The sequence below is a fragment of the Chamaea fasciata genome, unplaced genomic scaffold, assembly GCF_029207755.1.
Source record: "Chamaea fasciata isolate MVZ Bird 193981 ecotype frontalis unplaced genomic scaffold, bChaFas1.0.hap1 SCAF_10, whole genome shotgun sequence".
NCBI classification, from domain to species: Eukaryota; Metazoa; Chordata; class Aves; order Passeriformes; family Sylviidae; genus Chamaea; species Chamaea fasciata.
In genome coordinates this window covers 20439848-20575757 of record NW_027094095.1, presented here as the reverse complement: position 1 = coordinate 20575757, position 135910 = coordinate 20439848, and the positions used below count along the sequence as shown (strand labels likewise).

At 38.9% G+C, this 135910-nt stretch overlaps 1 protein-coding gene across 2 annotated transcripts; it reads right to left on the bottom strand.

Moving 5' to 3' along the window:
• Nucleotides 1–31998: 31998 nt before the first annotated feature.
• ADGRL4 (adhesion G protein-coupled receptor L4) lies at nucleotides 31999–105715 on the bottom strand. Of its 2 annotated transcripts, XM_066192574.1 has the most exons (16): nucleotides 105254–105715; nucleotides 103628–103777; nucleotides 67890–68042; nucleotides 61722–61877; nucleotides 61133–61203; nucleotides 59258–59431; nucleotides 58987–59170; nucleotides 56610–56726; nucleotides 55336–55529; nucleotides 53912–54079; nucleotides 52194–52397; nucleotides 50965–51185; nucleotides 50804–50870; nucleotides 35840–35931; nucleotides 34123–34291; nucleotides 31999–33686 (listed from the first exon to the last, which is right to left on the bottom strand). In XM_066192574.1, the coding sequence occupies exons 1-16, from the start codon at nucleotides 105372–105374 to the stop codon at nucleotides 33624–33626; spliced, it is 2304 nt and encodes a 767-aa protein (XP_066048671.1). In that variant the 5' UTR covers nucleotides 105375–105715; the 3' UTR covers nucleotides 31999–33623. The 2 variants fall into 2 exon arrangements, with proteins under 2 accessions (XP_066048671.1, XP_066048672.1); XM_066192575.1 differs by lacking the exon at nucleotides 61722–61877.
• Nucleotides 105716–135910: the final 30195 nt, after the last annotated feature.

The window sequence follows — 135910 nt, the reverse complement described above, 5'->3', positions numbered from 1 at the left end:
AAACTGTGTCAGGAGTGAGTTTGCTCCCTAACTTCAGTTAGACGTACTTTTGTGCAAGTGTTTAACATTTACTTTGAATTTAAGCTTGTCTTTTGTTCAAATGATAGATTAAATACCATGTAAAAACCCACCTGAGCACAAAGGTTATTGAGGAAGCAGGAAGGAGAGCTCAGGAATGCAGACCTGGTATTTCCATGAGGATGTGGAAGGTGCAACACAGCAAATACTGCACTAAGTCAGGCAGCCAGACTTTATCCTCCAGGAGGGGAACAAGGATGTCTCTGCTGGTGCTATTCAGCAGGCAGGAGAAGGGTGAAACCTAAATCCAGGTCCTGAGGTCTTTACCTTCTGGCCTGAAGATACATTTACTGCAGGCCACATCAAACAGTCATTCACATTATTGCTCTGTTTACTCGGAGTGATACCACCTGACTGACAAATAATGGAGTTCATTATTGTGGTGTCAGGGCACCTGAGCTGGAGTCAGGGATGCAGTTGCATGGTCCCTCTACTCATCATCATCATCATTGCTCCACCAGGAGTCAAATGAGGGCTCCCTTGCTTGGGTTCCTTCACCACTGAGACCTCCTGAAATTTTGAGGATTTTAATATAAAAGAGAATAATAGTTGTTGTTTTGGTTCAGTGTCAGCTTAGCTGGTGAAAAATTAGAGTGCACACAGATTTTCCACCATGTTTGTGAGCCCTGTGAAATTTATCAGCACACCTTGGTGCTGTTAGATGTAGTCAGAAATTCCTTACAAACAGTTACATTTTTTTGCAGCCAGAACGGAAGTAAATGCACAGCAGCAAAATAATACTGTAAGTGATAACAGGCAAAACTCCTGCTTTGATCACCATGCTTTAACGACACTGCTCATCAATGCCACAGCTTGACCTCGGCAGTTGTGTGCTATCACATTGAGCTCAACTAGGTCCATTCCACAGGGCACAATGCCCTGATAAAGTTTTTATTATATACAGAACTGTATGAGAAAGGATATTTATTTAAGCATTAACAGCTCATTGAAATACTGTGTGAGGGACACATACATATTAAAACAGAACTATAGCATTTTTCAAGTTTAATAAAGGTTTTATAATTAAGGTGTCACATGAATAAATTTGTTCTAAATGGGTACTGAAAATAATACATTTATTTTTTCTAATGAAGAACACTGAATCTAAGCTTACAATCAGCATGTGGATACCTGATTGCTAAAATAACAACCATAATAATTAAGATGGTGTAGACTGCCATTTTCTCTTCATTTGCAGCATGGACTCTCTCTTTTTAACAACTCCTCTCTACCCAGGCTTGTTTTCTTGGGGGAGAAAAGAAAGTGATCTCAGAATTGTTGTACCCATTATTACTTTAAAGGAACTACCGAGTAAATGTAGTAAGTAGAGAGGAGACACAGCTAGAGTTTGAGGGTCACAGCACTGAGCTGTAATCCTTTCTTCAAAGTAGACACATCATTCCAGCTAGTTGTGAGAGAATAAACAGGAGACCTGCCACTTTAAGGGTATGGATAAAAGAACGGACGGTAAGAGCCAAACTTTTTAAAGGCAATACAATTTTTCTTAAGCATTCAACAGGTCATGTTAGTGAGCAAGAAACACATGAAAAATAAATAATCCACAATCAAACAGGCCCTCAACAATTTCCAAGTGCTTAATTTGGTTGCAGAGGAAGGAAATTTAATGTGGGCAGAGGCTTTATACACAACTTGTATCTCTTCCTTTTTTTTCTTCTTTTAGGTACACACAATGAAGAAAAGGAGTTGTTAAAAAGCAGTGGGAAATATCTTGGGATTTTTTCTTTTAAAGAAGAAAATATATGGTGTTGAGTGTTACAGAGAATGTGATGGCTGTATAAGGAGTGCAGTAAGAGGAGGTAGACTGCTTTGAATTTACAGGGCACTTGCTCCATAAATGAAACATGAATACAGCCTAATTAACCTGATTAGAGCTATTGCTTCTACACAGCAATTGTCTTTACATAACACATTCTGCTTGAGTAACAGAGTCTTATTATCTGCTGTTGTACTGCCACCGATAGCTCTGCACTCTCCTTGCTCTGTATTCACATTGCTGAATTACGATGCAGAGATGCCATTTCCATCCTGCTAATGTAGAGCCTAATGACAAAGCAGGGATTAGCCAAACAGCTCCCAAGCAACCAGAGCAGGTTAAAATAGATATAATCAGGTGGCTAGGCGGAGAGCTTTTTAGCCTTCACTTTTCCTCATTTCAGAAGATGTTTAAAAGGAAGCTTCACACCTATTTCATATTTAGCATTCACTCCTTGAATTTTTTGCTCCAAACATCCAGCATTTGTAAGTGTGCCATAGCCTCCAAGATAATGTTTGATATTCTCTCCAGAGACATCATCTAATGAATAAGAATGTGTTCTAGGCTGGGCTAAATTGCCATATGCTGATTTTAGTACATTCACAAAGGGATTTTTTTTCCATTAGATTGCTTTAAAAGAGGTTTTTGGATTTTTTTGATGGTTATCCCAGTCTGATGCTGGCACACCACCAATGGAGTGATAACAATGGGAATTGGATGAAAAGTTTGAAAACTAAACCAGGAAGAAATGCTATTTATATATTGTCTAGCTTTTGATGAATGCATGGTTTGAAAGATACTGTTGGTCTAGATTTATGGAATAGCTGTAGAATTTTATTTTGATGAATTTGCTTTTTGCTAGCATATGCTGCTGAGATAAAGCCACATTATGGTGCATTTTGTGAAGTAGTTGGTGGGACTGTTCCTAAGGCCAAGCATGCATCGCCTGTCATTTCCAGATAAAAGAATAAAATTAAAAAGAGGAGTGTGGAATCAAACTCTGACATTCTCAATCTGAAAACAGATTGTTTTGATACAACTTAGTTTTACTAAGAAGCTCAAAGGTTCTTATTAGTATTCAAATATGGAAAACACATTCTGAAGCCTGACAGTCCACCACTGTGGGCTCATCAGCCAGCATACTGATCCAGTGGCTTCAGGGTTTCCCCTCCCCTTTTACGATATATTATTTCCCAAGTCATTCAGTAGGGTTAAATGTTAGACAACTTGCATCTGAGGTTTGAGTCACGTCATATTTGAGGACTGGTGTTTGCTATGTAATTCCATTGCACTAGAAGATAACTATAAAGTTTATCTTAACCCTTAGACTTCACGGCCACAGAGTGATTAGCTCCTGTGGGGCTGGTGCTGGCAGGAAATCAGGCAGCCCTGAAATGTAGCAGTGTCAGGAGTCCAGCTCAGTCACTTTGGGGATGAAATGGTGACGGCACAGACAGGACACAGAGAGCTCTGTGCCCTGCACTGCCAGGTCTTGCTCAGGAGCCTGAGGTGCTGCTTGTGACTGCATGCTTGGCTACAATGGTAACTTATCTGAAGGGAAGATAATAGAACATAAACTTGTATAATTTTTTTTGTGATGAACTGTGACGGTATAAAGTGTGGGCACTGCTGCAGGGAGGTGAGAACCCAGACCACTCCGTGTGCCTCAGGATGGAGAGCAGGGAGAGGGAGAACACCGTGCTTAGCCAACTCAGCATCACAACCCTTTTTCAGGAGGCACTGGGAACACAAAGAGCAGCTGCCACTTCAGAAAACAGCCCATGACCCTCTGCATGAGGATGCCTTTCTATCCCTGGAAAAACAATGCCCAACTCAGTGGTGGAAGAATTTTTAAAAGAAAAAAATTCTCAACGCTTTCCCTTTTTTTTTTTTTTTTTTTTTTTTTTTTGCATCAGTCTAAGCTTTTACACTGCAACCCTTCAGATTCTCCCAAGAAAGGAATTTGTCTTATCGTTTTTTATTTTCGAAGTGTAGTCTTGTAAAAATATATAATGATTTGGCAAAATTGTTACTAATATTGTGGTCCCACCCAAAATGCACAGAATTTTTTAAGAATGAAGGGGAAAACACTGACTTTTTCTTAGAAGTCAATATTCTCAGGTATAATGATTTTTTTGTTTGCTTGTTTCATGGACCTTCAGCTTAGTAACATATTCCTTTATATCACAGAACCACTGCAAGAATAGGATGGGTCTTGATCATCCCTTTCTAGTGCCAGACTAACAGACAGGTTTATAGTGACAGGAGAGAGCTCACAATGAATTTACCCTCAGTACAGAATATATGAGGTGAGTGATACCTCGGTTTTACAGCACTGGGTCACTGTGACATTAGGTCACGGGTCAGATAAGATAACCTGTGTATTATTCCTAAGGAAGGAGCAGATAATACCCAGCCAGTTCAAACAACAGGCATTGACTTTACCCTCACAAAATAAGTAAAAAAGACAAAATCACCTACCAGTATTTAATGAATGTCTATGACTTCCAAAGTATAAAAGGCCTAATCATATACAAATAAGAACACATTTCATTTTTAAGTTAGTGTGAAAGTTAGTTCAGTAATAAATTGAGCAACATAAGTTTAAAAGAAAGTTGCTACATGGTTATTCCCCCAACAACATGTATTAATCATCATAATATTATCTGCATAAGACAGAAAATATTAAATGGAGCACTGATACTCATACCTGCTTATCAAGGACTGAAGCATTGTGGTTCAACATTGCCCATAAAAATCAGAGGGCAAACTAACTCTTGAACACACCTTTGGCTTAGGCCATTAAGATTTAATTTAGTCCCCACAGTATAATGAAATAAGGCTGAACAAATTTGTATATCCAGGAGAAGTCAGATCTGGATGCAGACCCAGGCCTGCTTTCTTACACACATAGCTGCATTTTCTCCCATCCTGCAGAAAATCTCTTATCCATTTGACTGGGAACAATTCTAACACTTATGATAAAGACTGTCTTTTCCTGCAAGAAGAACATATATCACTAAAATTCTGTTCTCTGGTGTGGTATGTGCTGCCTTGATGCCTAACTACTCCAATTCTATTTTCAAGACTTTTAAATATAAATGTAGGAAAAAGTTAAAGGCAGGCCCCTTCTCTCTACTCTCTGTACCCTGCACTGAAGTTAATGGTATCTGTTCAAGGAGTGTAACTGGAGCTATATCTAGGATATAGTGTATGCTGACACCAATTTTCTCTTTGAGAATTCCCTGTAACTTCAGTGCAAACACTCAAGGAATAAAACTGTTCTCAGTATGAACAGGGCTTGAAAATCTGCTCTAGCACGGGTAGCTCTCAGAACATTAAAATGCTAAATGAGAACTTTATTTCAGAAACTATCCAATTTTTAACTATTCAAGTATTTTTAATAATAACACTTAAATTATTTCCCTTTTGCTCACCTTTGAAGACACACTAGGAAGATTGTTATTTTCTTCGTATTCAAAGGCAAACAACTGGGAAAGAAATGTTTAAATTTAATTTTCAAGGAATGCTTTCACTGATCAACAAATGATGTCAATCTCAAAACTTAAAATGGACATAATTATCCATTTTTTAATTCTTCAGAGAAGACAATGGAATGAAGCCAGAGAGATTCCATGGATATTTTCAGCAGTTTTGTCCTGCTGGCTTTCCTTTCCCCTCTGAAAATTTATTTGTAGTTCATTCATTGGCTAAATTTCTTCTGAAATAAACTGATGTAGCTCAAATTAAATGCAATTGGATCAGTTTACTCCAGCTGCGTATTTAGTATTCTACAGTTTTTAACACAGGAAAATTTTGGTTGATGCTAACATTTTGTTTTTCTAGAGACTTTCTAACAGTCAACTAAGTTCCCTTGAACTGATTATTAGTGCATAAACCCTTTGAGGACTTATACTCAAAGAACACAAAGAACCACAAGTATAATCTAGTAAATGATTCAAGCACTCCTATTCATCCCAGAATTTCTGGACTCTGTAACACAAGTGAATGGAAATTTGTCTTCCTCTTGATTTAAAGATTAAGATCTTTCCCACAGCAAATAAAACTATTTGCATTCACATATCTGTGAGTTTTCTTAAGTGAATGTTAACTTTACCATTCCATTCTACACTTGTGCACTTCTAAATATATGCAGCATATACCACAATCAGGTGTAATAAATATGTGCATTTAAGCATATTTATTTTTTTACTCTTAATTAATTATACAAACATTTTATGTCACTTGTGTTCTTGGTCCAGCTATCACAGGCATCTACACTTCAGTGCAGGTGCCAGTGGCTGCCACCTCACACAGAGTCACAGCAGAAGGGCCTATTAACACCGCCAAGACTCTTAACACAAGGTTTTCATGTCTTTAAAACTCAACTATCTTTCTTAGTTCAACCATTATTTATAAGCATTAAAGATTTTTTCAGATCTGCTCATGTTTAGCCTCTCCAGACAGCTCCTGGGCTTTCTGTAGCAGCAGTGTGCTTGAGCAGATGACAGCAGTGCCACTGTTGAACTTGGAGTTAAACGATGTTATCCTTTTAGGTAGAAGTGGTGATGCTAAATAATTCAGTGTCTTTCTGGAAGGTAGCAGCCCTATAACCTTTCAGCTCTCCTCACCAACCAATCTACAAAGAAATGTTACTAGGAGAAACTATGGAGGAGTGTGGGAACAGCTCATCTTCCAGGCATAAAAGTAACTGCTGGGATCAGCAAAGGAAAATTAAAATATGAGATATACAGCTGTAAAAGAAAATATGTTCTACATGAAAGCACATCAGCAGCTCCATCTCTAAATTTCTACTCACTCAACATGTTGAGAAATGTATAGAAAAAGATAAAAGTACATGTGCAAAGACTTAGGAAATGTCTGAAGAGAGGGTAACAAATGTTCTGTCTTAATGAAGCATGGAAAAGAAACCAATCTCACAGTACAGTTTGAAAAGCCAGGCCAGTCACCTGGGAAACAAGAAGAAAAGGCAAACGAAGAAAATAGGCTATCAGCCTCACAAAGCATTCACAAAATATAAGTAACACAGACTTGTAAGTTAGTGGTTAATAGGCTCTAAAATTATAGAACTGTCTATTGCACACATAGAACCACAGGTATGTGAGCCAACCTTATCACTGAAGATCACTGGAGCAGCAGGCTCAAAGCACATTGAAAGGAAGACCATTATAGGAGTTTCTAGATACCTTTCTCTATCTTCAAGGAGCAGTTTAGCAATGGGTTTGAAACAGTCTGCCTTTCCATCCTGAAGTTACAGCAAATAAAATTTCATTGCTTTTTAATGGGTAAAATTCCTCATGCAAGAACAGTTAGACCTGTGGACAGTTCTATAAGATGGACCTAGACTGAGATGATGAGCCTCTAGCTATAAGAAATAAGGTCCAAGGACTATAGGCAAAAGGAGGCAGTGTGATTCTTCAGAAACAGTGGGAAGAATACCCCTGGAACAGGCTTGAGCTGCCTGCCATGAAAGGTGGCACAAGCTGTGAGAAGATTTGTGACAACTGTATGGAAGTGCAGGTTCAGAGAAGCAGCCAGGTTTTCCAAGAGGGTATTCCCTGACCCCAAGAGACAAGGGGGGTCTATTTTGCTAAAAGGCACGAGACACACAAGATGCTGACAACAGCTTCAGATTGATCTGGGGAGTGGGAAGGGACGATGGACTTCTCAGGAAAGGAGTTGTTCGATTTCTCATCAGAGCACTTTGCCCTCACTGTCACTCATTTTGCTCTAGAGCTTTATAAGATCTTTAACCCAAAACAGGTGGCTTTGTCCTACTAATGAGACTTAATTGGAAACCTATTGTTTTTATAGAGAGACTCTTCGGTCTCCTCAATAGGCAGATCGAAATAACATGAGGGAAAAAGGGATTTAAACTGAAAGACACGAGTGACATTTTGTCCATGTTATTACCTCAGTATTAAGTAGTTTATTTTTGTCTCTCTGTCTTGGGGAAAAATGGTTTGGATTTGCCCTTGAATATGAAAGACGATAGAGGGTTTTTAAACAGTTTAGATAAATGCACAGTAAAAATTACTCTGGAAACAAATGAGAATTATTTGAAGCTACACAATAAAAAAGATAGAGATATACAGAAAATTCTACTTTTCCATTTTGAAGTCCATTAAATATACTTCAGATTAGAAGCCTGGAAAAAGGTGTCTACTTCAGTCTCTTATCTGAAGCCAGGAGCAAGTGTACAATGCAGAAAAAAAGGAACCAAGGAAAACTTTTTATTTTTCTCTTTGATGCCTTCACAGATCCTTCAGAACAAAATAAGAGAGCTTCAGATATTTTCTTTTTCTTAGTCTTACACTTCTGGAAGACCCCTGCATTTTATATATTCTGTTTTTTTTTCAGTTAGCTTTTCTTTTTTATATAGAAACTTTATTTTAACATCTCCCACCATTTTTACCTTGTCTCTTGCTTTGTCACATTATAGACACAGTGACTGTATCAAAGTTGAAGGAGGGCAACAATATTCCTCAGATGGCTTCTTACTCTCTGGAAAAGCCCATCCTGCAGTTCTCTAAACTTCTCACTAATATACATTACTTCATGGGGGCTTCGGGGATGTCTGAGTAAAACCAGAGAGAGATGAGTACTCCTGCTGGATGTCCAGAGAATGAGAGCTCCATTTAAGTCATCCTTTAGGTTCTGCTTCCTCCTCCTGTTGGGGCTCTCACTATTCCACTGTGACAGAGGTTTGGACACTGACCTTGCCACTTCCCCTCCCTCCTCTGGGACCTCACAAAAGATGTGGGAGGCTCTGTCTTCCCAGACTGCTCACAAAATAGGTCTTTCTGTATACTTTTTCTTTAGAGTGTTCACTATAGGCATTGCTAACTAATGAATAAGCAAAAAACCCAAACCAAACCTAAACAAAACAAACAAAAAAGACCCAAAACCCCAACCAGAGAATCCCAGAAAGACCAAAGCAGAGTTACCTTCTGTGTATGTGTGATATTAGGGGTGTTAATAGCTGCCACAGAGATGCCAAAAGGCAAAAAAACCCCCACCTCACCTCAGCATTATAGCACAAGGGATGAACCAAGTGGGTAATAACAAATATATAAGAAGAGAGTCCAAAGACCTGATTCATTTGCTGGTGTTAATTCACGTGCTGTGGTGGGAGGAAGGTGCTCTAAGCAGGGGTGTAAGGAGAGGGAGTAGAATGCTGACTTATGACCTCCACTCCTACAAATACATTAGTTTGCCTGCAAAGTACCACCTCACTACTTGAGGTGTATCTGTTGAAGGAGGTTATCAGGAATGCCATCTCTCCTCACATTTCTGCTTCTCATTCTATTTCATTAGGTAAGATCTCTCCAGCAACAATTTATCATAACATCATTAGCAATCTCTGACAAGTGCTTTCTCTCCAGCTTTGTTTTCTCTCAATTCTTATGATCAAGAAAGACACAGTTCACCGTTTTCTCTTCCCTGATTTTTTTTTTTTTTTTTTAATGAAAGCCTGCAGTATATAATGAACGATTGCTGCCAGGAGCACATTGCAAAGTGTCTATGTGATGATTATGTGAGTGGCTCACAGCCTTTCACGTTCCATAGTATAGAAGTGAGCCTTTGGGGCAACTCAAAAAGTTTTAAAACACTTGATTTCATTCAGGGAAGAATCAAAGGGTTTCACTAGAAGAAATTGTCTTTGCACATATAAAAAATGAAGGTTTCTAAAGGGATCTTTTGGTTAGATGACAGAAAACCTGCATTTTGTAATACCGCAGGGGTTCTTTTAATAAGTCACTGAAAAGTTCCATTTGACAAGTCAAACCTTGAATTTTTTTTTCATACTTATTATAGCCAAGGAGGTGCTAACCTAATACAATGGGCAAAGGAGTGTCATCACAATACAATAGACCAGACAGAGTTAGTACAATGCTGGGCAATAAGGGATCTCACTATAATGAGTGAGAGAAGCAGTGTCTGCAGCATAAGAAACATGCTTCAGAAAAGAGAAAAGAAATGTGTTTGGTTTGTTACTGGTCATTTTATAGCTGCATTTGTAACCCAGTGCAATGACCTCCAGATGCTTAAGAGTCTTCAAAAAGCAGAATGATCATTTCAAAGGTTCACGGGCCAAAAGAAACCATTATGGTACCTAAATGGGGGCCTCAGTAACACAGGCTTATAGATTTCTGCACAATGTTGCCTCTTATCTAACTTGATAATTCAGAATTACATCAGTGGTATTAGGCTGAGGCTCAGTTTGGCTCTCTATATTGCTCACACTGATGCACTGTGAGACCTACAGAAGTATTAGAGGATGAGATGAGAGTGTTTTCTCTTGACTTCCGTTTAATTGTATTTGACAAAAATTTGCATAAATTAAGTCAGAAATCTTTTATTTTCCTGTACTTTTTTGGGATCCGTTTCCAAAATCGTTATTTTATTTTTTGCCCTCGAATCACTTTATTCCATTTATACTCACTTCCCAGCTCACGTTCAAATTTCAAACTCTACTAGCTCTGGCATCAGGACAATCCTACAGACAGAACTGACGTATGACTAGAAGAACATTTCCACTCACCACATCATTCTAAAGCACAACATGGGCAAAGGATGCGCAGAACAAATCCATACAGTATGCTATATGTAAATCTCAACAGGTTTTCAGCAAACTACACTCTGCAAATTTATGTGACCTACTTTTTCAGATTGCTTAGTGCATAATAGCATCCTTGCTGTCAATCACATGGCAACTGCAAGTATAATATATGCCCTTGATGTGGAAGGAACAGAACGAGGCATAACTGGAATAAAACTTGGGCAAGGTGTGGAAGAAAATGACGCAGGTATGAGTTCACATTTACAGTGCAACAATATGAATGCTTGGTTGGGGAAGAAGTGCTGCTCATTCACTGGAGACCAGAATGCAATACATGGGGTAGAATGGAGAAAGTGTAGTATACAGAGATACAGTTTGGATCACTTAGACATGCATATGACAGGCACCTGAAAGTCCAAACAGCATCTCTCCTGGTTACCCAGAAGCTCTAATGCAAAGCTTCATGCAAAAGAGTGACATTACAGAATCACACAATAAGCTGAGTTGGAAGGCACCCTCAAGGGTCATTGAGTCCAACTCCTGGCGCTGCAGAGGACATCCCCAAGAGTCACACCATGTGCCTGAGTGCATTGTCCAAATGCTTCTTGAACTCTGTCAGGCTGATGCTGGTTCCACTCCCCTGGAGGACCCTGTTCTAGTGCCCAACCACCCTCTGGGTGAAGAACCTTTTCCTAATATCCAGCCTAAACTTTTCTGATGCAGATTTGAAGAGAGAAGGCAAGCACAATACGTTAGAGTTACTTGGTACAGTTTAAAGAGGAGTGCATTTCTGGACTTAATTTTTTAAACATTTTTAATAGTTTAGTACTAATGAAAAATGGCACTCTTATTTAGCACAGAAAAGCTGTAGTGGTGCATAAGCTTTAATTCAAACATGGCAAAACACAGCCAAGCTGTAAACATCACTAGAATGAAACAACACTTTTGACTTCAGTAAGACTCAATTTACAGCTACTAAGAAAAAGAAACGATGAAATATTTCTGAGTTCCAATTGCTAAATGGCCTTCAGGAGTCAGAAAACTTGGTTTTGTGGTTCAGGCAGTAGATAAAGCCTGAGAAGAACTGGTTTCAATTTATGGATCCGTGTTGGTCTTGGAGCAAATCACACTTAATACAAAATGTGGATAGTATGTCATGCCTGTTGGACTATAAACGTTTTAAGGCAGGGAAAATCTCTCACTAGGTGAAGACTCGGCATCTACCTCAAAGAAATATCTATCTTGACTGAGAGGTGAGGTATTCCTATATTAGAAATACTGATCAATAACAAAAACAAATATTGCTGTCTTTTCCCAGCCTCCCCTGGTTGCTGGAGCTTACCTCAGATGTGAGATTGGGTACACAGATTTTCTTCTGCACTTAGCTTTGTTGGGGGCAGACAGTTCCTGCTTGCTGATAAAGATCAAGAAGGCTGGCAAAGAAAAAAATGAACCAGAGTTGTGAGGGAAACCAGAAAGAAGGAGGAGCTGGTGGAGGAAAATATACTGGTGGAGATATTCTGGTCTGCAGATGGTGAAGGGCTTATCCCAAGTTCTTTCCACTTCACCATCTGGCACTAGCTAGAACTAAAAGTTCTCAGGGAATTACGAAAGGTTGCTTTCACCTCAAAATAAACCCAAATATAGGGCTGATGATTAAGGGGAAAAAAATGGTTATGTAGCCAATATCCAGAGTTCAGAAAGCAGGGAGAAAGCATAAGCAAGATTTCATAAGAGAGCTCTAAACCTATTTTTCCATTTTTTTTTCCTAGCCAACATTCAGGGCAAAAACTAACCCTTGCTCTGAATTCTCTTCATGTTGTTCCTGTGTTTGATGCTTCATGCAGTCCGCACCATCCTACTTCTCTCATCCTTTACTTTTAAAAATCCCTGGATCTGCAATATCACTGTGACTTGCTTTTAGGACATAACCTGGCACATGGGATGAGGGCTAATGGTTTCAGTAGATATATATGCTTTTTGTTCTCAAGGGAGATGGCATAGGTTAGAAAATGAACTGCCCCCTCTCTATCAGTGTTATATTCTTTCTTCTCTGAGGGACATTTGGGGTATAATGTGGTGGGAGGACATGTTACAAATGGATAAAACATGGTGAGAAGTTGGTTTTATCTGCCTCAAATTAGACATGGAGACAGAAAGGACAGCCGTTTCTGGACATTAGGAGGAAAGTTTGTTTGGCAGGGTTTTTGAAACTCGGTCACATATTTTTGTTTAACAGCTTACAAGATAGTGTATAATAAGATTGAGTGAGTGCTTATGATCTGTGTTGGAAAAGGACTATGGGATGAAAGTTGTTGGTGAATGGTTTCAGCTTATGTCTGAAAGGCTGGCAAGGGTGAAGGAGGCACCGTTTAGGGCCCCGAACCCTGGAGGAATGGATGCTTGACCACCCTGCATCTGCTCCATGGCTCCTCCTGGGGAGGAACAGTAGTTGCTACCATTCCGTGGGAGGATTTCAGCACACAGTGATTACTTCACCCTGGTGTTTTTGGAGGATAGCAACTTCCTTCCATTTATACCTGCTTTTGTATTTATTGCTAAGGGAATCTAGCTTTCCATTAAGTGCCTCTGCACTCAAATAACTCCAATTTTTCTGCCTTCTTTTTTGTGAAAGCATGTAAGGAAAAACCTATACCACCAAAGACAACTCTGCTTCTTATTCTTTAAAGGTTTCGCAAAATGTTCTTATTTAATAACAGTTATCTTTATGTAGTAGCTGGATCTTTTCATAAGCTAATAGTTGTAAAGCACTGTCTGCTTTGCTTAATGATACTATTTTCCCAATATAAAACAGGTCTAATGGGTGTCAAATGTGAAAGCAATATTCCTGCAATTTATCACTTAAGCCTTCTTTCACTCTTTTGGGGTGAATTGTTGTATTTTTAAAAGGAAATTGATTGCCTTGAGTGAATTCTTTTGTTCTTCTACATTAACAATTCATGAATGAAGCCAATAGCTGCAACACAATCTTCAGTTCCTTGTCCCACCAATAACCTCAGCTGTATCCTGGAGGGTAAACTCACACTGCATCAATCAGCTGTCTCCGTGGTCTGTAGCACAGCCATGTGAACTGTGGCTTACACTATGTTCTCGTTTGCTCCCTTGACTTTTGGCAGTAGGGAACTCCACAAAAATGAATTAACTGCTACAAAGTTTTCTGGCGTGCAGTACTTTACATGATTGGAAAGTTACGCTACTAGAAAGAATATAGACATTTACTCTGAAGTTCAGAACCAAATGCCAATGGTCAAATGATCCTGTGCACCTTTTTTCTCTGCTCTCCTCCTTTCTCTATCACTGTTAAGCATTGGGCCAGTCCAGTTAAAAAGGTGGGAGATTAAAGAGGTTTCTGTTAGGGAACATTTTGGACTACTTATTTTTTTAAAATAACCCAGCAACAGAAAACTAACCCCAAACCAGCCCTATAAAAATGAACTGGGAAGGGCAAAGAGGGCAGCAGTTTAAGAATGCATTAAGATTGCACCTGCAAATGAGTTCATTCACTTCTTTCCATGAGCAAACCCTGTGCTTCTCTTCCCAAATGTGAAATAAACACCCAGGGCTGGTCAGGCAGACATCTAAATGCCCATACTCAGTGTAGCTGTGTGCCCACAAAACCCATACAGACAAAATGGAAGCTGTGAATGTGGACTTCAGCCTAACTTTCAAAGCCAGGGCTCTTGTGCAGCAAAACTCGTCAAAGTCTGCTGTCCTGGCTGGCCTTCAGTCGCTGATAAAACTCCTCTCTGGCATGTCCTTCTCCTCACTGCTGCTCACTCTTCTCTTGAGAGTCACCTGTACTTAAGCACATTTTCCTCTTTTACCAGCTTTTATTTTGGCTCAGAGTCTCCACATAAGCATGGGTGTGCATGTGCCTTTTGCTGTTTTAGTTCCTCTCCAGCCAAATTTGTTGCCTCTATGCAGCAACCTGTACCCACACACAGGTTGGACAAGGGCAGGTTTTACCCAGGAGTAACACCTTGGGCTCCCTGGAAACACTTATTTCTATCTCAGTTTCATCATGGTACTTAGTGTGGCTGGTTACAACATTCTGTACAACAGTAGCAACAACAAAAACACTGCTGGTTTACAAAAAACCAACCAACCAACCAACCTAAATGTCTTCCATTGAAAAAAGTCCTTTTTTTTGTGACCAAAACCCAATAAAACTTATCAAACAGTTACTTTATTTCCTCAGGAAAACATTAAATTAAAATGCAAATAAGTAGATCCCCCTTTGTCATTGAAACTATATTTAAGAGAAGCTCCTTTGGCCTAGTTGCTTTAGCATTTTACCTCAGTGAGTTAGAGGAGATGCAAAAGATTATTTGTTTGCAGATTGAAAGATAGCAAGCAGTACATCTGAAAATGCAAAGCTGAGATGACTCTTCTACAAAAGATCCTGGGAGAAGATGAACAAGTATAAGAAAGTATAAAAAAAAAAAAAAAAAAGAAGAAAGAAGCAGAGAAATGAACGACAGAATTGCAGGTTGTATGAAGAAAGACCTAAGAAAAGACCAGTGAAAATAATTCATTCTTCTGACTCAGTTCTGAAATTTCTTAAAAGTCTCAAGTAATCTGATGTCCACCTGAACCTATTTTTTTTTTTTGCTAGAATTATCCACATTTGGAACAAATATTTCCTGGGATTAAATAAAAATGCACATTTTAGCTGATTATTTTAAACTTTAGTGCCCTTTTTTTTCTTTAATGCCATTTATTCAGACAAACGTTGAATAAGAGTTTATTTACATGTTCATTATTCAACATGATACAAAATTATATCCATAGACCCAAGCTGCAACCGGGGTCCCATGCACACCTGGAGGAATTATGAGATGACTTTACATGGTAGAGAGAGAAGATCTCTGTTCTTAAGCTGTGGAAAGACACAGAAAGGTTAAGTTTTCTTGTTTGTCCAAAACAATCCCTGGAAAATGGGATCAGAAATTCCAAGTCCTGGCACCGTGGCTTTTCTGAAAAATATTCCGCAAGACACACTATAAGGACTCTCTCTAATGTCCCTCTGCCCCTTTGCTCCCTGACTGGTTGTGCTGAGACTCCAGGAAAGCTCTGACCAGATAACCTTGATCGACAAAACATTTTACAAAGACAAGGGCAAGGTAAACTTCCCTGGGCTAGTCTGCAGTGTCATAAATGTTTGCAGAATTGACTGTTCCCTCCAGAGGCAGCCCCATGCTTCGCTGTCCCTGCTGCATACAAATGAAGTCACTGCACAGCACAACCAAGTGCGTATGCTGTGGTGTGACCTCCTGTTTGGTGACATCCATCAGTGAATTGCTCTGTGGTGGTGGCTGTCTGAAAATCAGCTGGTACATGAATTTCTACTCTGATTTCACTAAAACCCAATCAATAAGGGCACATAGCTTTAGTGTTCTCACATACCTTCTCTGTGAATAGAGTAAATGAAATATTTGCACAGACTTTTGTGATTCTTTTTAAAGGGCCTGACCAGAAATTGGAACATGTCAGGAGCTCTAAGGAGGGGACTACAGACAAGCAGCATTGTATGCACAGGAACAGTGAAGTCCTCTCTTCTAGGTGGAGGAAAAGGAAAATCAACCCAAATATCAATGAACACTTATAAAAAATCCTGAAAGATTAATTTAGTATGAGTTAGTAGTGCCGACTCTCTGATGCTGGACCCTTGTGAACAGGTAATTCTAATACAGCTAAGGAAGCATTTTATAGGTAACAGTTAAAATATAAGCACATATCCCACTATATCTGTACTTGCATAGAAATTTGTGAAATAAAGTTCTCTTGGCATGATAATTGCAAGGATATTATGGGAGAATTTTGTTTTTCTGGTAAAAGAGCAAAACCATTAACCAACATGATTATTTTGTAATTATGGAAAGATTAGGTAGAAAGTAGGAACAACGGCTTACTTTGTCTTCTAATAAGAAAACCTATGCAAAACATTCAAAAGTGCAAATAGCAGTTTGAGAATGAAAGGAGATTCCTCTGTACTGACTGTGTCACTAAGCGCAACATGCCCCAGCTATTGAAAAATATCCATGACTAATTGGAAATCTTCTGAAACAAATTGCTACTAAGGCTCACACAGAGCTATCCCACTAGGACCAAAAAAGACCCAATGCCTCTGGTGGCAACACTGAGAAAATATAAATACTTGTTATTTTCTGAAGTTCATTCTAAGAGATTGTCTTTTAGTTACAGACAGTACGTGTGGCTTTGTGAATAAGAACAGCAGTGCCAGTATAAGACTGGGGGGGGGGGGAGTATTATTCCTAAATGTTATGTTATTGTTTTTAAAACATTCTTCCGCTAAGAAACAGTGCAGCAAGATAAAAACAACGGTATTTTTCTCAGGAGAAAAAACAATGGCTTTAGACAAAACCAGCTCTGGGAAATAGAGAGGAGGCTTTGCAAAAGAGCTCTTGTTTTGGTTTGCTAGGGTTTACCTGGGACTGAACACACATAATGGCTAAGAGCAGAGACCAGAGCATTTAAATGAGGTTTTCAGAAGTTTACTTAATAGATATGTTTTACATCAGGGACAGATGATAGCAACTTTCCTTGCTCTGGGCTTTAGATTCCGATAAAGGTGAGGGTAAAAGTTAAATGTATCTGCTTTTGTTTATTACTGTTCTAGTGAGAGAATGATATTTGATTAAAACTGTCATTTACTTTTCAGCTAAAGAAGTTATATGCTAGTCTTTGGTGTTCAATAAGTGTTTCGTTATGTCACCTCAAGCATTAAAACTGGTTGGTGCCCTGTCTTAAATTCCTTCACCTTCTTCCCAGTCCTCTTAATTTTTATTCGTATCTTATTCCCTAACTTCTTTTCCAGCTGTCCACAATTATAAAAGTAAATGAGATCAATATGATGCAAAAGAGTAAACAAACCCTTACCCTGCAATTGTTCTAGGCACTGTGAAAGAACAAATAATCATTTTGACAGGTAGACAGGAGACAGGTCAAAGTGATCTGCTGAAAGTCTGCCTTCAAGAAAGGGCAGCAATGCAAAGCTTCTTTCCCTTTCTTTTCTTCTACCTTTGTTTTCTTTCCTTCCCCTCACCCTCCTTAATTTCAGGGTGACCCAAAAGCATTCATAAACACTGAGCTAAAATAGTGACTTCGCTCACAGCAAACCATTTCTGAGGCAGATACTGCAGAAATATGTGATCTTTTCTGCATTTAAAAGTAGTATTATGAGATCCCTTTGCTTTTGCATAATGATATAGAGCCATTTTCTCAATCTATTACAAAATACAATGAAATATGCTCTGAACTTTCTTTCAAAAGGAAAACTTTGGACATGGGAATGGGAAGGGACAGCTCAGCGACTTTTTCTTTCTACTTCTCACTACTGGTAGAAGACATCCCATCCTGTTAAAACAAGGCGTGTTTGAAATAATAATTTGGAACCCTAAATTATGGACCTTAAAAAAATCATGCAAATTCTGCAAAATATTTATAGAGACATCTATATATATTACACATATATCTTCATATGAATAATACATTTTAAAATTCTTTTTAAGGACCTCCTGTGTCTTTTTCTGAAAATTTATTCATGTTCTAAAGCTTTGGCCATCCCTCAGGCTATGGAGATTAGATTTTTCTCCCCCTAATGGCAGCCAGCACCAATCATCACTTTCCAGCAGCTACTCTGGTAGTGTGTGGACAGCCTTATCCTGCCCTGGGGACAAAGGGCAGTTGGGACAGCAGTTCTGGCACTCATGGCCTTGTGTGATTCACGAGGGACTGCAGTGGGAGCTGGGGCAGGGAGGAGGCAGGTCCTGGCCACAGTGTCCTGCAGCAGGGTGGTGGCTGCAGGTCCTGATGCCTCTGTGACCAGGGGGCCACGTGGGTATGGAGGTGTCAGGGTGGTGGCCCAGGGGTGGCGACAAGCTGTTTCTGCCTGTGCAGGGAGATGGGCTCCAGGAGTCACCACCAACCCACATTAGAGGCCTTTGTATTCTGGTAGCTCTCAACTACACATTTGCTTGGGTTATTACTTCTCATGCTGGCAGGCTTAAACTACCAAGGGTAATCCTGGGACAAGCTACAATTGCAACTTCTTTCTGTTGTGGAGACATGACCTTTGACTGTTTGATTGCAGCTGGCTTTGGATCAGGGCCTGTAGCCAAAGCCGTGTCGCTAGCGTAACATGCAACACTCTCGGCAGAGCCTCTAAGTATAAGCCATCACTTCTCTGATCTAAAATACACATAATTGCAATGAGCTGTGAGATCCTCCGGCATTTCACAGCATATAGAAGAGATTTATTAACAAAGATTTTCTGTTTCCAGATAGAGAATTATACAGAAAGCCGAATTTTTAGCTTTCATGAAGAAATGAAGCCCAGTGTGTGAAGAAGGGGTGAATTCTGGGGCGTGTGTGTGTGTCTGCACGTGGGGACACACCTTTTCCATGGACAACTTGGTAGTTCTACGAGAACAGATCTTCAAAGGGGCCAGTAAAACCTGACACAATTGCTGTAACTTCACGGTCCAGCTTAGGTTAAAACACAATTACTAAAAAGGTGATATGGGCCTTCCACATTCTCTTGCTAGATAAATTTGGGTCATGCCTTTTACATACAGAGTGATGGTAAATTATTACTAGTAATCCATACACACAACAGAATTATACTTCTGAGTTCATGAAAGAATTGTGGTTTAGACTAGTTTGGCAGTCATACTGCTGCAAAGGTTATGCTAACATTTCAGCTTTAGGCATAACACAGGGCTGGTCTGGATCAGTGAGAAGTTGCCTTCAGCTCTTCTGTGCTTTGCAAGCTGGGACCAGCCTGCTCTGACTCTGACAGCAAAGGGGCCTGTGAGAGGAGCACTGCAGCTACCAATGAACTGAATATCACTGAAGCTTCCAGCATCAAAAAACAACCCCAACAAACTATCTCAGAAGCAACTGCGCTGTCAATCTCTACATAATCCAGTTTATCTGTCACACATGCTTATAAAAGCATCAGCCTATTAAATTCAACAGACTCGACTTCAAACTCGCTAAAAAGGGAACAGGACACAATGAATACATTTTGGTCAGGCACAGTACAATATTTATGGCCTTTCTTCTAGAGAAGCAGGCCTTTGCAAAACATTACAAATGCAACAAAGTATAATGAGTACACTTCCAGAAAGGATCTTCTGCTATGCTCCAGGCCTTGATTGGGCAGCTTGTTTAAACATCAGGTTAAACCCTTTTAAAACGAAGTGCCTTATAGGGGTTGTGCAGCAGTCCACTTATTGACTTAAAAAAAGTCAGGAAACAGAATAAGGTCAGGTCTCATTTTCTTTCAGCCGATTCTTCCAACAAATATACCTCCATTTTTTTTTTTCCACACACCTGAATTCCGCGTGGGATTAGCGGTAACATGTCTGTCCTTTTTCCTCTCCGGGTAAGCATCCTCCCGATGCTACCCCACCTCCTTTGCCCGTTGTTCCCGGGCTGTGTTTTCCGCCGTGCCCAGCGGCGCCAGCTGTTTCCAGCTGCGGCCCCCGGCAGGTGGCACTCGGGCTCCGCGCCTCGGGGCGCGGGGGTCGGCCCTGCGGACGGGCTCAGCAGCGCAGGACGGGGCGGAGAGGAGCTTTCTGGGCTTAAATCGCCGCCAGCAGCGTCTGCCGGGGGCGAGCCGCGGGGTGAGCGCGGCCGTGCCGCGGGGAGGTGACAGCGCTGCCGGGGACAGCCCGCCGCCCCTGCGCCCTCCCTGCCGGAGACGAGGACCACGGCTGGGCACACGGAGCAGCGCCGCAAACCTTCACGGAAGGAGAATTTAAAGCACGCTTATTATTCCCCAGGGGGAAATGCCTGCATCGAGAAGGGAATATATGCATGCATAGTGTAACTCCTACTAGTGTCAATGGGAATTATGTGTGTAAATCCCCAAATTCCAGCGTACAAAGATGAGAGTGTCCCTGTAAGGGTCTGAATTATGCATTTGAATTAAACCCGACTGTTGGGAAACTCATAATGCTGTGGCTCTTATTATAAATTTATACATAGTAGGACTAAGTTTCACCTAAAACAACAGAGCCTGAAGTGTTATTTGTTCCAGCACATTATTTTGTCAGATGTGATAATCAACTCACAGCAGGACTGTGTGAGGCTACTCGGCTTGTTGACAATTCGGGATCCCATCCAGCTTCAAGGAGCTTCTGAAGCAGCTCCAAAGGCTACAGAGGGGGATCCCAAACCCGGCTCTTCAGTAAAACATGGCCTGGGTATTGCTGACTGTTCACAGTCCCTTCTCAGGACATCCCTTTCCCGGGCACAGAGTTACCTGTTCTGTTCTGTTTCTTGTGCACACTCAGCCCAAAGCCAAGACTCCAGGTGAGATTCAGCAGAGGTGCTGCTATTTCCAGCCCCCTGTATTTTGCCGGGTGGATGAGATGTCTTTCTTATGAGCTAAGTGCCTAAAAAAGCAGTCTGAGGTGGAAGGGGTGCTTCAAATCAGTTCTCCTTGACTTACTGGGCTACTTTGCAGATTATTTCTGGAATTACGTGACCTAAGGGTATGACTTCCATTAGCATTACCTTTGAATTAGGAAGGTGACTTTCACAGGAGCTTTTGTCCCACATTTATCATCTCAGCCTCAGATCTGTTTTAATCTCAAGGTATCCCTTCTCTCAAGGCTGCACGTTTTCCATCTGGTCTGAAAGGAAGGAAATCCTGTCCTGATCCTCATGTGTCAGCAGCTGGATTTGGTGAGTAGCCATGGTGCTGCAGGAGGGATGCCATGGAGTTGGGAGAGTTCCTAACAGGGAAACATGTCTAAAGAAGCCATGTCCATGGCTTCAGCCTGCCCTATCTTACCTTCATCACTTATATGGCCCAGCACCTACAGGGGGAAAACAGAGAAACACAGCGGACAGCTGAGCGGGGCCTGAGGCAGCAGTGCAGGCGTGGCAGGGAGGGGTTCCCTTTCCAGGGGTGTGCAGCTCACATGCCCCGGGGATGCAATGGGTGCCAGCGTGATCTCTAGGGTCACTGCATACAGGGATGGCCACAACCATGGTGCAAAACAACTGCCAAACAGCCCCTAACCCTCTCCCAGGTGGTCATATTTTCTCCTCCTTCCTGTCTCTTTTTTTTCAGTGCTCAGACACTTCATTCCTCTCAGCTACCCCGTGCGAGAGCAGCCATGCGTGCACTCTAATCCTGTGCAGTCCCAAGGTTAGGCTGAAGCAGACCAGCACTTAATGCCACCGTAGATTTAAATACCAATCATAGAGACAGGGAATTGCTTTATTGTGAGTGAATCCTTAATTTATCTAGTTATTTGGAACAGCACGGTTAATTATTTTTAAACCTCGCTCTCCTACCTTAAGCCTGGGTGTGTCTCCAACAAATTCACTTTCAAATCTTGTAATGGAATAGAAATATTGGCAGTCCTCATTAAAAACACCACAAAAGCCACCGCAGCAGTGCTGTGTTCCTTGCAATGATTTGTTTTACTGATAGATCAAACAGCCTGTTGACAATGTTTGACTGCAACTGACAGCCTTTTCTAATAAAATAAAGAAGTTGTACATTTTATTGATTATAAAACAAATTGGGTTTTTGTCCCTTTAAATTTTTTATTGGCTAAAATTGGGGAACTTAGGCCTTTGAAACTGCAGCCTGCCACAACATTACAATGAATTATAATCCTAACCTATTCATGCTTCCTCAAAGGCCTGACCCATTTGCCTGCCTTGCAAGCATGTTGTAAAATGCTCTGCATTTACATACATATTTTCAGGAGCTTTTTATTCAAGAACTGTGGCAGACTGGAGAAAGAGAAAGGGGCTGAATGGGCAAGAGTCCTCGAGATCCCGGAATTTTAAGAGTTTTGCAATATTTTGTCACAAGCTGAGAGCTCGAGGTAGACATTTTCAGATAAGGTTCTTAGTTTTTCATTACACAGAAGTTGAAATTTTTAATCCTTTCTGGCTCTGAAGATCTATGTTCCTGAACATCCTGGTGATGGAGCCCATATTGCTGAAATAAATCTAACACTTTCTAGATCAATTTTTAGGGTCAGATCTTACAGGAGCTTAAGGCAAATCAAGATTTTTAAAGACCAACTGCCAATATCAGGATTTTAAAGACCAACTCCCAATCTGCTCTCAGCATCTTTCTTGCAACCCCAGATGTCTCCCTGCCTGAATCCAAGCTGTGCCTGTGCTTTTTGCGCAGGGTGGAGCAGGTAGATGGGGATGTTTGACTGAGTGGCACTCAAGTCCCCGTCCGGGCATGGTTTGAAGGGGGAAGCCAGCGAACACCTATGACCATCAGCACAGAGGGCCTCCAAAACATCATAGCATCAACTTTACTCTTCTACAGAAAGAGAAATGGAAGGAGAAGAATTGCTTGTCCCTTCCCTTCCCTGACATATCTTTGTAGGTAAGAAAGCTGGAGCACCTGTCGGTAAAGCTGCACAGTTGAGTCAGCAGCAAGAAGGAGCCCTGACTGCTGGTCTCCAGTCTCAGGGCTATTTTTGTTCTGTCAGTCTTCCTGCTCTTTTCCTGCTCACCCAGAGCAGTGATAAATGAGGAGGTGGGGGTGGGGTGGGGGAAGTTTTGGAAGGAGCTGTCAGAGCACAGGCTTCCACCTACTGTCTCAGGCACTTCCAAAGGGTGAGACATTCAGACCCCTCTTGGGCCCATGATTTCTTGCTTCAGCAGCTGACATTTGTCAGGAAAACTTACCACTACTGTGCTGAGTGGTGGGTTTCTGGCAAACACTCCCAAAAAGTCAGAGATTTAGATCTGAACCCTTACAGGAGCTGGAGCACATGCTACCTGGACCCACTCCCTGGTTAGGAGGCACTTCAGGATAAGTGGATCAGTGTCACCATTGCAGTTTGCTATGATACAAGAGTGTAAAAAACAAGCCTTGCTCTGTTATTATGCAACTGGATGTAGGTTAACTCTCCCAGAAATGCTGAATCTAGCACACAGTGATAGCAATTGCCTTCCTAATCACATCTCTGTTAAAAGGACAGACTATTCCTGTATTCCTCTTTTTCTAAACTAGTTCATATATATTAGAAGAAAATTACAATGTATCAGATACCACACCATCCTGAAAAACACTGCTCTGGACTGAGAATTTTGTCCTTATGACCCTTTCCATGTTCTCAGCCTCAACCTCTTTCAGTAAGGAGAAGACACACACACACACACACACACACACACAGAGCCCACAACAAGTAACAAGGGAAAAGTGAAACTCAGTTTCCAGTTGCTTTAGGGTGGGCAGTCTGTGAGCTGCTGCCCACAAAGTAACGAGGCACCTCTAACCACTGCTAGTGGTCTTCAACCACCGTGGCACTTTGACCTCTGATGGACCTCTGTCCCCGTGTAAAGACCAGCCTCTAGATCTGCATGTCTGGTCTGTCAGCCTGGAAACTGTATCTGAAACCCAGTACTTCCACAAATGATGATCTACTGATTACACCCACGGTTTGGTGCTTATGTATCTTGTTTTTTAAAAAAATTATTATCTGAAATGGTTTAGTAACTCAATCACAGATTTCAGTGAGGTGCTTGAGCTTAGGAGACAAGTTTGAAAATTTTGACCGTAGTATTTGGGTTATAACCAGGTAACATCCATTCACTCACAAAGAGGATCAGTTAAAAGCAGCTTGCAGTGCAACAGTTCATGCTATCTCTGTCCTACAGGGTTGAAAAGTACTTTGGTTTCCTGTTTGTTGATCGGGTGCTTTCTCCAGTGCTCAAGTCAGTCAAAGGAAGAAAAAAAATTAACAGAGCTTTATAGAAATATTACATTCTTTCCCCGGAGTGGAGGCAAAACAAACAGAAGTTTAAAGTAAACAATCTCTACCAGCAGATCTTTTCCCCTTTTATTGCATGAATTACAATGCCCTTCAGCCAGCAGAAGGCAGAGAAAGTTCTGCCAGGAAAAAGAGTTATTTGAAAAAGTTTCCTTTAAACTTTTGTTTGCTTTGCTGCACGCACACACACACATAAATAAAAAAAGGAAAAAAGAAAAGAGAACCTTTCTTCTTCCACTTTAGTACTAGGTAGAAAGAAAATGGATTTCTCTTTATCGACTGGTATGTGATTGGCAGAAGTAAAGGCAAGTTTCCTCACGGTCATGTCCCTGTGCCCAACCATGACCTGGAAGAACATTGTGAGATATAAAGCAGGTCTGTCCTGTTCACCAAGGACAAGCAGAGCAGTGGAAAAAACAAAATGTGAGTATCTCTGATCATTGCACTGATATAAACAAGCACAGAATAACCAAAGCCAAACAACACAATTTTATTATAATGTAACTGCTCAATGAATCTTTTTCTTGTAAATCTCCGTCCCTTTTGTAATGAGGACAAAAATTGCAGTCTGTTTTCATTCTCACTCTTGTGAATCTGGAGTATCTGGGAAAGAGATAAAAAAGCTGTCTGTTGGCTAGGACAAAAATTCTGACTAAAAAGTAAAGTGTTCTCAAAACAAAAACCATCACCTTTTGTGAAAAATGTTCCCATTTCTGATCGGTTCTAATGTTTTCATTTGAAACAGACTTCTTGATCAGAAGTTAATAAAAGTGTGTTGTGAAATAGTCAGAGCATTTTATAAAATGTATAACAAAAATAAGTGCTTTCGTGAAGACTTCATAATAGAATAAGAAAAAGAGACAAAGGAAGATAAAAAGACATTTCTAGCAATGTATGAGCAGAGGGGGATAAAGTTGAATAGCAGTTGGATTAGTGCAGCATGAGTTTGTTTTTAAAGTACATCCCTTTTCTGTACTTCCATCCTCTCCTGTTTGCCCCACAGCCCTGACCTTGTTCCTCCCCATTTCAAAAGAGCCGTCCCTTCTTGTTTCCCTTCTGACCTGCATTCCTCACTGCTGGCTGTAATGTGGTGATAAAGGCACCAGTAAACCCAGACAGCTTGCCTAAGATCAGAAGATATGGAGGGTGATGTTAGCAAATTAACTGATTGGTATAAAACAAAGGGGGAAAAAAAGTTGTCAGGAAGCTGAGAACTTTTGAACCCATTTAAACAAATACGTGGCAGAGAGGCAGGCCTGTCTGTTACAGGAATCGCGTCTGCAAGAACCAAGCCAGACCTTGGAAACTACAATCAGATGCAGCCTCAGAGAGCAGCCCCTGGTAGGGGAACAAAGCTGTTTAAGAAAGGGGAGTTCCTGCCTTGCAAAAGGCGGGACACAATAGGATGCTCCTCGCTGCCGTTTGTGCCCTTGCAGACCTGTGTTTCAGACCCTCCACTCTGCAGCCTCTGCAAAGAGACAGTGAAGCCTCTTTGTGCACTCAGCTTGTGACCGTGTGTTCAAGGGCTGGTAAAGAAAGCATGCTGTACTGAAAATAATTGCAGTTAAGGCTTTGAGACACACAGAGACTCATTTATTCAGTACTATTAACTGGCTTTCCTGCTTCTACACCAGCACTAAGAGGGTTAATACCTTCCTCCTGGGCTGGCCTCCAGAGATTCTGCTCTCTGTGGCTCCATCTGGCTTTCAGAAATCTCCAAAGTTTTGCTGCCCTCATTAGGGACAGATGTGGGAGCTACAATCTGAAATGTAGGGTCCCTAAAGTAAAAAGCAGTGAAATCCCAGGACCCCGTGGAAGCCCGGTGCCTCGCTGTGGTGGCGCGCTGGGAATGGCCTGAGCTGCAGCCCACAGGCTTCCCTCTGTCCTGACAGCACAGGCACAGCCGCCTGCCCCAGGCAGAGCTGGGCTCTGATCCTCTCCTGGAATCAGCTCTGCTATTCCAGTACATTTATTACAACTGGCACCTAAAATAACCTGAACCAGAACGCATCACAGCAACTGCTTTCGTCATGAAAGTGGACAGAATTTTTCATCATCTCTGTTCAACATACTTGAGAACCATCTCTGGAGCATGCCTTTGTTACAAATTCCCTTCCTCTCTTCCTGATATAGAAAAGAGGAGGCCTGAAACGTGGCTGCACTCCTGGAGAGGGCATTTGCTTTGTCAGCCAGCCCATATCAGTTATGTGCGGAACCAGACAGCGAAGCCTCTGAGGTCAGCCGGCACTGGCACTGCACAGGGCCTGGAGAAGAGGTTCATTGTCACCACACACAGCCCTTCACCAGCAGCTCCTGGGCAGAAAGGAGACTTGGTACAGCTGTCCATTGTACTGTCCTCTGTTGGTATTGCTTTGACTTTGGTCTGGAGAGGTGGCCTAAAATAGCCAAAAAACATGGGATCGCTTCTGAATGGGCTTGAAGTAGACAGTACATAGTAGAGAGAATCTAACCTTTTGGTCATTCAGGTAGTTAAGATAACACTGGCTACTTGAAAGAGTAGCTTACTTTAAAACATGATTTTATGTAACTTGTACACTATACATGACCAGAGAGCACATTTCTGTTCATCCTTCTCTGCACAGACATACATGTGCAGAGAAAATATCTCTGAAATGGATGCAACCTAAGGTTGCCAGATTCAGAAGTAATACTTGTTTGTAGATCACAGCACATGTATTCCATTCATACAATGTCTTTCTGAAAAAAACAATTGTTTTAAAGGAGAAAAAACAACTAAACATGACTGTTCAAGCCATGCAACAGTATAAGCAGATCTCACAGGCTCACGTGGTTTCATGAAAGCTGTGCAGACCCGCAGGGTCTTTCCCTTTTTCTCGCTTACTGTAAACTTTTCCCTGATTTTCCTGCAAGATTATGCTGTCTGATTCACTAATGCGTAATATTTTTAGTCTAGAATTTTTGAACACAAATAATTCATTAAAAAGATAACATATGGGATGTAATTGGTAGTTGCTTCAAGGATCAGTTGATTTTTTTTTCACTTTTGTTTAGCTTCAGGGAAGACACCCTTACAAAATTACCATTTGATGCTTCTCTCATTTTCGCAATAATCTATAATCTGTTTGTGTTGCCCCCACACTGTGAGCCTCCTTTGAGTGCTGGTACCTCCTTTTCCCCAGCACGACTCCCCTTTCCTTTTGGCAAATATAGTTATTCAGGTAGGGAACCACGAGGTTCTCTAGATGATAGCTCTCAGCTATCTATTTTGTACCAGAATTTATTCTTTTGTCCTTCCCCCCACCTTTGAAAACTTTACATATTAGGGTTAGGATGCATTCATGCCTTTGTTTTGCTGCTCACCAAGTACCACTGTTTTTACCTTTGTTTTCCTATTGCAGCACTGGTATCCCTTACTCACTCCAAAGCCAAATGTTGCACTCCAGCTTTCTCAGCTGTGCTGGGGGCTTAGATTGGGGGCTGGAAGACAAGTGCAGGTCAGCTGTGGGAGCTGGGTGCACCACAGAGGGGGCGTCCCTGGGTAGCTGTGTCCTCATCAGTACCTGCCAGAGAAGGATGGACACCTGGTCCTGCCCCATCCATTTAGAGAGGGAGTAAATGCAGTACTGCTTCTCAGAACGAGGAATCAAACCCCAAAATCTCTAGGAGTTGTATTATAGGTATTAAGAGTCAATTATAATGAAGACAAAGCAGGGCTGAGCATCAGAAGGGAGATTATCCTTCAGTAGGACATGCACTGTAATTTCAGTGAGGATATACTTTACTTTTTTCTGCTTCAATGTGACCCACCTGGCAGAGAAGAGTACAAGCTGACTCTCCCTGAGCTGGATTCTATACTGAAGGGGTTACAGCTGCTACTCACTTCATTTAGGGCCTAACCCCTTGACGACAGAAGCCATGACTTGTGCACAGGATTTTGATGAGTCCTAGCTGGGTATTTGCAATTGGTATTTCTACAGCTCTCTTACACAGCAAGGAACATATTTTCAGCTTAAGAAGTGTGACCTGATCTTTCATCTTGAGCATAAATGAGCTCATACTAACATGGCTAAGGTGGGCATTTGTAAGTGGAGGTAAAAAAATCCCACATATGTTAAGTGACAGGGACAAAATAAAAAATGGCTGAGGAGTGATAATCAAAACAACTTGAAGTTCACAAAAAAAAAAAAAAGGCTCATAAACATCATGGAATGAAAAACAGCTAAATTAATTCCACTAGTGATAATGAGCAGGAAGCCCAGTGCTTGGGATCATGAGTTTATGCAAATCTGTTATTACTGCAAATTGGCATCCTAAGACCCTGATCATACAACACTTGCACATATGCTTAACTTTATGCACATGAGCAGCCTCATTAACGCCAAAGACTTAGTCGTGCATAAAACTGAGCAAATACATGAGTGTTTGTAAGATTGGGATTTAAACACAAGGGAGAGAAAACAAATTTACTGTATCATCAACAATTATTTCTGAAACCCAGCAGAAGCCAAGGTGATGCCACAAGTCTGCATAGTGCAGAAACATTCAAAGAGAGAGAGGAATGGGATTTTGAAGATTGCTGCCTTTAACTCAATCCATTAGACCAAATAATGGTGGGGCAGACACAGGAGGAAAACATCCCTGCCCAGATTAAAATATAACTGATTTTAACAAAGTAAACTGGATTGTCTCTTAAAAACATAGTTTTCAAACTTAGTTATTATAAAGAAGAACAGTTTATAATCAACTTGGTTTTGACTAAATTATTCAGCAGTATCTCACAAAAGTCTTGCAAAATTAATTTAAAAGGTGTTAGGTTTATGTGGATACAGAGCTGACTGCAGCATTTATATGGATAGTTACAACAAACACAAAAGCTTATATTGGAGGGAGGTGCCTACTGCCCTGCAGTGAAAACTGATGGTCAGTCTTGGAGCTAGTTATAGAATATTCAGCAATGCTTTAGGACACAGAGGAGCTTCCCCTGTGTTTGATGAAAAGACACTTTTCCTTGGGAATCCAGAAGAATAAATACAATAAAATCTGAGTACTTACCAGCAAGGCAAGAACAAAACCAAGGAGCTGTAAAACCACATCTGTAGAAGTAAAGCTTCTGCCAAATTTAAAGGAATAATTCTGGAAAAGGAATTTTGGGAAAAATGCAACCCTGCATTGGGAACATGTAAAATAAGGCCTCTACAAAACATAATTGTTATCATAAATAGAACCAGTAATAATTTATGTTTCATGGTCATTTCAGTGTGCTTTTTAAGCATTTTTTTGTTCCACTTGGAAAAAAAATTACTACATTCTCAAAACTCAGTTTTACTGTTACTTTTTGGTGTGTAAGGATTTTTTTTTCATACTTTCTTTTTTTCTGGCCCAGTAGGACTTTCTGCTGTCAATATTGCTATGTAGCAGTAAAGCTGACGGAATAATTGTATTTCATATTAGTCACATCTTGCAGCATGTTTTGAAGGAGCAGTTCCAGAGCCTCGAGGTTCCACGTGTGGCCATGGACCTGACTCCTGGCAAAGTCTGGATATGTCAGGGGCTCTTGGTTCTCCATAAGGTTTGTTCAGGAGGGTTGTCATGGAGATACAGAGTCTGGAAACAGCAGTCCCCTCCTTCTGTGAGTGCATCTCCACGGACAGGCTGCCCACAGCGATGGCCATGAGGGCTGAGCTGGCAGAGAGCCAGGCAACTTGAGAAAATGCTTTAGCACATTTGCACTTGGCAATTTGGTTGTGTTTACATGGACGATCAGAGCATTGATGATCAGCTGTTTTCAAATCTGCATCCATCTTAAGGGCTTAATTTTCTATAAAAATTGCATGGGGATGACTTTGGTGAGTGGCACCATTGTTTCTGTAATCTGACAGCACAGCTCAGAATGTATGGGAACCCAGGGAAAAGAGTGTCACAGGCTGGAGGAAGTTGTTGGCCAGTGGCCCTCCTCCTACCACCTATTTTCCCAGAGGAAAGAAAGTTTTAACTTTCTTCATGGGTTTTGACTTTTTAATCTGATCTATAGCAATTCCAAAGAAGGAGGTAGGGCTTCTCCTGGTATTAACTGGCAGGCACATGGAAAGAGTATGATTATGAACTGGCCTTTAAGGAACTATTATGATAAAGATATAAAAAGTAGCATTGTTGATGAGAAAATTGATGCTGGAGGTGTAGCAGTTGGAGGAATCAGTCCTGAAAATATTTGTTCTGCTTCACGTAAATCATGTGCACCATTGCTTTTCACGTGTGGTCAACAAGGAGCTCAAGTGTGCAAAGTCCTGACTTCCAAGCATCACTATTTCCAGAGCTGGAGGTCTGTGACAACTGGAGACTGGAGAGAAGTCTGAAATAAATTTGCACTGTATTCATCTTGTTTTAAATGACTACCTTGAAATGCTTCATCCTAAAAGGTAAAGAGCACAGAAGATCTGTTTATTAACACAGCTCCAGCAGACTGAACCTCCCAATGGCCACGGGGATAATATTGCAGTTTCTTTGAAATACAATTCTATTTCTTTCAGGGAATATTTATTTTAGAATAGATGAGTCTTTAACTTATTTGTTGTGTTCGGAAATGCACCTTGAAATGGAACACTGAACACAAATTTCTGTTTGGTTTAATGAAAAGAAAATTCTTCATCAAGCATTTATTTGCAGAGTGAAACCTTAACATTTTACTTTTTATCTCTCTGGTCAATCACTGATTTGTTTTCACTTTTTTATTTTTCCTATTGGCCCCACTGGACATGTCACATGCCTCTAAAAAATGTGAATCTTAAAAAGTGTTAAACAAAATTCTTAGTTTTCAAACCACTCAGCTAGTTGATCTGAGAAACAGATTACATGGATTTACTTTCGGAAAAAAATGTTTGCATAGCATTCGAGTGCAAGCCTTCATAACAAAATTGTGACTAATGCCTGATTATTATTTTTCTGATTTGCTACCATAGACTAATAGAACAATACAGGCTTGAAGTGATCTCAGAGGGTCATCTCATCCACCTTTCTCCTCACAGCAGGGTCAGCTTGAGATCAGGTTGCTGGGAATTTTATACAGCTTTAAAAACCTCTAAAGACTTTAACACAACTATACAAACTTTCTGGGCAATCCTTTCCAACACTTGACTGCTCTCATGGTGAAAAGATTTTTCCTCATATCTCGTGGAAACCTCTCCTTTTTTCAATTTATGTCCAATGTCAGTCCTTCTCTCTCTGCTGGGTTGGGGTTCACATAACTAAGGGCTGTGACAAATAAACCCTTTAATTTCTTGTCAGTACATCTGCATGCTCTAGGAAGGACAATTGCAATATCCTTCAGGGTTTGAGGCAGGGAATCTAAAAAATTTTTCTGCTCTTTATGTACTGTATTAGTAGATGAAAACTCATCCTTGTTTGTAAGGAAAACAGAGTTTCAATGAAGATCTGACCCAGAGACAGGAGAGCAGTTTTCCTATAAAAGATGTTCTTTCATTACAAAGACTATTGTAAGCTAAACATTTATGATGTATTTTCTTTCCAAGGAACTTTTTTCAATCTCCCTGAGCATGCTGAAGTCATTATATAGTTACTAGAGATGCTTTGTCCAGATCAGTTTACTATAGGTTACAGTTCTGCAGGAGATTAAAAATGATGGACTGGTAGATATCCTTCTAAAAATACTCTTTTAAGTAATACATATCTGCATTTGCCAACCTTAGAAGAACATACACAACAGCAAAGGAAATACAGCAAATAATTGAGGAAAAATGATATATAACAACAAGAACTTTTACCACTGTATTTATTTAAATGTCAAAATGTGAAAGCAAAGCGCTCCAGTTTATTCACATATTTTACATTCAAAGGACCAGGAGATTTCTTTAGTACTTTTTGAAAAATAGACTACTCTTTTTTCAAAAAACTTGACACAGGCATGGAACATACTTAATGAAGCCTACCATTGCTGTGCATACAATGAAAACTTTGTGTAAGGAAAAAAAGATAAAAAAACAAAATTGACCATTACTTAAAAAAAGATTTCCTTTAATATAAATAAAATTCAGACTAGTGATTTATTTTAAAAGACGACACAACAGTCAGATTTATTAACAACTACATATTTACAGTGCCTCACTGGCAAAAATACTGGGCTTCATCTGAGATCCTAGACACTTCCTGAGAAGGCAATGTGGACAGGAAATTGCTCAGCCTTTCACATAATTTGGGTGCTAAAAGGGTGAAATTAAAGCATACTTTTCAAGTAAGATGCCATAAGTGGAATGGTTGATGCATTGTTTTTATGCTCTTATCTGCCAAACTTGCACCTCTATACTCCCTTTGATTTTAGTAGTTCTATATATATACTCCTAAGGTAAAGTGCAGGATTGTTCCAAACCCAGGAGCCTCAGAGGAAGACAACTGCTTAACTCAAAGATGCTATGAGAAAACTGCTGTAGTTGGGAATTTACATGGTACAGAGCCACTTTAGTTTGAATTTAAATCTGTATTCTTCTGGATGGGTGATTTCTACCACTTTAATTTGATCCTACCAAGTCTGGATTCCAAGTATCTCTATGAAGTGACAAACCTGTGAAAGCATCTTCTTCCCACAGCCTCCAAAATCATAGTGCCAGTTAAGCAATCTCAGTCTTTTTGGCAATTAAATAAAACAAGAACCAGATCTTTCTCAAAATATTCACAAAATAATCTTTCAGTTATAAAATGACTGTCCCACCAGTCTTGTATCAGATCTGACCTCAGCTCTTTAGATCTAAACAGTTCTTTAGAAGTTATAAAAATAAAGGATTGATTAATATACAAATATATATTTCAGAGTGATAAGAGAATAATATTAAACAAATTCCTTTTTTAATCTACTTTAAATTAAAAGAAATGTTTTGAAAAGTCTGGACTGAAGCAGATCTTTATCTATTGACTCTTTAATGGAACCCATTCCCTGCAGATGGTCACATACAACTTATTGTATGAAGTTCATTACTACAAAAGGATGGCGAACATGTTTCCACTAGCAAAGCACTTCATAAAATCTGCTGTGCCAGTTGGTTTTTGGTATCTTGCTTTCAAGAACTGCAGGTATTTTTAATATCAGAAACAACACCTCAGTCATGAAGTAATGAAATTTAGAAATTTGCTTCTTTCCCTTGTCTTTATTAATACTTGTTTTGCAATGATCTAGTTTGTTTTGTATACTGTTAGTATACAGAATAATACAGATGTTCTGCACGAATGCACAAGTATGTACAAAACCAGTAATTCAGTTAAGAGATATGCCTGCTCACTGGGTCATTTCATGCTTTCACAATACCATATTTTGCAGTAATATCCATTACAACACCACATAGGTTGCTTCTTTCTTCTGCTGAGATACTTTTGGGTGTTTTCTTTCCCTTTATCTCAAGCAGCCGAAACAGCAAGGAACATTTTTGAACAATCTGTAATACTCTTCCTGAATCTGAAATAAAAAAATATTGAATTCTGTTATGAAATAGATTTGTTAATAGGTCTATTTGTCTTTGAACTCCTTTTATACTGCTACTGTCACTTGATGTTTTAAAGTGGGGCTGACTTTTACTTTAGGACAGAACACTGAAGGAAGTATCATCCCAGAGCAGTGTGGGTGAATCTTGCTGCTAATTGAAAAGACTGGAAGGAAGTTTTATTGCACACATTTGTATCATTTCATCAGGTTAATGACAGTATTAGCAGTTTTACAGTTAAAAAGCCCCATTTTCCCATGTTTCATACTCCAGTTTTAAAACTGGAGAAAATGTGTGGGAACATAAAAACTGGACAGAAGTTCTGTCTCCACTGAAGGCAGAAGCTCAACTTCAGGACACCTGGATAGAGTAGGGACATGAGTCACTTCGCACAAGGAGTAGGATACTTACCTTCCTAGACAATACACAAAGAAATATGAAGATGAACATCCCCTGGAATGCATTGAAGATTGTAAAAAGATAGGCAGTAACCACAGATCCTTGGACCACATGGAGGACCCCGAAAATCCAGGTAGCCCCAAGGAGGAAGAGGAGAGCAAGGGCACCTCGGGCACAGGATCTGGACAGGAAGAAAACATTGTGAGCAACACACAGGCACAGGCTAATTGTCTTTTCCTCCAGTTTGGGTGGTGAATGCTGCCTTGGAAATTTTTTCACAGCTGCAAAAGTCTGAGAAGTGTAAGTGCAGGGGCTGCTCTTCAGGGTGTGCTGTAGCACTGTAGCATGAGCAAAGTCACATAATCACTTCGGAAGAGCAAAGGAGTAAAACTGGAGGGCCTTAAAACACTGGCTTCTTTAATCTTCAGATATGTTTTCTCTGGTGTACTGCAGCACCATATGATTTGATTTAAATCTACTGTTAGTGTAATTCCCCAAGGAAAAACATATGTCTGTTATGAAGCATTCCCCCACTTTTCCTCCTCCCCCTTATCTTCCTCAAAAAAAAAAAAAAAAAATAGCCCAGAAAAACATTCAGTACGCTCTTAGGTCAGTGCATGTGCATGACATCAAAGGATTCCCAGGCTGCCTCTCAGGTTCACTGCAGAGGACAGTGCAAGTTGTAAAACCAGACTCTTTTTTAAATTCTGTGTCTTTTAAAAAAAAATGTTTTTAGAACACAAGTACTCTCAAATAGTTCCTGGGTCAGCATATTGCTGCCTTAAAATTGTAGGAACTGATTGGCTATGATTTTTTCTCCAAGATGCTGTAGAGCACTGTTCACAGACTTGAGCAAATTACAGAATGTTGTCTTGGAAATGAAGCCACTGATTACTTTCTTATTCATTCTCAGCTCAGTCATTGCAGGACTTTCTTTGAACAGCAGACATTTTTAGCACTGTTCCCCTGAAAATGAATAATTTTCAACTTCATTAGAAACAGGTCACCACAAGAAGCTATGAAAGGTGAGGAATAAGAGAAAGTAATCAATCAAACAATTGCTAAATCCTAACTATAAATCTAGTGCAATGCGTTGAAACTGCAGGAGTGTTCCTAAGCAACACAAACAGTAAGTTGTTTTCAATGTTCCCTGTAGTACACTTCAGCTTTTCCTGCACAAACGATTTTCAAGGTCCCTATAAATCAGTTTTAAAGAGAGTGAGTTGATGGAAAAATCATAGCAGCATGCAAAGTAAAGAATCTGCTCCATCCGCCCAACGCCACAGAAGCATAATGTCCTACTGCAGACTTTTCCCAAGTAACATGAATGGCTCCAATCTCTTTTCACTTGCTATTTCAAGGCAAATATTTTGGTCCCATTTCAGACATAGTTCTGAATTTTGTTTTGCCTTGCATAGAGGCTATGGAAAATACTTGAGAAAAAAGGACGATAGCTTCTTTAACTCTGCCATCAGCCTTTACCCTCTGGTTGATATGGGCCACTCGTTTTCTTTGTGCATCTTTTACACACACCCTATTATACAAGGTATTGCTCAGTGGGAAAAATGACTGCAAAATTTACATCCAGATATATAAGGGTTATACCAGAATTTTTTTTCTTTTTCTACAAATCTCAGGATATTAAACTGTTACTTTTGAATACTCATTATCATCTCTGTCTGTATTTAAACCTACAGAAGGTAGAACTTGTACTGAATGACAAACTTACCTTATATTTTCATAACAACTGACTTCTGGCTTTAGCATTGCAGTGTGTCGAAATACTTTATAAATAATCACTCCAAAAGCCAACAAATTAACCTGGAGGGAATGAAGAAAAAAGCTTTTAGCTCAAACCAGGATACTTTTGAATGCCAATAACTGTTAAACATTTAAATGGAACAAGTCAGATAAAATTTCTGTGTATCTGAAATCTACAGAACCCCATGCCAGGAGGGGAAAAAAACCAACCCTGTTCTGGTTCACTTCTACTAAAAAAATATGAGCCCTGAAATAAACATTGATCAGATAGGAATGCAACCCTGCCTTATCTCAACAGTATCACTACCAACAGTCCCAAAATGTTTATTGATTTTATTGATAATTCTTCTCGATTTCCTGCTGAGATTATTTTTCCTAAGTAGAGATGGAAAGGAAAGGAAAGGAAAGGAAAGGAAAGGAAAGGAAAGGAAAGGAAAGGAAAGGAAAGGAAAGGAAAGGAAAGGAAAGGAAAGGAAAGGAAAGGAAAGGAAAGGAAAGGAAAGGAAAGGAAAGGAAAGGAAAGGAAAGGAAAGGAAAGGAAAGGAAAGGAAAGGAAAGGAAAGGAAAGGAAAGGAAAGGAAAGGAAAGGAAAGGAAAGGAAAGGAAAATTGAGAAACTTCCAAAAACCCCTCTACCCTATGGCTTTTCTATTGAACTGTATCATATTGATCTTGAAATACGTGGATCTTTTGTTGCTGAATAACATTATTAGCATCATATGTTTTGAGGTCTTTGGGGTGTGAAAACTTTCAAGTGACACAAAAATCTTGGAGGCTAACACAAATAATTAAAAAAAATCTAGCTTTTGTTGAAAGGCTTCTGGCTGCATATCTTCTCTTTTATTTTATGGTTTTTCATAGATTAATAGTTTTGGTATTTTTTCATTGATTTTTGTGCAATGGTATTGCTTGATTTGAATTTGAAACAAAGAAAAGCAATTAAAACAAGCAATTTTGCAAATGATGCTCAGCTATGGTTCTGATCCTGTCTTGGCTTGGCTAGGCCTCACTGATCTTTCAGTTAAATTTCTATTGCATTCCTTTAAAAGTGTGAATGTTTGCCTTCTTACTTTGCAGCATTTAACATCAGAATTTATTTAAAATGTTAGTAAATGAATAAAATTTTAGCTGCGTGTCATTCAGTTACTATTTATAAATCCTTGGTTGCAATCCCTTGGTCAGTTCCTGTGGGCTTCCAGCTGTAGAATGAATAAAATTAATGCCTTCCCCAAGTTGTTTCTCCAGAAAGACTGTATGGTTTTCCCCCTGCTTCTTTTTCTTTAAAAAAAACCAAACCAAACCCCAAACCCAACCCAAACAAAACCAAAACAAACCAAACCAAAACACCCCAGAAAACCCCAAACAAAAAACCTCTGAAATAAAACCAAAAAGCTGTTGGAGCACAGCAACACTTGAAAAAGGGGTCACTTTCATTTGTTAACACTCATAACGTATGTCCTTAGAACATTTTTTGTTGCATCGATGTGGGAGTATCTGATATTAAAGCAGCTTTAATTAGCTGCATGCTCATAGTTTAATGCAGCACAATATATTTACAATTTGATAAGACAGGAGATAGAGCTGATGAGCAGTTTAGGGAATTAATCCTTCACTGAATACCTTGTCCTAGTGCTGATAGTGAGAGCTATTCTGAAGCTCCTTATATTTAAAATTGTAATCTATGATACCTCCTAAACCAGCAATTTTTCAAAGTTAATTATTAGTCAGTCAGCAGTTGTGGATAATTATATGCAGATTTACTTTTTATCTTGTATTTGTTGGTGAATAATAAATCAAATAAGTTCATGCATACACTGTAATCTGCATAACCCACCTAATGTACTTATTAATTTGAAAAAGGTAGCGGGAAGTGTGATCAAAGTACCATAGGCATGGAGAACACACTGCTGCTTCTTTAGAAACTGTCAGAAATAGGTTCTGTGAGAAGCTCTATGGGCCAACCCCCTTACTCAGAAAAACAGCTGCAGAACTGGCAAGGTTTTGCTGAACAAGGATGGGGTGGGCAGCAGGCTCCATTTCTCCTTGTCCCAGTGGGGCTCCTTTACACAAATACTATTTGCACTGTCCATTTCACAGGATAATAGGATTTGGCCTTCTGCATTAGAGTAATATCCATTAACTATGATCTTTTCATTCACCAAGCCATTCTAATGGGAATAATCTGTATGTATCAGGGGAACGGGAGAGGTTAACACCAGCTTCTTGGAGTCAGCTGCCAGAACACAATTATTGTACAATATGTCTCAGGTAGCCTCACAGGAGGTAGTGTTACAGGGTAATGAGGGTGAACTTAACTTCTGAAACACCCGGTCATTTCCAAGATTTATTAAAGTCTTAAGTCGGCCTTTGCCCCACTTTTAAGCACTCCATTAATAAAAAATTTCTCTAGCAAAGTGGAAGTGCATAGACTGCCTTTACACAGTGCTTCAACCTAAGTTAGAAGCCTCTGGATCCACATTTTGTCCTTTGAGGGGGGATGAAATGGATAACAAGAAAGTTGTAGTATCTATCTTGTGACACAGAAATGAAGCAAAACTCATGAGTGAAAGCTCATGGGTAAATCCAGGAGAAAAAAACTAGCTAATGTAAACAATGTGTCAAGTGTGGCCTTTGGAGGAAACTGGTAATCCAAAAGATATCCCAAAAGGTATCCTAAACTTAATGCACCCTGATTCAACCTGATACTCTGCGTGTTCTTTGCTATGAACATACCAATGGCCTCAACTATTTCTGGGAAATGTCAAGTAAAAAAAAATTCCTACTGGATGGCAGGATTGAGTATGAACACTAATAAGTTGGACTTACTAGGACTAAAGGGGAATCAGAACTGATATCCCCAAAGAGCTATATGTGTTCCAACAAATGGAATGAAAAGTCAAATCACTTAAAATGCCTGGTCAAAGATACAAGCACTTAAGACATTTGAATTTGTATCCAAAACTGAGTTTCAAACAAGCAGAAACTGAGGTAGTAGGCTGTAAAAGTAATCTAAAATATAGATGTACACAAGAAATCCTGGATCCCCTAGTTTTCCGTCTTTGGCAGAGGGCTTCTGGATGAGAGACACTGAAACATCTAAAAAGTTTCAATTGCTCCTTACAACCAAATATTGTTTTATACTTACTTTGGTTGTAATCATGTGTTTTCGTTTTTGTAATTAAACCACAGTCTTAAGATCTTGTTGAATAAACCTTCAATGATATTGTAATTAAGACTGCCTTAAGGTGACAGGCAAGGTGAATGAGAACGAAATGGCAAACATGAGGAGTGCTGTCTCCAGAGAGGGAGTGAGCTGGAGCAGAGCAGGATGTGCAGGCAGCTGTGAAACTGAGCTCAGGACAGGCTCTGCTTGGGGCTGGGGAAGGCCAGCCTGGGGACCAGTTACCTGAATAATGAGCACAGTTAGTCTGAAGCTTGGGGCAAACCCGGAGCGTGAGATGTGGTGGCATGGCCACAGTTTTATCGAGTGAATAACGATGTTACAGTGTGATACAGCAAGTTCTGGTGCCTTTGTTTTCAGTGCTATTACATGGCTGAGCAGTCAGAGAAACTGCTGCGTGTCCTGAGAGGGGCTTCTCAGCAAGTCTAATAGACTAGAGGGGATTTGCATTGATTCCAAGCCCCGAACTGAATATTTTTTTGTATTTTATTTATTTAACAAACCACCCCCAGATGGCGATTGGGCAAACAGTGCACTCAGCCCTTATGATTTTACGAAGAAAACTTCTGACTTTTCCCCTACCAGGGAAATTCTCTGAAGTGCTAAGCATCCTCAGCCCTGCCTCCTCTGCAATTCAGTGGGAATCATGTCTCACTCATCATTGCTCAGGTGCACTACAGGACTAATTTTAATAATTAATCTATTCCTTTTTTTTTTTTTTAAAGTGGTTAATCAAAGTCAAGGACTGATACAGAAAAAGCTTCCACTCACAGCATCTTCAGGGAATCAAGTCTCCCTAAAGATATTTGTTAAAGTATTTTTAGCCTTCTTAAATTCTAGAAATGTTGTGGTATATTTATGGACAAATGAAAAACTTAAAATACATTTGTACGAAACAGACATTGAACGAGAGCATGTTTAGGATGCCATGAAATCAAGATTCTGTAGATATGGGCAACTACATATATGTAGCTGTATAAGCCCGGATAATCCCTAAGGAGACACAAACCTGCATGAGCTGGGTGATATTGTACACCCAAGATGGAGTTTAAAGGAAGGATGGAAAGTGTTTGGTATATCTCTCTCTAAGGGTCAGAAGTATTTAGGGTTTTGGAGTGACTTCTGGCCCCATTAAGCCGATATGTAGAACACCAGTTAAATAGTAAAACTCCCATTGCACCAACACTGTCAAGGCTTTATCAGTACACAACCACAGAGAATTGCAGGCCCAAGATATTCATAGGCAACAGCGGACACTGCTGCAGGTTTTACTCTGTAGATTAGCACTTAGATGTGTCATGGATGCATACTGTGGTAAAGAGCAGGACAGTGAAATTTTCCTGCAGCTGTTTAAATCCATGATACAGTTTCCATGTTCAGAACTGTGATATTGGTGGGTTAGGTCGAGCAGACACACGAGGAAGAGTTCAGAGCAATCTGGAGTGGTACAAGTCCTAGGATCAGATCTGACCCACAGCATTGATCTGGATAATTTCCTCTTGAAGGAGAGAGAAAGCAATTTAGAATTCAAAGAAATTTCCTGGTGCTCTCCTAATCATCTTGTCAACAATAAGGAAGCTTCGCCAAAGGAATTAGGCTGGGGAGCTCTGTTCAATCAATCATATGTATTTTAGAATAGGATGGGAAAAGCAGTGTGTGGAGTTAACCTACCTCCACCTACATCTAGGATAGCTCTGAAAATCTGCTTGCAGGTTTGCATCCCTCCCTCTGCCTCCCTACTACCATGGCTACCTGAACAGGTGCTTCTGCAAGAAAGGAAAGCTGGGCATGGACAGAGCAAGATGCTGTTGCTCTGGCTGCTGCCCCTATCAGCTCTGGGACTGCCCAGCAGAGAGCCCTGAGGAACAATCTCATCTATAGTCTAAGCAAATTACCAACTTCTCTGTTGATTGCTAGTCTTTTGGAAACTAAGTAATAATATAAAAATGAGCATGTAGGTCCTAAAATCCGAAATGTTCCAGGCTGCTGGAGTTCTGCTAACAGCACATTGCCTAGCAACAGCTATATTTAAAATAGGTCCTTAATTTCACTCTTAAATGTTCGTATTTTACATACTGGAAGAGTAACGTAGTGTTCTGTCCTCAAGTAAATATTATGTTAGTGCTTCACAATGCATGGAACTCTCTCTGTGTACATACAGAATGATAGTTTTTGTTAGTTGAACACTGAATAGGATGAGCTTCACAAAATTTAATATAACTTGCAAATAAAAATATTTGCACTCATGTTGAAGAGCTGTAATTTCTTTCATAATTAATTACAATTAAATTGTAAGACACTGAGTGAAGTGATCTATCATCATTTTGCCCCATCAAGGCAGCTGAAAGCTGTCAAATTTGACAACTAAGACATCTTTTTTCCTTCTTCCCCCCCTTCCTTTTTCACAGCAAGACAAAGAGCACTTGAAAGCTCAGAGGGGAATGGTCGGTCTTTCATGGAGGTAGCTCAGTTAGCACCTGGACTTCTGGTGAAATTAAATAGATCAGGACAGGGCATTCCAAAAAATTTAGTCCAATACATTTTTTTTTGAAAAATGTCAGTTCATTAGCACTAAAAGACATTTACTGTTTTAGACTGTATTTTCACTGGGAAACGCTTCCTGACTAGGATGTCTTTTCTGAATAAAACCAGAAAGGACACTCCTGAACAATGAAAATCCCTGTGGACAGCACATTTATACAGGATGTTGGAGACGTGGGGCACAATTTTCTGTTTTACTTAATATTCAGACTAGGCTATGACCCTTGGTTTCTCCACGCTCTGTATAGTTATTCACTGCTACTGCTACTGCTGGATCTATTCCATGCCATATAAATAATTAAATATTCACTGGAGCAGAAAAACCTGGATTTCCCTCACCCCCTCTGTTCCTCATCCAGGGTTTTCTAAAGACAGTTTTGTTTTTTAAACACTGCTGTAATTGTTTAATATGACACTGAGGTTTTGAGACTATTTCCAATACACATTATTTATAGAATGAAAAAGGAATTTGGAATTTCATGTAGGATATCTTTGTGTAAAAGATACACCCCAGCCTTTCAAAAGTTATTAAACATTTCAAATACCAGCCTTTAAAGGCTCTCTAGTGTTACAAAGAAGAGAAGGTATAAGAAAGAGGCAGCTAATTCTAAAGACTCAGACATACTAGTTCTGATTCAGTCTGAGCACTTTACATTCAAACTTCAAAAATGAAACCCCCAAATCATTCCCTTTTCCTTTCTTAGTCTCTGTCTCAATAATTGATGAAACCATCTATATGCTGATGTCAGATCTCACAAAAAAGAATGAGAAAATTTCTCCTGCTGCTCTCTTAGGCATATACTTGAATTTTTTACATATATCATATTGAATTTGGCTCTTTCAAAAAATGTCTGAAGTTCAGAGCAGCTGTATCTGTATCAGTCTGTACAATGACCCTCATTATGAACGTTTGAATTAATGAGCTTGTGATGGTCTGAGTTCTGCCACAGAGAGCAATACATTTCTGTCTTTCTGGCTGGATGGCTAATGGCTGGGTAAAACCACAACATTCAGCGGGTCATCGTTATTTCAGTCAGGGGAGAATGGAATTAAGCTATTAACAATACAACAGTTTAAGCTTCAAAATGAAAATGTATGCTATATTAATTGCATAAAATTGGACGCAAGCTGGCAGTCAAACAGTCAGGGTTTGTCTCCTGACTGATTTATCTCATTACCATGTCCCCGGTGAATATATCTTCTCGAATGCTTTAAGTATACAACAGCAGTCTTATCTGGGAGTAAGAAATGGAACAAAAAAAATTAATGAACCCCCTTTAGGCTGTATTTTTGGGAAATATTTTCAATTATTCAGGGGTAGAATTTTATGCTTCTAAGATTTTAATGATTTCACTTGTTTTAAAAGTTAAAACATAGCCAAATGAGTTTATTACAAATCCTGACTCAGGCAAAAAAAAAAAAAAAAAAAAAAAAAAAAAGTTCACATAAGATTGCTTTTTATTTAGGAATACTTCAAAGTTTTCTGTTACATGCTTTAAGCTATAGATTTAGATTCAATTAAGTGTTTCCTTTATTTTTTTTAGAACTCTTAAAAGAAGATGTAAATAAATAAATAAATGGGTTTTCAATGCTTTCCATCAGGGTAAGCAGCTTTGCAGACTTGTGGATTCAAGGTTATTTCTTATTGGATTGCAAAACTAAACACATTATTTACCATCAGTTCTGCAGCCAAGGGCAGGAGGGATGAACCAACAGAGCTGTACCTGACCTCAGCCATAAATGTTACCCCGGTTAAGTCCAGTAGTAGGACTGGGGTCTATTTTTTCTCACAGTGTAAATAATTCCTAAGTTTACTCTTCCTTTCCAAGGTTTTGAGAAGATGTATTTTCTTGTGAGTTGGGAGTGACAGAAATCAGGCTGTTGAATGAACTGATTCAAGGTGAATCAAAAAGTTGACACTACACGTTGCTCCCATCTTATGGTTTCCTTGCACACATGGAGATTTTTCTTAGGCTGCATCTGGAGACTTGTGTGTGAGCCATGCAGAAGGAGTTTTACATGGCAAAGAGGAGTGAAATAGTTGTATATCATCTTTTAGTACAAGTACCTTCGGTGACTGGATGAGCTACCAGGAAGGAGAAAGTATCAGGAGCATGACTGAGATGTGAAATCTGAGAACAAGCGGTATTTTTCCTTTTGGAGGTGTGAATATTTGGCAGAAATATAACCATACCTTCCACAAGTTGCCAAATCCTCTTGAAGATTTGGCCTTTTGCTTTTTCAGAAATATCTATGATTCTGCTCTGGATATGGTCACAAAATCCCATGGTGTGATTTATGCAAGACCACAAAAACTTCTTTCAGCATCCAAGTGAGAATTCCAAGCAGAGTCTACCTGTGCAATTACTATTGTGAATTTAAATTCACCCCTCTAAATGCCTGTCAGGGATGAATCAAAGGGGCAGTAGAATAGTGGAAAAAAAATCTGATTCAAGTGAGAAAATATGTCATGTGGATGAAGTCATTATGTAATTGCTAAGAAAGTCCAAAAGACATCATCAGCCTATGTTAACTAGATAGTTAACATATAACTTTAGATAGTTAACTATGTTAACTATCTAAAGCAAACCTACAGTGTCCTTTCAATGAACAGTTTAGGGTAAGTGTGTACGTTTACAGTAACTGTGCTTATAACAAGGGAATGTGCAGAAGCACCAAGAAGATATTAAATGATTAAAAAAACCCTAAAAATGAAACACAACAAAACCAACCTATTTCAGTCAGTTGTGTGGCTTTCCTGAAAAAAAAAAAAATCCACAAAAGGTGATTATACGTGGATTCATTAAAAGGGTGGGCACAGTACGTATCTTTCTAGAACTGGAGGAGGATGTTTGCGACATCAATCTGCACTGAACTGCGGAACATCTCAGGAAATCTGCAGCCAGCTGGCACATGCAGGTGCTCTTCTCCTTTCCCTTGACATCCACCTGTGCCCCCTCCCCTGCTGTGTCTGCTTGTTACTCTCTGGGTGACAGAGGGCACGCTTGAGTTTCAAGTCTAGTGTCCTTTCAGTGACTGCAAGGGAGAATTTCATGTACTTTTTCTTACAGAACTACTAAGTTGTTTTTTTTTTTTTAAAAACCCACTTTTGTTTGGAACACCCTTCAAGGACCCTTCAGCCTTATGTGATGAATTTGCAATGCAATATGCAATGACATAGGATCAAGTAATTTTTCTAATGACATTAATATGACTAATGGACACACCCTCTTTTTTCTAAGCATTTCCAGGGACCATAGAATTGGGGCTTTAATGGCAGAGACAAGGAAGGTAAAACCTTCATTCATGTGAAAGCTCTGGTCTTGCTGAGAAATTGCATCCATTGGGTTTGGCAATATGGGAGCTGTGTCTTGGAGATTTAAGTTGATCCTGTCCACTGAACATGGCTAGTATTTTCTGACTCAGTTATTATTTAGCACAGCAGGTATTGTTGCTGAACAGCACTGTGGGTTGAACTAATCTGTTTCAAGCAAAGTTGCAGACTCAGTCTTTAATGCCACTATATAATTAATTCTCTCCACTTTATCCACAATGACATAAGAAATGCCATGGGGACACCTTTAACTGAAACCACAGAGGGGTTAATGAAAAGGGGACTATTACTCTTTAAAAAAGAATAATAAAGGCATTGCTAGTCCCTTTAGGAATTTATTTCCACTAAAAAGGCAGACTGAGAAATAACAGTAGATATAAAAAAATGTTTAAAACGGCTATTTTCTGAAAAATATACAGTAAATGTAGAGTATATCTTTCACATCTATCTAAGAAACATAACTAAGCATTTATCACAAAAAACCCATAGAAGTTTTCAGAGCATAAATATACACTGAAAAATGTGAGATGGTGCTGTGTTTGGTTGTGCTGGAAGTCAGAGGTCAAGCAACATTTTTGATTATAATTATTAGAATATCAAGGAATCTCAGGAATACTGAATGTGCAATGTTTCACTGAAGAGTAGGGATAATAAACTGAGGAAGCCCAAAGAGGCAGTGGACTTGGTGACATCAGTGTGGTGTGACTGGCCTCAGAGGGGTTACTTATTTATTTATTTATTTATTTATATTGTTATTTTTAAATGTTAACATTGTTTCGTCAGACAATGTTCATTATTGAAGCTTGTGAAAATGTAATATATTAGATTCTTTGAATATTTCTTTTTTATAAGAAAGATTTTCAGTTTGAATAGCCTAGATTAAGTACATAAAATTTGTGCGTATATGAGAAAACAGCACAGTAATGGATTTGCCAGGAAATTTTTCTGCATTGATTGCAGCAGTATTACTAATCCTGAATCAACCTAAATGTACAGAACTGAATAAGTATTAGAGCTGTCCATTAAGATTTGAAAAATGTACTAGTCCATTAATTTTACCTTTTTTTGTTGAATAAATTATTTGACAAATAATGGTAAAATTCATCAAATAAATTATCTGATGAATGTATTTTTAAAGTAATTGACTAGCTCTAATGAATATGCAGGCAGTTCCTTAATGAAAAGCATTACTCTACTGTTAGCCTGCTTTCATCACTCATATGTCACTTTTTTGTATTTTGCAACTGCAATCTGTATATTTTATTCATTTACCCATTCACTTATACAAGAGAGGTTGAAAACAGTATGGTTAATCAATCACTGAAGTTCTTAGAATATTTTTTTCTTTACAGTTGATTATTTATTACATTTATTAAAAAGGGCTGGGATTTTCTGGGGGCACCACTTCCAAGAATTATTCTTGGCTTGTACATTCCAAGTCAAGTGCACAAGAATGCTCTGAAAATTGCAGGGCTCATGTATAAGCCATTTTTATGTTGTAAACACTACAATTACCAATTGTTTCAAGAAACTGGAACTTGAAGCCAAGCCAGACACCTTCAAAGTCCCTAAAAACACTCATTAGAGGAGTAAAACAAGGAACAGAGTTGAGGAGCTACCTCCTCACTGCACAGCACTGGGATGTTTGGATAAAAGCCATGGAGAGGATTATCTGCATGATGTTCAATTTTGGAAACGTTCCAACCTCAAAGAGCAAGCCTGTATTTTTTATTAGAGAGGTGATCTCCACAAATGATAGTGATAGATTTATACTGTCAAATGGCAAATTGCACCTATTAATGTTACAACACGTCACACTTCTGAGTCCTGGTTCCTCACAGAGGTGTGCCAATTTATTGTGGCAGTGACAGTAGGTACAACAGTCAAGTCTGCATGACTCTGTCAATACTGTAAAGGTACAAATCATGTTTTCATGGGTGACTTTGAACTTTCTGCACAAAGCTCAGCTGAACAGATTTGACGGGAGAACATTGTGGGAGACAGGTATATTAGAAGGGTTGGCTATAGCTGCACTTGGAATAGCAATGATTCTTTCCCAAATTTTCCTTTTAATGTCTCATAGACTTTCAGAACTACAGCGTTAATAGCCCTTGGCCAACCTTTCCAGACATCATTTCTACACCCAAGCGGATAACTAATATATAGCTGAACCTCAAAATAGGTACAAGTGGAAGGACTTAAGCTGTGTCCATAAAGTTTAAAAGAAGAAGTTTCCAAAAACACCAGGGGTGCAGAGTAAAGCCCTAACATAAGTCTACTCCCACTCAAAAAGCTATGATGCCAGACGTGGGGAAAGCCATGTTGAAATCCTCCACTGGGAAGGAGTTTATTATTGACTGATATTACATGCTAATCAAAACTGCAGCCATCACCCTGGCAGCAAACAGTCATTCCCATTCTACACACTTCTACACACAGGGAGATTATTATTGTAAGAGTGTATTACAGTAGAAAATAAAGTTCTTCTATGACTTCTTTTTATTCTCTCTTCCCCCCCCCCCCCCCCCTTTCATACCTTTTATCTCTGGGGTTTATATTTCTTATACTTGTCTTTGCCTCAGTCAGTCTTGGGTTGCCATGTGTGTGAATGTTTGTCCCTTAAAGCTTGAGATAAACTCATGTTTCTATTAAAAAGTTTAAATACATATTATAAATAATTTCTCCGTACTTGCATGCTTTGATCTAATCTACTGCATAGTTTTAGTTAAAATGATTGTGGTTCTAAAGTATTAGGAGGAAGGAATAAGTTGTAGAAATTATCTTCGATTTGCAGCTTGTTTTATAAAGGTTTTAAATGCTCTTTCTTTGCTAAGTCCATCTAAAGAGTTTCTGACCCACTTCTTTTCATGTGCAGTCACCAATCTAATAATAATAATTATAATAATTTTTAGATGGGATCAATAAGGCATTGCTTTGCACTTAAGACTTCTAATAGAACCATAGTATTAATATGCAAACACCTTCAGAAGTAGTGTTTCTGGTTAGGCAATCAGAGGAGAAGCTAATTTGTACTCCTGATAAACACTTGAGCTCCCTATGCTTCATTATTACTACAGATTTACAGCCCAAGAACGTGTTTGAAACAACGTGCCCTGAGACAGCTGACCCATTGGTGCAGGAGTGGTTCTGTGTTCTGTTCTTCATCATTTACATGCTGGCTCAGAGGCATATTACAGCATAATCCAAACCACAAATCTCCTGGGACCCTACTCAGAGAAATGGAAACCACCATTTGGGTACATGGGCATTTGTCCTGACAACGATTTAAATGTTTTTGTGCAAGAATTTTGTGGTGAGTAGCCCTCCAGAGAACTGGTATCCACAGTTTCCCAATTATCTTGGAAGACCTGCAAATTCAACTATTAGTAGATGAAGCTCAGGATTAACAGTAAAGTGGAGTTGCCAGATTTTTAAGCTTTCAATATGATGGTTGCAGTGCCCCATCTGGTTATCCCAGAACAAAAGTGATATTTTCTTGTCAGAGTCATTAATTAATATTTTTTTTCTTCTTTCTCTTTAATTAGCTGTGGGCAGAATGGAAATATTGGGAAATATTTGGCTCCTGTAATTAAAAGGACTGCCTGAGTGGTACTACTTTGGAAAGAGTTTAATCTTTGTCACATTGGAACCCATGCATGTTCTCAACAGGAAGGCTGGACAATGAAAACAGAATTGCTACCGACAATGTGCTTCCCATGGAGAAGACATCTGACACCAACTTCATCTTCTAGTGTCAGTGCCTATTTTCATGGAGTTTTCCATATTTTCTTTTATTACCTGGATAAAGCATGAGCAAAATACCTAGGTCCCTGCACCCTTAGAAAATATCCCCATTGCAGTTCAGGCTTCATTTTGCTATCACTCCATCAAAACAAGCTGTCCAAGCTCTCAAAAAAACCCCTGGAGCAGCTGAAGCACCTTGCTGAAAGCACATTGCCCTTCCCCCCATGGTTTAGTGGCATATTGTTATGAAGAGACAATAAATAAAAGTATGGGAATTCTGTGAAAACAAGTTAGCATGAAATTCTTCTATAACACACAAAAAGTAGCTGAACAACCACAGGGTTCTTTGCTGTTCAGCTACAGGTCTTTTGCATGGCTTCACTTAGGCAAGGGAGTGAGAGAAAAAGAAACTCTCTGGCTGCTCTCCTCTTCTGCAGGAGAGCTGCACTGGCACACAGGTCTGGATCAACTTCCAGCACCTCCCTTTTCCCTTTTAATTTGCAGGGATTGCTGGAAGATCTGGAGTGCTCAAAGAATGTCCACAGGCCTCAGAGCCCAGCTTGCAGGATTTGCTTCTGCAGCCGGCCAGATTTACAGCAAAGCCACTGCAGCCCTGCTCTGCCTCTGCGCCGTGTACCTGGGATCCCCACTGGGCACAGCTCAGCTGGAGCTGGAAACGAGGTTACACATGCCTGCACTTGGGGCATTTTGTGTGTTTTGATAACGCGATTTTCGTCTGCCAACCGCACAGAGATACATCACTGTGCATAAATTTTTACCTGAAGGCAGATGAGGAACAGGAATGAGAGAAATAACAACAAAACCACAGCCCTGCTGCCTCCATGGAAGAAATGATAAGGTCCAAAGAGGAAATAGGAAGTTGTAAACTTCAAGCTAAGAATTGGAAGAATTTCCTAGTAAAGGATGATATCTTGCCATGATTTTATTCATCTTAGGAACCTGCTGGACAGCAGGGCTATCTGACCCAGAAGAACTGAGACAAGTGAGGTCATAGTGCTTTGCCTCTCAAACTCTGCTGTGCTCACCAGAAGGGTGAGATGGGGAGGCTTAACATTACAGCTGTATCTGGCAGGTTGTTTCCAGCTGTACCCAATATGCAGCGGAAATTTGGCATGAAATTTGACCAGAAATGTACCTGATACTTTATTAAGCTATGAAATGGATAATGCCTTGAAATAAAACTGTTTCACTACCAAGTTGCATGTGTTAGGATCTTCCACTTTTAACAAATCCTCACATTATACGAAATAGCTTAAAAGGCAACATAGTTGTAGCTGGCTTGACCATAGATGCTGCGAAACCTCACTATTGCACCTTCTCCTTCTGTTAGCTCCAGCTATCAGTGTCAACACAGTCTTACAGAATAAAGCCCCATTACAGCTAGAATGGTTCCTTAAACTTTATAGCACTCAGAAATGCTCCTGAGACACCAAAAACATCTCAATTCAGAATTGAACATGTAATACCTGCCAAATTCGCAGGTTTGAAACCACTTCCAATAGGAATTAAAAAGGCCCTCTTCACAGCTGAAATAGGGCTATCAATACTTGACTTGTCTGCCCGTGTGAAATAGCGGGTTCTTTTCTCTGACGTCGCAATTTAGTTTAAAATGGCTTTGATGATGACAGGGTACAAGTGAATGATAAAACCACAGAGATGACAGTCTAATCTTACAAAGATGACCGATCACTGATAAGAGATTAAGTCACAGAACATTTGAAAAACCAGATTATCTGTCTGCTAGGATGGTGTCTGTGTACACCTCCTGCTGAGCCATGCTGAGACGCCAGCGACATAAAAAGACACTTCTCTGTAAAAACCAGAAATGCTTCACAGAATTTCTCAAACTGTTGGGATAAAAGACAGAGAGTAAGGAAAAAAACTCCTCTGATTTTATGTTGAACTTTTTTTGTCAAACATTCATTTTCCAGACTAGTAAAGTATTTAGATGTACAGCATATAAATAATTTAGAGGTACTATAAAAAGGTCTAAATTAGTCAATTCTGCCCTATAATTAGCACTCACAGCTATGCTGGCAGTGGGTGGGTGATTATTAAACACCTTTTATTATTGGCTTTATGTACTACAATAAAAATTAAAATTATACTTACAAGAATTATTAGACATGCTGGTCCTATAAAACTCCATATAAAGTTATTCTTAGTGCTGAGCCAACATCTGAAAATTAAACAGCAGAAAATGCCTTGAAATGTGCTTTTGTGAATATTGTCTCCTTCTGTACGATGATTTGGACACAGAAACGGTGACTTACACTTCTGTGGTGCCGTAGTACTTGTATCCCAGTGCAGCAGAGATTCCAACGACCACGGCTGGACTGACATAGCCAAAGACATAGAAATTCTTGTGCAAGAAACCCTTGTTGTAGATGACTCCCACAACTATTAGGTAGAGGTGAATGCCTTCAATGCACATCCATGCAAAAGCAGCTAGGAGGAAATAATGGAGTAGTCCAGCAGTAATTGAACAGAAGAGCTAGAAATTCAATCAGAGAAAGCAGGAGTCATAATTCTATTAATAGGCTTTTGTATCTCTACATAATAATATAATAGTACATGCACAACCACTGAGTGACTAAAGTGGTGACTCAGCCCAGTTGTAATGCTGGTTAACAAGAACTTGGCCTACACCCATTTGCACATTCATTCATTAGTGTTTTCTGTAGCAAATGGTAAAATAAAGTGACTACATTCAACTTTTAAAATTAGTGTATGACTTCCCAGAAAAACGGTATAAATGGTTTGACTGTGTTGATCCTATTGTTATAGCTGATTAGTTTATATGCTTGATCTAGACAAAGGTAATTTTTATTATTTTGATAACATTGTAACTAGGCATCACAAGGAATTATTTCTGAAATAACTTTTGTTATACAAAGTGTTTGTAAAATGATATTTTTCCATCCATCAGTACTGGATTGCTACCTCAGGGATAGCAGCTCGTATTTTTTCAAGTGATTTAAATACTATTCAGCTACTTATAGTAGGCTATTTTGATAATTTATGCATAATTTTATTTCCTAAAACTAATCTGACGTGCAAAAATTAACACCCTAGCTTTCTGAATAGCAAAAGGGACACGTCAAGACCTCACATGGGGTCCTCCAGCTAACAGCTCAAAATCTCAGATGTCAGCTTGGGATTGCAGCTCTGGGCCTGATTTTAGAGAAAACTGTCACCCTGGGAGCCACCAGTGCACCTTTATCCAGCATCCTAAGCGAAGTGAAAATTCTAAAAACATAGAGATCACAGTCTCAGTAAAGGTGACAAATTTTAAAAGAAACCCATGGGGTGAAGTCAACACACACCAGCTCAGATGAAGACCCTGCTTCTTTAAATGACCATTTTGTATTTCCTGTTACTGTACTGGGAAGTCAGGGTCACTGTTGTAGATAGGAAATGTGGGGAGTAGAAGGAAGATCATATCTTATACTGTATATTTATTTTGCAATACAAAATCAAGGCACAAGAGAAAACTACCCACCTTATTATTGTTCATATTAATTCCAATCAGAAAAATAAGTTCCGCCAGGAAAAGGCTGCAGCAGAGGTTTTTGTGAATTGTCGTTCTAGTGCTTTGAATTTCACTGAAGAACCAGAATGTGAAAATGCACATGGAGAGGCAAATCAACGAAATAATTATTCCTAGCTGAGTGATTCTTGTAAGAATGCTATAATTTGTAACACCCTGGGGGAAAATTATAATATAGTATTTAAAAGAACAGCTTTGTAACTTCTCAAGAAAGACCTCATTCTATAATACAGCTCTTTTTTTCTTTTCTACAAAATATTAATCAAAACTGTTTGTAGAGTTTCACTGGAAATGTAAACTTTGGATAATCTAAAAAGTATTCGGTTTTTCTGAGACATATAATTCTAGGGGAAATTAAAAATAAACTCTATATATCCCTGCTCTTGCATTTTCTGATATTTCTTAACAAAACTTTTTATTAACATCAGTATCTCCTAATAAGATTTTCAAAATCAGATCATTTTAGTGAATGACAAACACACTGGCAGTAGGACATCTATTAATATGACACGTACATTTTCTAATATAAAAGGACTTATCGCAGCAGTGACTTAGATAAGCAAAACTGAATAACTGTCTTACTGAATTTGCAACATGATCAAAACAAGACTCTGAAATAACAATCACTTCCAGCAAATGCTATTCCAGATATGCAACATGAACTTTCTCCAGAGAAACACAAGATATTTCAATACTGGACATGAATATTTTCTGTGTAAGAATACAATTTCTTTTGCTGTTTCCTATTTGAACAAAGAAACTCTGAAATACATGAATGTACATCATCAAAAAGATAGTATTCAGCTGACCATAAAATGCATCTAAGTATTTTTTTTACTAAATAAAGGATGAGACATTCTTCCCTTCCCAGCCTTTCTTTTCAAAATAACTATATAGGTACCTGCAAAGGTTTTAAATACGAACTGAAGACTTAGGATGCTATTTAGCAACCAGAAAACAGCCTCTATCAGCATGAAATTCACAGTGTGAGAAGAGCTGTCTCAATACAGTATATTCATGCTAATATTCTGCTTGCTGTCAGTTCTGATACCTTATAAAGCTGCCTCCTGAGGCAGGACCTGAACTCCTGCAGATCCCCACTGAGATCCTGGAAATCTATGGGGATTCTTAACATAAGAAGGTCATAAATTGAATGGCCATTCTCCCGATTTTGTGCTGGTCGTGAGTGTCCATGTTTAATAGTCATAAACTTCAGATTGATTATGCTGCTGCAAACTCTCCAGAGAGAATTTAAAGCAGATTTTTAGATGCCAAGGTTAGACAAATGGGTGGCAAAGTTTTGAGAGACAGAAATCCAGGGCCATATGGTTACTGACCACCAATGAATGGCAGATAAATCCCACAGCAGTCCTAAAGTGAGATTTAAAATGAAATGCAATGCTCCAAAAATAAGCACAACAGACTGTGTTTTTGGAACAAGATACTTTGCTGCATCACTGCTCTGTAATACTGCAGAGAGGACATAAGGAAATTCAAACACATATGGGAGGAATTTTGTTTGCTTTGTGCACAATAAATTGTGTGTTTGCTGAACAAACCAGGAGACAACCTAAAGGGGGGTGAGTATGCAGGTTGCACTAAAACAAAAACATAAGAAATGAAAACAGAAGAAAGTGTCAGGTAAAACAGTAAATTAAAATAGCACTTACAACGGAGCCACCTGAGGACATCAAAACAGCAAAATGAGTCAGATGATTACATTTGCATGAGATATGAGTGGAGTTGGAATGTGTCAGCTCACAGCCTTCTGTAGCCCAGTTGCCATTCATTGTGTCTGAGTAGTTCCAAAATGCACATTTAATGTCTTTATCTGCAGTCTGGAACAGAAACAAGATGTTCTGCTGATGGCAAATGGCAGGATATTTCCCATCAAGAGACCTTTCTTACGCTAGACCGCGCAATTCATTAAAAAATGCTTGTTATCATTGCAAGGTTGGGAAACAAAAAACACATTCTGCAAGACCTATTCCAAGCAATTAAAATGTGGCTGGAGATGGAAGCAATTTATTCACACAGCTAAAACCCCACCAAACATGTAGTCTAATCAGATTACTGAACCCTTCTGGCACCTGCAAAGATGTTGGAATTTTTACCTATTGAAAACACTGTTATATATACACTTGCACCTGCTGAACATGGACTAGACTCCAAGGTTACAGCCACATGGCTTATCCATTCCAAATGAGCAGTTCAAAAACTGAGACTTATTCTGTGCATTTTACAAAGCAATCTGGGACAAAGCCAGGGTCATATCACACCTGCTATATCACCTGCTACACAACAGTGACGAGCAAGACCATTAGTATTACTTAGTACAGTTAGTGCTTACTAAATCTAGTTAAAGACTAAGTCTCCACTGTAATGCAGGCTTTATAAAATTATGCAAATTTATATAAAGGTGCTTTCTAACTCAGAAGGGAAGTAACAAATTTAAAAGCTATGTAACTAGGGTTAGCACCTTGTCCCGTTGCTCACCTCACTGCAGAGTTGCTTTCTTGTTATGTTTCTGAATATTCTTTGTGACATGAAACGTGATTCTTCACATAGGAGTGAAGCCAGCAAAAATCTGTATTTGCTGGAAGTAAACCTCTCAGTTTTAAATACATGTGTTCAGATTTCAGAAATAAAAAATGCTTCAAAACTATAGGTTCTGTTTGCCCCCTAATTCCAGGTTACTTTCTTTGCATCAACCTTGAAGCATTTCTTCCCTTTTCTTTAGTATAAATGCTTAAGTTTTTTCAGAAAAAAACCTAAATACAGAACAATCAAGATCCTGTAATATTCTTTGGTTTACAGAGAATCTACATTTTATCTATATTGCAACCCAGCAAAGATGGCATTGTTGCCCTTGTTTTAGTCCCATAGCAATTTTCCTCTGTATCATATTTAGTATATTGCACTTAGGATGTCACTTTTGAGGTTAATCTTATTAGAGTAATAAAAGGTAACCTCACATCAGCAAACAACAGAATTATGTCTTAGTTTATCATATGCTGCAGGTATGCTTACATCACATAAAATGATTAGCTAATGTTTTGTTTTACTTGAAGCTGATAATAAAAACCCCCCTTACCTTGGCATACTTTAAGGTAAATGTTATTTTCTCAAGCTCATAGAGCGTGGGTGGGTTTGAGCTAATTGCAACAGCTATAACTGCTGAGCTGACTGTCTGTCTCTGCTCTGAAGGGTCTTTGGAGGAGCTGTTTCTAGGTGATGAAAGCAGAGAACCGATATTGCTGTACCGCAGGAAGACAACTGCAACAGTGCCTATCAATCAAACAGACCAGGGTTAGTAGTTTGTGGGTTTTATAGAAGAACAAAATTGAGGACATTAAGGAAACAATAAACAATAGACATTATTGCTGCTATTGCATAAAATATGCAAAACAGATGGAGTCTTTGTGGAATACTTATAAAAATGCTTTAGAGACAATGAAATATAGCTTTATTTAAAACAATGTAACTGGCATTAGGAATAAAAATGTGTGTTCGCACTGGCAATACCAATTAGATATATGCACATGTATTTTTCCTAGAATAATGTATGCTGCTGCTGTTCTGCAACTGGTTACACACGTGGTGTCAACTCTCACAAAGTAAAATGTCTCACAGCTGAAGTAAATACTGGACCTTTCTGAAATACCTGGCTTGCTTTGACTTCCATGACAGTGGACCCAGGATGGAATACAAATAGGGAAAAGGAAAAAGGTATTTTCGGATTCAGTTCTGATCTTAAAAAATGTAGTGACTTTCTCCCTGGTACCACAATAAACCACATTTTTAGATGCTGATACATGGTGAGATACAGATTAGATGGAAGATGAGAATTTAAATAATTTTTCCATGTTTATTAAATTATGTGGTTTAATTTCGAGCTGTTTAAACACATGCATTTATATTTAGTAATGACAGTATTTATAAGCCCTTTCTGTAGCACTCTGAGGTACAAGCCAGATCTGGATCCTGCTGGGTTTGGTACTAAAGATTACATGTTCTTGTCCCAGTGAGGTACTCTCTGAATGGAACTATGAACCAAATTTTGAAGGAGAAGTAGCACAGAGCCCCTGGACCACAGGGGCTGGTCCAAAGTCATACAGCAGATCTATGGCTGAGAAAAGGATAAAGCTCTGATTTGTGATACCAATACCCAGTGAGAAAACTCATTGGATACTCACTGGATGTGTTAGAAATATCAGTCTTGAGACAACAAAGGAGAAAGGGTGATAAAAATATCTTAGGAGTGTGGAAGTTCAGCCTTGGTAAACTGCACGTTTGGTGTTTTCTAGTGGTTACAAGCCTATCCAAGGTGTTTATTAACCCACCTACTCTCCAGCATTTGTTTCTTACCATTTGGATGAGGTTCCTTTCTCTTCTTTGGAGAGATCTTTATGTAATCTCCCCCTGTGTATACGTGAGGGTGGATGTGTTTCATGTGGTGTGAATCAAAAGCAAAAACCTTGAGTGCTGCAAAAGAAGAAAAATACTGTACAAATCACAGCTCCATTATGGTCTACCATAATTTAGAGTTGGGTTAATAAATGTGCTACTGGATTGCATAATTACTGTGAATTTTAAGACTCTGTCCTCGTGGAAAATATTTCAAGAAAAATGTCATTGATATAACATGTTTGCTTAAACATCTGTTTTTTTTTTTTTTTAATTTTTATTTTTTTTATTTCCATGCACACATTTTGCTTTCATACTTTTTACTCTTTCCATGAAAAATATAATCCCTTATTTACCTTGCCTTAAATTAGGTACTGGAAAAAAACAATGTAGGTTACTTTAGAAAGAGCTATTGCTTTATTAAAAATGTATTTCTGAAAGGGGCCACAAATCACAATTATAAAAAGGAAAGCATAAAATTCTCCACTGAATAATAACATTTGATAAAAGCCAATTTTTGAAAAGTATATATTTTATGGTTATCTATCCATGCTACCAAATGCACATTGCACCATGAACTAATGATGTGTCTTGTCAAAAAACAAACAAACAAGCTTCACCCCTTAGGACAAAAACTACATTAGAGTCTATTGAGCTCTTTATTTGCTTCATTACGGTGCTGAATTTCAATCACCCAGGATGGGAACAAAAATAAGTCAATCAGGCTATTTTTAAGAACAAAAAAACCCCCAAACAACAGCAAACAAATCTAAAACTTGACTGACAGAGGAATATCACTAAGCTAGACCATCTGCATTGCTCATACCACAGCACACAAAAGTAATATGAGCTATTCAATAGACCAGCTGTCAGAAAATGTTTGTAAGGGCATAAGAAACTGTTTGCTTTGGCTGGAGTTTTGAAAAGCTCGTAGATCAAGAACTTGCACCAAAAAAAGCAGTGGAGAGAGAGAGGTGATGTCGTAGGTCTTATCCCAAAATAGTTGTGTGTGGCACATATGAGACCTGTGAAAAAGGTATTCATGATGAAAAACAGTAACAAAAATTTTAGTGTTTGGGTCCAGTTTGGAAATGAGCTCATTCAGTTTACCATTTTAGAACAAAACTAAGGAATATAATCACTAACCATTCAACACAGGAATTCCTCTCCATTCTCTGTATCAGCTTTTTCTCTCACCTTGGTGACTGATATCTACAGTTCCACTGTGAGACTGCATTCCAACCCTCCCTTCCTGACTTTTCATGGCCTCAGCTCTATGGTGATGAGAGCCTCTGCTTTCAAGCAAGGGAGGTGTGGGGAGGAGGCACAGGGGCTTTACAGCCAGCACCTGGACCTGCTGCAAATGCAGAGGTGCTCTGCAATAACATAAGTCTGATTCTACAGTCTGTGTCAAGGAACAAATCCCTCCCTAGTTTTTTCATCACTTTAATTTATTTTCAGACAGGTGAGGGAAGAACAGGTGGTTTGACCTGCCTCGAGACCACAGTAGGAATCCTTCACATCAAGTTATCATATAAAACAGCAAGATAGTGAGAGACATTGAAGGACTCTACTAAATCTAAAATAAGAAATAAGATGACATACAGTTTGGAGACATTCAGAAAAATAAAGATGAAAATGTGGCCATTTGACAAAGGACTCAGCCATGATTTATCAGAATTTTCAAAAGTGGCTGGTGTCAGCCTTAGTCTATTCTCAGTGAGGGAATGGTAAAACTCTTATTACCACAGCAAAATCAGCAGGTATTGGTGGGAAGACACCAGCACAAAGGGAGAAAGAAGGTAGGTGAGCAAAATGGCGCAGTTGAGACTAACCAATTCTCCTCCTGGGGAATTCCTCTTAAAATGAGAAATTCCTGTTGAGATAAAGCCACTCAAGTTTAAACTCACTAGGTACAATCCTTATTCCAAGTTCATTTATAACTACACTGAACCAAAAAGGAGTTAAAAAATCGGTAGAGAGCAAATGCAAATTTTGTTCCATTGGTGTTTTTATACACATAAGATGCATAGGATAATTTTGTGCTTATAAAATGAGTCTAGACTGTGTGAGTATGGCCATAATCATAGATTTAAAGAAAATATAAATAGCAAGTTCCCACTGACTTTCAATTTATTTTTTTGCTCTGGACTAAAATGTTTAGTCTTTGAAAATTATGATACCTACACTGAAAGTCAGGTGTTAGCTACAAAAATCATACAAATTAACACCTGTGTCTTTCACATAACACCATTTCTAAACTTCATAACAGTGCTGAAAAACTCCTCAGATTAATCCACATCTAAAGTATATCTTAGAATAATTTTCTTTATCTTACCTATGTCACTTGCATTAGCATCCAGCTGGGCTGTCTTTTTGAAGCTCTGTGACATGACAAGTGTTGCCTGCTCTGCAGTGTGCAGTAGCTTAGTCAGGCTCCGCCTTTGGTTATCTACAGGTAGAGCTTCCCAGACTGTCATTTTGTCTTTTTGTAAAAAATTGTTCACAGTGTTGACCAAAACCTGTAAGTAAAAGCATGTGTTTGAGAAGTCACGTGCTGTCTTTGGAAAAAGGATAAACCCCAGGGCTCCAAGGCTTGATCCACTCACGTTAATGGTGGTGTTGTGAAGGGCTTCGTTGTCAGAGACAGAGTCACTCATGCTGCTCCACGATGAGTAAGACAGTGCTTCAACATATGAAATCACTTCTACGGGTAAAAGTGGTCCCAAAGTATTTTTGTTAATTTCCTGCAGCTTCTCCAGAGGTGTTTTTAAATGACTAATCTGAAAAACGCCAGAATTCATATCTTAATGAAACAAGTAAAGCCATATTTCTGCACGTGGAAATGAACCCAATAGACTGATTTCTGTTAATTAACATTCTGGTTTATAAGACACTAGTGCATAAACACCCCTAGTCAATCAACAGGTTGACCTATAAATTATTGATATTACACATGTCTGGCATAACCTTCACAAGCAACCACGATTAAGAGAATTGTGTGCTATCATTACACATTTTTCCCTACAGCACCTGTTTTATTTGTTCTGATGATCTAAAGTGAACTAGTAAATGTTCAGAAAAAATAATTAAATATCAGTGATACGATTATTCTGCTTCTGTATTAATCTGTTGACTTTTCTTTTAAATTTTGACTGAAGAGGTGGGAGCAGATGGGAAGTATTTGTAAATTTTTTTAGTTGTTTTTTCTCAAATGCAAATTATAAAGCACTAGTTGAGTGAACTCTACTGCCTATTTCTCCTTCAGTGCTTCAGCTTATAAACTGCTAAATGCACTTACATAAAAGAGCTAGTTTAAAAATAAAGCAAGGACAGTGTGAGATGAAGATTAACCTTCCACATTTCAGTCTAACGGCTGAATAAGAGAAGAATTCTGACTTCACAATACTGGAATCTAATTAATAAAACTGTCAGCATCTGATTTTGTATGATCTCTACTCTCTGCTGTTGAACAACTTTTATTTGGCTTGCTTTGTCTTTGACTGCTACTGAACAGCACTAGAAAACAGGCTAAAAATCTCACAGTTATTGACACAAAAGTATTTTGAATTATTAATTTAAGTTTAGTTTGAGTATATCTTTTAAAAAATCTCACTCTAAGAGTCTGCTGTAACATTTACGATGGCTTTCCATCTAAGTGTGATAAGCAGATATTTTATTTGATATAATATATTACACGGCAAGTAAGCATAAAAATATGTTAAGACAGCAGATATATAATACTAGGTAAATAAAATTCTTGAAAATAATATCTTTTTGAATCCAGTAACTTAATCAAATTTCTTAATATCAAATGCAAACATATACAATTGCTTTTAATTTATTTATGCTTATGCTTAATTTATCCTTTTAAATTAAACAATACTGTAGCTGTAGAATAAAGTATAATGCATTTATTAAAATATTTTTAATTGGCTTCAGGAATCTCTGTTTCTGGTGAAAAGAAGTATTTTCTAGTGATAAGTACTCTAGCCACCGAGTATTTGTTTCTATCAATCCTGTATGGCTTTATACACCTGCCTTTGGGGAGTAAATAAACCAGCATACCAAGATGTTACGGCTCCCTTTTCTATTTAGTCACTTGTTGATATTACTTTTGTAAGCTATCTTGCCTTCCTTCTGAACAAGCAAATAATTGCACATCAGTAAATGCAGCAGTGTGTAACTCCAGAAATTACAGAAACAGCTGAGTGATTACCACACTTCTGAATTTTTCATGCATCATGACTCTGCTGGAAAGAGAACATGAAGATTCCCAGCAAGTTATTATCATGAGTAGAACATACAACCCAGTTCAAATAATTTGAAATTATTAAAAAGCCTTCTGTAAACATGCTTAAGTTCAATTTCATGCTTCAAGCCTTTGTTAAAAACTGTTTAAGAACTATTATAATTGAAATAGCAGTTTCAAACAGAAACAATTAAAGGATTTGAAAATTAATCTACAAACCAATGCTACTTACTCTGGCTAAAGTTCTATTAATGTGTTCAGCTATACAGTCTTTGAATAACTCACACTTGGCCTTTGGATTTTCTGTAAAAATAAGAGGGGAAACAAATTATACATTGCAGTTCAATCAATATTCAATACATACTAATTGCAAAAGCTCTTGTCTAGGTCATTCCCCAAACCACCAGCATTCTGAATTTATGCACATGAAACACAGCATTCCATTGTCAAACTACAATTGCAAAGAGTTTTTCTTGGCCAAAGTTATAGCATTGGATTGGAATGAACTATTTTATTCAGTTAGAGAGTTTGGTCCCTTTTATGGGACTTCCACAGGTGGAGTAGAGACAGCTTGAATTTACAGAGAGAGGTACAGATCTGACAGCTGTGAGGAGGTAACCATTATTTCAAATGGATCTCATCACACTGTTTAGCAAAAATACATCTACAAATTTATTCTATTCTCAGGAATTGTAGATGCCACAGCCTTGCCTCTTTTTCATGTCGTGCTGATTAATCTAACTGAAGATAAATAGGCACTAGTGGGCTTCTCAGAAGATGTATCTCTATAATAACACATAAACCTTTATAATATCATGTACCTTGGCAGGAAGTGCCATCATTTGGCTTAAACTGCAATTTTCCTGTGGATGGTTGATAACCTTCCTTACAGGAGCAGTTAAACCCTCCATCCACGTTTTCACATTTTGCATGATCTCCACAGGCAACAGTTCCATCATTGCTGCACTCATCTACATCTGCAAATATTATGAGAAATTGAATTTTTATTAAGTATTTACAGACTAACACCTTGCTGCTTTGTTGGTAATAGCACCGCACACTACAAGCAGTTTCATAATAAAATTTCATGCAATAAAAATAAACAAAAACTAAACCCACAATCTCAATGGCAAAATCCCAGCCAATTATAATACTTAAGGATTAGAAGGATAAATCATAATTGATCATATTTTATACCACCACTTTTATTTCTATATAATACTACACTGCTCATGTTTTAAAACCATATTAATTCTATCATAACAAAATGGTTGGCATGATGCAAATCATCTGAAATCCATTTTTCAGAGATTAAACTAAATAGATTTTTTCAGCTCAATTAGAAAAAGAAAAAAACAACCTGCAGACGTGTCTTTTAAGGTGCAGCATTAAAAAGGCACAGCCAAAGCTCCCTCTGTCCATCCTTTTAATCTAAGAATTAAACTTTGTATCCTTTAAAGTGCTTAGCATATCCTTTTTTATGAAAAATCCACATTTAAATTACATTTGCCTAAAATGTCTTTTGTGCTTCTAAATAAATTGCCATTAGATAGACAAGTTCAGTAATTGGGCGGGGCATAGTCCAAGAGAAAAAACAATGAATTCCAGTAAGGGAATCCATGCATTGATCAATTTAGGAGAGCTGGGTACTAAATCCCTGGCTGGAGTACTGATTATTTTGCATTATTTGGCTGGCTGAGAATAAAGATCAAATAACTCAATGGAGAAAGCAAACTGGGAACTATACCAAATAATTCTGGAGAATGAAGTAATGGACTGTGAAGTGCTGTGCTGGGAAGGAGAAAAGAATGAAGAGCTTTGGGACAGGTAAACCTGAAAAATGAAGTGGCGCATGAGTGGGTTAAAAGTAACAGCCTGAGAACTTAACTGAAGGAAAGGAGAGAGTGCAGGAAATGGAAGAGAGAGGATGAAAACTCCAGTCAAGAATTAGGTATGATGCTTAATTTTGGAAAGAAATTGGTGATAAAATGAGAAGTGGTTAATTGATCAGGGGAGGAGAAGAGGTATCTGAATTGATAGGTAGCAGCCTCTGCTGAGGCAGACAGGGTGTTAAGACCAGACAAGCTGAAAGCAGATATGGAGTGGCTGGAAATCCATTATTAGCATGGACGTAGGGCTAGTTTGACACTCTGCTTTTGATACAAGAATCTGGGTGGTTTTCAAAAAGGAGCACAACAGGAGCAACAATGCATGTGAAATAAGGTTATTATTGAAAAATGGAAAGATGTAACGCATGTATATCGATATATTGAGGGAATGAATGCAAAAAATAAACCAGCCCTGAAGGATACCTGGGGGCCATCTGTCTATATGGACAGAGGTCTCCCTGGGATTCAAGGTTAACGTCCCACCTCACTTTCATATTTCTCTTTTTCTCAATGAGCCATCGATTCTGATTTGCACTCTGGTATGCTGTGTTTTAAGCCTGAAATTCAGAAGCTGCTATGGAGAAGCCATTCCTGCATGGACAGGAAGGAGATGTGGGGCTGGAAGTGCATTTCCCTCCCCAGCACAGCCACCACTGCTCTGCAGGGAGAGCCACCAGGAAAGCAACGTGTTTGAATGGCTTGGTGCCAGCGTGGAAGTTTAAAGCAGGAGGTTAAATTGTGATTTTCTGCATTAGGCCAAATTTTTTTTTCATGTTTAATGCCCCAAACTGCTAATGTTTCTCTTCAAGGAACTGAGTCTTGCATTATCCATATTTGTATGGTTTCTGTGACCTCGGTGTTCATAGTTATGGAGCCAACCACATTATACATGAACCAATCTGGCAAAAGGGAAGGAAAATAACATGATATAGTGCTACACACAGGATGTCTCATAATTAAGTGTGTCGTTTAAAGGCATAAGGCTAGAGTTATTTTTCTTTGCATTTAAATAACCTCTCACATCAGTAAATTATCAAGCTCTGTTTGAAACAAGTGGGTGTGTGTCAGTGCCTTGTTGTGTGACTCTATAAGACAGAGAGAGGGAATGAATTGAAGTGGCAAGGGTGAAAATCATGACAAAGCCAGTTTGTCTAACAAGAAAACACATCACCCTTAAACCTAAGATTTCTTTGGCCTTGTCAGCTACATGGAGGACATGTACATCTGAGCAAGCCATTCATCATTTAATGCAGTGCTAAAACATGAGCAGTTGGCAACAATCTTTGCCAAAACTTACAATACCCTATAAGTACAAAAAATAATATTTGAATGCTTTTGAGAATACTGTTACTAAGGATCAGGTTTACATATGATTTACTGATACAAATGTTGCAAAATTGTCATGACATTTTTCTTTTCATAAACTTTTAGATCAGTAAACCATTTATTTATTATTATTGGACAGTTGTGCATTTTTTTTTTTGTAATTGTCAGATGTTAAGTGTAATGGAGATTTTAATAAGACAGGATTATGCAAAACAACAGCAGAAATTCAAGTATTTTGGCACATCTCTGGCAACAGGACTGCTATTTAAAGTCTGATAGAGACACCCTGTTTAGTATATGCGAACAGACTTTCTGCAGTTGAGCTGTCCATATGGAATGAGTCCATCTCACGCCTGTTTAATTTACTATTTCCAGAGGAATAAAACAACTCCTGGATGACAAAATTAAAAGGCAATATGCCTGATCTTGCAAGGTACTAATCAGCTTTGTATCCTTTTTAAATCAATGAGATTGTCAGGGGCAGCCAACAGTTTGTGACAGTTGCTAGAATGCAGCTTTTAAGTTCCTGCTTTGAAATGCTGTGTGCAGTAACTGGAGGCATTTGTTTCTTTACATTTTGTAGTTGGGCCTTTTTAGCCAAATATGCAGTTGTTGGACCACACATGGACAACAACTTGTCAGTGCTTTCAGCAATCCAGTTTTAGTGGACTTTTGGTGTGAGGATCCCAGACTCTCCTTGAGCAGGGAGCAGGAGAGCAGGAGTGGGCTGCCAAGGCCTGTGTGAGCAGTCTTTACAGACAGCATTGCTGAGCAAAGGCTGAAGAACAGCAGCTATTTAAACAGAAGAGCATTTGCTATAGGTCTGTAGAAAAAGCCCTGGCCTTTTAGTAAATATTCAAAACAAATCCTGGAGCTGAACTTTGAAGCCTTTGTAAAAGCTGCGATCAGAAAAATAATATCACCAACACCACTTAGGCTAGTGTGAAAATAGATTTATAACCTTTTATTTTATTTCTGTGCTTTGTCACTCCTCATTTACTGCAGCAGGCAAGGAAATTCCAATTAAATTAAAAGTACGGAGAACAGTTATTATGTTCAGTCTTGCCAATTACAGGATTGTACCTACATGGCTTTGATTCCTCACCAGCCAGTCAAGACAGCTTGATGTCTACATTATACCTTCTGCTTATTAGTAGCTTGCAAGTGATTGAAAAGTCCAATTGCAAAGGACTAGATGTTCCCTCCCCGTGTCTCCACACTGTGGAAGGCAGCAGCACACACAAAGTAGAAATGAAAAAGTCTATGAATGGCAAAGGTAAAAGAAAAGTTAGCAACGTGGCCCAAAGCCACATTCCATCCACTGTACAGCTTCCTTGTCACAGCAAAGGATGAGATGGAGAATGGGTGCCTTCCCAGTGCTCTCAGAAATACCTGAAGAGAACTAATAGCATGTTCCCAGAAAAGGCAGAGTGGCGTGGATGTCACTTTCATTTCACAGGTGGCCATTTTCATGTTTTTACTCTGTTGACTGGGGTGAAAAAAGTAGGTTTATATTTCACTTTTTTATCTGCAGCTGAGCATTCAATAAATTGTGAAGTCTAAGGAAAAGTATGGCTTTTACACAAACAAAAAAAGAGATTTTAATAGCTCACTCAGGACAACAGAAAAATGTCTTCAGAAATATCACATCTCTGCATCCTTATTTTTTCTTCTCCATTTCCTTTATCCTTTTTTTTCTCCATTTTCTCCATCCTTTTTTTTCTCCTCTCTTTCCCTTCCTTCCATCCAGCTCCTCCTCTATCTGCATCTTTCTTTGTCATATTTTCACCAATTCTGCTTGATAACATGGATAGGAAATACTTTTGACCCTCGACTCAAAACTCAGCATTCTGACTAGATTAAGGGTGAACCAACATTTCTCAAAGCTGTTGTCCCAAGATCCACTACCCTGGGGAACATTATCACTTTTCACTTGGGAGCTCATTGGGGTTTCCAAAGAGGGAACACACATTTATGTGCATGGAAGTGACTTGCACACTCACGGGTATGAACCACACTTGCACTACTGGAAACTCATGTAGGTTTGAGGGCATAAACAAAGCGGCTTCATAATGGCATAGTCTCCAAAATTCAACCACTGTAGTTTAACCGTTACTGCCATGTACATATATACATAATTAAAAAAAAAAAAAAGATTTAAGACTTCTAAAAATATATTGTGGGGCCCTATGAACTTGTGCAGGATGGATATCTGGTAATTCTGTTCTGTGATTTGTACTAAATAACCTTCACTCTATTTATAATGAAATGTTGATATTTGCTTCAGCTGTCATCCCAAATACACAACTATCAGCTGCTTTTGTACAAGTCATGTCTGCTACCTGTAGCAGCAGGTCCATTGGGTACAAGATATCCTATTATGGTTTCCCTGATGAGTAAAGTCAAAAATTAATTGTGGACCAAAAGGTTGTCTTTAGGGCTCACATCTTGGTAAAGTAATTGGTACACTTGTTTAATGACAAAAGGTGCCCACAGGTAATTTTTTATTTCAGTGTGAATTTTAAAAGCTCTTGGCTCCTCCATGTGGGTTTTCAAAAAGAAGTACTAAACTAAACTCTAGTAGAGGATAAAAAAGGCCAATCAGTCCAGTAAAGAGGAAAAAAAGAGAAGAAATCATCAGGCTAATGGCAAGAAGTTAAAGTGACACAAAACCAGTCAGAGAAATAATTTTGAAGACAAACTTCTGAAGCTGAGGAAATATCATAATGTAAAAATCAAAACCTGGAGCAGAAATGGTGAGAATATTTACAGCTCAATGTGCTAACTGTCTCCATCCCAGCTAATTTAAGAATGATTCATAGCAGCTGGATAAAGCAGAGCACTTTTAGATGGATGTGAGCAATGGGCAAGAAATGTCGATTAGATCACTTTCTGGCTTAATATGCAACCACTCTGCTGATATTAAGAGCAGTGAGAAGAGAGGTTGTCAGCACTCACAAGCTCACAGGAGACATACCTAGAATGAGACACAGTCAGCATAAAGGTGTAAAGGGCAATAGATTTATTTCTCATTTTCCCATTCCCTGAGGACTTTTGCAACATACTGAGAAAATTACCAGGAGTTAGAAAAAAGAGAAATAGTTACAGTTCTTCCATTCAGAGGAAATCCTAAAGGATTGCATGGTTGTTCAGAAATAACATTTTTTTCCTCCCCTGTAATCTTGAACATGTGTCATCCAACAGGTACAGAAACAGAGGCTAATGGATGGCACAGGAGGTAGGATAGCCACTGATCTTGCTTGTTGTTTTTGATCAGTCTTGAAAAATTATCAAAAAGTATCCCAACCAAGTTTCCAAACAAAAGATATTTGAAGTATACCATTTCAAACTTGTAGAGAAATTTGTTGATCCAGATCTGAATACAGAATATTTTGTTACTTTTTTTCCTGGGTATGTGACCACCTTGCTCATAGGTCAGTGAAACAGTGGCATAAATGGGTGAACTGGTGATTTCTATGTTTCCTTAACTATATATTTATTGTGTAAATCTGTGACATGTGGATTTAAATACATTGCAAGCAGAGTCAAGATTCAAGTGTTACTGAAAGCAATGGCAGAAGCTCTGTTGTCAAGGAGAAGTGTGGGCCTGAACTGGAATACTAAGCAAGCATGTTTCAGTCCAAAATGTGGAAATTTTACACCCAGACTCCAAACTTCACAAATACAAAAGCATTTTGCAGATTTCTGTAATTAAGAAAAGCAGTAAGAGAAGAATGAAAATGTAAAGCTATCTGGCAGACAGCAGTGACTTACCCACGCAGGAGGTTCCATCATTAGGAACAAAAATTTGTTGACCATTGCTGGGTTTGAAACCAGACAAACAAGTGCAGTAATAACTTCCCTCTGTGTTTGTGCAATTGGCATGCTCTCCACATGGCTGAGTAGCATTTTCACACTCATTATCATCTGCAAGACACAAATTATGGAGAAATATATTTACATTTGGTGATTGAAGAAAGAAGTATTGTATAAGCTTAATTTGGCTCTGGCATTTCACTTGTATAAGTCTTGAATGCTGAACTGGCACTCTTGGTGTTTGGCTATGTAGTTTTCCCATTGCCAAGGATGTAATCAGGTTTTCAGCAGCACTCATTTGCCCTCATTCCATGTGAAACAACAAGTGAGAGAACCAGTGGGATAGTGAAATAAATAATTTAATTGGATATACACTTGGAATAAAGGATTGAGAAAAATGTATGTTCTCCCATACTTGCAATTGATAACATTTTTTTCCTATCCAAAAATCTACAGGTCACTCTGTAGGATGTGTCTGGAAATTCTGAATTATAAAAAGCAGACGTCAAAAGGATATAAAAAATCACCCCCTTCATTCTCTAACATCAAAGCAGAACCACTATAGCTAAATACACATTTTTTATGGCCTGTTTTAAAAGATCTGCTGTGATATTTCTCAGCATTACTGGAAAACAAACTCAAAAATTCATCCTACTGACTGGCCTGAGTTTCCAAGTATATTGTTTTTTTCTTAGTTATCCCAAAGATCTTAACAAAGAGATTAACAGGGTTCATGTCTTGAGCCTTACCTCTTAGTAATTGCTCTGCAAGTCATAATTGTTGTACCTGCAAATTCTCATGAACAATTTTATAGGGCTAATCCCAGGCCTCCAATGACACAGTGAAAAGGAGTGATACACACAAGTTTGAGACTGTCATCACTGCAGAGCCTCAGCATGTGCTGTCATTATGAGCATGGGGATCCAGAAATCTTAATCAAAAGTTAAAAAAAAACCCAAAAAACAAACAAACAAACAAAAAAAATAAACTCATGCTTTGAACTGCATAGTTGATCTCCTGCAATGACTCAATAAAACCATTTCCTCTCCAAAATCTTCCAAGGTTGCTCTTGTCTATTGAATAATTTTTAGACCAAACCTGAAAGAAATTTTGAAAACTTTCTTATCCAGCTACATTACTTATCAAACTGAAACACTCACAATACTGACAAATCCATATTTCCAATAGCCCATTCCTTTTAAAGTACCCCAAAACCAAAGAAATCAATGAAAGTCTCCCAAAGAAGATGACACTTGAATGGAATTCTCTATTTTCTACATCATGAGAAAGGAAAAGAGTTAAAGACTTCCTTAAGTGCACTGGGATTTTGTTCCTGTTCTCAAGCAAAAGGTACTCATAACATGATGAATGGCAGGAAAGAATTCTAACAGGGAGAGAAATAACAATTTATTGCAAAAGAAAAATGATTAAGGAGTATGACAGGGAGAAGATATATGATTTCAGAAAAGACACCCAAGGATGAGCTTTAGAAAGGTGCTCCTGCTTCCTGATGGTCAGAGTTCTCATAAGCTGTTTACAGAGATAGGATGCAGATAAGGAAAGTGTCACGTAAGCTGGGGCAGTGACGTGATTAAAGTACAGCAAGAGCCATAAAGCCTTGCAGGAATACATTTCTGGAATTTAACTTAGTCACAACCCTCAGCATAGCTTGAACAGGACATTTTTTGAATTTCGAAGTCTGAAGTGATTTTGAATGTGACTCAGTTGACTCAGACATGCAAATATCAATTCAGAGCTGCAGTTTTCCTCAGGGGAATTTGGGTCAACAGTATCAAATGGATTAGGCTCATTAAAACTAAAATTTAATGTAATTTAATGAGGAATCCAAGTATAAAAGCACTGTGCCAACACACGTCAACAATATTTATTCTACAGCCTTGGTATTCATGAGAATACAGCAGAGGATGTGTATGATTTGGATCTTAAAGAATGCCAAAGTCAAACCTAATTAGCCTAAGTGGAATTACGATAGGGCAGAAAAAGTGTGATGTTGATCCCAGTTAAAAAAAAAAAAAAGCATGAGAATATGAAAAATCTGGTTTGTCACGTAGCATTGCAGAGACCAGGTCCCAGAAAACTTTGCAAACCTTGATCACAGGGTCCACTTCTAATGTATTTTGTGTGTGTCTGACTCCTTTGCAGCCCAAATTTGCTCCCAGACCTTAGCATTTGGTGACAACAAAAAGAGAATGGACTGCCCTATTATAGTAGTAAAATAAATTTGATCTTTGGAAAATATTACAGATTCTAGAAAAGAGTATGTGTTGATTTTGGAAACCTCGTGGGATTGCAGTCTCAGAAGATGAGAAGTAGAAGGTCACTGATGGTGGCAGGACTTGATTTAAAGTAGAGGAATAACAGATAAGGAGTCTAAAGGTTACATTCAAGAACATTTCTTTTGGATTGTTTTTCTAGGAGTTCAACTATAGTCCTTGATATCCAGCAATATTGCCATTTTCAGGGAGTCCAAAGGATTAATAAGCAATATTAAAATGACTCATAGAGTGGTTATCGATAAATTCTCTACAATTATTCCTAAATAACTTCACTGGATTATTGGTGTTTTTCCTCAATATTTATGATGTCTGCAAGGGGTTTAATGGTGACCATATGGCCTTAGTAAGCTTGCTTATTGAGAGATCTTTCAGATCACTACAGAAACACTTTGGACATTGAAGAGCAGCAGTAACTTACATTACAAACACAAGAATGAATATTTTAGGGAGTTAAATTCATATGGAGCTTTCTTTTCTAAAATAATACTGAGCAGAATGTGCTGGGGGGTAATTTACTGGACCACATCCTGCTTGCATTGAAGTTAATGACGTAAAAGTTACTGACGTAAGTAGGCTATGAAAAACTACTAGGTTAATGACAAAGGCAAGAGAAGAAGTTTGAAAAAAAAACCAGAAAAGATTTTCATATACAGTCTATCTAAACATTCTTTTTTACACAAAATATTCTACAAGATAAAAAACGATGGCAAAAATATTATCAAGCTCTCTGTGTAAACAACCTGACTTTTTTTTCAGACAGCACTCCAATGAGGAGCTCAGGGGCTTAAAGTAATATTCCGTATTTTACATGATTTATAATGTCATTGGATTTGTGAATGTCAGGAATAAACAATGGGATTTATAGATAAAAAATGTTTTAAAAAAAACTTCTGCCTACTCAGAAAGGATGCTTTAAGTGACAGCACTGATATAATCCACCTGCTTTGTTTCTACTTAATTTAATTACAGCCTGTGCATTAAATGCTGCACAGACACTCATTGAGCACTGCAGGCAGTATTTCGGGAATACATATTGCTTTAAAGATTTTTTGTCTCCAGTAAATAATGAAAGATTCGGAGACTTTAGAGACATGAATAGCCAAATGACAAGGTTAATTATCATGGCTAGATGGTAATGTTGCATTCAGGTCTGATACACAAGGTATTTCCTGGATAGCTGCACTGTCTTGAGAAATGCCAGTGGGGGGCATGGAGAAGGTTGTTGGAGTTCTAGGCTTAGTTGGTTTTTTTTTGGGGGTTGCTTTCCATTTTTGATTAGTTATTTTTTTTTACATGGCAGTTCTATGATTTGGATTGCTCTAAAATCTCATAATTGCCAATTGAAATGTAAGGAGGGTTACAAATAATTTCCAAGGAAATTTGTGTTATCTCAAAGACATGAAGGGGATATATGTGAACCTGAATACTCGTAGGATGTTTACATGGTAGAGTTGTATAAGAAAATCCATTTTCCGTTTTTACCTTAAAATTGCAGCTACCATGTATTTTGGTGTACATATATGTTGTTATGGCTGGATAGAATCAACTACTGTTATAGTAATCAATGTAATGTAATCATGCTTCTACTAGTCTCTTGAGAATGTATTATGGATTTTCAAAAGAAAAAAAAGTGAAAAAATATGAAAAGCTGATATACCCCTCTAGAGCTCTATTTTGATTTGAGCTAGTAATTCTGTTTTAAAATGCTTGTGCTCATTAATATGAGTACATTTCTGTATAGAGAGCATTAAATTCTTTTAGAAACTTTTAAACATACCAATGCAAAAGAAAAGATTAGTTTGTGGATTTTAGGGTCATGATGCACTTGGAAACTAGAGGAATCTGATAAGATTTTAGGAGGAAAAAAACCAACCTGAAACATTTCCTTTGTTGTATTCCATATTCCTTTTAAAGTGCAAGATTTACCATGTCATATATGGTATTTTAATAATGCTTATGAAATCATAACCTACAGTTGGAAAACAGCTACAAAATTACATAATTTGTTTTTTTCTTTGGCAAGCACTGGAAATTTCTTTGAGTCATCAATTTTGGATAGAAGATTTATGTAATACTCTTTGAGTATTTGCATGAAAAATATCATGAGGAAAAGTCTTTTGGTAGTGGATTTATCAAACAGCTATGAAAGATTTTCATTGCAATGGGCACATCTCTGTGATAGACTTTTTGATGATATGATGACATGATATGAAGAGTTAGTTTTGGGGTGAAACTTGTCGTATAGATTCACAACCACGCGAAGTTTTTCATGTTTTACTTTTTATAAATTTTGAAATAAATTGTTCCTCCTTTCACTTCAAGTAACAAACAAACAAGGTGGAAATCCAAAGTTAAACAGAATGACTTGTGCATTTTCAGTCCTTCCCAATTTTGCAAAATGAGATTTTTGTAGAAATGAAGAAAATATTAAGGACTCCTGACCAGAGCTTGAATTTGTTAAGCTGAGTTTTCCCACAGCCCCACTGGAACAAGCATAGGCCCAGTGCTGGGATTTTCATAAGTTCAGTGAAGCCTGATGTCACTAAGGACTATGAGCAGCTCTTACACTGCAATATGTGCACATTCTATTTAGTGCGTTCCCCACATGACATAAAGTTAATGCAATTAAAACATCAACAATTATTTTTTTCCCTTATCCATGGAAACTTATCTGTGGAAACCGAGACTGGAGGCCTCTGGGGCATATCCATCTATCAAGATGGACACAGTATCTCTGGACACAGCACCGGAGAGATGGACGGCAGCAGGTAGGAAGGAAACGCAGCCGGGGTGGCTGGGGAATACACAGATTCATTGCATCCGGCTGTTCTATTCTGACAGGAGCCTCTGCTGCCAGGGCTGCTGTGGAGCCCCTGGGGGAAACGAGAACTACCCTTACCTAGTATAATCCTCATGGGAGAACAGGGCTTGAAGTGCCTCACTTAACCCCTCAAAAGTAAGGAAATGAAAGGCTTCCTGTAAAACAAATTCCAGCGATACTCCCCCCGCTGTGCTTCGCTTGTCTGGAGGTCTCAGAACAGTGGGTGACTTTACATACATTACTTCTGTGCTGCAGGACTGCATCTACTGCCATCAAAGCCCGAGTTTAGAACAGCAATACCATTAACAACCTTGCCTTTCCTTTCTTGTGATTTGTTTCCATTAATGGCAATTTAACACAATTTGTTTACGATTCTCCAAAGATCCGGCATTCGAGCTTGGTCTAAATCAGCATGAAAGAGCAGATGCTTAGAATAACCACTTGAGACTGTAGAGACTGGGCTGGAAATCTCATTTAAATATGAATTGCTTTCAGAATGGGCCTGATTCATCTTTGTCCTACACCTGGGCAGGGAACCATGTAGTTGCTGCAGAGGAAATCTTGCCATTGCAAGCTCTGCCTTGTTAAGATTTCACATTTCCCTACCCCCTCAAAAGCCTTTCACAATGCCTTCTCGGGGTGTTTTTGTAGTTTGGCAGGAGTTTTAAACTGTTTTTAACGTGGTGGCTCTGCAACTAGCCAGTCTCTTATAAGGTCTTAGTACAGCAAACAAATATTTTCTCTCACATCTTCATAGGCTATGTGTATATAAAAGGATGATTTCAGATCAGCAGTTCTTTCATGTCTGGACGAACTAAAGAGCCTCACAACAGAAAATTCACTTAGTCCCAATTTAAGGAACAGGACAGAACAGTTTAAAAGGAGGAAAGGAAAGTTTCCCATATTTTAAAGTCACACTCTGGTTGAGTTTCAGAGAATGGACAAGGTTTGGTGAGGTTAATATATTATCTAAACAGTTTCCCTCATCTCTTGCTGGTATTTCCAGATATTATAAATTAAACATGAACAGCATTTATTATCGGGTAAGTGCCAGTGATGAAATTGTCATTTGTTTAGCCACACAGAACACCCTGCCTTTTCAACACCTGTGAAATATCAGAAAAAGGAAATCTATAGTTTGTGATCACTCATGTGTGAAGAATGGAGTTGTGGTGGGGTATATATCATTAAAGGTACTAATCCTTGACTGGAAACAAACCATTTACCAAGACAGGCATCTGCAAGAATTTGAAAACAAAAAGGAACAAGGTGCTTGAATTAGTGAAACAGAAGTAAAAGGGGGATTAAATAATTGGAGGAGGAAATAAATATTGAATGGTCCTGTCACACTTTTCCCCCATCACTTCCTCTCCTGCACCTCTGGAGAGCAGAGGTCTACATGCAGTGCATCAACACTCTCCCATCACTCTCCCAAGAAGAGACCTCATTGCCTCACTGACCCGCAGAGATTCAGCAAGAAAACTTCAGACCTGCAAGTGCAGAGCAACAGTTTGGGTGCCCAAACCACAAATTAGTTATTTATTATCCGACTGACACCCCTTCCCTGAGCCGGTCATGAGGGGAAGACCTGGGAGCGCTATGAAGATTCACCCTTTCTACTGCCGGCAAAACTTAGAGCTGGTCAGGCGTCCCTTCTTTGTAGAGAGCAGGGTGTGAGGTGCCTGTCAGGGTGTTGAGCACAGCCCAAGTGACAGCTCAGGCACAAGGGACAAGGAGCTGCCACTCACTCTTCAGGGTAGCAGACCATGACCTCCTTGCATCTGGAGTACTCCAGGAACCCCTTCTGCCTTTCTCCCAAGAACATGGCATTAATTTACCAGCTGGTTTGACGAGCTGTTAAAATACAATGCTAAAGAAGGAGAGAGATTGTAGCAGATTGTAATGTCAGAGACAGTACAGTGGGAAAAAGCCCCAAAATAGGTTGAAGATGGTCTGCTGGAATGGCAAGACTGGTTTTTCAGGTGAAAAGTTGTGACTAGGTGAATTATTTGGAAAAATGGCTAATAGATACTGGATAGGAGTGGATAAAAAATAATCCAAATTTCAGTTCCAGTCACACACAGCTCCTAGTTGGCTATATTGTGAACTCAAACAACACAATGCTCCCATCTGACAGGATGTGAATGAGTGAGATGTCACCACCCAAATCTAAACATTTTGGTCCCACGCAAGAGATTAGACAGAAGGAAAGCAGATTAGGAAACAGTCTGATTAAGGGGGAATAAAAGCTTCCCTTCCAGACAACACTGTCCTAAATTTCAAGACAAAAATATATTTATTCAGAAAACACAGCCAGGAAATGCATCAGCACTTTACAGCTTAAATATGAAATGCTAAGTGGGGCCATCATGGTGTCGGTGAGCAAGATGTGAAGTAGGTGTAACTGAGAGACAGCACAGCTTGACTGAGGCATGGGAACATTGAGCATTATCTGGTGAGCTTTATCAAACTTGCTACAAACATGCAGGCTATGATAAGAAATGGTCCTGTTGTATGTCAGGATATGGGCTTATCATCCTTCAGTCACTCAGGACTATATCCTGGGGTCTGGAATGTCACACTGTGTTCCCACTGTGCCAGGTAGATGGGGCTGGAGGCACCCAAATGCACCTGCTGCTGCTCTGGGAGCCTCTGCAGAGCACAAAGGACAGTATCAAACATTTAACATCAGTGACACTGTGAGGTGTGTGAGCTTGTTGCATAGGTGGCACACAGTGATGGACACAAATGAGTAAGTATGTGGGGTTCTGCAATGATTCATAAAATAACTGCTCAGGCACACAGCTAGCTGGTAAAGGTAGTTTTAATTTGAGTTAATGGAATCCATTTGTTTGGGGTGGTTCATATCATGCATTTGGGAGCCAGAAATTAAGTCCGGGTTGCTGAATTCCTCTCTGGGTTGGGCAGACAGGAGTGTTTGAACTAAGGGACCAGCTCAGGTTCATATCTAATTCTGTAGAAGTCTTTCCCCTAGCTGACTTGCTCCATTGCTCCTTGTGGCAGGCTCAGAAATACCAGGACTGCTTCTGCATTTCTTTCCAAGGGAATATACTCATGTTTGATTTAAGTGTGTGAAAAGTCTGTTTCTATAAAAGAGCCCAACCACAAACTCACAAATGCCCAAGGAGTGACTCCCATTAACCTACACCATTGCTATTACAGGAGCAAAGGGGCAAAACCTGCCAAGAGCAGAAGTCAAGAATAAAGACCACATTGCTCTTCCTTTCCTCACCCCACACTGATTTAATTACAGAATTCAACCTCAACATCCTGGCAGACACCCTGTGTCAAGCTTGCTACTTCAGGATTAGACAGAATGTAATTGAGACACATCATTAATTTCTTGGTTCACCTTCTTCAAAAACAAGGAATTAACACAAAATGGAATACAGCTGAATGGGGATATGCCGGATTTGAACTGCTGGCAGTGTGCAGGTGCCAGTGTTTTTCTGAATACTGCCATCAGATATGTTTTAGAAACTCCACTGTTATTAAACAATTTCCCATTGAGCCTTCATTTTTGTTGCTAACTTCCTTGTTTTAATTGAAAAACATCCTTTAACTTAAAACTAAAACAGGACATGCACAATCAGAATATTTTTGCTTAAAGGAAAGTGAACAGCATAGCAAGCCCCTACTGAAAGGGATTTGCCAGTAGATAACCATGTCCCCTCTTGCAGAACTGAATGGGAGCCCAAGTAGAAGTTCTGTTTTCACCACAAATAAAACTGTATTCAAAAGAACCAACAAAGAAAACCAGAAATCCATCCAAACCCAAAACAAACTACAGCCAGACAATATCTGCATTCTAATTTCTCACAGAGTTCCCATTTTCCATAGTGCTGGCATAGAATCAGCACCATCCATGAAAGCAGATATATCAGAATGTGAGAGTGAAGTCTTGATTACATTAACTCTTTCTTCAGAATATTTACTTACTCTGTGTACACAAATCTGTCTAATACTCCTCTAGCTTCTGTATTAAGGAATATAAGACTCAAAGTTGTTCAATTACCAATGCACCTGGTTCTAGTTATTTCCAGCACTAATTTCTCGAAACTCTGCTTGCAGAACTTTCAGAAACACATAAACTCAGTATGACAGGATTTTTTGCATGTTACATCGGAATCATAAACACTCTTGTAGAGGACATAATTCTCCAGTAGCTGCAAAAAGGCTGTACATTACCATGTACCAAATCTTGTGATCTATCTGATCTGCATGCAACAGATGTTAAGTGCATTTAAAGAAAGACAGTGTCACCACATCAGGATCACTCTGTTCACATCTAAATCCCAAAAGCTACTAGATGGATGTCTCCTACAGACAGTTACAAAGGGTGTCACTGAGGCAGTGATCTCTCTGGTTTACTCAACAGTGACCCATGATACAGCAAGTGAAACACAAAGCTAGATGTCAGGCTCAACATGAATTCCTACATCTCACATTTCTAGACGACCTGCCTGGTCCACGAGAGATGAACTCTGTCAATTTACATTTATCATTTTATCAGCATTTTTGGAAGAGAAAAGAGGAACTGAATTTTACTTAGAAGGTTTTTGCTAAATCCTAAATTTAGAAACATAGCATGAAGACTTTGGGCAACAAGGATAGTGAGACGTGTAGAAAGGACAACTGGGCTCCTCAGTGCTCAGCTTTTGAATCTGCTGCTCAAAAACAGGTAATACATTATGAAGCCCAGGTGTCATTGCGCTACATTATTTTCTACAGAACAAATTTATTGCACCTAATTTCCTGTAACATATCTGAAATGGTATTAAGAACATCTCTTGATTTTGAGATGTGTACTATGTTCCATTTGGGATTTAAAAGGCAGAATACAATAAAAGATGTGGTAAAATTTCTTTGAGAGATGTAGTAACTCAAATAACATGGAAAGCCATAAAACAGTGACTACAGAAGCTAAATTTTTTTCCATTGTTGAACAGTATTCATTGATTTCTGAAACCACAGCCTAATTATACTCTGAGTGGATGAAGTACCTTACGGAATCTGGTTTGGGCATCAGAAACACAGAGATCACTATTTACTAATATCAATCCCAAGTTACAGCGCTAAAGACAGGAGTATCTTGACAAAATTTGCCACTTTTCAGGAGGTCAGATGAGGTGACCTAATCTTGCTCTATGGGACGCTTGGACCTATATTGCTCTAAGCTAATATTAGGGTTAGGTCATTAGAAGAAAATACTACAATAGCAAATAACAGTTATATTTATTTAATTTTTAAAGTAAAAAAAAAAAAAAACTACACAAGAAATATTCATCTTCTACAGTGGCCCACATAGCTTTACTTTGGCTTGATGACTGTGTTTTTTATATTAGTCCTATTTGTAAGTTATCCCATTTAAATGTTCTGGAATTCAATAGCTTCACTTCTGGATAGCAGACTAAATCACAAAAGGAAATAATTTCAATCTATAACTGAGAAAAGCCATTAATTGCTGAAATAAATCCAGTCTCCAAACCTGAAGGTATCAAATATGGTCGGGCAAGGAGGAGACAATTAGGCTGAGGAATTCTACCCAGAGGGAAAACATGCCAGCATTATTTCAGCTGGACTAATGACTACAACACTAACCACTGAAGAATTTCCAGCTACTGTCAATGCTGTAAGTATTTAACTCCACGGTCAAAACATCTTAACTACTGACAGTGATACTCCCAGAGACTGACCCCAGTGGATGATTTTAGAAAAAAATCACTATAAAATCATACAGGCTTTGATGTTGTGTACACCCCACAGCCTCCTCCCCCCCCCCCCCCTTTTTTTTTTTTCTTCTGATGTGAATTAAAGCTAAATGTAATGATAGAAGTGGAACAGGAGGTTATAAAACTTAGGAGAAGTTAGGTCTGTGGTACTGCTCAGCTCATTTAAAAGGATGCAGGTATTTGGATGATTATAATCGCTTTCCCATATAATAGCCAGATATCATCTTAGTGTAATTTGCTAATTTGAAAAGCATCTAGCTCTCTCCTCCTTTCTGTAGCAACCTCTTCCAAAAACCAGCCTGGTCTTAAGGCCAAATTTCCTCTTTCATCTCTCCCTCCTGAAACATACAGCTTTGAAGTGATGGAACGCATGGTCTCCTCATGCCAAATAGTCTGGGTAGCTCTTTCTGGACCTTTTTTTCTAAGGCATAAAATCTGGAAAATTTTAGCTTCATGTCAAACAGAAGAATGAGTTAACTTGCTCAGATCTCTTAATTAATTTTGAGTGTGAGGGGAGTATATGACATCCTAAATCAATCTAAAGTAACTTTTCCCTTGCTGACTACACTAACAACTCTACTCGTCATTAGTTAATACATCCTAGGTTAAAATATTCTGTTTATTCATAATCACTGCTGTCTACATAAATGTATCATTTTCTTGTGAAGGTTTTTATTCTCAGAAGCAGGGGCTAAGGACTTTATTATCTCAAAGATACTTATTAGGCAAAAATATAAAATTCCATTAAAAACATATCTAGAGTTTGGACAGAAGTAATACATATACTATGGAATATAGTTGAAATGTGGCACAAGTCAGAGATGAGAACTCTTTTAAGTTTGTTGAACATAATACAGCCTGCCACAAAAAGTGTCATTATGTGCATTTTATGCCTGGGAGTACTGACAGTTGGGAGGGTGTGGGTATGTTGTATAAATGCTGTGTATTTTTGGCAACAGGAGACAGGCTGTGTGCCACACAGGGGCTGCATGAGCTCGGAGGTGTGTCCTGCCACAAGCAGTGATGCTACAGTAGTGCTACTCTCTAGCCAAGTTAACTTTCTCTTTAAATCCAGCCTCTGTTAGCCTGGCCATTGCAGCACAGCCATGACACTGCTCGCTGTCCTTTGACCTGGTTGATCCAGCACTGCACTCTCCCAGCTCACCAGACACTTGAAGAAAAATCCCAGTTACAAAGCACAGAGAAAACACTGCTGCCACTGGTTAAAGTGAGGGGTATAATTTACATACTAAGATGGCAGAAAAGGAGGATTGTCATACTATAGGTACTGAATAAATGCACGTAAAACACAAGAGATTTCCACAGACTGCCATGCTGAGATTCCATCTGGGAGGGAGGCGCTGCAGAAACTTTCACTAGTGTTGTTTCTCAGTATTACTCAGCTTCAAAGTTCTCAGTTGGAAAGGCTAAAAATGTGTTTCCCAAGAAACTCTCTCAAAAACCACAAAAAGAACCTTCACATATTGAAATAAACCCCTCAAAGTAAGTGCCTAAAACTAAGTTCAAGCAAAAAATAATCAAGATAAATATTACGAATACTGCATCAACTGAACTTGTAGAAGCACTGGGTAGATTTCCACAGCATGTTAAGTATCCCTGAAAACTGGGCAGTTTATTAGAAATGTTGTGAAGTTCTGCAAGCTGCAGTAAAGACGGTTACTTTGTTTTCAATCTAGAAAAACTATTATATCATGTATAAAATGTTTTATTCATCAAAATAAGTCATTGCCTTTTGTCCCCTGCACCTGCCTGTAAATGCAGCAGTACAGGCAGTTCTCTAGGATAGCCTCAATTTTGCTCCAAAAGTCCTAACATAATTAAAGTACTGAAAACCTCAGTTTCAGTTTGTTGGGAAATGTTCTCTGTGCTTGGAATTGTTGTAAATTTTATGTTATTCTAAGCATTAAACATTTCACTTAGAGTAGGTTTACACCTCAAATTTAAATTCAGACTATGGATGCAAAAAGTAGTGTTTAAAAAGACATTCATTTTCAAATGGTCAAGTTGTTATATAAGAAAATAATATATTAGAGCTCAAATTCTTATCCCAGCTGCCTTGGCTCCAGATCAGGCACAAAATTAACCTCCTGGACCTCCTCCAGAGACTCACTGAAAGATCTGGGATATGGAACAGCTGGAGCCAGGGAAAAGGGCACATTGAGGATGGGTCAGCATGCCATGGTTTGGGAAGGTTGATGTTTTACAGAGGGCTGACTATTGTTCAGTTTACCAGTCCTAAATTCTACATAGGGATTAGAGCAAAGAAAGGGCATGCCTTTCCTCTAAACTGGTGACATCCATGTTACAGCTGCTAGAGACAGCTGGCAGAGTCACCCTGTGAGTTAAGGCTCAGGCAAGAAGGAAAAACTGTTTTCTAAGCAGGCCCCCGTTTTAGGCCACTAAACTGCAAGATAATGATGGGTTTTTGAGGAGCAACAAATTTCTTTCGAACTTCATTTGGTGCCTGTTTTAGCCAAAGGCTGCTGTGTTATGATATTTTATGTTTAAACGTACCCTACTCTGACAAGCCACCAAAGTCTTGAAAGTCTTCTCATCTTTATTGCAGACAGTACTTTGATCTCAATGCCAGAAAAGGTCAACACAAGAACTTCAGAATTAGACTTGTTTACATCCAACATAAAATAAAAATATATGAATGTGGCAAGGACATCTCAGGCTGATTAAATAAGGCCACGTTTTCCTAGTTCCACTCAAAATGTTTTTGTTTTTGCCAACCATTGTGCAAGAAATATCATCATCAAATCCAATTGAAATTCACTTTCCCCCTCAAAAATGTTTCATCAATCATAGCTCAGAAGGGCTCTGTCATAGGATAATTGCAACTTGGCGTACCAACAAAGAGCATCCCAACATCGTCAGCTTCCTTATCTATACAATAGGCAGGGATGACAGCCATTTTATTAGCTGAGATATTGTTACCCCCATCAGATAAAATAGCATGTTTTGTTCCTTTGATGTTTTCTGTCACCATAACAGAGCTGTTGTTTCCAACTGCATGTTTAGAGAATGGCTGTGGTAGCAGCTTATGCTCCCTCACAACACCCCTGCCCACAAACAGCTCACAGAGTGAGTCAAGGGATGCACTAATTGCACCTTATCAGAAAGGAATTGGAAGACCAAACAGAGTTTCTGCCACAGTAATTTCTAGCCAAGACATAATTGTGGAGTAATTTCTTGTCTAAATACTTTCCCTTGAGGAAGAAAAAAATCACCAGAGAGTGAATTCCCTTTGAATGCAGCCAGCTGAGAAGCCACACAAAAAAATTATTTCAGCCATTCCTATTCCACTGTCTCCACATACTGTATTATTAATCCACAGAATATTTAGTGAATTAAAATAACATTTGGGGTAACTACTTACCTTTAACAACTTTTCACAATGATAGAAATTATAGCACTCAGAAATATGTATCTTGCTTCCACATGCTTGGTTAGATCATGCAGACTTTGAAGGCTAACAAAAAATCTGTCATGCAGAGCAATATGCAGACCCATTTAATTTTCTATTTAAATTCTTCCTGAGAGAGTGGACTTTTCTTGAATTTCAAAATAGCAAGCCTGTTAACCAAACTCTGAAGGTGGAAAAGTCTGCTTGTCGACACTGGGCTTATCTTGCTGTACCATCACTTGGGCAATAATTATATGAAGTGCTGTAGACATCATTTAATAATTCAACATTTGCCTACTCCTACTGAAGACTTCCCATCTATACTAAGTGCAGGGAAGTGCCCTGGACTGTCCACTGGACTGCATGACAAATACTGTCCACATCTTTTATGCCAGCATGGCTATACAACACCACTTTGTGATGAGGGGTGTTGTTGGAATGACAACAGGAGCAGCACAATTTCCCAGCAGGAAATCTCATCTTTGGTAGCTACTCAGCAAGGGGTTGCCCCTGATAGCAAAGTAAACAGGTATTCTGGCAAATACCAGCATCTCTGTTGACCTTCACAGTTCTACACATGCCATGTGCCTCTAGAGAGTCAGGCAGTTCCACTGATGCTCAATCCAACAGCCCTGACATAATGACACCTCTCCCTGCTACACCTCTACCTCCTAAACCCCCAGCCCCTAAGTAATTCCCAAATGCAAAAGGTGCATTGCTTCCTTTACACAGCAGTCTCCTTTCCTGATTTTCCACCTCGATACACATTCCTGAAGCCACCTCCACAACCAAAGGTTGTGAGCTGGATGCACCCTTGACTATATAACCTGAGAGACTCACAGATGTGATTTTCTTTTATTGACTGTCCTATAGACTGTGGGTGGAAGTCCGTGGAAGCCTGTGGAATCACTTAGCCTGCCTTTGTCTCAGTTCCCCACCTACAAAATCCTTTCATTTACCTTGTCTGTTTTGATTTAGACAAAATGAGCTCAAACCCTTAAAGGTCACATTTGCTTTGATAGCAATATGAACTCATTTGGTACCTTGATCTTGTTTGGGTAAGCTTAAACCACATAATGAATCTTAAGAAATGAAACAAACTGAAACTTCCTTTCAAACACTGCTCTCCAGAATATTTTTACTTCGAGGGAAGGATGGTGCAAGATTAAGTTGCATAGTTAGAAAGGCACCTTATTACCCCATTAAAAAGCAGAGCTATAAAGGAAATTCTGTCACGGATTGGAGTGGTTTGGAGGTTTAACCTTGAACACCCTTTTGGTATTGCAGAGAAGTTACACATTGCTCATGCTTGTCTCTAAGCCCTGTACTGTTGTTTCCCTTGTTGAGCACTGGAGATGATCTGGAGACACCGAGGTGAGGTCCTCCAGCCCAGAGAGCAATGCCCTCCTCCAGGCAACCTTCTCAAGCAGATTAAACCCTGCTCTAAAGAGATGTTCCCTCTCCTATGGAAAACTGTTCTAATGTAGAATTTAAGGTCAAAATTGCAGACAAAAAGAGGATTGTGATAGTATATTTTGAGCAGAATTGCTTGTTATTTTTTAGCACCAATGGGCACCTTAAGGCTAAAGTGCTCAGTGTTTAGAAATGCCTCCAGTATATGAAATGAATACTTTTACAACATTCAATATTTTTTTTTTACTTAAACCTTTAGGTCCTGAAATCACATTAACAACTCTACTACTTGGAACATAAACAAAAACCCCCAAACCCCAAGTATCAGCAGCCCCTAGCAACAGAAATTTTAATTTATTTTAAATAAAAAATAGTCAAATATTTCCACGGTTCCACTTTCCTGCTTTGCAGGATAATACATACATGATGTCTGGTTCACAGAAACATAACTTGGCCAAAAGGTTCTACACATCCAGCGGTCCTACCATTTCTCTCATTAAATTCTTTGGTTTTTCAGTTTTGCAGACACACCCTGGGCATAGCACCTATCGAATGTCTTGAAAATTAATAAAATATTGAGTTAAATAATTGTTTTGTTGATGCATTTCTGAATACCTCCTCACAAGGATGTGACAACATAATAAACTAACAATAAAGAAGGCAGAGACCAGCAAATAATCAAGGATAAGTCAATGGCAGGGAATCACTCATTTCATTACCTGTATACATTTCTTCAAACAGCAGCTTCTGACACACTTCAGCCTTGCAGCTCTGCCTAACACCTTCTGACAGACTTAGCTCATATCGGTCTACCTGCTTCACAGAGAAAATAACTGTGTAAGGGTCCCACCTTGCTCTCTGCATTTAAAAACGTGGAAGCACTGCTTTTTTTCTTCCTTCTGCTGCTGCTGCTCTCTGCCATGTCTGCCTATACCCTGAAACAGACTGTCAGTGGAAATCTCAGAGCTGTTTCCACTTCCTTCCCTTTTAATAGCTAGTTCAGGGAAGAGGTAGTAGATTGGCATCTGGAGTATTGGGGCCCAGGAAATTACTCAGCTAAAATTGAAATCTTGTGCATGTCAGGTGTGATGAGTTCTGAGGAAAAAAAGTCAGAAACTTCCACAAATGAACTGCAACTGCTTGAATCACAACATAGTGATAAAAGGGGCTCTTCAATGAGCAGAGTGCTACCTTGCATTTATCAAGGATTATTCAATGATCTAATAATGAAACCTTAGGTAACAAAATATTTTTTTGAAAGGCGGGGGGAGAAAAAACAACAAGGACTTTGCTGAAGCAGATGTAAAACTGACACATCTGCTTCCCTTGACACCATCAAATTGGCTCTTTCAATATGTTTCATTTGTTCTCCTGCCAATTGCTGATTTCTCGTCAATTTACTTTCAGACTAGGAAGAAAAGTAAATGGTTTGATGACATATTGGTATTTTATCTTTGAAATGCAAAATATATATTTCAATGATCTTAGAAATGTTTCACTTCTTTGAAATATTTGCAATTGTACAATGTTGGACTTGATCTCCATCTGGAACAAAAGAGTATAACTCCATCTAACTAAATGAAGCTGGGCAGTTTATCACAGTTGGTGATCTTGTCCATGGTCTTTTCATTGATTAACAAAGAATATATCATATACTTATTTAGAAATATGCAGTGTGAAAGGTGGTGAAACTCTAAATGCTTTACGCATGCTTGAAAATACCTGTACTAGATGATTACTGGAAAATGCTTCCTAATAGCCTTAAATAGTCAAAATGAAATGACAGAACTGTCATCACAGCAAATCACATAGGGAAAGAAAAATGATGCCAGCATTAACTGCATCAGCCACCTGCTCTATATAGGTTATTAAAATGATGGAAACAGTATGTTGACTATTCCATATATGCAGGCTAAAACTCCCAGCAGGTCCAAAGTTTAATAATACTAGTTGTAATTTACATGCCTATAATTTATACTATACTATAATTTATACAACATTTCTCAAAATGCTGGCTGGAAAAGACTGGCTACTGACAGTACCCTACTACTGGGGTGCTCTAATTCCTTTCTCTGTGACCACTTCCTTCTTTAATCACAACTTGAAAAAAGAATTTTGGCACCAAAAACACTTCGACAAATTCCTGTGTTGTGCTTCTTGATATGCTCAGGACTATCTTGACCTTGTCAACGATAAGTGGGGCAGACTCAATTTTGTAATGATGCCTCAATTCTACTGGGAACTCTTTGTCGAAGGGTTGCGGCCCTATAAACACCTATAGGAGCTTGTGCTATGATCGACCCAGCTACATCAGTATTATTCAATCACAGGAAAAAGAAAAGGAGAAAGCATGGAGGTAATGGCAATGTCCTCTTCATTAGCAGTGTTCTAGCATGAAGGAGTTTAGAGGCAGTCCTAAACAAACCTGCCCTCCCCTGGTCCTGAAAAACCTGCTGATCACCCAGCTGCAGGCAGTGCCTGAGCAGAACTCACCCCATCCTTCCTACCCAGGCTCCTGCAGCTGGCAAGAGCAGCTCAATCATCCCGAGCCCAAGAGTGCATCTCTCCAGCTGGGCAGGTAATGGCTCATGTGCCAGTCTTGATTTCAGGTTCCTGCCCTAGGGATGCCTAATGTATTTTATCCAAGAATTGTTTAAAGTAAAATAATCTGTCATATAAATGAATGGAAAGAGGCTCATTTTAGGAGCCACTGCCACTATGACTGACCAATATAGATGAAAGTGCTTACATTTAGGCTTCCTTAACTCAAAGCAGTGCCTTCCCTCTCTTTATGCTAAATTTACCCATCTGTAAAGCAGACACATTACAGTTTACCTAACTCAGAGAAATGAGATAATACAACTTTGGCAAAAGAAAGGCTCCACCACATTGCCTTACTAGACATAAAAATGTAATATGAATATATGATTTTAAATCAACATTAAGATAGTGTAGACTCTGGGACATTTCTGATATTGCTTTGGCTGGATAATGTAATTTATTTTCAAACAGGTTTCTTGAAGTGCTTGATATTCCACAAAGTCAGCTTGTGTTACAAGATGTACATAGCTAATCTGCTGAGAAAAGAAATCATAAACAACACTTTATCCTGCATTATTTTATTCATGAGAGCATTTTTCCAATTGGTGCAATTTAAAGTATGGATTGGATCTTGGGATCACATAGCCATGCCGATACACTCCTGAGTTAATCTGCTGCAAACATTCTTAATTTCCAGAAGAGGAAGGTGGTGGAAAATATTTAAGGCTAGCATATCTGGTCTAAAACATCCTTATATTTTCTTTTCTTTCTTTTTTGTTTTTGTATATTTTCATAAGGGAAAAAATCTCATTACACTATTACCCATACTTTCCTATGTGAGTATTCTGAGCAGGGCATTAACTAGATTAACATTAAGTTTCCAAGGTGGAAATGACAGCATCTGCCTCTGATTGTCCCAGCACGGGAAGTATGACTTTTGGAAGCTCTCAGAAAAGGCACCCACCACTGCCAGAAACAGGAATATCTTGAGCAATATTATATTGCTTTTTTTTTTTTTTTTTTTTTTCCACAGGACCTGGACTGAAATTTTTGTAACAAGCATAAATTGTCCACACATAACTTACAAATCAGCCATCATGTATTTTCTGCACTACTGTTTTCACAGGATAATCCTTGGTGATGTACAAAGCTAAATCTGTTATCTCTTTGAGGAATGCATTTTAAAGTCCAAGGAAGAACATGAGTACGTGACACAAAGAAGAGAGTGAAGATTTGCAAGCAGCGACAAGAGGTGACAGGAAGGAAAACAAGTATCTTTACAGGTGGCTTCTCAGAAGTCATCTGCCCCCAAAATTTAACTCTTCTTATCCAAAATTGTGAAATACATGTAAATCAATACAAAAGTTTTATTAGATACTATCCCTATAAATTATTTAAAAGAGCTAGATCCCAAGGTCTTGAAGACATTGGCCAGAAGATCCTGCAAGATTGGATGCTGAGAGCTGTCTCCCATGACAGTCCTGGATACTAAGCCACTGTTAAATGTCTGTCTTGACAGAGATTTATTTTGTATGTGCTTGAAACTGAACCATGTCACATATTTGGCAGGAAATGTAATCCCTTCAGAAAGAGGATTTGATCCTCAGTGTGATCTTGCCATTCTCAGGCAGGAATTGCTCTTGGTAAAGCCAACACAAGGTCTTTCCATGCATTTCTGTTTTGAGTAAGGGACAAGTCCCAAACATGGGGTTATTTGAGCAAAAGCTCCTGTCCTCACCAATCCACATGGAGAAGAGATGTCCTACAGATACAAACTGCACAGTGGACACACAAGATGCCTCCATCAGAGTTCATGCAGAGAATTGCTGGATATTTTTCGAGCTGTTTCCCAAACCCCCAAGTAGCATGTGATGCAAACAGCAGCAGAAGAATTACTATGATGGAGAGAAAGGCATGGCTTCTGATTTGAACAGAATCAAAAAAAATCACGGAATGAATGACGGGTTAGAGATCCTCCCTCAGACCTGACAGCTCCAGAGTTCCCCCATCAAGTTGATTCCCAGTTTTGAGACTCCCTTTGTCTTGCCCTTCTCCTTTCTTCTGCTCAGACCATCATGGCAGCCCTCCCCCTGCTATCAGCTATATCATGCCCTTCTGTCCCTTCCTTCCGACTGTGTCTCCTAAATGTAGCTATTCCCACCTCTCTGCCAACCTGGTGTTCAGGTGGCACCTCTCATATGAGATTCCCATTGCTGAAATATATGAGTTGGGATTTACTACACCCTTTGCCTGAAAACCTTAAGTGTGGATCTCACACAATGGCGCAGATCTCACAATGGCTGAGAGTACAACGCATCTGGATGTAGCATAGCATTTGATACAGTGGCTCACAAAATCTTATTAGAAAAATATCTTTTAATGCCTTGGATAAGAGTGCTGTCATGGGGATTGCAAACTGGCTGCAGGAATGTAAGCTAAGGACAATGGGTCATGAATAAACAGCTCTGCCCTGAGCTGTGAAGGGGTATCCAGTTGGGTTTCCCCAGCAGTTGGTGTTAATTTTCATTTTACAGTTTCATTTTACATATTTCTTAATGCTCTGGAAAAAAAAGATAAATATTCTGAGAATTAAATTAATGGATGATACTAAATTACTAGACATTTTTAGTATCAATCAGGACAGAGTTATTCTGTAGAGGGAAAGCAGAGAGGATGGGAATGGGGAGAATCTGTGACCAGACTCAGCTATACAAATATGTGAGGAAGGGTTTTTTATGTCCCAGCTGATAATAATGGGATGCCCCTGAAAGTCCAGGCAAAAGCAGCTTACATCTGGCCTGTCAAAGGCTGGAGGAGAGAAATAACAACAAAATCAGCTAGGAGGTAATTATTAATTATAAATTTTCTCCCAAAGATGCCAGATATTAATGCTCATTTTCTAGTCTCAATAAATTTCAGTGTTTGTGGTTTTCGAAGATTTTGTGTGGTTTCATGCTACAGTGTAGCATGTAGCAATGTAGTACAAAGCCATGTGTCTTCATATAAATATATAATATCTCTTTCCTGAGGAGAAACCAGTGGTAAAAATCTTACCATTTTCTTTGTATGACTTCTTTGTATATGCTATCAACATGATGAGACAGAAGTAGTAAAAATTGACACAGAGGCATTAAGCCCCTTTAGGAATTTCACTCTCCACAACCAAAACAATCCACTCAAATGGAATCTGCCTAGAGCTGTAAAAGCAAAAATTAATTCTGCATGTGCCCAACAGGTCGTATGTTACAGAATCATAGAATCATCAGAGAATGGTTTGGGTTTGAAGGGATCATAAAAATCTAGTTCTAACCCTTCAGCTATGAGCAGGCTTTCACCAGACCCGACTCCTCACGAAAAATAAGATTTTTTCCAAGCACTATGCTCTGTGTGCTATGGAAATACCCATGAGAGTATACCACTGTCCTTATCTATTTTAGTGGCAATAAGTGCAGAGTTCTTAACTCTACCATAATATTCCATACAGATTGTGAGTGTCATGCTCAGCACGTATAGCTGGAGGAAGAAGGTGGAAGGGGGAGACATTCAGAGTGATGGCTTTTGTTTTTCTAAGTTATGGATGATGGAGCCCTGCTGTCCTGGAATGACTGAACACCTGCCTGCTCATGGGAGTGGTGAGTGAAAGGAATGAAAGCCTTCTTTTGCTTTTCTTGTGTGCATGACTCTTGCTGTACTTGTAAAACTGTCTTTTTTTCAGCCCACAAGTTTTCTTACTTTTACTTTTCTGATTCTCTCCCCTACCCCACTGGGGAAGGCAAAGCAGCAGCAGTGTGGGGCTGAGTTGCTGGCTGGAGTTAAAACATGACACACTGAAAACCTTAACATATCAGCTAAAAGAAAGTTTTCCATTAAAGATTATACCATTCCCTGCTTTCCTTCCTGACTGGTAAACACTTGTATGGGAAACTAGAGCAAAACCAGCAGTAGGAAAGAGTATGTAACACAAAAATCTCTTCAGGTTGTTTTAAGTCATGACAGAGGACAATTTCAGCAGAGGAATGAAAACCGTGCCTGGCTCCTAGTACAAATCCCAAATGTTTGAGGAGCTGATAAGAGATGATTTTAATCCACCTTTTGAATCACTGCTAGTGGCTTCTATTTTTTTCATGAGACTACTTAGGGAGCAAGGTTAAAAATTTCCAGGAGGAGTTTAGTTGTAGTATGATCCAAGTAAATATAAATTTTGGTTTTATGCAATGCAATTACTTGCATGACATAAAACACTAATGCATGGATGTTTTATTTTTTAAGCGAATGTTACAGCTAAAAATTCTTTAGAATGGCAAGGGGGAAAATACCTGGGCCTGAACCTCATTTGTTGAAAGCTTGTATAGTTACTTTAAATTTAGAGAATGCCTTTCAAATATGATAAAAAGTGCTTTTAATGGGTTCTCTTATGTTGCAATTTTTTCTCTTTTCTCAAGAATTTAACACATCTTTTCAGTGGAATATTTTCAGAGACTCTTCCTTCCTCCAAAGCTTCTACAGAAGTTAAATACAAATTTGCTTAGAAAAGTTATGTTGGGCTAGTTTCTGGCAGCAATCTGGCAGCATCTTTATATCTCCACAGCATTGTGATTATTTCACAAATTCACAACACTTTAATTCTGAACCCTACTATTTTCCATAGAGGCAATATCTTCAGTGCTAGTCTGAATGCTCTGAATGTTAAGTGTCTGGCTCTGGCTGGATTCCATACATTTTTTGTCCGTGAACACGTAGCACATGGCTTTTGATTACTACTTTTAAATTGATCTGTGTCTGCTATGAAAATATATTGCTTCATAAAAGTCTTTCAGGGTATCAGCTTCCAAATTAATGATTTTTCTCTCAAGCTCTGACTTTGAGAGCTTACAGTACAGAATTGTGCAGTCCAGCTACTTGAATCAAATTGAAATCCATCCATCTGCAATTCAGATCCAAATTCTTTCAGTGCTCTTGGCTCATCTCTAGGTAAAGAGCAGCTGTTGTCCTGTTAAAGTGACTGTAAATAATTCTAACTTCAAGCTTCAACAGTGAAATTCACCCTGCTTCACTGGGGACCACTTACTCCCCAGGATGTTCCTGGGTTTGGTCTTCAGCTGGTGGAAGCCGCGCACTGGTGCTGCAGTGGTGCTGCTTTACAGGCTCTGGCCCTGGCAGGGGCGGTGCCCAGCAGTGCCAGGAGGTGTGGCAGCCCTGCAGGGCACTGCGCCCTCTTGGGGGCACCACGGTGAGCCGGAAACCCTCACTTGGGATAATTTCACAGGGTGCTTGCACCTGTGCAACACAGGTGAGTAGAGGAAAAAAGCTAGGGTATTTTTCTCTGGCTGTTTTCTCCTTTTTTTCATGCCAAATAAGCCTGTGACCGTGTTTTTTAGGGGTTACATGTGTTCTGCAACACAAAGAGCACAGCACCAGAGAAAAGCTTGTTAACAGCAGACATTCAGTAAAGTGTTTAAAGGAAGAATTTTCCAGTAAAAAGAGATGGGTCCTAACCAAGAAAGAAGGTACTTGTTAAAGCAACTCGATCAGAATAGCAGATGAATCACAATGTGATATAGCACTATTTGAAAGGATGTTTTGAATGGAGCTGTCAGCAAGTATTTTAATAGCAAGTCTTCAATTTCTGCTTTATGGGGTTTTTAACCACCAAGAAGAAAACATAAGTAACAAGGAGGGATTTAGGATTTGTTTAGTGTTTGGCTGTTCAAAGAAAGAAAAGAGCCCTCCACATGCATTGCAGCTAATGAAAATTGCCATTATGGGGTTTTTTACTCCATTTGTGAATGCTAAAGACTGTAATAATGCAAAGTCCTCATGATTTTCTAAATCTCCTCCATAAGGAAGATATTATCTACTCATTTAATGACCCAATCCCTAATGGCAAGGAGCTGCTACCACCAGCAGCTCCAGCTTATTCACATAGTTCCTCTCTCTAATTAAAAGGTCTTTACAGTTAAAAAATAAAGAAATAAATCAATCTAAAATCCAAACTGCCATTAGATGATAGGAAAATAAAAGGCACTACAGGGACAGATTTTCAATTGCTTGACATCCACAACTGGGAGTATAACAACTCAGTCCTCCTTTAGGCACCTCAGATAGAGCCAGACAGTTCAAAAGTGCTCAATACATATTTCTTTGGAAAATCCATCCCTAACTGTGGCTTTGTGTCCTACAGCCATTGTGGCTAGCAAGACTCAATTGTAAGTCACCTACCTCCCTGTTGGGGAATGTCATCAGCATCACCCCTTCTGCAGGAAACTGTAATAAAATACCTGACTGTACTCTTCCCTGCCCTTACCACTGCTTGCTGCTGCAGGAACAGAGGCTGCAGATCTATTTTTACCACACTGCCAGTGAAGGCAGCAATAGCCCTGCTCTTGGATTTCCCTTGCAGCACTCAAAGCCAGATGTCCATATTGCAGCACAGACTCCTTACTAGCCTGAATATCAAGCTAAAAATGGAATGTTGCTGTCTGCATGACATTCCTTGAGGGTAATGTGCCATTGTCAGGTTGAAAGTTTCCTCTATGGTTATCAGTCTAAGGGCAAAACTTGAGCAATAATGCATTAGCAGTTTACAGATAATGAAAGCTGCACTAGCTTCTTCTAAGAACAGAGAATAAAGCCCAGAGGTCTTATAGCACAACCCTCTGCTCAAACAAGGAGCATTTGGTGGTATTAACATATTACCTGTTTATTCAATAGAAAACACAAAAAAAGTTCAGTCAACAGTTCTTTTTTCTTGAGTCTACAGCTGTGTAAATATTATCCCAGTCTCTCCTTTGACATCCACCTGAACCCCAGACCTTGTGTGTAAAGTGATAGAAATGGAGTTCAACACTTGTGTAACTCACTGCTGTGTCCTGACATACCTAGGACTGAATATTTGACTTCTGTGAGACCAGTGATGCCCTATGATGCATTCCTGAAGTGACCTCATTTTCTAAGGACAGCTTTCCTATGAGTTTCCTAGGTTTTGACCATAGAGCTGACTACGATGAAAGAGTTGTGGAATCACCACAGTAAGATTTGCATGACAACACTGAAAAATAAGCCAAGTTGTAGTTCTGCATCATTTACAACCACTGCCCTGCACAGTTTCCATTTTGATCCACTCAGATGAAAAGCTGTGTTAAGTTTTGGAAACTTCTCTTCATCTCTGCTTTTGAGTGACTTTTGTAGGTTATTTGCCTTTCCCATTTTCTCTGTGGTAGTTAAGGAGATGAAAGTCTTTCTGTATGCACTAGATATCCCTTACACAATGGGAGAGGAATATTGATATTTTTATATTGCACAGTGGGTCATATTTATGAATTGATGCATGCTTCATCATAGCTCTAAATAATGGAACATTTTGGATAGGAACAAAGGGCCTGAAACTGTCTGTGTACCTCCAGCTTCTTCTCCCTTCTGAACTCCTTACAGGCTGATTTTGGAAAGGGAGAGCTTCCTCAGGATCAATGTTGTCCTTGAAAATTATTTATTCAAGAGAAAAAATAAGGCAAGGCCTTCATTGTAATACAATTTTCCACCTACTTCTTTCCCATCACAAAAAGGAAAAATGCAGGACTCAGAGCTCCTGTTTAGGCCTGCAGAGCCTGGCTGAATTTCTTTTTCAGTCCATGCCAACATCCTGAAGTTTCTCTGGTGTTTCTTTAGGGCCTCTGATGTTACAGGGATCAGTGATGAGGAACTGGCATGTGAGGCAGAGATTATTGCTGCAGTACTGATGTTGCACTCCTGATGCAAACTGTGAGCCAAGGCTGTGTTAGCCTCAGCCCTTTTTTAGCTGTGGGGATGCCCAAAACCCACTATACCATTAGGAGGGCAGTGAAGATGACTGTACTCTGTCCCAGCTGGGGACTGATCATGAGAAGACAGGACAGTGCTTGTGGGAACAGACTCACATCTCATTTACACAGATGGGGCAGGAGAGAAGCAGGGGTCTCCTGGTGAAGGATGAATTCACCTTTTCTCTTAGTCTACCACTGGTAAAATTCTGGGGATGAAAACTGCAATACCTTAGGCTAATTCAACGTTTTTTAAAATTGAGATTCAGACACTTTGAAACAAATAAAAAGTAAATATATAAGCATGCGAGTCACCATCCAAGCTAATGTTCTCCCTCGCTGTAACTTATGTAGATTGCTGCCTATGTGCATAGCTTTCATTACGAACAAAATATAAAAGCCAGTGCATATCCTGAAGAACTATTTTTCTTTATTGCAACACCGTTACACGAAGCCTAGTAACATAAACAAAGATTAGATTTGGCTGTTTTGAACAAACAGCCATTTATAGTCAAGGCTTTTCAGGAGCTTTCATTTTCCTTTTTGAAAAACAAGATCCTGTGCCAACCTAGCAAATGTATAACATTAAATAATAAGCAAAATAATGGGACACCCTACCACACTGGTTTATAGACAACCTCAGAGTGTCACAGTTGTACATGCCCAAGCTAAGGCAGAAACCCAGTTAAATTAAGCAGACATATTCATTCAAAACCCCAGCAGCAGAGTCCCTTGGGACAGAGCTGCTGTTCCTTAATGCTGCAACCAGCCTTTAGAGAGGGAGGATACACAGGAGGAACCATCCAGGGGCAGAACACTCCATGCCATTGGAACAGCATGCAGCAGAGCACTGCCAGAGAACCTTCTCCCCATTTCCTGTCCTGGCAGAGTGCCAGAGAGCACAGGGCAGAGCTGTGTCAGCCCTAAAGGAGCAGCAGGTTTGTGGTGGGCAGATGGAAGGAGAACCCCCTGTCCCTGGGCTGTGCAGCCCTGCCCATCTTCTCCGGCCGAGGCACCGCAGCTGCTGAGGCTCTGGCCTATGGTACTCCTCGGATGTTAATTCCAACAGAATTCTCCATTTTAAAGTAATTGTGAATCTCCTGAATCCAGCCAGAAGTAATCACACAACAAGCTATCCCTTAGACAATGAGCAGAGATTATTCAGCTTCCTTGTACCCCAGTGGAACAGCAGCTTCCTTCCTGCCCCTGATTGGGGCTGTGATTAACTACGCAGTTCAAGGTGAAAGAAGAATGTGGTTCCAGGCATAGATGGCTTCCTTTAACCTCAGCAAAACACAGTGCCAGATATTTCAATTAGTGTGTACCAAGGTCACAAAATCAATTTCTTATCGCCGAAAAACACACATACTGTAAATTTCATTTTCAAGCCATAATCTCTAAATTAAATCTGTGTACCTAAAAAATATACAGTGCAAAATTGCAGTCCTTCAGCCCCCTCCTTCTCTTGCAGCCCAGCAGCATTTTCACAAACATCACCTGGCTTTGTGCTCTATATTTAGAGCACAATGTTTGGTTAGATTCTAATCTTCTTGGAGAATGTCATTATCTCTTTCTTTGGCAAATAGAGGTCCAAAGTGTCAATTACCTTCTTAAACTCTCTCATACACAAAGGGCTGAGCTGGGTTTGATATTCTGTCTGCCAACAGCTCAGTCGGCAATTTTTCACAGTCATACACAGAAAAATTGTGCACCAGCATATCATCCTAGATAAATTACACATTTCAAATGTGGTTGCATACAACTTCACCACTCCTGGACTGTATATTATGACAGAAGAAAATAAAAAGCAACAATTAAAAAAAAGGCAAAAAACATTCCAAAGAGAACACTTTTCTGCAATTGAACTCTATGAGCTCAATATAGAGTTACAGAGAAAAAAGTAAAATGAGTATAGGAGATTAGTGGGCTATTATAGATAAATCAGCGTAGCTCTGCAGAAATGACATAATCTCTTGTGTGTGTAATTTCTGATGATACATCCCTTGTTCTGTGGGTGACACTGACTTCATAGCCCCAAAGGCAGCTGCACAGTCTGATGGCTGCAGCAGCCATGGGAGAGTCTAGGTTGAGAAGTCTCAAGGAAGTGGAATGTATGGAAGCAATCTCTTTACAATAAATCCTGGTCTTTACTTAACAACAACAACAACAACAAAGCTAATTTTGACTATACAGTCATAGAATGAGTAAAACTGACAATTTTGAGATTGCCTTACTTTTTTTTCATAGAAAAGTCGGCTTTTGTTCACATGCCTACTTATACAGAGGTCCCTGTGTACATGGTTGTACCCTAAGACACATGTATGAGTATACATGTTCAGGAAACACTTTTCATCCTTTTACTTCAAACTCGCAAGTGAGAAGAACATATTGTTACTGTTGGACCTCCTGGGACTACTTCAGATGTTAGAGACACAGGAAGGGAATCATATCTCTGGTAAACACAAAGTAAGCAAACTCTGAAATAACAAGTTTATAGCTCCTTGAATGAATTTTCCCACATCCTCTAAACACGTAACATATTGATTCTTACTACCATAAAGCAGGATGAAAGGAGCATTTTCTCAAGAAAGGAAATTAGTGTTATTTGGCAAGGGTTAAAACACATTTTGAATTAAACAAGTAAGAAACCATCCAAGTGCAGATGATTAGCCTAAAAGTTTGGGTAAATTTTTGAGAGAGACAAATAACTCTTTTCTACCACATCATCTACACACATTTTAAAACTCTTTTTAGATGCAAACAGGACTAATTTAAAAGAGAATCTGGATATGATTAAAGATATAACAAGAGGAAGTTTTCTTTCTTTCTGGTTCTTTCAAAAATGCATTACTGTATTTTAGTCATGCTCAAAGTACCATTTCAAGAAAATATAAACAAAACACATGAAAAAAATAGAGGGGTCTTTTCCCTCCCCCCCCCCCTTTTTTTGGCTCAAAACTGTGAATGTAATTAGTCTATCTAAAAAGTCCCTAAAATGGACTTTGTCCAAGGCTTCTTAAAGTTAGGGTCAATCTTACAAATGGTTATTGTGGTCTATGTCTTTGGCCCAGGCGAACTGTGTTTTCTGGCAGTAGGAAGAAGAGCTAACTCTCTGAAAATCCTTTGTCTCTCTCATTTGAGTGGGAAATTGGAAGGGATTTCTTCGTTTCTGGATTTGACACTTTGGATGCATAAAATACTTAGAGTCAAAATTTTATGGACTCAGTCATTTCCAGAGGTAAGACAATTGGAATGAGACAGCCTCCACCTCACCTTATTCAGCAGGGTCGTGTTGTTACTCCAGACATCCTGCACTTCTTTCTCCCTGACTCATGTTCTCATGCATCACCAGGCACTGTTGTTACACATGCTCCCCTTTCAAATTCCTGAACTACTCTTAAAAAATTCAACTGAAACATAATTTGAATAGTAGCTATAAAATATAAATTCAAGGCTACAGAAGCTGTTTTGACTAATACTGTTAGCCGAGGGTATGGCTATTTTGAGGGACATAAATATAACTCCATCTTTTGTGGCTGGAAGGCAACCATACAACAGCTGGTTAGTCCCCAGCAGCCTACAGACATCACAGACATCAAGCCCTTCCCAAATTCACAGAAAAGTGTGACATCTTGCACATGAAAAGGCAAAAGACATACATAAAGCTGTAGGTCCCCAAATGACCAGGAACCTGCCATGTTAACATTAACATCAGCACTTTCCCAGGCAAGTGGACTGTTATGAACCAGAAAATCAAATCCTCCCAGTTAATTTGTCCAGATTTTTCATTTCCATGATCTGCCTGCAGGTTTAATCTGGAATATGAAATCAAGATACCTCAACTGGGTAACATCTCACAGCTCAGCAGTCAATCGCTGCACTTTGAGAAAAGTAAAAAAACATTCAGCTATATTATTACCAAAAAAGACACAAGGGAAGAAAAATTTCTGTCTCCCGGAGAGATCCCTGAAGCCATGGCCCCAGTTAAATATAACATCTAAATATGCAACAAACAGAATGGTGCCTCTCAACAAATCTTGGGATCACCCAAATGCCCAACACCTAAACCTGCAGTAGGAATTCTGAGTTCAAAGGTGACTCCTGCTCTTTCCCTGAAACCATGTAAAAGCTCCAGCAGAATATAAAGGCAAAGCAGTAGAGATCAGGAGACGCAGGAAGAGAACAGGAAAGGAAAAAAGGTGAGGAGCATGTCAAAAGGGCTGGGAATTAGTGATCTTCTTTGGCCCCCTGTATACCACATCCCAAGTTTTCCGAGTTGTCACACGCTGAGTTGAGCCCTGTTAGTGTTTGGCTAAGGCATATCTTTCCCCTGCTGTGCTGTGTTCGAGCAGCTGCAATTTGCCTTTTTATAGCTTGTGGTAACTGATAGCAGTGAAATGAATTTAGGAAGTGTGTGGATTGGATCTTCCATATCACTGATTTCAGACTATTTGGTAAACACAGAAGTGACATCCAGTGATGCATGCCTGCTGTTAAAAAAATAAAAAATAAAATTGTCCTTGGTAAATCAACATTTGAATTATATAGTTTTTTTATTGAAGAACAGTTTTGGATAGAATAAAATGATTATACACACTGGTTTTACTGGGTCCTTTTAATTTGAAAGCAGAAATTCCCTTTATAAAAACTATACTCAAACTATACACAATTTGGGTCCTGCAGAATGGCAACAGTGACACCAGTAAATCCAAAGAAATTCAGTGACTGCAATAGAAGTCAGTGGTGGAACTCAGCAACACGACGTTAGAACAAGGAACTGAGGTCTCACAGGAAAACTCCTTTTTATAGCTGGAAAAAGTCAAAGAGTTGATCTTTTGACCCTCCATAAAACAAGAAAATATGTTTGTGTTCAAATATTGTGCATGCTTTCAATTTGATTCAGCTGGATTTATACAAATTGCCTCGTGTTCTAACAGGGATTCTGTATTTTGATGCAAAATACAGAATTTGCATCATCAATACAATACTTTGCACTGATGTATTTTTTACCTGTGTAAAATGGAAAATCCTCCTACACTGCACTTCAGAAACAGAGTTACTGCCTTGCTCCAGTAGAAAGTTTCTCTGACAGCCTAAGTCCTTGCTCAGAATTTCTGGAAGAGCTGTAACTATTTTACAAGTAAAACTGATTAATCTTGCAGTATAATTTGCAAGTGACATTTACAAGGGAATAATGTGTAGGGATATCTGGGAGGAATATTGTGTTCAGGCTTTTCCTGCTTGCCTGCCTCCCCTCCTGGAACAAACAGCACTGCTTCATTTTCCTTCCGTATTTTACAAAGTTAAAGTAAACACTGTGATCACACTGTTTACTTTAATTTCCTGCAGTGTGCCAGCAAAGCAGCAAATTGGCAGTCAGCAATCAAGAAGCAGCCAGCATTTGAAACAGCAGAGCTGCTTAGGAAAGCATCTCTGATGCCAACTCATTTTCTCCTTTGTTTTAAAAATAAAATATTGGCTTCTATGAAGTTTAACTTCTACCCTTATCTTTTCTAAAGGATCTAAAATTTTGTTTGTTTCCTTTTATTTTCTCTTGGAAGAGGGCTGGAATTATGAACAACACCTAATTTACATGTTCAACTCTTCTTATATAAAGAAATACATTTACAACTGTGGCAAATATATTCTATTTATCTGTAAAAAATCCATGGCATTTTTGCATGAGAGGAAGTTAACTTGTCTATAAATCAGTTGTTTCTGGGTGTATCTTTATTGTTTATGCCAAGAGCTTCAGCCCATGTTACTTCAATTAGGTGTATGATATTGTGGAACTAAAGCCTTGTGCTTTACAAGCAGAATACACATCTGCCCTGGAAAAGTCCTAAAAAGCAAATGGATGTGCTATCAGAGGTCATTGTCTATTATTTACTACTACATAAAGCAAGGAATATAAATACAAAAGAAAAAAGTAAGGAGACTGGGATAGTATTTTGTACCTCAGAGGTGTAAACTTGACAAGGTGACTCATTTATGGCTTTCTGGAAGATACCGTACAGAGGGAATTTATTGATATGTAGGTTATAATTCCAATATATAAAAGAGGCCAGATACCACAATCAGTTATTCTCCCGACTATGTGCATTCCTGCATGTATTCTTGCTGAAGACAATGAGATTATGAAGAGGATTAGCTTTTAGTTAGAGTGGCCAAAGTATGCCTTCAGAAAGTCCAAAACATGACCTAATTTAAAGTAGTTGAAATCTTGTGGGAAAGATTGTAAGAGAATAATTATTTTAAAAGCCATGACTTTGACACCAGGAAATTAAATTCATATCTATGTGTCTTTATCTATACACAGCAAATCCAATAATCTTGAGCTCTCTGCAGTCACTTAGCCAGCTGGCAAAGGGTGCAAAGTCAAAACTAACAAACCCCATTCCTAAGGTATGTTTACATCAGTGATTCATGATTCATCAATAATGGTGCTAGGAAATAAATGTAAGAGGACATTATTGCCTTTTGCAGTACAGAAAACTCAAGGGAAAATATCTGTGTCACAGTGAAAAGACAGGACTAGCAAAGAAATAACTTTTACAGGTATTTAAGAGGTGTTAGAAGCAAGTGAAAGTAGAGAAACAAATGTAAACCTTTCACTGTAAGAATGTAGCTATAAATAAAAATGAAGAGTTTCTTAGCTATGAAAGCTTAAGAAGACTAACCTGAAAACTTAACATTTTCTGTTCAACATGTTTATAAGGAGGAAGAATTTGAATTGCTTGTTTCAAGATCAAATGTAAAAAGAATGACTTCTCTGGTTTAATTGTCTACCAGGATAAGTACAATGAAGAAGTTGGTCCTACATGATGCGAAATTACTAATGTTGACAGTAATTATGACTCTCACAACCTAGCTAAATAACTAAAAGGGCAAATATGGAAACACAATGTATTATATAGGCTCTTTTGAAAATGCCTGTATTAGCACATAATTGATGATCTCCTTTGAAGGTGACTGCACTATCATTTTAAAAGCCCAGGATTATTAACTGAATAAAAATGGGTAGCTATCTCTAGAACAGCAGATACACCTGCTGCTTTTGCCACACAGAACAGCAAGATCTCATACATCATTAAAAACTGAGGCTTTGCTTTACGTTTTCACAGCTTTAAACTATTTATGATAGGGTGTAGCCTACATTTCTAATCCCTTAAAGAACCTACCCAATTAAAATTCTGGTTACTTTTTTATGCTATTAGATGACTACTGCACAATATTAGTAATGCACTGTGCTTCATGCTGCCCTAGAGAAACAGTGTCTCTCTTTCAGGGCCAGCAGCCACACAGCTCTGATACAAGCTTTGCTGCTTTGCTGGAGGGTAAGTGACTTTGGTGGCTGTTGAGGTATTTTACCAGAGAAAATGTTGGTCTCCAGACATGAGACTTGCTTCAAACCATTGCCACTTGGCTGCAAAGCACCACAAATGCATCTAGTATCCTGTTTTCCTGGACTGACATTGGAAATTTTATTTTAAAGACTGAAAAAGACTATTTTAAGTTTTCAAACTTAATATAACTATTAAAAAACAGTGAATATACAAACAAGATCTGTGAATGCATATTTCACTGCACTGAATTTTCTTTAAGTGCTCAATAAATGTTTTTACAAAATTTGAATGTAGATTTCTCTAAGAAAATACAGATAAAAGAGAAAATAAGAAAAAGTATTGTATGAGAAAAAAAAAAGAGCATAGAAGGCAAGATAAATCTGTCCTTAAAAATTTGGATTCAGTAACAACATAATAGGTACATATATAATGGATGGCTTAAGAACATCAGTCATGGCAGTGAGAACAACAGGTATCTTTACTGCAAATTTAGTAGATGATTCATAATCACAGACTTTCTAGACAAATACAGACCGTGTAGTGGGTACCAGATGATACTAGGTAAGTAAATGCTAGTTTGATTTATTCCAAGCAGTATTGTTAAAATTAACTTGTTTTTCTTGTTTCTCTGCATTATTCACAAGTGTAGGCCCTTGACCCTGCAAACATCATGTGCACTTATTGTTCAAACCAGCTGACTTTCATGGCACTAAAACTGAACTAGTGCAAGAGCAAAACCAGTGTTGTGAAGGCCATGTCTTACTTTCTTTTGACCAGCTTGATAGAGAAATAATGATTAACCTATCACAGCAAGGTTAGCATTAAATTCAAGCAATAAATTTAGAAACTACATGATGCTTTGGTGCAAAGAAGAGACTGACAGAACAGAGTTTGCCCAGACTTTAGAAGGGAAGACAAAGGGCAAATAATAATGCTGCCTGAACTACCTAATGGGAGGTCATGAGGGCTTATGGAGGAGATGAAGCTAAACCCTTATTAGAAATGTACAGTGGTAAGTGCACACGGGAAGGAAAAGTTACAAGCTGCAACTGGAGAAATCTCAACCAGATATCAGAAAAAATGTTTTCACAATTGTGGTGGATAGACACTGAAACAAGGTCCCAGAGAGCTGCAGGTTTCATCCTTGGAGATTCTCAAGACTAAGCTGGTCAAAGCCATAAGCTACCTCCTCAAGTGGAATCTGCTCTGAATGGGGAGCTGGACCAGATGACCAACACAAGTCTTTTCCAAACTAAATTATTCTATGATTTTGTGATTCCTCTTTTTTTTTTTTTTTTTTATTTTTTTTTTTATTTTAGCCATCTATATTTCTCTTTAAACATTCCCACCTCATAAAAGGGTAGACATCTTCCTTAGAAAAAAGCATTCTAAATTTTCCTAAGCAAACATCCTTCCAAGCACAGCATGGCAAATAAGCTAAAAAAATCCAAAATCCCTGTGGGCTGTTTTCCTACACTAATACCAAACCAAAGGGTTACTGCTAAGTAGTAACAGCTAAATTTTCCAAGATGCTTGAAACAGGAAAACTCACCTGGTAGGTGTTTACTACTCATAACTACTTCTCAAGATACTGAAAACTGACAAGTTACGTGTGAATTTTAGCCTGTCTGCAGCTGGACAAAGCCATACCTACCAGTGAAAATAAGTATTAGAGCTATTCATACTGGAAGACAACTCAAATATGAAGGCATAAAAATATTTTAGCTTACTTTTCTTTAGATGAAAGACAGAGTCATCCTAAAGAAGATCCCTTAATAGGATTTCTGGCATATTTCTCTTGCAAGAAGCTGTGGTAGAAAAATCAACACTGGCATGTCTCTGTGGCATACACACCTCCTTGGTTTTCTAGAGCAGCCCAGGAGCAGTTATTTGCTGGTGATCAATCAGCTGCTGGGAAGAGTGGCCAAGTGCTGTGTGTGTGAGGCAGGGAGCTGAGGGCTGTACAGCAGCCACCCCCCCAGCCCTAACTTCAGAAATCCTGAGTCACAAGGGAAATTGCTGAAGGTAAATCAGCAAAAATTAGTCAGCAGCTCCCATGGAAAAGGAAAGCTGGAAAACAGATCATACCCAACTGAGATACACAGCAAGTTATATCAAAACACCAGGCTGAGCTTAATTTGTACAATTTCTCAGAAAATATTGAAGTTCTTGGCTTTAAAAACACGTTAGTGTGTGACTGTGTGGCAACATAAAGTTTATTCCTTGAGCTAGTGGGCTCTTGGGTAAGTTTTTCAAGTGAGCACATAACAAAAAAAATGTATAGGTAAAATATCTTTACCTTTACAGACTGTTATGCCATTTCCTGTGTATCCTTGGGAGCAATAGCAGCCTGTTGTCCCACCCTGAACTTCACACCTGGCATCTTTGTGGCATGTCATGTTGCAGCTTGGAGAAGTGCAGCCATAGTCCAGCAGACTGGAAGTCAGAACTGGAACAAAGGAAAATCAGACTTGTTTCATTATCTAAAAACTTTATTCTGAGCTCTAGAACAAGACCGAGGCCAAAGGTTTCCACAAAATGGGTGTATTCCAGTAAACAACATCACAGACTCAGCTGAACTGCAGGATAGGGCAAGGGCCACCAGCTACAGGGGCATTTTTGATAAAGCAGCAGACACCACAGATAGACAACTTGAATGTGTTCTCAACCAGTATAAAATTGGTAAGCAGCATAGAAGTTACTCAGTGATCTGGGGGAAACATTTGGATGGATTTCAAATCTCTCTATGAGTTTCCAGTAAAGCCCAGGCATTTATTTGCATTCTGAATTATGTATGGAGCATAATCCAAACTGCCCTACAGGTCCGATGGAAAAATACCAAAGAGGGTTCCCCTGATCAGACTTTTTACTCTTATAAGCACTCCCATACTTCTGTAGTTAACACATAGGCATGGTCTGGTAGATTAAGATGAAATGTCACATATTTACATCATTATGACAGCACGGTTTAAAAGTTATTTACGGTGTGGCAGATGATTTAAATTTAATCTCTTAAAATACCATAACTACTTTCCCATTGTATAAGTGCATATGGTTTTCAACACAAAGAAAAAAAGAATCTCTTTTTTTGAGAAAACTAACAGATGACTCTACTATCACACACACCATGTAACTGGTTAGATATAAGGCACTTAGCTCAGAAAGGAAAGTAAGTTTTTTAATTTGTATTTTAAAAATTGTTAGCAGGATGTAGTGAGAGTTGCAGAACACAAAGATCCTTCTGGGTGCTGTCTTCCCCTGCAGTTCTGCTTTTCCCTATCTAAATGTCATTCTGGATATTTGCTAGTCTAGTGTTACAGTTTCATTGCCTCATGAAATCTCACCGAGATGTTGTTTTCTTGACAAATTAAGATTTCAGGAAAAATTCAAAACACTAAAAATAACACGCAATTTTAAAATAATTATATATAATCCAAGTCAAGTTAGATATCAACAAATTTCACATTTTCTCTGTGTTTCTGAGAGAAGAGACTGTCTCCCACAGAGATTAAAACAGAAACCTGTGGGATTCTGTTGTCATTTTACTGTTTTCAGCATGTGAAATATAAAAATGATGGAGAGAGAGAAGGAAAAAACCCCAAAACAAATGCACAGAAACTCACAATGTTTCTGTTTTGTTTTTTTGGTTTTTTTTTTTTTTTTTTTCCCCTTTTTTTTTTTTTTTCTTTTTTTTTCAGTACAAAAGCTACCATGAGATAAAGACAGGCATTTTGGGGTTTGGTTGTGGGATGATACTAACCATGCAATTACCAAATCCAGCAGCAGCACTGATCAAAACTACAGGGACTTCCAGTCCGGTGTATCCAGCAGCTTTCAACCATCCCCAATATAATAATTTCTCCTTGTCAGATCCCACTCCCTTCTCACCTGCCACACACTCCCCAGAGACAGAGATTTCACCTACCTAGGAATGGAAGCAGTTTCATTGGTGATGCTTTTGCTGTGCAGTGCCTGGTGCAGAGCCCCCGTGTCAGAGGAAAAACTCCCTGCTTTAAAATATATGACCATGTGCAAAATATGCACATATGACTTTCAGGAAAGCGATGTCCTGGTACAGACACAGCCCTGACACTGCCCTTTGTCCCAAGCCTCACGCTTCCAAGAGTTCCTGAGGCTCTCAGGCAGGACCGGAAGGGTCAGGAGGGGCTGAGGACCTGGTCTTCTGGCAAGTAGGAAAGCAATGAGAAAGCAAAAGGGAAACAAGAGGCTGTGTCTTGCAGAGGATATCAGAGAGGATTCCAGGGTGAGGAGGTTAGAGGAGCATGAAGCTGTTTGGGGCAGTGGCTGGGGCAGAGGGAGGGTGAAGCTGGAAGGGGTGGCTGCAGCCTGCTGGCAGTACTGGAGCAGCAGGTGGAGCAGATGAGGGAGGGTGAGGAAGAGCTGGAGGAGAGTAGTAGCTTGCTCAGTGTTTACGAGCTCAGAGGTAATGGTCTACATGCTTCCTTCCACCTTTTCCTGCTGACATGAGTATGCGTGAGCCCTGAGACTCTTTTTTGTTTGGAATCAATCTTGGCTAACTGCTGTTGTTCTTACTGCTTTCTTCAGTTTTAAGATGGGTCTTTACTGCAGTCAAGCAATGTTGCTTTAAGGGTAATGTGATGTAAGGGAAGTACCGGAAATCACTGAACGCCACTTTGTGAGGAAAACAAAGCCATAGGCAGGGAGGAAAGAGGCAGGAAACTCAGGAGCTGAAGGAGACCAAATTTCTATGAGTTCATGGGTTGTGTAATGGAACATGTTCAATACAGCATTTGGCATGTCTTTGTGTTTAATGTGAGAGCAGTTCTATTCTCATCGTAGCATCCTGAAGAGACTTCAGCATGTACTTATACCATGCAGTGATATGGCAATATTTTCTCTTATCTCGCCAGGGGCGGTGTGCCTACAGTCATTTCCCAGCTTTCTAGAGATGATGACTCTCATGTTGAAGCACTGTAAAAGTGAAGCAATGTTGTGTGCCTGTCCTTAGAGATGCAGGCTGAGGGATGTGCTCAAACAGCCATGCTGCAGGGAGAGTGGAGAATCTCTCTAAGGTAAATAAAACAAACAAGGCTGTGGGATGTCACTGTGACAAAATATATCATGTCTGACCTGCAAGTTTTGAGGCTGGGACTTTGGTAGGTACCTGGTGGGAAAGCATCAGTCTGCTCTTGGGAATTGTCTCTAGATCTGGCAACATTTCTTTTTAATCTTTTTAGCAACTATTTCCTCACCACCATTTTCCAGCCTCATGATCACTGCTGGCTGGAATTCAGTGGGTAAAACTCTGCTCAGGCCAGGGAGGTGTGAGGAGTGTAGAAATAGCAAGTAGGTGTCTGGTTGGCACAAAGTACTTCTGGAGCACCTTGGCAAACAGAGAGGAAGCTGCGGGAACGGGATGTTAATTTCTGATGAACTGCAGAATAGTGAACAAAGGGTCCAGGTGTAGGAAGACTTTTTTCCTCCTGTTTGACTTTGTGATGGGGGGAGGACTTAAAGGGTAAGGGAGGAAGGGACTAGGAATTTGTTTGTTTTGTTAAGTTTTCCCGTAATCTAATGCATGGAGACACAGAGGAACAGAAAATCAGATGACCCCAGGACAGCTTTGATCTGCACGTCCTGTCCCTTGTGCTGGCATGTGCTGTAAGTGCAGCTGGTCTGTACTAACTTACAGATCCTGCTGCTAAACTTCAGTGGAATAATCGGGGCTGAAAACCTATAGTGCAGAAAATATATGCTATTGTTCTGTGTCTTATTACTCCCCAAATTCAAGTTAAAAGATTTTAACAGTAGGAAAGAGAGCAAGAAGTTACAACCTAAAATTCAGGTCTTAAGAGCTGGAAACATGTTTTCACAAGTCAGAAATGTACATTTCAATTTTGTCTGGACACCAGCATTCTACAAAGGGTGTCCAGATAAACTGGTTGGAAAGCAATTTCAAAACCCCAGTGATAGTAAATTTCGAGTAAAAAAATTTAATTCCTTTTCTGATTCAAGGTCTAAGGATAGAGGAGAAATTCTGGATGACTCAGAAAAAACCCATAATCTTACTGTTGAGAGACAAACACCTCCTTTTCTTTTTGCTAAAAAAGAACATGATAACACCCTTTTCACTAGTCAAGAATTCAAATTTACAAGGGGGACTATGCCAATCACATCAGGGTATTTTCCATCTGGAACAGTGCTTCTGACCTCCTTGCTGCCCTCACAGGTATCGTGGCTGGCATCGAACGCGGTGCACAGGTCTAATTGGCAAGTGGTTTACACTGTGGCTGGCAATGGGGGAGCAGGGAGCACATAAAGAAGAAAGATGAGGAAGAACAGAGCAAGGACAGGAGAAGGTAGGCTAGGTCAAGAGCAACTTGGTGATAAAAGGAGCTTCGATCAGATTTAGAAGGCAATAGGGAGACAGTGAAGAAGAGGGATTTAGGAATATCTTAATGAGATCTCAATACTGGGAGCAGTGGATTACTTTTGCATTACACTCCTTTAAAAACTGGCTAATGTGAGTGTCATTTAGAGGCTGAAGACAGCAAGGTCGCAATAGGAATGGATGTGGAGAAGGATGGACTTGACAAAGATTTTATGGGGAGAATGAAGAGGAAAGAAGAGATTTCTGAGACATTTTGGAGATTAAACCAGGAGGATTTACTGATAGTATCTATTGGCATACAGGGACAGGAGTTAACAAGTGAAGATGAGCAAGTGAACACATGAAAAAGAGACATTTTAAAATTTGTGCTGTCAAAAATTTCAAAAAATGCTGAGAAAAAAATATTGAGGTGTCACAAAACTGAAGTATTGATGGGTGCCTGTCATTTTAGGCAGGGAGGAGGGACATGCAGAAACATGCATATTCCTGAAAGACTGGAGAATATGTCTAAGCTAAATAAAATGGGTGCAAGGGTGTGGAATGTCAGTACTGCAGAATCCATCATTAAGAAACATTAAAAATAAATGGTTTGTGGAAATATTTCAGAAGTCAGTCTTTCCATTCTTGTCCATGGATAGCAGAGCCCCAGTTCTATACTTAACTGTGTTGCTCATTTTATAATGGGCTCATTTATCTTTGCAAGACTGACTTTGGAAGGCATAAGTAAATGAATATACACAGGTTAACATGCTTGACTTCAAACCACACATATCTGATTACTGATCACTGTGATTACAAGATCTTACATGTGACTGTAGAATTCTCAAGCTGGTTTTTTTTCTGGTGAAGTGTTAGGAAGACATCAGCCTGCTTTTATAAATTATTGAGTATTTTCCAAGCTTTGTATCATGAAAAAATCTATTTATTCACAGTGGTTTTAAAGGTAATTGGGATGATGATTGTGCAGACAACGCTGTGAAAATAACATGCACAGCTGATGGCTTTCTAGAGCTCAATCTTACATAGCTTTCAAAAGATAAATATAGATAAATATAGAGCACTCCTTTCATTCCAGAAACTGCTTACAGTGCCAACAAAGGAGCAAAAACTGAACACAGCTAGTATTAGGTGTGTTTTTTTAAATAAGCAGAAGAATGATCTACTGTAGGAAAGATGGTGTGATCAAATCTGGACTACAACTGAATATATAAGAAAGAATCTCACCAAATTTGCAGTTTGCCATGAGTTGCAGACCCCACTTTCAGACCACAACAGGTCATCCTCAAATGAGATGGTGAGAGGGTGTATCAGATTGAGGGATCCTGAATGCCCTGGGTAGGGTTTATAAATCTTCAGCCTCCTTGGTGTTGTGTTTGGTGTATTTTCAGCACGGATGTATTTTCAGATGCCAGTATCTAACCCATCACAATGTGCTCCAGTATAATTCACCCTGTGTGTGCAGAGCGGCCAAAGGCATGTGCATGCAACACACACACACGTCTCTATCACATAAGTACATGCATGTATCAGTTACTCAATTAGGATAATAAATTTTTAATGCCAATATTAAAATTATGATAATTATGATAATGATGTTTCCTTCCAGTCTTTGCTTTTTTTTTTTGACAAATGTCTGTTGAGTCACCAAGTTTTGTGCCAAAAAGAAAATACGATGTAAAACAGACAGAGGATGGACAAATGCATTGGCTAAAGCTTTTTCTCTGATGATTGCTGTGGTTTTTTAATATCAAATTAATTTATTGGTTTCAAATCAAGTCCTATCACTTCAAAAATTTAGATGGTCTTCATAATATTTCAGAAATGAGTCGTTTATCCTTGTCACTAGGACAATGATAGTGTTTTTTTCTTCTAGTCATTGAAATCTGGATGCAATTGAAAATGTATGTAAATGTCAGATCACAATAATGAATTTCCATTATTGGTTAAAAATTATTTTCAAATAAAAAAAATCCATGGAAAGTATTTTTCAAACACAGGCCACTCAATCATAGAGCAGCCTATCTCAGAGGGCTCTAGCTCAAAAGTAGTGTCAGCATCTGTTTTATAACTGTTTCACCTCACCTTCCTGTCTGAGTGCTTTACAAATCCTTATCATTTTATGTGCAAACATCATATTCCATCTGAGCATACAGGGTTGAATAGATCTCTTGGGATGATGTAACTCTAGGCAATTCTGAAGCAATAAACACAAAAGCTCACATAAACATATGCATGCACACATCCTCCTAAATCTGCGTAGCTATGTCCATCTGAAGGAAATGGCACATTTCAGTGCTCAGAGCCAGTTCCTTTCTTCTCTTTGTTTTACCTCGGATGAAGTCATGAAATAAGGGAATTTAAAGTGAATGCAATGTTTCTGAAAGCCAGATTAACTGCCCTGAAATTGGGCTCTGTTTCTGCATCTGCTGTAGTACAGCGGAGATGTACAGATTGAGTATAAAGTTCCCCACAGCTAAAAGGGATAAAGTAATTCAGTTTCCATGTCTGTTTGTGTTCTCCTGGTCATGCTACAGTGAAATTGTAACAATAGTCACATTTCTGCAGGAGAAATAGAGTGAACTCCATGAATAATTACACCAATGAAATGCCAGACTACCAGTTTCTTTTAACACCCTCATTTTATACCAGAGCATCAGAAGCGAAGGGCTCTTACAGTGCAGGGATAACATCTGAAACACCAGACAACCAGACTGAGTCCTACAGGCCCACAATTACATCTTTGTGTTTTTCACATGGGAGAAGAGTTCTGACACTTCTTATTTGCCTACCACAGAGCCCTAGACTGGCAGTCCCTGTCCTGACCTGTCCAGGGTTTACCCTCTCAATGCTACAGTCAATCTTCCAGCAGAGAAATGTCCCACAAAAGCCACCTTGAATTTTTTGTCCTCAGGCAACGCTCTGAAAACTGGTTAAATTATGACATAGGTTTGGGGTCTTATCAATTAACTTCAATGTCTGTTGAAGACTGACTTGATCCCAAGCAAGGATATCAGGATTTGGTCCTGCGTTCCCAGGAACGTTTATGTTCCATGGGGTTGTATCTTGCAGGAATGCAGGTCAAAGGGGGCAGAGGAGGAGGTGTGACCAGGTGACGTGGCCACAGGAATGGACAGAGCTGTGGCCAGAATGAGGTATACACAGTACTGGAAAAGAAGATTCTCTTTTCCATCCTCTCAGTCCCTCACAATTACAGATGTCCTGGATAACACTCATAAAAGTTCTGGCACTCTGCTGCTGCCGTGCTCTGCCTCACTCCAGCCAAGGCCAGAGCCCTCTTCCCCCAGTCCTCCTTCCCTCCTTACCACCTTTCCTCTTCATCCTTTCTCCCAGTGACTCCTCAAGAATTTGTTCATTTCCTATCTGAGAACTCCTTCAGAAGGAAAAATACTTGAGGACCATGACAGGAAACAAAATAATACTCAGAAAAGGAAAATAATGGATGATCATTTAAGACTGAGAGTGGAAAGTTCATTGGATGAACTGCCAAGAGTGCTTTAAGTCAAACCCAAAAATCTGCATTACAAACAACAATCATATAATCACTGACTTCTTGCATTATCCCTTCCCAGGAAGAAAGTACTCTGTGGTGCTTGGGCCAATAAAACAATTGTTCTGTAATATTCCTTCTCTGTGATATCATCTCCTTCTTTGAAGGTTTAGGGAACATGAGAATTTGCTGGGAAGTTGTAATGTTTGGAGAAAAGTTGGCTGTAGCACACAGAGTGTAAGTGAAGCTTCTCCGTTCAATGACAGCACGGATAATGCTTTGGGAGAGAGCACGGGCAGGAGGGACAGGTTCTCAGGCAGCCCTGCTATTATCCAATTGCTTTTCTATCTCCCCAGTCACTTGGTGAAGCATGTTCTTCATGTGGACTGACCCCAGAAGGGCTTTTTCTTTGGAGCCCAAAGCAGAGAGCTCGTAGCAGCTACAGAAAAGTTCAGACTTTTTTGTTTGTGCCAGTGACTTAGAGCCATGTTCTCCCTCCCTCATGCTACAGGGCCATGTTTCTTTGGTGTTGGGGCACGAAGGGCTGAGTGCTGGCAGGTTCTGTTGGAGCAGTTAAAAATGAAACCTGAAGTATGCTGAAATGGTTAGCATCGTATGCAAGCCTATAAACTCATTGCTAAAACTCTCTGTCTGTTCTCTCTTGCTAGACATTGCATTCTGGCATGTCTAGAAGATACTCAGAGTTTCTTCCCCTCACAGAGTTGCATATTTTGTACGCTGCTGGTGCTCTTGATGCTCTCTTGACTTTGAAAGTAAACTTGCAAGTTTAACTTGCATCCTTCAGACCCCTTTTCATATGTACCTGCCATTTCACCTGGAGTTGTTTGACTCTGGGCTTTCCTAGTTGCCTTTTAGCTAAAATTGATGTAATTTTATCCCCAATAAGAGAAATTAATTATAAATAAATAAATCTAGTGATTATCATTTCCCAGCTTGTACTCCTTCTTAAAGGTCTAGGGGTCAGTATTTCTATCTTTCATTAGCCCTGCTCATGGCTGGAGTAGGAGTGAAGAGATATTTCGGCTCTAGATTTACCCTCCCCCCTGGATTACAGCACTTTTCCTTCCTCTCTGCAGCTGGATGGTACATCCATCCTAACCCAGAGGTTAGAGCTAATTCACACCCCATCAATACGCACAAGTAGTTTAAATGATTTCCTACAGTGTTCATTATCTTGTACCTGTCTGCTGTGAACTTCATCTGGTATCTTGTTTGTCAGTCACTCAGGTTTTATTAGCTCCTCCTGAAATTCCTTACTTTGCTCCTTGGTTTATATTAACTTAAATAATTGTGTATTGTCAGCAAATTTCAGCACCTTGTTATTCATTCCATTTCCCATATCATTAAATATGAGTGGTGAGCAAATAGTGGAGGAAATTATTCATGAATATTCATTTGAAGTTAAAAGCAAATTCCATTTTCACAGCATTCGTGACTAGCCCTTGTTCACTTTCTGCAAACAACAGAGTGCTAAAGATTTACTGGTGTAAATGCATACAGAAGATTCACATTTTATTCCCATATACAAATAATCCCTCCAAAAATTTCTACCTGCATGTTTCTAGACAAAATTCACATTTCAGGAGTAGAGGAGATGACTCTAGAAAGTGGACACAATCCCAGAAGCTAAGAGTATATTTGAAAGACTCATTTTTCTCATGCAGAGAAATCTGACACAAGACAAGTGAGGAGAGAACTGCATTTCTGACACATCCAATTCAGCATCTGCACCGGCGTTCACCCAACACCAAGCAAAGACCTGCAGCCTCCTGCTGCCATCTGCATGGGCTCCTGACCATATTTCCAGCCATTTTGGCTTGTGGGTTGGCTATTCCATGCATCCCGGCATTCTGGTCCAGTCTGGTAGGGCATTGCAGACTCCATGCCAGCGTTGGTCCTGCCTGGCCATGGTCAGCTGAGCCACTGGCAGCTGCTGGCCATGGGCCCTGCTCTGCCCTGCAGCTGCACACCCAGACAAAGCTGTGGGCAGCCCACTGCATCTCGTGGGTCCTGGCCACCTTTGCCAGGTGACAAGAAGCAAGAGCTTCCCTTACCCGTACAGCAGAGGTTGCACTGCTTACACCAAGCACAGCTCCTTTTAAAACATTACCCTGTGCATTGCTGAAACAACATAATGAGATGTGCCATAAATTAAGACCATAAAAGAGTGAGCTATTTTTATAATAGCAGTTAGGAACCCATCCAGTCTGTTAGAAATTCTGTTATGAGTTGCACAGCAGCGCTAACCTAGATCAAGGTTATCTTTGGGATCCATGTAGATGCTGAAAAGAGAGAAAGAGAAGCAAGGCTCGTGAATGAGGCAGGCAATCTGCAATACTGTGACACGGTGCATGAGAAATATCTTTGTAGCCAAGTGATTAAATTGATTTGTCTTCCAAACTCCAGGAAGAGGTTGAATGGAGGTAGCTGGTGAGCAGTTTAATTCTATTACCCCCATACTTTATTTCTTATTTTTTAAAATGGCATCTATACTTTGTTAAGTGTGCATATAAGGAAAAGAACCCCTTCAGCTGCTTCAGTAAATTCAAATTTATCCTCCACATTCAGCTCTGCTTGAACACAGTGTCACACACACAAATAAACACACTCATAGTGGACAATTTGGCCTTTTGGGTGATTAGCCTAAATTGTTTTAAGATCTGCTCCATGCATTAGTATAATGACAAAACCAGGATGGAATGGTTTGCAGTACTTAAAAAGCAGCAAGAAATATGTGCCTGCCTCAGTCATATGTCGTTCTCTATGTGAACACCCAGGTGTGGCAGGCATTTCCTGAATAAACTGCCTGCAAGCTAAATTTAGTGGAGATTTTGCTCATGCATAGCTATAGAACTTGTTCTTTAAAAGAACTGGCATACAATAGGCCAATTCATGAGCTGCTTTCACTAGTACACTGAAATCTTCACTTACTAAATCAGATGTTTTCAGATTAAATATTTAAAATATTTTCAAAACACACTGCTGCTGAATATATGTAGCCCAGTCAGTGCTGATTACACCATATGATACAGCTTTTTTCATAAGACTGCAGGAAAGGAGACGTGCAGATAGTCATATGCAACTTCCTTCACAGAAATGCCTGTATTTAAAGTGGAAAAAGAAAGGAAATTAAAATGGGATTCCATTGTTTAGATGAGAAAGTGCAAAGGTTCATGACTAAATTAATGTAATTCTGACTCTGACCTTTAGACAAAGCATTTAAGGGCCTTCCAATAATGACATCACATTTACTTGGTGCCTATGCCTTAGTTTGCAGTTTAATTACCTAAAGAATAAACCAACTATAGACTTATAGTATATGCATTATATAGCAGATCTGTAATAACCCTCACACTCATCACAGTTGCTTTAATTAATTTAAGTGCTAGACTTCAGCACACCAAGCCCTTCCCTACAGCCTCACAGCCATGATCCTAGAAACATCTGGGTGCACAAATGGATGCTGGTGAGAAACTCCAGTGCGTTTCAGGGAACTACAGGGATGCAGAAGATGAACGTATACATTTGCTGTTCAATATTTCACATTGTTTGTCAATCTCCATTTTTAAAAATTGTCCCCTAGGTATCTTGAATTATCTTTTATTTCAATAGTTTTGAAGCCTCCCTATCAAGAAGAGGGTTTCCTTGGAGATTTTGAGATTTTGAGTTCACTGAAGTCAAGGAACTATGCTGCTTTATGCAAGCTGGGGATTTAGCCTGATAGTCTCATTTTAGTGAATACAGAGAAGATTGAATTTATCCAAACTTATGAAAGCCACATGAATAAGTTTGTTTGAACAATACTGTTGTATCCCCTCTGTATTTACAGTGCAATTTAGCAGGCTGAAATTATTTTTTCCTCCCTGATTATGTTTTCTACAGACACTGGAAAGGTTGATGAGTACAATGTAGCTTTAAATGATGTGCCTTATTCATGCTTTTTTCTTTATGCTCCATTACTGTAGGATTTGAGTGGAACCATATGATTATAGTCTTAGGCTGTCATGCAAATGGACTAATTTTCTTGCATTTCCCATTCCCCTCACCATCCTTGTCAATGCAATGGATAAATCTTACTCTGTGTTCTGTTCTTCATAGACTTGCAGGGCTGTCATCAGAGTGGATTAATCCACTGCCTGTGTTATCACAAAATTCTCTGTCCTAACAATGACTTATCATTGAATTTAAAGCTTGATATACTTTATACTCAATCTGTAGACTTAGTCTTGCAACAAAAATTGTAATGAGAGCTAAAAATGGTACGAAAATAATCCATTCTTATCACTGTCTTTGAATTGTAATTTCATGGATTTCCTTGAATACAGTATTTTACTGAACAATACCAAGAGAGAACATGATAGAATAACATACTTGAAATTTCAATTTTAAATGTCACCTAAATTAAGCTTCCAAATTGTTTAATTAAGTGACCATTGCTGTATTAGAGGTTATTGTCAGCACAATCTCTGTGCAAGCAGTTCCTTCGATAAAAGCCAGGGTGTGGACAAACTATTACTCAACAGCGTATAAAAACACCGCTAAAAACAATTATAATGGTGGGACTTAAACCTAAAATAATACAAATTTTAGAGTTACTTCTTGCACACATAATCCTTTAACTCCCCCCCTTCATGCTTGGCTCTTGCATGGTTTTTAAACTGACATGTGGTTGTTATACATGTTTGTAATTTATTCTTTTCACAGGGTTCTCACACTGGGCTACATTACAAGAAAAAAATGTTTTAAGCATTTCTTTAAAGTATGTATTTATCTGTGTGCTCAAGACACTAGATGAAATGTCAATTTTTTATTATTTTTTCCCTCTGATGCAAGGTATAAAGGGCCAAAAGAAACTGACTTAAGCTACTCTACATAAAAATAAGGCCTTCTAGGCTTTAAGCTATCTTGTTATTCTTTTAACATATTAGGTTTGTCTACATGGGAATTTTAGAATGAGGCAAAGAAGTCGATGCTAGATTATGTTAAATGGAAGAAGGGGCTTCCACTCCACTACCTAGAGCTGATTTACAGAAATTCCTATGTTAACCATTTCTTTTACAGATTCTGGGGTTTTTTTGACTTCATAGTTGGAAATTTTGGCAAGGAACCCAGTGCAAACTTTTGCGTGTCAGCTTTGTGATTTTTCTCACCGTGCTTTATGAGACGTCTCTTACAACTGGCAGTAGGCCTGAGACTGGCTGAGTTAAACTGCCACGATGCTTTTCCCATAACTCAGCTGTGTTTTGCCAGCTCCATTTCTAAACTGCCATGAGAGCAGCCTGGAAGACACACTGCTCACTTACAGCAGCCTTTAATATAAACAGGATAATGTCTTGTATTGGCACTCATGCAGTCAGATGGATTTGCCCATGTAGCTTTGGAGGAGCAACATTATGATTTCAGAAGAAAGAAATCTGTAGGATGAAGTAAAAAGAAGTGTGTGGTTTGTTGTGTTTTTGGTAGTTTTGGTTTTGGGTTTTTTGTTTTGGTTTTGTTTCGGTTTTGTTTTTTCTTTGGAGGCCTCTCTCTGCAAATGCATTCAGAAAGTACAACACTGCTGCTTTCCTTGGCGAGCTGTCAATGTCTGGTAGGATGAATTCCTGGGAGAAAAAGTGCTGCTGAAGAATTTTATGCCAGAGAAGGTGATGATCCCACTAAGCTGTTTGATGCTCATTTGAAGGTACAGAATATCCACATGAAAAATTTTTTCTCCCTCTAATTTAATACCCTTCTTGCCTAAAATGCTAAGGAAGCAAAAACCTGAAAGGCAGCAGCAACAAGTGGGGAATGTACTGAATGTCCCCTACAGACGTTAAGGACATTTGGCTAGACCTATAACATAATGTGCTGCCCCTGGGTGAGGAATGGCTGCCTCAGAAATGGAAGAAGACCTGGACAATTCACAAGATAAACCTGTCTTGAAATGAGCATGCTAAAACTAACTGTGTGTTTTGCCGTGAGCTGTCCTTTATGACACCCACTCCCACGTATCTCACTTTGCACCCACCCTACAAAGAATTTTTAAAAATAATTAAAATTTCTTAAGAAGTGCTCCTACTTAGAACATTAGCCCATTAATGCAGAATTTCAGATCCAGTGCTCTCTGTCTGCACTATAGCACTGATGCACAGCTCAGTCTTGGGAGTGAAATTCCAGCCCTGACTTTTACAAATTCCCGACATATACACAGAGATGATGTGCATGAAGAGCTCTCATTGTCTGCAAGGTCATGTAGTTTATGAGCACTGTTAAAAGTCTCCTCCTGGTCAGATCTCAGCATTTGTGTAGAAAGGTTGTTTTGCTCTCATTATGGTATCATGGGAATTTGTCACCTTTTCTTGTGTTCCTGTTTGTCTTCAATAATTTTTGAGAAACTTTCCAGCATGTTGATAAGCACACTGGAAGTGTGCAGTGATAGAACATCTTGCCAAAGTGCTCTCTGTTTTCCAGGAAAACAGGAAGGTATCGGGAGCACTGACTGAGGCTTGGTCCTATCTTGTCACTACCACAAAACATTTTTCCTTTGACTTGGCACAGGGAGTAGGAGCAGGAATTACCATCTCAGTTTTATTTATTCCAACAACATCTTGTAGACATTTGCTTTTGTGACACCCTTCCAGATGGGACCGAGCATGCAGCTATTTGAGTCCCAGAGCTCTACAGATGTCCAGATGGAAGACTAGAGTGCACAGCAATCAGTGAGTAATTGGGTAAGTGATAGACCTGCTGCAAAGCAGCATTACCTCAGCCTTAAGGAGGATTAATTACAAAAGACCTATGATGCCAATTAATTCTCTTTAAAAAGTTGTGTGTGGATTAAAGGCACTTTAAGTCAAAGAAGCTGTAGTTAATTTAACATAATATGCCTCCATAAATAAGCAAGTGTTGAAAGATATTATGCACTTTATATAGCAAACCAGCAAAAGTATCTGATTTTTTTTTTTTTTTTGTAAATGTATTCTGGAGACAGTAGTAAACTGATCCCCCTGTTACCAGAGGTGGTCTTCCTAGAGCATAGTGTAACCTCTAGTTTTGTCTCACACACAGCACCCAGTGCTGAATACCGAACATGATGTTTCATCCCAAAGTGCTGATAAAATACAGCTGATTTCTCAGCTTAGGCTGACAAGATTTGTTCATGCTTAAAAAAATAATGCCTCAAGTGACAAGCCCTCAAGATTTCAAAAGAACCCTAAGAGAGTTTTGTTCAATCAGAAGGTAACAGAGATGCTCTTCCTGACACATTGCTGCAGTCTCAATGGAATAAGATAGACACCAAGGAGGGGGAAATACTACTGATCAGGTTAACATGAAAACTTTTTTGCAAGCACTAATTGGAATGCAAATCTTTGTACCATAAAAAACCCAAGCTATGAATAGAACACTGGAGTTTAATTGATTAAATCTGTCAGTTTCTAAAAAAGCCAGAGATACACACTCAGATGTACTTGACTCCCAACAGTTTTATTATTAGCTATATGGTGCTTCAGCTTCCTTAGAGATGCAGGTGTAAAACACTGTATATTTTTGCACGTAAGTAGATTTCCTATGAAAGGCACACAGCAGAGTGTGACTCACAAGGTGAGCAGGAACATGCCTGTCCATGGCACAGCTGAACTGCCCAGCCTGCAGAGCTGCACAGCACCAGGAGTGAGGCTGGCAGTCACTGAAGCCAGGGACATGCAGAGGTTTGCCATTGTCCCATGAAAGAAATTACAATAAGTTGTAACAGACACAGGCTGTAAAATACCAGGAAATCAAAGAGAAGGAATAAGAGAAAAAAAATGAAGTCCAGCTAATTGCTGTTTTAATTTCATCGCCATTTCCCCAAATTTCTGCTCTAAGAAGCCAACAAATTTATGAATCCTGCACTGAGAGATGTGGTCCCCTTTAGATAAGTAGGGCAGAGTGTATGGGTGTATGTGTGTGAGGAGGGCCCCTCTGCTTATCTGTATGCTCAAGCTTAATGCTTAACGTGACAACTTCCCCCACAGCTGCTTTCTCATTATAACCCAAGTAGGTTAGTTTCAAAATTATATATCCAGTAAGTCACTCTACAGATGTTCATTGTCACCCCATGAATCCTCTGCCTTATTTCCTCAATGCGAATTATATTTGTCTCAAATCCTGGATCAACATTTATCAGAACACATATTGGAACTTTTCAAAATTATTGTAATTAATTGAGAGTCTGTAAATTCCTTACCTATGCAAGGATAAAACCCTACAATGAAATGCCATTAAAAATTATGGTATAAATTACAGCTGAACTAGAATGGTTTTGTTAATCTTCCATCCTGCCTCCAAACTTTAAAAAATATAGAAGACTTCATGATCCTATGATCCAAAATAACAATACCCAGCATGACACATGGAATCCTGCTTTTTTATCAGTAAGACTGCTATATGGCTTGTGTTTTATTACTGCAATAGTATTTAATAGATAGTTCTTGCACTTTGCGTTGTACACCTGGTCTCACATTGTGGCTCAAATATTTAGTCTTTAAAGAAGAGAATATGAAAAGAGGAAATAAAAAAATAATGCAATAGCCTTATATTTCTACTCTGTGTAGAACCACATGAACTTTTTCTGATTTTCCAGCAATTCCAAAAAGTCTGAAACAGCTCCAAACCACCTGAGTCAGAATGAGAAAGCATGAACTACCTGAAAACATAAGATAGCAGTTTAAAAATCAAAATGCTAAAGAAAAAGGACCTTCAAGTAGAAAAATCCTTTCAATTTGGAATACTGGCATATCAAGATATTGAATCAGAGCAAAGCCCTTTAACTTCTATTTCAGTTTTCATTTTAATTTCCATCAATCTCTTCTTGACCCAAACAATTCAGAAAAATTGAAATGGAGCCAAGGAAAAATTAATTGCCACCCAATCAGTGTTTTCCAACAAAATTTGACCTCCCCCTACTTTCTCCTGGTACTTGGCAAGGAGATTAATTTATTTATGAATTTTTCAACTTTATTTTTATATTTTTCTACAGAAAAAAACCCCAAACACAACTGGGGAAGAGGTTCCAGCATAAATATATTTGACAGCTCATGGAGAGATAACTTGCTGCTATTAATCCTGCTGGCTAATAACAGCATAAATTCACCCTACAACAGAGCCCTTCTTCCAGGGTGTGAACACTCAAGTTTGGACATATTAAATAAAAAGGGAGTGACCTGTAACAGTGCAGGTGCGTTGGGGCTGGGTGAGTGTGGGCAGCATCACAGGGAGCAAAGCCCAAAGCTGTGGTGGGGCTGTGGCACCTGGGGGTGGGCGATGTGGGCAAGGCTCCGGCCAAACTTTCATGGCCGGAACAACTGCAGCAAGTGAAATTTGGAATGGCCACACCCCCGAGAGCCCATCACCGACCTCATCCAAACAAACCCTGAGGGGTCAGGGAAACGGAGTCCCCTGCCGAGATGGAGGTGAACAATGGTGTCACCTGTCCTTGCAGGGCAGTGCCTGCTCCGTGCACAGGACATGTAAACCACTCCTCCCAACAGAAGAACTGGGCCTGAAAGCTGCAGAGTGTGCTTTTGTTAAAAATGTCATAGCAGCCAGTTTCAGGGTTCAGGGCATTTCAGTGGAGGAGCAGAGATCACAAATAGTACCCTCTAATTAACACTCTACAATATGTTTCCTATACAGGCTGACATAAATGTCTGTATTTCAAGTGGTAGGTTTACACAGCAGTGGTTGGAAATGAGCAGATTTACTGCAAACATGACCATAAATAAACTTTCCTGAACCAACATTGGTAACACAAACAAATGATTATGTCTGTTGTCTGAAATGCAGCAAAAAAGCAAAATTGTGGCAGGTGTGACACCTGATAGCTAAATTGAAATTTATAGAATGCATATGGCAGAACTTCATTTTTCTTTTTCATTTAGTGATCAAAAACTAGATGACAGACAGTGTAAAATAAAAACAGATGAAATGAATTTCCAAATGGATCCTGCCAAGTTTCATTTTCTCCACAAGTTCTTGGAAAGCCCAGAACCTATTCCCATGTGCACAGCCAGAATTTGCAGATTCTGCTCTTTACCTCTTCATCCTGCCATTTGACAGTTTGCCAAGTCCTGCGTGCTGCAGAATGATTGTGAAGAGAGGTCTGTTTATTATGGTACCAAGATCATTCTGTCAGACTTGATAGCCCAATTTTTATATGGAGTACAAATAAAATATAATAATATATATATGTATGTACACATGCACACATTAATTACAAAAAGTTTTCAAAGTCACAGTCATTATAATCCTTCCTCTGATGAAAGTAGAAAGACTGGATAATAAACGAAGTGTAGTGGAAATTTGATATGTATTTTTAAATGTGGGCTGAGGTAAAAGGTGAACATATGCAACAGATCCTTTTACTCGTCCGATATGAAACAAGATTCTCTGTGGAATAATTTTCAGACAGGCATGGAGAATTTATTTTTAATCAGCTTTAAAATACAGTCTATAATAAGCATGCCCCTAGGCAGTTATACTGTGCATGCCATCATAAAAAAGAAGAAGAAAAAAAAAAAAAAAGAAAAAAAAAAATCTTACAATGAGGCTTAAGAAAAATGGTCAACTGGGCGCTAGATTTTTTAATCTGTGGTTGTCTTTGCCCCTGCTGAGGATTCCTCTATCATCTTTTCATCAGGAGAGTTTGGCAAAGCCACTGAGCGGGTGCTGTATGTTGGGAGCCACAAAAATCAATATAGGGAATATGAAGGCAATTTTTAAAAGCTAATGTGTGAAACATTAAAAATCCATGCAGTATAAACCATGTATAATCTTAGCAACTCCCTGGCTCAAATGGATCAAATAGCAGAAATTGTGGTATATTGCGCACTAAAGTGAAGTAACCTTTAAGGCTGAAGATTGATTCTTTTGGGAAAGTATTTACAATATGGTGTATTAAGCACTTTGGATAGAAATAACATGTCTTCTCATAACGGGGATATACACTTGTGAAAGAAAACAACTGGACAGTGATCTCATGAGCTAAAGGAAAGGGTTCAGGCTTACAGGGGAAAAGCTCAAAATTTATGCCTTTTCATTAGAAAATTATTGGATAGTTTTCATTTCGGAACATAACACCATTCAATTACAGCTTTTAATTAGGACATATTAGTTGCAAATTTATGTAGTGTTTTCTTGGAGACAACATATGTCATATGGCACTGAAATTATTTTGGATGAAGCTTTATAAACCTCTTAAGCATCTAATGAGGTCCAGTGCTAGGAAAAAAATTGCCTTTGGCAGAGTTTCCATGCATCAGAGATATCCCACTAAAATTGAAGTGATTGTTCTTGGGAAAAAATTGTGCAAAACACCAGAGCATGCTGCAGTCTACCCCAAAGAGATGAGACATGGGGAGTATTTCTGTCTTGGCTGGGTAGCTGGAAACATGAAGAACAGGGAGATGAGGGGACATGCCAAGGTTATGTACAAAGTCTCTGTCAAGGCAGGATCTAAATATACATCTTGAGTCCTAGAGGGCACAATATAGTCTCATTTTGAATCGAAATACTCTTTCTAATTCAGTGCAATCTTCCAAAACAATTATAGCCTACAGCATATGCACAATATCCTTGAAAAAAATTAACATTTGTTTCGTATAAAATTCCCAGCACAATTATCGTCCTAGCACACTAGTATGAAATCAAGAATAAAGAGGTAGGTAAAAGGAAACAGCAATACACAGAAAACACTGAAAAATGGTAAAAATGGAAAATTTCCACCAAACCCCAAACAGAGAACTGAAGCAGACATTTTTACCCTCAACCCTGCTAGATTGTCCCTGTACTGGCTGACCAGATTTAAAGGGCAAAGGAATGAAAACGTGAGCCTAATTGGAACTTGTGTCAGTTTCTGTGCAAATACATACTCAACGTCTCCAAAGAGATGTACTTTGGAACTTTGCCATGGGAATAGTATATTCCATGTCTCCTTTCTTAATTATTTGATTTAGACCTATGGAAGTCCCTTGTTAAAACTTCTGCTGTGATGTGAATTCACACTTTTTATTATTTAACATTTTTGTATTGTGAATTTTGTATTTGAAGAATTTAAACTAGAACATTAAAAACCTCCTTCAGAACAGAAGTGTATTTAGTACAGAACAGATTTGTATAAAACTTCTGAAGAGAGTGTGATTAAAAATGCCCCTACAACACCTAAAATATCTGCTAGCAGTCAAGAACTGAAGGAGCAGAATTAAATTCTTCAAAATAGAATGAACTCCTGTGCTGTAATATTAAAGAAAAAAGAGCAGAATTTTCAAAAATCTCCAGGGGAAAGAAAAACAAAAGACTGAGTAAGATTTTTGAATAACAGAGAAGGAGAAATAATCACCAAGGACTTAGGCATGACAAAACTACTGTGTAAACATTTCTCTTCATACTTATAGTAGGAATTAATCAGAGACAAAGATGTATTGATGCAAAATCCAAGAAAACAAAGGGAAAATGTAAAATTGATCTTCAGTGAAGAGAAGGTAAACATATACTTAAGTTAACCAAAGAATGCTTTGGGATCTGAACGGTTTTGCTACTTGGGGACAAGGAGCTAGCAGAGATGATAGCAGGGGGCATCTGACTGATTTTGCAGATGAGGCTCCACCACCCAAATGTTAAACAAAATGTAGTGCTCGAGTTTGAACAGGGAAGAAAGAATGAGTGACCGGGACATGTAAACTTTTAACCTGGCTTTTGTTCCAGGTGAAGGATTTGAAAGGATCACTGAGGAATTAATTTATGAGAAGTGATGGAGTGGAAAGCATCTCAGCAGAGTCAGCTTGCGTGTGCTGAACTCAGGCTAACATCAGCAATCGACTTTTTCCACACACTGAACTGGGTAAAAAGGATGAGGTAAAATTAATCTGGACTGCAGCAAGATGTTTTGATCTAGTTGCAATCAGAAGAGCCACTGAGATAATGGAGATGAATTGCTGGCTCGAGATGATGATATGGTGGATGGTGATTAGTTTTCAGATAGAGTATTATCAGGCTGAGTCATGGTTCAGCTCAGCCAGCACCGTACTACATAATCTCTAGTGATTTTAAGGCAGTGATTAATTTGGTCTTGGCCAAATCTATTGTTGGAATTGGGAGCAGCAATAAATATTTTCTTAGACTTACTGTTATATATATTAAAAGCATCTGAGGGGGACTCTGGGTATTGATGGAGCAGCAGTTATGAGCTCTTATGTCAAGGAATGGAAGAGATGGTGAGTCACAATTCATAAAACAATTTTTAAAGTGCTACTTTGAAAATGATTACAAATATAGTGATAGGGGGAAAGCAGCAAGGAAGGGGAAGAATACACATAAAATGGCCATTGAAAAGCCAGTTTTCTCCTGGGATGAATACAGGGGGACATAAACTATGTTTATTGCATAGTAATGTGCATTCCACTTGAGCTGAGAGTACAAAAACCACCAAGCAGAAGAACTTGCACTTTCTCACCGCTTCCAGGAGTGTGACTGACTGTGTGTGGTACTGAGTGGAGCATTCAGGTCAGCAGCATTCCCAATTCAGAGAGAAGCTTCAAAGCAATTCAACATGGCCTCAATTACATTCAGAATACCACAAAATATGCATTTTATGTCCAGCGGATTTTTTGTTAATGACATCACAAAGGGAAAAGTGGTTCCTGAAATGGAAATTTAACATGGAGTGCAGATTTCCCTAGTCAAGATGCCATTGAGCCTCCTTCTCTACAACAGTCTTACAAAGGCTCTACTTTGCCTGCCAGCAGCACCATTCCACACAGCCCTGTTCTTTATCCTCCATTTAATCCCCTGACTAGGATTTAGAGAAGAGCAAAGTACATTACTTTGGAGATTGAAGCAATTAATTTGCACTTGGGTAGGGGGAACATTCAACAGCCCTGACATTTTTACTTCTGCACTGAGCCTCCCCAGGTAGGGAACAGCCTCTGGACTCTTTGTTTTGCTATTTCCCCTGCTAGTCACCATTCTGGTGTTCAGGATACTTGTAGAAGAACAGATGACAGCTCATGAGAGAGCTCATCACTTTATGAATGCTCTGTACCAGCCCTACTTTCTTACAAGTGGATTGATTTGGTGGGGGAAGAAAGATTTCAAACTCAGAAATGCTGGCAGTAGCAAAACTATGCTGATGTGCCTTGGTATGGCTCATTCAGAAATCAGTCATTCCAGTTCCACTCCAGATCTGCTGGGGCTGGAATAACAGTCTTTGTTGTTCAATGTTTTCTTGATTTTTCCTTTCTACATACAAAATTTTGTATTCCCACACCTCTAACAGGATGTGTTTTTACTTTTTCCTGACTCCTCTTCCTGGCAGGAAACTGGATCAGGCTCTCTGTATTTAGTGTAAAAAGAGATAAAAGAGTCAAGATGGTGACTTTGGACAATATTTTGCCATTATTTATTTCAGAGAGTTTTCCTCTCAACAGTAGGTACTATTTCCAGAGTATTTCCCCCTGCTTTTTCAGTCTATTTTCTGGGAAAATGAAGAAAAATGATAACATTTTTTGGAGTGTCAGCTGTCCTGACAAAGAAAGAGAAAGAAACTAAGTTGGCTTTATTCTAGCAAATTAACCATATGCCTTATATCAGTGGGAGATGTGCGCCATTGAGAGGAAATAATTGCCCCTGATTTTATGGAGATCTATGCCAGGCTATGGGCGTGGCTTCTGGTCTGCACACAGAACATTTGTCAATGCTTACAGGTTTGTTGGAATTATTCCTCTATGCTTTTGCTGACAGACACCAAAGTAGATGTTTTAGACTTCCACAGAAGGGACCTGTATCACAGCACACCATAATACAATTGCAATAACATAATATAAACACAATATTGCAAGATTATGGTCCAAACACAGTGGGGTTCACATTTATTAATACAGTTTAAAGAGAATCATCTCCTTTTCCGATCCACTGAAATCAACAGCACAAAGACTCTGACCCATGAACATTTGTGCACAGGTTTAACTTCTGCTACTAAAAGTAATCAAACCTTTTCACTGGCCTCATCACATATTTAAAGTTGAGTACAAGACCTAAGATCTCACTGGGCCAGAAATATGAATCAGGGCTTACACAGAAAGAATTGAGGTCCAGAGGGATGCAATTGCCAGGAAGTGACTATATATCAGAAGAAAAATTGAATTCAGACCTCTGAGATCCAACTAAATCACAGGAGCACATTTCCTCTATTTAATCATTAGATAAAAAGTGAGGTGGAAGAGAAACTTCAATTTGTTTGAAACATTTTTTGCCTCCATTTTGGGACCAGATTTCAAAAACAGTGCCTTTATCAAATTCAGAATGGTAAATGCCCACAGAAAGTGCCAGTGGGAGACTGTGATTTCCCATTTGCTCGTTGCTGTTTTTTTCCTCTCCTAACAAGAATTCCTACAATAATCTAAAATTTCTGTTGTTTATATCTGAAGAAGACAACAGTTTAAAATATGCATACCTGTTTCTAGTGAGTTGAAAGCACAATGTAACTACGATTTTATTACCATATCTTTTGTTCTCTGGGTTTCTGTTTCAAGGGTTTGATCAAAATTAATGTGGTCTCTCTACCCAATGGCATTTATTTTGGTTATAAGATTAGAAATGTAAATTTGCAATAAAAGATGAAAATAGGAAGCTGTTTTTAATGAATATTTTACACATGACTAATTAACAGAATCCCCTACAGGAATTTGGAAGTAATAAGGAATTGACTGAAAATAAATTAAAAATTAATAAAGGGGTCTCCAAACAACTTTGTTTATGAGCATTACCAGTTGCATTCTTAGTTATGAATATTTCAGGCTGCTTTACTATTCAGGATGTTTTATTCTTGGAGTGTTCATAATTTTAGAGGTGATTAGACAAAAAAAGAGGAACAACACAAAACAAAATGTCTTGAAATGATAAAGCCTACCTGGGGAAAACTTGCTAATGCACAAATAATGGCTTAATATCCATTGCTTTTGTCTAATAATACCTGTGGTATGATGTTCCTCTTAATCCTAATCTTCTAAATGGAGGGAACAGAAATGCTCACTAATTCATTGAGAAAAATGAAAAACTTTTCCCAGATGCTGTCTTAAGGCAAGAGCTGCAGTGAGGCAGCTGTGCAGCCAGTGATGACTGTTGGCTGAGCCTGCAGAGGGCTTTGCCCTGGGGCTGCAGCCTGGGAGCTGCTCCAGCAGCAGGGTGGGGATGGGGCTGCAGCACCCGAGTGCTGGGGTGTCGGGCAGTCGTGTGTGACCTGCACAGAAGTATTCACACCGCTGATGGCAGAAAGCATGAGCACCACCCAGCTATCCTGCTCCCAATTTCTCTGCTAAACCTATACATCAAAGCGCATTGCAAGATAATGGTACAAAAAAATGTACCTTTATATGTTTACAGCGTATCTCCATTTATATCAGTATGCGAGAAATATTACCTGGGGAGGGTGGAGGGGGGAGGGAGAAACACACAAATGCCATGTGTTCTCATATGCCTAATGGAATGTTTTAGCTAGGTTAAAAGTCTTTGAAATGAAAGTGATTTAAATTCTCTGGCATTGCCTTCGATACAAAAACTGATATAAAAAAATCCTCAGTTAACTTAAGCTAAACCATTCAACACCTTTAGCTGAGGAAGGTCAGAACATAAACCTGAAAAATACAAAAGAAAAGGAAGAAAATGACTGCTTCAAAATAAATAAATAGATCCCCTTCACTGTTCGATGATCTGAGATGGTCCAATCAATCTAGGTACCCTAATACCAAAGATAAATTACAGAAAAAAATAGAATAAAACAATGAACACTGACTAAGGTTTTTTGTTTGCTTGTTTGTTTGTTTTTTGTTAATTTAAAACAAGTGAAACCATGGCAGGCTTTGCTCAGATGGTAATTTTCTTATCAGTGTTCTTTAAGGACTGAAGCCTCTTCTTGGGTCATATGCACCAGGAGTGGAGTTCCAAAAACATGACACAGTGGATTTTTTTTTTTTTCTAAAGCAGTGGTGCTTCCTTCTGGTACCAAGTATTCACAGAGAAGATGCTTGGTATGTATACTTCAGAAGTAGAGACCCAATTCATTCAGTGTAATCAGTGAAGTCTGTGTGAAGGTTCCCTCAATGAGAGCTTGATGGTCACTGCCCAGAATAAAATGAACAGCACAGTATTTTTGTAAACTTGTCCCCCGCAAATATGAATATGACACAGCTGCTGCTACTAGTAATAAAAAATAATACAATTGGTCACATATGGAAAGAGAAGTCACACACATTAATATAGGAAATTCTGACTCTTCTGTGACACAGTTCCTCTGTCTAACAGAGCGAAGAGCTTTTTCCTAGTTAAGTGTTTGGGCAAGTATCAGTCCCATTTTATTTCAGTTTCCAGGCAAATTTGTCTCACAGAGGGTGCATGTCACCAGTGGTTGATGGCTCTTTTCAAAGACTGTATCAGACAGGAGGTATGTGTCTAATTGTTGCATATTACAGGGAGACAGAACAGCAAGAGAATTCTGCTACCTCCCATGATAAAATTACCCATAGAAAAACAAGATTAAAATATATGTAAACCTGATAATATCTTTTAATTTACTAACTGCTTTTACGCTGTTCCTGCCATCTGAGACGTTTAAGGTATCTTAAATAATGAACTAACATTTAGGGCGTGACCTTCTCCCTTGGAAAAAAACTGTAGATCTCTTGGGAATAAAGAAAATGATGGCTCCATCATCATCAAGTGCAAAATTCCTTGAATTCAGTAAGAACCCATAACACTCCAGGCCTGGCAGTTCTCATAATAAAATGACAAGTGTCTGTTCCAATCCGTGGAGGGACTAGAACTTCTCCATGACATCAAGGAAGACCCCGTATTTCTCTGATCAACAGCACAGACTAATTAATTTTTTAAACTTTTCTAAAATAGAAGTACTTCCCTGTGTCTTGCAGGATGAAACCAAAAAAATTCGTTGTCAGATTTGATCTTAGGCAGACTCCAATAAAACCTAGGAAAGCTCCTAAGTCTCTGAATTGCTATCTGAGCATGACAGTCTTCAGATATCCTGTGCTAGTAATTTAAAATAACAATGGGTACTCTTGAAAGGTCAAGGAATTCTCTCCAAGTGTGAAGTCACTTGTTAGCCTCTGATCCTTTTTTCCATTGCCCTTGTCTAACAATGAACCAACTAAATAAAGCTTCAAACAGTTTTCACCAATCTGTAAATGTGATATGTTTCTTAAAAATAAGTAACTGATTACGATGATTTAGTTATCAGTAAAAGCTTTTAAATAAAACCTAAAATATATCCACGTTGTAAAAAGAAATTGTAGCTGCTGAGGTTGCTTGATAAGGCCATTTATTAAGGATTTTGGAGCTGATTTGCTCATTTGAAGATAAGCTTTGAACAATATTTGTTGGATATTCCTTCAATTCTCCACAGCCTTTGTTCATTCCTCTCTTCCTAATGGAAACACTTTTTTTTCCCCCTCTCTTTCTCTTTCTCTTTCTCTTTCTCTTTCTCTTTCTCTTTCTCTTTCTCTTTCTCTTTCTCTTTCTCTTTCTCTTTCTCTTTCTCTTCTCTTTCTCTTTCTCTTTCTCTTTCTCTTTCTCTTTCTCTTTCTTATTCTTCCTCAGGTGCACAACCAGCAGCATCAACAGCTGCGCAACAGCCTGGCTCACAGATGCCTCAGTGCTGGTGGAAAGGCTTGTGGTAAAACTCATGGATGTTCTTCCTACAAATAACAAACCCAAAGCTGCTCCAGCTGTGAATGGTCAAGTCGCAAATAATGGTTCGAGGTTCCAGGCCGATTCTCCCCAGAGCTCCAAGGCAGTGTGGTGGATTGCTGTGTGTCTGCAGTGCTTTGTGCCCACAAAAAGGAGTGGTGGAAGGAAGAAGGAGCAGCCTCTCCTCCCCTCACTGTAGCACTACAGATCGTGCACAAAATTCAGCACCAAATTCAGCTGTGTCTTTACACAACCAGCTGCCAGCCTGTAAATATTTTGAACGTCAAACTTTTCAAACCACTCTACCAAAGAGGAAAACTGTGCCTTTAGAAAAATAGAAAGCTCAAATACACACCGTTTGACACTTTGCAAGAGTTTTTCTTCAAAACAAGCCCCCAAACTCAAAAGAGCAATTTGTATATATTTCCTAAGATTTTGCTGTACTAATTCTTTAGAAAACTCTGGCAAATCTTCCTCACAAGACACACATAATGGGGAAGTAGACAGTAATCCAGACTTCTCAGGTCATACCGTTTAGTTCAAGAAAACTGGAAACAAATAGAACAAGAAGTGAAAAGTGAATGAAAATTTTGAAGTCTCTTATGTATAATTTCTTCAGGTTCTCATCTTACAATGAGTCTTTAGAGCAGCTATTACAGGGTCTAACTCAATAATTCATGTTTACAATAAAGCAGCAAGCAGGTGAGCAGTAGAGGTAGCAGTAATTTCCACTAGCCACCATGGAAATACTTGCAAATGATGGCTCTAATGGACTCTTATGACTAAAAAAAGAAGTTATTCAATGCTGGGAAATGACATGCAAAAGAGTCTTGTGAGGGCATACTAATTGTGTATACACTGAATCATGCTCCATGGGAGAAACAAAGTTCCTTTACTTAAAAAAAAAAAAAAAAAAGAACTGGTAATGATTTGAAAGCAGAAGTCTCTCCATGTATAAAGAGCTAAGAACTATAAAAAACAGATTGAAAAATGTGTTTAACTGACATTTCTAGCATCTGTTTTATTTTCATCTTCAATTAGGAGCCAAATCCAAAGAAAAGAAGAGTTTTGGCTCTGAGTCAAGTGAAATTTTTCCAGATTTAGTTGATTTTTATCAACTGCAGTTTCAATGCCTTTTATTTATCTATTTATCTGTTTTTTATGGCTCAGTCTTTTACAACACATCTTGCCTACGTGGGTGAGTTTAGATCAAGAATAAAGTAATATACATTGACATTTCCAGTAAAAGCTATAGAAATGTTATGAAACTCTGACATGCCCTCCTATCCTCCCCACTTCTCCCTTCTCCAAACAACAGTAATTTCTGGCAGTTATTTGGACCCACTGTCTCTCCAATGCAGGAGGAATTTTGAGTTCTGGCCAAAGCAATGATCAGATATAATTTAGTCTTTTATTTCAGTCTCCAAGCAGAACTCTTCCTACAACAAATTGAAGAAAATTTCCTTTCCTATCATGAATCTAAACCATGTTAAGTTTATGTCTCTGCAGACACCACCCCAGCTTCTGTCCTTTCCCCAGATTGCCCACTTGCCTGCTGTCAAGACCAACAATTCAGGTTATTTTTGACTGGTGGATGCTTTACCTTCTCCTGTCTCCTTTGCTGAAGTCTGGCCACTCTAGTGGACTCAAAATTTCTGGGGGTGCAGGTGGTGCACTGCCTCTGACCATTGCTGTGGTGGATCACACATCCCATCCAAATTATTCCAAACTTTCACGGAGCCTTACATGAAAAAATTCACACCCAAAACAAGTTAGGGTGCCCATAAGAAACCACTACCTGAGATCTACTTGCTACCTGAAAGGCTTGCTAATAAATTTTTAAATAAGATTTATCTGAGATACAGCTGTGTAGGATCCTTACTTGAAAAGATAATGTTGTAAGGTGTGAGCAAGTCCCAAGAAATTTTTGTCTTTAATGTCAGTACATTGACAAGGACAGAGCTTTTCAAAACAAAACCTTCACTGTAGCTGTGAGTTTGAATAAGGTGTATTTTATTGCTTATTTTCCTTGTTGCATTACCCAGGGACTGTAATGTAATTTGCTGGTTCCACCTGCCCTATTCAAATACAATAAAATAAGGATTCTTTGCTGCATTCTGAAGAACATAGCCACTTTGTCCTTTGATCTTGAGCTTGTATTAAAAATCATGTTTGGATGTTTGAATTTTTTTTTTTACAATGAGTAAGCAGGCATTGTTTTGCAATGGGTTTCCATAATCAGATATTCACTTCCATCAGGCACTTTTAAATAAAGTATATAGTGTTGGCATGGAGGAAAAGTACAAAGCTATTCTAAAAGGAAGCACATTCATTAGAAATGAATAAATATGTTCAACTAATGAAACACTATAAAATAAGCCAAAAATCTACATTCCAAAGCAGAAAATGTATGAGAATCAAAATATGTTTACCTTAAGTTTCTATTTAACTCTACTGACAGGTATTCCCAGTAACACTGAAATAATGATAACGTGCCCTTCATTCTCTTTCCCTTACATATTATCATATATACATACATACATACATACATTTATTTATCTATCTATTTATTTATTTATTTATTTATTTATATATGTATTATATATATGTATATATGATTAAGGCCTCAGCCCAGCAGCCTGGGAGATTGAATTACATCATCCCAGAGTTTTCAATGAAAGGCATTTCTGTGCTCACAAGAGCTGAATCCCGGGTATTAAACTGAGAGAGAGGTTAAGTGCTTACACCTGTCTTGCCTGGGACCCTCCTGCTTTGATACCATTTTTAGATCCTTGTAAGAGATAATTAAGCCCCAAAAACACTTTCATGGAAGACCTTTGAGCATTCATGTACATCAGATCAGAGCTGGAATCTGTAGATTGCTGATCAAGACCCTTTCTCTTATAACATCAAAGTATTTCTTTTTTATTTCATGAACAGTTCTTGAAACTGCTTTGCTATCCACTAAAAAACCATACTAGAGCCAATTAAGCTGTCATATGAAATTGATTGGGCATTAAACTGAAAAATCTATGTTTAAAGCCTTGCCTTCATGCAAGCTGGCTTAACAACTGGCGTGACCTATAGCAAATAGTCAAGACCATCAGAAATGGTATGATGGACCATTGTGTAAATGGAAACTTGCAGTCTGTCAAAAGAGTTTGCACTTCATTGATCAGCTAAGATGAGAAAAAAGATGTGTAAGTGCAAGCCTGAAAGTAAGGGGAGTTCTTACACATCTCGTTTACCTGGACCAGAAACTGAAATGCCTGGATTCCTCGAACTGTGGAGCTGAATTTAAAGATTCAGTAAACCAAAATATGCTCTAAAAAATCTATAGCCAAAACCTCAGAGAAAAGAAAGGGCTCAACATCTGTCAAGAACATTTCTGAATTAACATGTTGTAACAAAACTGTTGAGTATTTCACACACACTCTCAAAAAAAGTGAATTACTTCTTGCATGAACATTGGCCATTCCAAAGGTACACAGGAGGTATAAATGTTACCTACTTTTCAACATAAATTATGTTATCAATCATATATAGCAGTTACAAATATATCTGGAAGAAACAGGAGAATTTAATGTAAAATCTTTATAAACAGGAGGATTGGATTTAAGCCAGTAACATCCTTTATCCAATGCCTTATCAGGTAGAAAGCTCTCCTTCCTGGTGAATGGTACCCTGAGGGAGGGAGGATGGCATGAAAACTGAACACTATAAATACACTGAATGATTTCTTTTATAATGATGTATTACTAATGACTCCCTAGTTAAGATTGCGTTGAGATTTGCATTTAAATCAAGGCTGAAACAGCCTTATTTCACACTTTAATGGTTGAGTAGCCTCTAAATTTGGCACAGTAAACTTCAGAGTTGAATTTTGATAGTTACTTTCTTTAGCAAATATTTACTACAGAGTTATTAAATATTTGCAAATGAAAGTTGCAAAGGAAACAGCTTTCTTTTTGTGTCTCATTTTCTTGGATTTTACAGTCCTCAAGTCCAGCAAACTTCACAAATACCTAAGTGCATGTATGTGTATGTTCACACCTTACAGTCCTTCAGGTATTATTTGGTGAATTACTGCCAACATAGACACTCTGGAAAATCTGAAGGAAATTTTGAATGGCTGTTTTGCCAAACCAGCCAACTAATCTACTGGAGATGTATGTAGAGAAGACCCTTTATCCACGATCTTGTTGCGTTTGAAATAAGTCACTTGTTCCTTGGGTTCACTCGTCCTTTTTTCCTGTGTGGAGCTGGGCAGCTCATCACATATATCATATCATATCCGCATTATTGTATTAAAACTTGTTACAATCATGGATTTTTATGTTTTTATACCTTGATCCTTAAAAGGACACAATGATAGCTGTAATGGGAAAATAACACTGTTTTGTTACAGAGATGCACAACAAGGTGATAGAATTAGAGAACTTACCCAAAGCTAATCACAAGGACTGGAAAAGTGGATTGTGAAATTGGTTAGAATCTGAGTGAATAATGTAGTTCTTCATTCCTGCTTTGAATCTTCTCATTACAACCTCCTACTACCCCCATAACTCTTTCAGTTCGCACCTTTTTTATTCCAATGGCCAAACTCCCTACTGCAGGACAACCTTAATCCAAGGTGCTTCATCATTCGGATATAAAATGTTTCTTTTGTACTAAGCCAGGAGAAATTCACCAGACTAAGACAGGCAAGAGGTGAGGACTTGAATTAAACTAAGTTTAAGGTGGGTAGAGTTAAGGAAGAGGCCAAGGAGAGAAGTAATAAATCAAATGCCAGCAGAATATCAGGTAGCTTCAGAGCTTATTTGCCTTTCACAGCTGGTATTACTGGGATCAACAATCCAATAACCCCGTCCATGGAAAAGAAAGCAAACAACAAACCTGTATGGACTTCATACAGTGTAGCAAATATTTAGTTTAATGTATAGTATTACAATTGGATCATGAATAATGGGTCGAATTTCTCTTTGATTAAGTAGAGCTGGATTAGGAAATGAGTAGCCTCAAATCAAACAGCTTGTGAAAAGAATTAACACAGTCCTCGAGAAGCCTAGCAACTAGCTAAAAGGAAAAAAAAAGAGAGGGAGAAGAACATTAAAAGAGTGCAACAAAAAAGTTTGCAGCTTCAGAAGGGCAGGGAGACTATAGAGCAGTGAACCTTGGGTGCAAGTGAGGGGTTGCCACATCCCGCCCCATGAGAAGACCTGAAAAGCTGTGCCACAGGGATTTTCTCCTCTGTCCATCGTGTTTCCTCCAGTCCCTCTACTGTTTGTCTGTGTGAAAGACCCCTTTTTTTCAATTACATAAAAGGACAAGAAGAGATAAAAGATGGGTCCAGGAAGTTATGCTGCCCAGATAATGACCCTTTCTTTGTTAAAATTCCTAAATGTGAAATCCCAAAGAGAACAAATTCAGTCTCTCATCTTCTATTTCCCTTCCTCCTTTTGTCCATGCTGCTGTCAGTCTCTTTGACACAGTATTCTTCAAACACTCCCTATCAACTCTAATATTTCCCAAGAAGGAGACTCTTTTATGTTCTTCATCATCATGAAGACACCATACATTTCTTTGGGTCAATGAACAACTTTCTCTCTGACCATTCAACCTGACAAGTAAATTACACTCAGACTTCAGAAGAAAATAATACATCTATGACCAAGATCAAACAAAACCCATACTAACAGTGTGTGATTAACCATGGGCCCGTTACTCATTTCAGTGTTACTGGAAATATAGTTTATCAGTGTTAACTAACCTAAATATTTTCATGCTTTTAAAAGCAAATAGAAATTTTAAGATTTCAGTTATCCCTAATGTAGAAAGCTTTTGATTATTTGTTGCAGCTTCCACTGACACAGCAGCATTTAAAGAGAAAAGCTACCAGGCCAAGCATAGACCAAAGGAACGTGTAAATTATCTATTCAGAAGCCCTAACTGGCTGCAAAATAGACACC

Excerpts from the sequence above, each read along its gene's own strand:
- ADGRL4 (XM_066192574.1), bottom strand. The coding sequence starts at position 105,374 with ATGTGCATATTTTGCACATGGTCATATATTTTAAAGCAGGGAGTTTTT. Across the intron at positions 52,398-53,911 it reads TGTCCTCAGGTGGCTCCGTT|GGTGTTACAAATTATAGCAT; the intron begins GTAAGTGCTATT and ends ATTTTCCCCCAG. Across the intron at positions 33,687-34,122 it reads TTTGTGTATTGTCTAGGAAG|ATTCAGGAAGAGTATTACAG; the intron begins GTAAGTATCCTA and ends TTTTTATTTCAG.